At 29.6% G+C, this 117,433-nt stretch overlaps 2 protein-coding genes across 7 annotated transcripts; both read left to right on the top strand.

Annotated features, from left to right (window-relative positions):
* The first annotated feature begins 23,701 nt into the window (after positions 1-23,701).
* On the top strand, positions 23,702-60,898 carry LOC111293110 (callose synthase 7-like). 2 transcript variants are annotated; one of them, XM_022885849.2, is made up of 42 exons: positions 23,881-24,224; positions 25,447-25,547; positions 27,960-28,072; positions 28,166-28,253; positions 28,358-28,468; positions 28,559-28,687; positions 30,097-30,186; positions 30,331-30,425; positions 30,569-30,692; positions 38,678-38,809; positions 38,900-38,976; positions 39,054-39,141; positions 39,752-39,874; positions 39,980-40,097; positions 40,340-40,671; positions 40,819-40,871; positions 40,977-41,037; positions 42,564-42,645; positions 42,744-42,793; positions 42,898-42,984; positions 43,213-43,317; positions 43,542-43,636; positions 43,726-43,807; positions 43,900-44,063; positions 44,221-44,344; positions 44,454-44,557; positions 45,031-45,130; positions 45,219-45,370; positions 45,688-45,797; positions 45,882-45,980; positions 46,090-46,158; positions 46,296-46,446; positions 46,542-46,662; positions 47,509-47,631; positions 47,707-47,825; positions 47,964-48,047; positions 48,680-48,792; positions 48,864-49,093; positions 58,606-59,403; positions 59,541-59,591; positions 59,834-60,019; positions 60,293-60,898. In XM_022885849.2, exons 1-42 carry the CDS (start codon positions 24,023-24,025, stop codon positions 60,527-60,529), a joined length of 5,673 nt encoding a protein of 1,890 aa, XP_022741584.2. In that variant the 5' UTR covers positions 23,881-24,022; the 3' UTR covers positions 60,530-60,898. The 2 variants fall into 2 exon arrangements, with proteins under 2 accessions (XP_089623040.1, XP_022741584.2); XM_089766914.1 differs by lacking the exon at positions 30,331-30,425 and having other exon boundaries at positions 23,702-24,224.
* Positions 60,899-67,792: 6,894 nt separating this feature from the next.
* On the top strand, positions 67,793-112,273 carry LOC111292749 (callose synthase 7-like). Of its 5 annotated transcripts, none has more exons than XR_016345816.1 (44): positions 67,796-68,136; positions 68,433-68,533; positions 69,431-69,543; positions 69,639-69,726; positions 69,829-69,939; positions 70,043-70,195; positions 71,131-71,223; positions 71,343-71,434; positions 71,569-71,692; positions 73,330-73,464; positions 73,554-73,630; positions 73,704-73,791; positions 76,207-76,329; positions 76,416-76,530; positions 76,764-77,095; positions 77,232-77,284; positions 77,512-77,572; positions 78,488-78,569; positions 78,710-78,759; positions 78,878-78,964; positions 79,139-79,210; positions 79,419-79,513; positions 79,610-79,691; positions 79,782-79,945; positions 80,111-80,234; positions 80,349-80,452; positions 80,539-80,650; positions 80,749-80,900; positions 81,248-81,357; positions 81,441-81,566; positions 81,660-81,728; positions 81,856-82,036; positions 82,125-82,236; positions 83,339-83,461; positions 83,650-83,768; positions 83,904-83,987; positions 85,639-85,751; positions 85,827-86,056; positions 86,547-87,338; positions 87,481-87,531; positions 87,736-87,921; positions 88,845-89,135; positions 111,489-111,525; positions 111,765-112,273. XR_016345816.1 is itself a non-coding variant. In XM_022885282.2 (42 exons), the coding sequence occupies exons 1-42, from the start codon at positions 67,929-67,931 to the stop codon at positions 89,097-89,099; spliced, it is 5,742 nt and encodes a 1,913-aa protein (XP_022741017.2). In that variant the 5' UTR covers positions 67,796-67,928; the 3' UTR covers positions 89,100-89,357. The 5 variants fall into 5 exon arrangements, 3 of the variants coding, with proteins under 3 accessions (XP_089623038.1, XP_022741017.2, XP_022741019.2); XR_016345815.1 differs by having other exon boundaries at positions 78,707-78,759; positions 111,765-112,226; XM_022885282.2 differs by lacking the exons at positions 111,489-111,525; positions 111,765-112,273 and having other exon boundaries at positions 88,845-89,357.
* The last annotated feature ends 5,160 nt before the right edge of the window (positions 112,274-117,433 follow it).

Below are 117,433 nucleotides of genomic sequence, written 5' to 3'. Positions count from 1 at the left end.
TCACACATGATGTAAGGGATTGATTCCATCAAGTTTGAAAAGCCAATCAATCTTTTTTTTTTCTCCTTTCGCTTGTAAGCATAGAACGCAAACAATGTAATAATAGTTTATTTGCATATATTTTTTAATGAGTTGAAATACTTATCAAATATAGGTATATATGAATAATAGAGATATCATTTAAAATTTGTTTTGATTAATGAAATCAAAATCATTAATTGAACAAATGATAAACACTATAAATAAAAAAAAATACTATGGAAACTTGGTTTTCAATTTTTTCAAAAGTTGTTCATCGTTGAGATTCTATGGTTCACTATCTATTGTTGCAGTTGTAACAACAACTTTTTTATGCCAACTGTATTTTGACATAACTAAAAAAAGATTAACAAAAAATGCAGTATATCATCTCAAAATGAAATACCATGCTTATAGCATAGTTTAAAACAATAAAAAATAGACAGAGTTCATAAAAAAATATTAGATGTGAAAAAATATTTTTTTTTTTTTACTATTGTTTCTTTTGGTGATGCATATTGTTAAATGACCACTGAATTCAAGGATTTTAAAGTTGATTCTTTAATGCTTTGAAAGAGAAGTTTGATTATCTTATATTCAAAGAGTGTGCTATATATATGACAATATGAATACATAATATTTACCATAAAAATGCATCTCATAAAGTTTATTTCTGAATGAAAAAAAATATAAATCGAAACTTTATTTCTTTGGCTTTTACAAGTGATTCCTATGAAGACAAATCAATTGGAATATTAATAACTCCTTGTGTGATAGCTTATTGTCTTTCAAATATGGATTGTGGTTCAACAATTTGTTCAGATAGAAGAATAGCTATTGAAAAAGATGTTCTATTTGTTTTGAAAAATGACATTCATTCACTAATAAAGAAAGTTTTATTCACAGTAAATGTTGGAGTACTAGTTTAGATTGTTTGTTTTGAAATATTTATCTTAAAATTCTTTCTTGATTAATTAAATTGTTCATATTTGCAAGGAGAATTATTTTATCAACAGTCTCTTTAATTGTAATTTGTTCAATACTTTTTCTAATAAATTATTCAGCTACTGAGCCAAAAGTCACCAATTCAATTCTACCAATAGTTTCTCCAACTGTCATGCAAATCATGTAACTGATTAAATGGAAAAAGAAAAAGAAAAATAAAAGCTATCATTTTATTAGACATAAAAATTGATATATATATATTTATATGAAACATAGCATATGAACAAAGTAACATATCATTAAATCAACTTATGAAAATTTCAGGCTTTACTCTCAATGTTTTGGATTTAGATAATAAAATTTGCCGTTCATGAACTTTATGCTTTTAAAACATTCATTGCAGCAATTATAAAACCAACCATCATAAACATCAATTTCAATCAACTTAGCTTAACATGTAAAAAAAATATCCTAAAAAAGTTGAAGCAAATCAAAACATTAAACATGCATGTAACTTTTTTTTTTTTTAAAGTAATTAGATCTTTTAAAAAAAATCAATAGAGTAGTGATTTACTTTAGATCCACCAAATCTATTTTCATTAATTTTTCAACGAACTTTTTATTCTCATTGACATCAACAGTATATGCCAATCATGTTTAGTTGTCATTTTCTAATAATTAAAAAACCAATGTTGCAATTTTATACCTCCATTTAAATAATGATAAGCATAAAACTAATAAACTATTTGATATTTATGATAATTATGTTAGAGGAAATAAACTTTTTTCTCAGCAACTTAACATTAGTAATTAGTCAATTAATATATATTTTAGTTGCTAAAAAGCTATACAAATTGGTGTTCCTTGTGTCCATTAAAGTAGTTAACAAGTCAATAATGAATAAAAAAAATGATTCAATCTAATAGTTTCATCATTGATCAATATCAAATTAGAAAAAAACTTATTTTAATATTCCTTAACAATCATACTAGCTAGAATGATAACATTATTTAAGATTCCTTTGAACAAATTTTGCTTAGGAAGTTTTACATTATCAACCCACAATGTTATTGCAATAATGTTACCACTAAAAAAAATGATAAAGAATATATTTGATAAAATAGCTCCAAAATATCAAAGGATAATTATAGGTATGAAATTAACTATTCATCTTGTAGCATCAGGTTTTATCTATCCACAATCTCTTTTTGGTTTTTAGTATGACCCTGAGTAATATTACCAATACCTATTTGGATCATAATCACATCTGGGATGCAAAAAAAAAAAATACGTATAACAGAAAAGTGAAGTATTGACAAATAATGATTTTAACCATGATTATAAGAAAAAGGATATCAAACAATCGAAATGAAAAAGATATCAAACAATTGAAATGAAAAAAACTAACGTATTAATATAACAATATTAAAAGCACGTTCATGAAACAAGTGAAAATGTAGATATTCAAAGTAATGTAGAGGACAGCATTATGTGATATCAGAAAGTTCAATAACTTTTGTTGTATGAACAAAGTTAATCATGGATTTAACAATGATGCAATTGAATGTTAATTTCTTTAGACCAACAAGGAAATAAGTTATTTTTTACAAATAATCTTTTTTGAATTTCGACCTAAAAAAGTTAGCATTTTTTTTATGGAAGCTTACATAGCATTTCCTCGTAACACCAAAATAGAATATCAATAAAAACAACACATTTTAACAAATTAAGAATTAAAAAATTGTGATTCTATCATATAATGAAAAACCTTTTCATCCACAACCTATAAATCAATATTGATGAATTTTCTTTCAGCTTTAGGTAGAATATAATCCTAAATTCTAACAATTTTCATATCAATTTTTAATGAATGCTCACAATGTTTGAGTTGATTTAAAAGCTAATAACTTATTGATTCTAAATGTTCATGTCATGCAACATGAATCACTACCATACAAGCTAATAAAAAATATAAATGGCATAAATTAAATACTCATATAATCTAAGAAAGGTTGTTATGCACATTACAATGATGTATATAACCTGTACATATAAGTATTTAAAAAGATTTGATATCCAATTTGCAATGTCGTGTATTACCTTGTGTATATAGAATAAACATGGTAACAATAAGATAACACACCATATTAGTAATAAAAAAAAATCATTTTACACATACAATATATACAATAAAGAAAAAAACTGTAAATGTGAAAATGTGTTTAAAATATTAGCAACTTTTTTGTCAAACAAAATATTTCGATTGGGATACCTTATTAAATGTAAACTTAGAAAATATGTCAACAAAGAGTTAAAAAAAAGATAATAATTTCAAATTGAAAAAATTAAGGTAAATCGTATAGAAAATCATTTTTCTTTTGCTAATACTATATTATACTTTAGGAAGATAATAGTATCACCAATAATAAATAAAATAAAACCAATTGGAAATAAATATATAAATGAGATGCAAATCGAATAATAACCTGACATTAAGTTACCAAAAATTTATGAATACACAATATTTTTTATGTATCGATGAGATTTATCATTTTCATCCCCAACCAATATTTTCAAATCACCTTTATGTGTAACGCTACAAATTGTGACATATAATTAGCTATGTGTGAACACAGGTTTTGACGAATAAAGACTAATAGATTTAAGAGTTTGACCTTAACTCTTATTTATTGTCATAGCAAAGATAATCTAACCATAAATTATGTTTTTTTTTTAAACAAAAAGCCATTTACAATCTTTAATTGTGAAACATATTCTAGATATAAAAAACTTTATTTCTAATATAACTACAAATAATGATACTAGCTTTAATGACATTGGCAGCCAGTTGTGTCACAATAAGTCGAGTGCCACTACACAATTCTAATGCTTGATTCAAATTTCTAAAAAGTATGATAACACAACCTAATTTCAAATGCAATTCAGGTTTTAGAATTCCATAAAATGATAGTGAATTTAAAAACTTATGAGGATATAAGTAATCATTATCAGCATTATCATCTTCTGATTTGATAGTGGAATCAAAGCTATAGTATATCCTAATATTAGTGGGAATCAAAACAAGCATATCTATGTTGATTAAATCAATAGTTTCATTAAAAGAAGTTATTGTAACACATTCCCTAAGATAAAAATAATCAGTGAACCTATGTTCTAAATCTTGGTAAATAGTCTAAATAAGATATAAAATAGATGAATTAGTTGGTTCCAAAATTAAATCACTAGGTATCTTTATCAATTTTCCTTCACTGTCAAGTCTATGATAAACAACTTCAATTTTGCCATCACCAATATCAAGCATTCATTGAGCAAATTGTTACATTTCAAATATAGATTCATCATTAAGAGATTTTGATCTTAAACGCATATTAATAGTCAACCAAAAATGTTATAATGCCTATAGAAAGGTGATTGATTAATTGACGTATTAATAACTTGTCATTTCATCCTTGATGAAACAACAGACAAGATTTGTCTAAAATCTCCACCAAGCAAAACTATTTTATTGCTAAAAAGTTATTCAAGAAGGTTATTTAGATATGAAGATATAACGTTACAAAGACTTCGCTCAAATGCTTCAAAATAATACCTATGAATCATTGGTGCTTAATCAAAAACTATAAAAACAACAATTTGAATCAATCTAGCGAGTTCAGTTTCATATGTAATCTAACATGTTGAAATTTCATTTATATCTAAAGAAATTTTAAATCTTTAGTAAACAGTCATACCATTAGGAAGTAAAAATGACGTAAATCCTAAAGAAACAACAACCAAAACAACTTTTCATGTTGATCTCACAACTAATAATTGTTTTTAAATGAATACTTTACTTGTTCCACCATAACCATAAACCAAAAACAAGCTCCTTTCATCATCTAAAATTGATTTCAAAATAGCATCATAAATCAACTTTTGATTAGTATTTAGTTTAGTTAAAGACTATAATGCATAATCTATAATTCAACTAAATCATAATTCAACTCTTTTTTAACAATCTATCATTCATCATTGAATTTATAAAAGCTATAAACAAAGGCAATTTATATTGAACCAATGAAGAACCATTTTTGTTGAATAACTTTTCCAAAGAAATCAACACATAATTCTTTAAATATTGATCAAGAATCTAAAATCTATTGGAACCCATCAAACAATTCATTCTATATTTAATATTTTTTCCAAAGAGTCTCCAATTTTTATCCCATAATGCAACTGCATATGAAACTTCACAAAACATAACCAATATAACAAAAAAATCAACACATAATTCTTTAAATATTGATCAAGAATCTAAAATCTATTGGAATCCATCAAACAATTCATTCTATATTTAATATTTTTTCCAAAGAGTCTCCAATTTTTATCCCACAATGCAACTGCATATGAAACTTCACAAAACATAACGAATATAACAAATAAATGTCTCAGTTCATAACCTATAGCCCAACTTGATGCTTTATGTAAAACATCATGCCATTCTTTGTTATCTCTCAACAAACCATATGATCATATGCTACTTGAAATGATGTATATACAACTCCATCAATAGTTTTCAAATCTTAAAAACATATTTGATGATGTTAAGAAGCAATCTCAAAAAATAGAAGTCACCAGCTATTGGATGAATAAAATTAATTCAACCTACAACTTATTCTTACTCCCTACGTTTCTAAACCTTCTCCTTTTGTAACCAAATCATTTTATTTGAAAATCAGTGCATGTAAGTTTTTTAGCTTTAGGATACTTTTTGTTTGCCTCCATCCATTTAATGAACATTATTTATCTGGTAAAGGCTCCTAAATAACATTAGTCAAATTCGTATTTTTACAAAAGTGATATATTATTGTTGTGGTAAATGGACTGGTAATCTAATCACTGTAAGTTTCTAGTGGTGGACATAAAATCCAAATAGTCTCTAATATGTTTTATGACTTGAAATGTACTTACAATCCAAAATATCTTTATTTCATCAACTTGTATCAAATTATGTTACACTCAACATAATGAGCATTAGACACTTATTATATTACAACCTCGATCTGATTCTTTTTTTATATGCTTAAACAAATACTTAATGGATTTTGTTCTACTACAAATTTCAACATTGATGTGAGCTTGGTGCTGAACAATTAAATCAATATTATGAGGCATGACAAATATCGAATTTAAATTGACTTTATTTTTTTTAACAATTATGCCATCATTTTAAGATAGTCTTTTATTGTAAAACACCATACCTCATTTTTGCATAACAGTTTCCTCTTAATTCACCTTTGTATAAAACTTTGAATGCTTGTTATTTTTCATGCATGAAGGTTCAAGATCAATGACACCACCGGGCCCATAAATCATGAAATTGGTAACAAAATCATAAACCAATTGATCTAAATGTCTACTAAGAATTTAAACAGAGATTATTCTATCAATATCAATAAGAGTCAAACATTTTGTCCTGTAGATGCAATCATAATAAAATATGAGTAAGATAATCCTTTTTTTTTAAATTTAATGGTATAAATAAATGCATCACAAAAAAATGAAAAAAATTATTAATTCATTTCGATTGCATCTAGTTTAAAAACATAAGATAATGAATAAAAAATAACTTAAAATAAAAAACAATAACTTAAAACGCTAACCTATCATAATTTCACTAAAATGTTTGTTTTAAGTCATCTATCAAGCATTTTAGTCCCAACTTTAATAACCTTGCAAGAATATAAGGTCTATTCTTAAATCACTATTCAAGGATCATAAATAGAGCCTTATTGACTTCAGGTTATCTTAGATTGCACGTAAAAGTAATAAATAAATCAAGATAACCAAATTGTTTGCATATAGCCATTACATCTTCGATAATTTTGAAAAAAGAATCGCAGACTAGAGACAAAGTTGACATAAGAATAACTCTTTTACCAAATGGCTTGACTATTAACATCATCTCTTGTAACAGCATCTCTAACCCTTTAATAAACATCTGATTTCAATTGTGTCTGATTAAACAAATCCATTGGACACATATACTTTCAAAATATAAATAAGCATCAACAATAAACTATTGGAATAATCTCTCATCTTTTAAAAAGGTACTTAGTTTTCATACACAGTTGAATCACGTAAGCATAATATTTCATCATTGTGATTTTTTTCTTTCTTTATCATTAGCTCAATAATTCATTGACTATCATTTTTATAAGGAAAACCCAATGAAAAGCCTTTTTCATATAAAAAAAATAAAGCAGATACTATATTACGATAAACAAAGAATGCAGCTCGTTAATACACTTTAAACTTTTAGCAAAATGATCAACAATGATATCACACTCATCAATAGCAGCTTCATCATCACCCACCAACAACGCAATGATTTTAAAGTTGGATGGCTCGTCATATCATTTGTGATCATTGTTTCTTCCTCAAATCAATCGTAATCTAACAAGTAGAAATCATATTCAACAAATCTATTACGTGCATTCTAAAAGCTTTAAACATCGATTTAGATCAATCAATGCAGTCTGATTCATTGATTTTTGGAATTTAATTTTTTTAATTTTTTAAAATTATTTTAAAATAATTTTTCATATATTTAATTAGATTTGGTTATAACTAATTATTTTTATTTTATAAAAAATTTAAAATATATAAAAACTAATAAAATGTATAATTCTATTCGGTTAGAATATTTTTTTGTTTTTTCACTTCCCTGATCCGAACCTAATAAAAATATTTAATATTTAAACTTAAGGTGAATTGAATAAGACAAAAATCAATTCGATTCAATTCGATCCGAACCGAACATTACGATTTCAAAGAAATTTTTATTTTTTCAATTATTTATAAACCCTAGCATTTGGAAAAGGGATTTCTTTTCAATTAAAATTTTCAAAAGTTCAAAAATAAATTTACTTGTTTGAGTAAAAAAAAATGAGAATTTAAATTTTAGATAGAATTTCAATAGGGAATTTATTGAAATTCCACCTAAATAGGTGATTTTTTAAAAATTATCCAAATCATTTTTCTTTATTATACATGATTTATCATAAAATAAAAAAAAAGCCAAATTATACAATAGATATCTATACTTTAGATAAATGGTGAAATTAATCCCTCTATCTTAATATGTTCAAATTGGATCCCTATACTTCATTTAATTGTCAAATTTAGTCAAATTGTTAATGGTTCAAACTTTTTTCGTTAAAATTGATGATATGGCTTTTTTTACTTTTCTGACGTAGTCTTTTTACTTACGTGACCGTTGACTTTGCTAATGTGTAAAATTCACGTAATCAAAGATAATGATGTGACAAAATTTTTTAACATGTCGTCATTTTCTCACGGTAACTTTTCTTAAATTATGCTACTTGTCCCTATATTTTGATTAAATGATCGAATTAGTCTTTCTACCTTAGTGCATGTTCAAATTTGATCTTTATACATCAATTAATTATCAAATTTAAAATTTGACTTAAAACTAAAATAACATATAAAAACACTAATTATTAATTTGAACGTGACATTTTTTTTCATATTTAGATAAATTTTTTTTGGATATTTGAATTTTCAATTGGACATAAATTGACAAATTTGGTTAATCTCAAATTAGATTATAAGCCTAACATAAACTAAATTATATATTTTCTTTATCTTTTATTTGTTTATTTATTTATTTTGATTTTTTTCATTTTTTGTTAATTTCTATTTTGAATATTTTTGAAATATAAAAAATAAAAAATAGATAAAAATTTTTAAAAACTTGTAAATTCGAAATATAAAAACACAAATTATTAATTCGACCATGACATTTCTTTTTCATATTTAGATAATTTTTTTTTTGGATATTTGAATTTTTAATTGGACTTAATTTGACAAATTGGGTTAATCTCAAATTAGATTATAAGCCTAACATAAACTAAATTATATATGTTCTTTATCTTTTATTTGTTTATTTATTTATTTTGATTTTTTTCATTTTTTGTTAATTTCTATTTTGAATATTTTTGAAATATAAAAAATAAAAAATAGATAAAAATTTTAAAAACTTGTGAAATGACAGAAACATAAAAGTTAGATAAAAAACTATAATCAACAAACTCATACACAATCAATAATAAAAACAATTGTAGACATTTTATTTTTTTTTTAAATTCTTTTTCAATATTAAATGGGTTTTAAATTTTATCTTGATATTGGATTCTAAAATTGTTTTTGGATCAATTGGGTTTAATTGTGAAATTGGATTTTATACCTAAATTTAAAAGCTCAAAAGTGTTTTATTTATTATTTTATTTACTTAGTTTATTATTTAGTTAGTGAAAGCCAAGAAGTCAAAGTCCAAAAAAGTAAAAAAAAAAATTCAAAAATTAAAAAAATAAGGAAAATATGATATTTTTTTAAAAATATTGATTTAGAAAAATTTTGAGAATTTAATAGAAATCGACAAAACAACATAACAAAAATAAAGACAACCAGCAAAAACAATTAGAAATAATTTTTTATTGAGAAATTTTTTAGAGGTTTCAAGTTTAAAATTTTTAAGACATTATACTCAGTTTTGCGTTAGATGATACTACAAAATGGTGGTGTCGATAATCGATTTCCAAGTATTGATAGTTTTTTGGTTTTTTGGATAAATTTTTATTGTTGAATTTTTCAATCACTAATTTCTAAAAATTTCATTAAAATATCAGTTCATTAAATGAGATTTATAATAAAAAGCAAGAAGAAAATGAGGATGAGATAAGAGAAAAAAAGAAAATTAATTTTTTTTTGTTCTTATAATAGGTTGAAATAATGTCATTTTAAAAAAATGGTCTAGTGCAACTCTTGTGTTGACCCATATATTGACTACATTTACAAATCGACCTATTTGTATTGTAAAGTTTTTTTTTGTCTTTTATTTTAGTTTAATTTTACTTATTTAAGATCAAATTTTAAATTCGATAATTAATTGATGTATAGGGATCAAATTTGAACACATATTAAGGTAAAAAGACTAATTTTACTATTTAACTAAAATACAAGGATGAGCTGTACAATTTGAAAAAAAATTGGCATGAAAAAATGATGACATGTCAAAAAATTTTGCCACATCATCAACTTTGATCATGTGGACTTTATACGTCAGCAAAGTCAACAACCACGTAAGCAAAAACATTATGTTAGAAAAGTCAAAATGCCACATCATCAATTTTAATAAAAAAATTTTAAACCATTAACATTTTGACTAACTTTGATAATTAAATGAAATATAAGGATTCAATTTGAACACACTAAGATAGATGGACTAATTTCACAATTTAACTAAAGTACATATATTTATTACATAATTTGACCAATAAAAAACTAAAAAATATAAAATATAATTTTATTTAACTATAATATATATTTTTTATTTTTATATTATTAATAATATCTATATGTTTTTACAAACATAATGATTCTATTGCATATTTTATTTATACACAATTTTTTTATTTTTAATATAATTAATTTTCTTTTATAATTATTTTTTATCTCATCAATTTTCAATAGATTAAATTTCTTTTTAAAAAATATTTATCCAAATAAAATAAAATACTAATACTAACACTTTAGAATAATATATTTTAAAATGCCTTCATTTCTAATTTCTTCAAAAGTTTAAAATTCTCCATCCCAACGTATTCTAAAAAATTCAAGTGTCTTATTTGAAGTTTTTGCATAAATTGAAGGTTTCTCCAATGTTAGCCTCTAAAATTTTATATTTACTTTTGATATTAAAATTTTAAATTGTTCCTCATTAACTTGTTGACAATAAAATCTTCTTCTGAGAAATGTTTGAAATCCTTTTGATATGAAATTTCTTATAATGTATATTAGCTCAAGTGTAGATAATAATCTAAGAGGAAGGTGAATTGGATTATTTCCAAATTCTTTTCTAAAATTGACTTTCAATAAATTTAAATGAGAAATTTAAAAGAATAAAATCTTTGATGAAAATTAGATGAGATTAACAAAAATAAAAAAAATTAAAGCACATATAAACAAGAATGAAATAAAAAAAGTAATAATAGAGAAATTAAATATAAATATTTATAGAGGTTCAGTCATTCTCCAAATACACTTATTTCCTCTTTCTCAGCTCTTCTAGCCAAACTCAATCCACTAATTGAAAAATCTCTTGCAAAATACAATCTCTATCTTTGAAGGTAAAGATAGTAACCTCTATCCTTTATAGGATTTTACCTAATCCTATCAATTTCACTCAAAAGGATACCTTACCCTTTGACTCAAAAATCCTTGTTGAATACAAAAGAATTTACAAACTATGAAATACCTCTTAAAAATAAGTGTTTACCTAATTTAAGTACAAAGAATGATAAATAAAGAACAAATATAATTTGGATATAAGAATAAGAAGAATTAAAATTCTAATCTTTAAAATGCTCTTTAATTTATGAGAGAATGAATGTAAGGCTTGTTGGTGTTTGCTCTTTTACTTCACAAGTATGTTTGGAATGCCCAATTTTTATAGGAAATGAGTTTGTAGCCATTGGAGATAATTGAGAAGTGAAAATGAATGTTTTTCTCCTTTCAAAGTAACCGTTAGAAGCTGTCAAATGCGAAAGGATAAATTATGTCCATTAGGGGATCGATTAGTTCTTGAATTTTATTCAAAATTTGACCATTGCAAGAGAATTGATCGATCCATTTTTATAAACGATCAATTTGTTTTCAAATTCATTAATCCATATTCATAGAGGATTGATCCACTTTTTCAGAATGGATTAATCTATTTTATAGGATTGATCCATTTTTACAAAATTTGTTTAACGGACATTTCATATGAATAGTGCATCAGTTACCTTTAAATAAATCCTCATTTGCATTTTACTTACTAATTTAATCATATTATGAGTTATACAACTCCAAATAAAGATATGTTTGAATATTTAGAAACTAAACTTAATGGGCTTTTTGTCTATATAAAATTCATCACCTTGTTCATTGTATAAAAATTACAGTAAATTTTCAAACATATCCCTTATGCAATTGTTAGACAACCTGCATAGTCTCTAGCAAAAATTTAAAATATTTTCTTAAAAAATTTAGATTTAGATTTTATTTGATCCATTAAAAAGTAGACTTAAAAAGCTTTCCTTCCATAAAAAATTTAAATATTAAAATTTTGTAAATCAATATAGAAAAATAAAATGAATTCAATGTTGAAATTTTTTTTTTTTATAAAACAACCTTCTCAAGTTAATTCATTTGTTAAAACTAATATTATAAAAATTGTATTACGTCTAAGATTAATAAGTTCACTTTAAAAATAATAATTCAACGTTCATTTAAACTCAAAAAAATAATATTTAAAGATAGCTTTGGTTTGAGAAATACAAAAACATAAAAAAAATGTTTTAAGCTTTATAAAAACATTTTTGAAATTAAATAATATTTTTTTAGTACCAAAATACTAAATCATAATAATCATCTACTAAATAAATCTTTTTAAAGTCCAAAACCTTTTTCCAAAATATTTTTCATTTCAAATATTATAATATTTATTTATTGCTAAAAACAAAATAATTTAAGAACTTGTATAAAATAAATTTTATTCGAAATCTGAATCAAATTTATTTATAATGTTTTATCATCTCAAAATAAAGATCAATCCAAAATTAACCATGTAATTATTTCTTTGCACATGATACATATTTGTTATCATGTGAGTTTTCTTTGATTATCACGATGCAAGAAATTATTTCTACCACATTAAGCAAATCACAAAAATAAAATTATACAAGAAATTGTTTCTACCATAATAAGAAGGAATGTTTTATTATTCTTTTAAGATTTTTTAAAATATCAATGTTTCAACATTTACATATTTTATTTGAATAAGTAAATGTAATTACATAATATATTTGTTCATGTTAACAAAAAAGTTTGGATAAAATTATAGCAATATTATCTCTAAAAAGTTAAATATGCGAAATCAACTACTATAAAACCTTATGTATGGTTTAGTATTATTTCTTAATTACATTTAAGGTTTTGTTTATTTCACAAAAATTGATTTTTATGGTATTTATTTGATAAAAATTGATTGGTTATAACTTACTAATCAATCTAAAATGAGACTATTTTTCTTAAAAATTGTTTTCCTCTATTGAAAAAGAGAAGACAATTGATAAAATTTTTTTAATGGACATGACTACTTATCAAGTTTGTGAGCATAATTTTATTCAAGTCAAACTTTAAGCATGATTTTTAAAACTCGAGAAAAAAATTGATTTAACTCAAAATATTATTATATTAATAAAAAAATATTTTTATTTATTTTTAATTAAATAAATTTAAAATATTAATAATAAAAATCTTCCAATATTTTAATTTTAAATATTTTGTAGTTCTATTCAAGTTGGACATAAGAAATGATTGCTTAAGCTTGGACTTATTTTGATTGAGTTGAAATATTATTATATTAATAAAAATTATATTTATTTAATTTTACTTTTAAAATTTTAAAATATTAATATTCTAAAAGTTTTCTTAAATTTTAATTTTAAACATTTGTATTTTTGTATATTATTAACATAAATATTTTTAATATTTCAATAATAAATATTATTTTATTATTATTTAAATAATAAATACTAAATATTAATATAGTGAATAATATTTGTCTATTGTAGTAATTAATATTATGTAATAAAATAATAATATTATTTTAATAATATGAATATTTTTAATTGTTTTTTATTTTTTTCAATTTAAATATATTATTTTATATTTTATTGAAAAATATATTTATTTTACAATTTTAATAATAAATATAAATAAATAATACTTTTGTAATGATTTAATAATAAATACTTTCAATATAAAATAAAACTACTTTAAGAGTATTAAATTTTTTATATTTTAATAATAAATATTATTATTTTTAATATTATTATAATAATAGAAATAATATTTTAATAATATTGATACTATTTTAAATATTTTAAATATTAATATAAACATGAATGAATAATTTTTTAAGTGTTTAATATTGATAGAATATTTTAATATGAAATATTATTAAAATATAACTATATTCTTGCATTAATAAATTGAATACTAAATCATTTTTAATATTTTGTTAATTATGTTAATATTATTTGAATAAAAAAAAAATTTTCAAAAAATGATAAAAAAAATTTTTTATTTACTTATTCAAATAACAAAAATCTCTTCACTTTACATATTTTGGAAAGTATTTTTAAAAATTAATTTTCAAGAAATAAATGGAACCTAAGCTTATTTGATATTTTCATTCTTGACCACTTATTTTTTTTGAAAATCAATATTTTTAAAAAAATTAATGTTATTTTCATAAATTTAATATTGGATTCCAAACAAGGTTTCATTTGGAATTAATTAGTGCTGCGCTTGAATAGGATATAAAAGCAAAATGATGCAATCGTACCGTGATTTGTCGCTTGGGTAGCAAAACCACGATTCAATTATGCCTCGGCGGCACTAGTGGAGTGCCGTTTGCTTATTGAAGGAACAGGGCTGTGGTGAGCCACCACACCTTGCTTTGAATATATTTGTCCTTATCAATATTCTTTTATTATAATTTTACTTATATATTTAGAAATTTAAGACAAATAACTTAGTGAACTTAAAAATTGACATTTCCTATTTATCACATTATTATTATTTTTTCAATTGTACCTTTAGATAATTAATGTTTTTCTTAGAATGCCCCATAAAAATCTTAAACTCTAATATAAATAAATAATAAATATATATTCTTTTAAATTATATAAGTGAATAACACAATAAATGAAATTAATATACAAATTAATAATTAAATATATAATATAGTAAATAAAAAAGTTGAGAAGTCATATATATTTAAATTTATAAAAATCATTTGATATATTATTATCATTTTTATTAATTTTTTATTGCTTATTAAAAAACTATTATTTGATATAAAAATAATTTAAATTATTTATAATTATTTATTAATTTTATAAATATCAAATAATCTAAAACCTTTAGTTTATTTAAAAATTATTTTAATGTTTTTACTAATCATTTTTTGCTTTTATTACACTTCACTTTACTATTATCATTACATTTACATCTAAACAAATATCACATCATTAATTTTAATCTCATTACTACAATAACCAATCTCATCATTATAATAATTAATTTTACATCCACCACTATTTTTAATCTTATCATCTTTTAAAATGAATTTTAAAAGATCTCAAGATTGCACTATTTTAGTTTGGTATATTAAAAGATGAAAATTAAATATGTCATAGGATTTAAAGTTAATAGCACTTGTAGTCTCTAAACTTTGAGTCAAATTCTATTTTGGTCATTAGCCTGTAAAAAGTTTTAATTGCTCAAAGTTGTCTTAGGCTTCATTTGTTTTGCAAAAAATGATTTTTGAAAATAATTTTTACATTTTCAAATATTTGTTTGACAAAAAATTGACTGATCAATGGAAAATAACTTATTCGAATGTCACGGTCCACAAGCTGGTCCAAGCTCAGGTGTTTTCTTTGAGTCGAATAGCAGTTCAATTTCTAACAGGACAAAGTTTGACAACCAAGAGGATTAGGTCCTGAGGTGCACTGAAGGTCCAGGTAGCGGGAAACCAACCCAAAGCAATGGTGTGTGCAATATAAAGACTTTAGAGGCTCAAAAAAAGTGTTTAGGTTTGGTAGGTTTGAGCCAGGCCTAGGGGCAGGTGATGGTGAGTGATGCGTGGGCACCTAGTTAGAATAAAGCAAGAACATTGATGATCGAGGTATAGGCACATGGTCATGCCAAATTGTGGGCACACTCAAACATAGTCCTGAAAAAATCAGATTTTGAGGCTTCTAAAAGGTCTGGAACTCAACATAATTTTAGTAAGTTAAGGATTGTGCAGCAACACCAAATCTTTTGGAATCAGGGATTGTATCTCATTTCCAAGAATCAAGGGATTTAACCAATGTAATCTTTAGGGTTTAGGAATGTATCTTGGGCACTAAATGTAAAATGGACTCAACTATAAATAAAGAGTCCCCTACCTCATGTATACATAGAGACCAAAACCATTGAGTAACAACATCTTTACTCTTGCTTTTAAACTTTTTATTGTTCTTTTATTAGCCTTTTTTTAAGCACTTGTTGTGCCATTTCATTTTGTAGTGTATTAAGTGGTTAAGCCTTACAGTCCAGTGTATCCATGCACCATTTCTTGTGTTAGGTTGATCTAAGATACAAAAAAGTTCATCTTCGTGTCTTAGAGCCATACTAGTTTGAAGCTTGAGTCTTGACCCATGACAAGTAGTATCAAAGTCTAGTCCAAGAGAGCTAGGAGTAGGTAGTAGAACTAAATACTATGGGGTATTAGAGCCTAGATCAGACCAGAAGTAGGGACCAGAGCCTTGGTTCAGAATGTGTAACAAATCCCTGCTTATGACAAGAAGAGCCATAGTTACCATGAAAGCCAGAGTTGACATCAGTGTAGGTTAAAAGACTTGCATGTAGGCATCATGGTGTGGTCTGTTGGCATTGTGGCGAGTTATGCAAGCATCTTACTATATGTGCAGACATTTAATTATATGGTGTAGGCATCCTAGGTTATTTTTGTGCTTGTGTGCCCAATACATGTGAGGCTTACAGCCATTGAGTTAGCAAAAAGGCTGTCCAAATACGAGAGTAGCAATAGTGAGGATAAATAACATGAGGTGATGCAGTTGAGTGCTATTCGATACTACAAAAGGGTTGAAACCTCTCATAGAGTTGATGAGGAAAAACCAGTGGCAACTGAGTGCCAAAGATGAGTCTTAGTGAATAGCCATATTTCTCACGAGAGAATGCATCGTGGGTAACTTAAAAGAAGCGCATGAAGCATCGGTGGTGTGGGCAAAAGGGACCATTATAGCAAAATGCTAAAAGACTTTGGATCAAGAGCAGCAAAAGCTAGCAGAGTACATGTTCGGGTATGAGATCGAAATATTAAAAAATTGGTTCGTGGGGTAGGAGTCATAATCAGCATGTAAGGTGGGCGTAACATCCTCGAAACAATGAAGACATTGTTAAAATGAATGTGGGAGAATATCAGATTCGTAAGCTGATTCAGGCCCAATGGTTCTCTCTGAATTAAGTGATAATTCTAGTTCTAGTATGACAGAGTTTGACAATCAGCAAGACCAGGCCCTGAGGCACAATTGAGGTATAGGAGATATAAAACTAGCCAATAACAGTGGTGCGAGCAGTGATTAGGACTCCAGTGGCTCAGATAAGGTGTTTAGGTTTGACACAGTTAAGCTAGGCCTAGGTGCAGGCAGTGATGATCGAAGTGTGGGTGCACAGGTGGACATAGGTACGGGCATTGAGGATTCAGGTATGGGTGTATGGTCAAACCAAGGTGCGGACACTCTTAAACACATACTTGAGATAATTAGAGTTGGCAACATTGAGTCAGGCCCAAGTATGGGACTGATACAAGTCCAAGCGTGGGCAATGTTGAGCATAAGTTTGAAATTGGCTAGGATAAATTTTCATTCAAATTGGATTAAAGATACTAGGAATATGCTACAACATCATATCCCTTAAAATCAAGGATTGTATCACATCTCCTAGAATCATGAAATTTAAACTAATATAATCCCTAAAGTTTAGGCATGTATCTTGGTACTAATTGTAAGGGGGATTCAACTATAAATAGAGAGTCCCTCACCCTTATGTGCATACAGACCAGAACTATTGAGTAATAATATCTTTACTCTTGCCTTAAACATTTTATTATTTTTTTGTTAGACTTTCTTCAGGCACTTATTGTGCTATTTTGTTTTGCAACGTATTAGGTAGTCAAGCCTCGCAGTTTAGAGTATCCATGCACCATTTCTTATGTTAGGCTAATCTGAAACGTGGAAGAATCCATTACTGTATCCTAGAACCACGTGAACTTGGAGCTTAAATCTTGGCTTGTGACAAGTGGTATCAAAACAAGTTCAGAACATGTTCAAAGTCGATCAAAATTGGTCTAAAGGAGGTGATTGGTGTTAGGTGTTGCAGGAACTAGAGTTGCCTATGAGAGGTTCGAATGTGTTCGTGTAGGCATTCGATTGTGTCATATGGGCATTTTAGGTCATTTCTGTGCTCGTGTGTTGGAGTTATTTTGTTAGCCTTTCTTCAGGCACTTGCTATGCTATTTTGTTTTACAACGTATTAGGCAGTCAAGCCTCGCAGTTTAGAGTATCTATACACCATTTCTTGTGTTAGACTGATATGAGATGTGGAAGAATCCATTATTGTATCCTAGAACCACATGAACCTAGAGCTTAAATCTTGGCTTATGACAAATGGTATCAGAGCAGATTCAAAACAGGTTCAAAGTTGGCCAAAATTGGTCTAGAGGAGGTGATCAATGTTGGGAGTTGCTGGAACTAGAGTTAGCCTGAGAGAGATTCGAATGTGTTAGTACAAGCATTCGATTGTGCATATGGGTATTTTAGGTCATTTCTGTGCTCATGTGTTAGTGATACACCTCATGGTACACAAGGTGCGAGCGTGCATGAGTGTCTACTAAGTATTTGATTGATTGTTGCTGTTGTGCTATGGATGTGTTAATGAGCCATTTTTTTTAAAAATTGTCTTACCTTTTTTAAAAGGAAAAGATAACTTATGAAAAAAACTGTTTATGAATATTACTACTTATGAATGTGCTTAAACATAATTTTATTCAAGTTGGATCATGTACATAATTTTTTAAACTCAACTTAATTTAATCTGACTAAAAATATTATTATATTACAAGTAAATAATATTTTTATGTAGTTTTACTTAAAAAATCAAAATATTAATATTAAAAGTCTTTTAATATTTTAATTTTAAATATTTTTATAATTATACTTAAGTAACACTTTGAACATAATATTTTAAAGTCGAATTTGATTTGATTCGACTTAAAATATTATTATATTAATAAAAAAAATTTATTTAATTTTAATTAAAATATTAGCATTAAAAGTCTTTTGATATTTAAATTTTAAATATTTTTATTTCATATATTATTAAACATAAACATTTTTAATATTTCAATAATAAAATAGTAATATATTATTATTTTAATAATATATTATAATATTATAATAATATTTTATTATTTTAATAATTAATGTTAAATAATAAAATAATATTATTTTATTTATATGATTTTTTTAATAATTTATTATTTTTTAGTTTAAAATATATAATTTTATATTTTATTTATTATGGTATTTATATTACTATTTTAGTAATAAATATAAATAAAAAATTTTGTTATGATTTAATAATATATGCTTGTAATATAAAATATAAATATTTTAATAGTATATTTTATAATAAATATTACTGTTTTAATATCAATAAAAATAATATTTTAAGAATAATAATAATGCTATTTTAAATATTTTAAAATATTAATATAAAGAATAATAAATTGTTTCATTTTAAGTATTTTTATATTAATACATTATTTTAATATTAAATATTTTTATTAAAATATAATTATTTTTGTATATTACTAATTTTAATAATAAATATATCAATATGCTTTAAAAATAAATAATTTTAAATATTTTAATAGTTATATTAATATTATTTGAGAAAAAAATAGATTTTTCAAAAGACAATCAAACAATATAGAATATTTTTTATTAATTCATGCAAATAACAAAAAATTTTTACATTTTAAAAAAAATAAACACTTTTTTAAAAATATTTTTTAAAAGTAAATTTTTGCAAAATAAATAGAACCTTAATGTGATCATTCCGTGAAATCTTTTAAATTGATAACAATTACCAACTGCATCACGTAGATGACACTAGTTGACATCTTATATAATAGAGGATAAAAATAAAATTGCACTCAATATTTAGGGACCAAATATTCTACTATCTCAAATATTTAATGTTTTAGAAATGTTTTATATAATATTAAATTTAAATTATTATTTTTATATTTTATTATAATATAATTTATTGGTTAAATTTTTAATAGAAAATACGTTTTCAAAAAATTGAAATTAACTTAAAATTTTCAAAAATCCTTCTAAAAAAATTTTATATCATTTTAAAAAATAAGTAAAAATGTTTATATTGATTTAAAAAATTAAATAAAAAACTCTATATTATTTTAAAATATTAAGTAAAAATTTCTAAATTATTTTAAAAATTGATATATTAATCTATTCATAATTTTTTCTATTGAGGAAATTTAATCTAAATCTATTTTTTATTAGAATATCATATTTATACAAAATTTAAAAATAGACAGTTAGAAAAGTTTTTACCACCGCCAATTCCATAGGAAAAATTCAAGTTATTGAAAATAATATTTTCTATTTTATATAAATATGAAAACTTTAATAGAAAATAGATTCAATATAGATTTCTTTTGAATAGAAAATAAATTTTTAAATAAATTAATAAATCTATATTCTAAAATGATATAAAAATTTTTCTTAATATCTTAAAATGATACGGAATTTTTTAAAAGAGGATTTTAATTTTTTACTTAATTTTATTTTTTAATATATTTTCTATTAATTTTTTTTATAAATCACATCATAATAAAAATTAAAAATATTTTAAATTATAATATTTTACAAAATATATTTTAAATATATAAAATAAAAAATTTTCTACAATTATTTTTATTTTTATTTTTCTTTTTTAGAAAATAATTTTATAAAATATATATGAAAACGAAAAAATGATATTTAATATTTTTAATAAAAAATAGATTTTTTGGGTAGAAAATAATATTTTCTATTATTATTTATCTTTAAATAATATTTTAAAGAAAAAATAATTTTTTTTGTTTACAAAATGATATGAATTTTTTAAAAAGGATTTTGAAATTTTAACTTAATTTTAAATTTAAAAATCTATTTTTTATTAAAAACAAAAAATATTTAACTAATAAATTAAATTACATTAAAAGATAAAAATATTATTTTAAATTTACTATTTTCTAAAATATATAAAAATTCGAGGTAACAACATCATTGATCCCTAAATTTTATATAAAATTTTATTTTGATCTTTTCATTTGATATATGAAATATTAGCTAATCATATATATATATATATATAAATTATATTACAACATATATAGTTATCAGATAATAATTGTTGATGTGGACGTTTACATAAACAATTTTTTTTTTTTGAAATGTAAGATAATTTTTAAAACTTTTTATTATTATGAAATATATTAATTACTCAAATTGATACTATATTTAATCAAATATAAATATAAATGTATCAAATAATCGATTAGAAAATCAACTATTATATAATTATAATTGTAGTATTTATTAATTTATTAATTATATATTGATTGATTGAATTTGTCAAATTAAAAAAAAAATTTAAAATTTTAATACGTTTAATATGACTCAAATTGAGAGTGATTTAAAGTTAATAATAAAATACAAATATAATCAATTTAATTTTTTGAATTATTTTTAAATTAAAAATATATTAAATAAAATAAAATATATTTATTAGATATTACGTGATGATTTTTAAAACTATTCTCATGCTAATATTTTAAGCTATTCACATAAGATATTTTTTATTTTTGTCAAAAGTTTTGGTTTTTATATATTTATATAAGATATAGATAGTTTTATAGATAAAAGAATTAAAATAAGATAGTTTTGAACAATTAAAATGTGATTAGAATTTTATAAATATTAAAAATCAAAATAAAATTTGCTTCAAATTTTAATGAAGGGTGCTATTTATACGAATTTTTTCCTAAACTAGAATACTTTGTCATCCTATTTTCTTAAATGGAGTATTATTAGACTTTATTCTAAAAACCCGATAAAATTGTACAATTAGATTCCACGTTAACATACACGTCACCTTTTTCCTCAAACTCCTTCCTTCTGTAATTCCCTGACTGATAAATTTATGATTATATCTCTCTTTTTTTTTTTTTTGTTTTTGCCGAAGATCAAGACATTGACTTAAAAAAAAAACATAAATCTGAATACAAAATGATTTCTGAAATAATATTAAATAGTTTAATTTCTAAATTTGGCAATTCACAAATATAGAATCAATGCCTCCTGATGCCACCGGTTTTTGAAAATTGACTAGCATGCTACCGGCTTTTGAAAATTAGCCACTTGGGTTTTTTTTTTTTTTTTTTTTTTTGTCAGCAATCATAAAATGCCAGTAAACATATCCATTACCTCATTCTTTTTACAATAGATTTCTGGGTTTCCAACTCTAAGCAAAATCCAAACTTGTACAGTATGTATACCCAAGCAACTTTATACAACAAACTTCAGTTAGGAAGAGCTTACTCAACAAAGTTTAAATTAATAAAACCCATGCTTTTGTCCTTAAAAAAATAAAAAGAATCTTCTTGGATTTTTTTTTTTGACATGCATCCCTTTTTTTTTTTAAAGAATTGTTCAAATTTATCTTTTTAGGATAGATTAATGTGTGAACATGTGATCGTAAATCTTGCATTGTTGCTTCAAAAATTTATATAACATGAATTCATATGACATCTCAAAACCTAAATCTTACCTAATATTTAACAAAAACAAAATCAATTTTGTTTTCGATTCATTTTTTTTAAATAATACATAATATTATAAAATTTTAAAATTTAATCTAAATTTGAATTGATTTTTTAAAATTGATTCGATTTAAATCAAATTTTATTGATTTGATTAGATTAAATTCATTGATTTTTAAAATTTTTTTATTTTTTTATATATATTTGTAATAAGATTTTTAATATATTTAAATAAATTTATATATAAAATAATAATTTTTATTTTAAATTTTTTTTAAAAATATATAAATTAATAAAAATATATAATTTGATTTTTTTTAACTTTTTACATTTTAATTTTAATTTAATATATATTTAATATTTAAATTTAATTTAAATTGAATAAAAAAAATCCATTCAAATCGAATTGAACATTGAATCGATTTTTTCATTTTTTTTTTTAACTAACTGATGTTGAAGAAACCAATCCAGCAAAGTGTTATGGTTTTGAAGCGATAAGAGTAAATTGGGTCCAAGAACCCAGTTTAGCTTCCGTTTGGCTCGCAAATACCCCTCTAATTGAAGAGTAGGATGTCCATCGTCATTAACTGGGTTTTAATTCCCCGTCTTCCTTGATTTCATCCTAGACCAATATAGCTTCCTGCCCTACCTTGATTTAGTGGTTAAAGCTTTAGGATGGTGGGATTTCTAATTCCATTCATTTTTCTTTAAAGTTCCTAAAGATTGTTTTCTGTTAGTTGCTGTATAATGTCTGATTACTTTGATTGTCAAAAAAAAAAAACTAACGGAGAAGAAGAGCACGCCATTTTTATTTGAATTTTTGGTAAATTATTATCAATTAAATATTTTATTTTTTATCTGACGTGGAGTCCACATATACAAAATACCTCATTTTAAGAATTAAGTTTGAAACTACTCAATTTAATAAATAAGATTTAGTAGTGCTTTGGTTGGCGAAAAAATCTCTTATTTACTCTATGATTTATACTTTTGTATTTTTTATTAGTTTTTTTTTTTTAAAGCATGTCTGTGACGCTTTAAAGTACGAAAGTACGAACGTGTCAGCAGCAGTAACCCTTCAAAACACGAAATGTACATGTTCCTCCAACAAATACTAACGAGGGAAAAAAAAAAAAAAACAGACAAAGTAAGCAAAGCTGGTCGAAAAGCACTTCCCGCTCCCAAAAGAGCTCGACAAGTTCCCCAAACAAACCATTCCTGAAAAGCGACATTGCTTGCTTCTTTCCCTATCCCAGAATCAGAATCTTAAGCCGTAAAGCGAAAAGAGCCCAAGAGCTCCGAACCCCAAAACTATCTGTCAATAATTCTTTTGCATCAGTTTTTTAGTACTATATATAAAATGATTCTCACTCTGTTTTCCTCTAAATTCAGTCTATATCAGAACACCTCTGCCACATTGTGGCATTGGTCTCGGTTGTTGATTTTGTGTCAATTTGAAGCATGGCGAGTTCGAGCGGCACGAAGCCGTCGCCGCCTGTCCGGAGGATGTCGAAGTCGCAGGCCATAATGTTTGATCTTCCGTCCAACATTGGAGACTCGGCTGTAGACAGTGACATGGTTCCGTCATCTTTGCCCTCCATTGCTCTCATTCTTCGAGTTGCCAACCAGATTCAGGATGATAATCCCAGAGTTGCGCATCTTTGTGAGCTCATTTCTAATATCACTTCTCACGTGTTTTTTAAATAATAAATGATGGATTTTGCTAATTATAGTTTCTAGTTAAAAGAAATCTTAGGGTCAGGGAACTCGTTAGCAAAATTTTAGGGTTTATGTCAGTGAGAACAAATTAGGATAATAGGATTTCTTATTCATGAACTGACTTAATTTTTCTACAGAAACCTTCACTCTTGGCGTGATTTGGAACATCTAGTAGCCTAGGAGAGAAATTTATTTACATCTACTTTTCTGATCTTTCCTGTTGGTCAAAACAAAAAAGCTCCCATTGATTTATGTTTGGGCTATTTTGGGGATCTTAAATATTAAAAGAGACATCTCAGACTATATCCAATTTGGTTTTTAGAATGGATGGTGAATGCATATCATAAAATTTGACAGAATGAAGGCACAACAAACAATTTGGGTCAACTACTATGTTACAAAAGAAGATGATTTGGGTTAAACTGAAGATGTCAACTGATGCAGTAGCCTCCGACCATAGAGTGGAATCCTGTATAATACGAGCAATGGAAACTAAGTTTGTTTTGCACTTGGAGTGTATTGTAGGCCTTGTTACCATTCTGGATATTGGCATTTAGTTATGCTGTGCAGAGAGAATATATTCAAATCGGACTTAATAAATATTTGTTTTAGATGTTTAGGGGATCATTGTTCATTCTTTTTTTATCAGTGCTTACCTTGCTAGATTTGACATGAATCCTGTTCAAACATTAAAAAAGAAGAAAACTCCAACCATTATTCAACTCAACTCCAAATGAATCTAATAGTGCTGCACGTATCTAAGAATGACTTATTTTATGGGTTTGTTTTCATGCAAAGCTGAAAAGCAAGTAACTAATTCTATTAGGCATGAAGGAGCTGCATGAATTATTTCCTTCTTATATCTCTGTTAATAATTAAAGCACTTAACTAAGTTTCAATCTTTAAAAAAGATAGGGATAAGCACAAATAGCAACTAATCATTTTGCCTACAAGAAGGCTTGTCTTATCCTCTAGAATTGGAAAATGGTATAAAATCTCTGATTCTGTGTTGCTTCTATTTTACTAACCTATCATGTGTTCTGTTTTTGCTTTTAATAGAAGAATTTATTACTGTTATAAAATATTTGTTGAATAATGTGATTTTTGTATGCTTGCTTCGATTGGAATTTACTCGTTTTAGGCCTCACTACTTTTTGTATGATTAGGCCGTGTCTATGCATTTAAGGAGGCTAACAGGATGGACCCAACATCAAGTGGACGTGGCGTTCGCCAGCTCAAGACATATTTATCAAATAGAGTAGAAGAGGTATATATCTTGTATACTATTATTTATCCACTCTTTTCCATTTTGAAAGATCATTCATGTTTTATGAATTAATGTTTTATATCATTAACATTTCACTATTAGTTTCTTTTTGTGGTTATCTCATATAAGGTTGAATACATATTCGTTTTATATTTTATTAGCTCCATGCTTTAGCTAATTGATATTCACTGTGCAGTTTATTGCCAAGTTTTCCTTTTAACTATCTTGTATTAAAGCTGAATACCCATATCATGATTAGCAATAGAATTAGTTACGAGGAAATAAAGTGCTATGTGGTGATTGCAAGAAATTTGAATGTGGGAAATTTGCATATTTAGCTAATGCATTTTCCTTCTTTGCTAAAGGAAAAATTAAAAAAGAAGTCTCATTTGTTTTGTTTATTTATGAACTTTTCATATGATTTGGACATCTGAAAGCAAATAAACTACATATTGCTTTGAGTTGGGAAAAGAAATCCTGAGATTTCTTTATTGCATTTTCCTTTTTTGCTAAAGGAAAAATTAAGAAAGAAGTTTCGTTCGTTTTGTTTATTTATGAATTTTTATTTGGTTTGGACATCTAAAAACAAATGAGGTACGTATTTCTTTGAGTTGGTAAAAGAAATCCTTAATTTCTCTCTCAGTTTCATTAGAATGAAGAAATTTTGAAAACTTTGAAATCAATTTGTAAAATTTAGCGTAAGATAATTTATGTGCCATATAGCTTCCTAGTTGAAAGTGATTTTGGTTTATAGCTGTTTATAGTGAATTCATCACTGTTAAATCTATTAGAGAATAAAACCTATTCTTGAGTCATTACCTGGCAACTTAAACTACTAGTTTGAGTTGCTTTTAGATTACTTGGGATGCTTATTTCTTTTTCCATAATTATGTTATTTATTTATAATAAGATTTATTTATTTACCACATGAGAAGACCTACATTAATACTCTTAAAGAGGAAAGTGCTTCGGTGCTTGTGTTAATTATTCCTTAAGCAGTTATAGTAGGTCACAAGATCATGTGAGAACTAGATACTTAATCATATGGTGGGATCAAACATAGATTTTGCTTTAGGATCCTGCGTTTATATTGGAACCTTTAAATGATTTAGAGACTTTTCGCTTCGTGGGCTTCGATTAGGGTTTATTAAGGAGAATTTACCTCCTTAAAGTTTGATATGAGGAGCCACCATTAAGGTTTTATTTGCAATTAGGCCTCTTAATGGCATATTCCCTTTTGTTTAAAAGTAGGATTATAGTTGCGCTAGTGAGACATGTTATTGTAGTTTTCAGTTTATATATTGTGCTTCAAAATTGATTTGGTTTGTTAAGGAGATTTTACCCTAACATTAAATGGGAGCTGCTATTAAGATTTTATGTCATTTAGATTATTTATGGATCTTCCTATTTGTTTAAATTATGTTTAGGGTTGCACTAATATTCTTGTTATTGTAATTTCTAGTCCAGATGATATATTTAAAAATTAAAATCAGAACATTCTTTTTTTTAAATCTGTCTAGTTTCTCTTTCTTTTCTTTTGTGTTTCTTTCTCTAGCCTCCTTTACCCCTTTTCTTCCTCCTCCTTTGCTTTCTTTTCTCTTTGCTAACTGCTACATCAAACTTCCTTAGGACACTGTCTGACCCCAATGTAGCATCCACAATACACAGTGCCAAACAAACCCTTTAACGAGGTACAAATCCAGGCTTCACAGCGTAATGACCTATCTATTATTGCAAGATGAGTTGCCATCCAATCGTGTGATTACTCCACCTAGGCTTTACCCTTTTATGCTTCTCCATTGGTTCATTTTGGCAAACCTACACTCAGCTTCTCTTTGTAGACTTTCTTTCTCCAGCTACAATCTAGTCATTGCTTCTTATTCTTAACTCCCAAAGGTTACTATGCCATCATCTCACTTAACTTTGAATCTTTTTAGCTGACTCCTTACCGTGCACAAAATTTTCCATGTTCCATTGCCCCTCTGCTTGGATTTTTTCACCACAATTGCTCTGCTCTACTCTTCATATTACCCAAATTCTACGTCTTACACATTTTAATCTCTTCATCAAATTCTTTGGTTTCAACATTATGTCACCCAAGGAGCTCTTTATATGCAGGCAAAGCCTCTTTGATCTTCTGGTGCATGCTTTGTTTCTTGCTTGATCTCATTACAAATATATTTCAGCACTAGTGATATGGTGTTCCTGTGTTTGCTCCATACATTCAAGTCCAAAAAGCTTGTGAATGACATTGCATTCAGGCATTGAAACCTATTCTTGAGTCCATACCTAACAGCTTAACCTTTTAGGTTAAGCAGGGTTTTTTTTTTTTTTTTGGTGACTAAGAAATAATCTCGATTTTTGAATTTCCCAGAGAATGATCAAGAAAATCTATGGTTTTCTGCATTGCAGGAAAAAGATGAAATAAAGCCTCGACTTGCAAGAACTGATGCAAGGGAAATCCAATTGTATTATCAGATCTTCTATGAGAAAAATATTAAAGAGGGCCAAGATACAAAGCAACCGTGAGGCTTTACTTTGAACCATTAACATGCTTGATATAGCATAGCATATTGGTTGTTTGCCCTTATTCTTCTTCTGTTTACTTACTCATTAAGGGAGGAGATGGCTAAGTTTTATAGGATTGCAATGGTTTTGCTTGATGTGTTGAAAACAGTGGTACATTCGTCACAAGTTGATTATAAGGTTTGATTCATTTCATTTTGGAATCATTAAACGAATTCATTCAGGGTTCATTTGTACATGTGAAGGACTAAAAAAGTGTGTAATAATTGATTTTGGCTTCACAGACTAACAAATATGCAAAAGAACTTGAGAGCAAAAAGGAACAGTATGAACACTACAACATTCTTCCTCTGTATGCTGTTGGGATAAAATCAGCAATTATGAAACTCCCTGAGGTTGTATATTATGCAACATTATGTTGTCTTAATTTTGCTTGTTCACATTAATGGCAAATTTTATAATGTTGATTCCTTATGCTTGTACAGATCAATTTTGCATTTCAAGCCATACGTAACATGGCGAATCTGCCAATGCCCATAGCTTATTCAACATCAGATGTCGATTTATCTGTTAATGATATATTTGATTGGCTCTTGTCTCTTTATGGTTTTCAGGTAATGCTTCAAATTCCTAATTCTCATTTTGTTTCATAGTTGTATCCTGCTTTTCACTTTGTTTCATGGTTGTATCTGTTTTGCTTTCGCCTCCAGGCATTTCTGGGTACAATAATCTATATATACTCCGCTACATAACTTATTCTTGCATTATTTTTAAGGGCCAAAGCAACTTATTTAGGCTTAGCGAGGGACAACTCACAACACCTTCCGTATATAAATTTCCTTTTTTGGAAGAATATTTATCCAAATGGAAAATACAACAAAAACTACACGTAGCCAACCAAACATGACACATGCCATCAAGAATACTCATAGATATGCTCCAAACATGGTAGTGCAACATATTCCTTTGGGTAAATACCACCTAAACCCCATGTGCTTTCAACTTTTCCCACATAATACTATGTGAATTTTTTTTTTCTTTTTGCAATTGGATCTATGTGGTTAATTTCCATACAGGCCATTTGTTTAAAACAAATGACAGGGTGCTATGTGGAAAAGCACCCTCAACTATCCAAAGGAATTGAGGGTATTTTGATAATTTACCCTACTATCTTCGGTGCTATGGGTAAAAAGAATTTATTATGAAATTTTGAATTGAGGGTATTTTGATAATTTTAACTAGTAGTGATTGTTTTTTAAGTTAGCTGTGGACAAGTCTGACTGTTTTTTTAATAATAAGGCTGACTGGTTTTTAATAATAAAATCATCAAGGCAACTTGTAAATCTATTAGCTCATATCTTGTAATTGCATTTCTAAAGAAAAATACAAGAAATATATAGTTCTCTACTCCTTCACGGTGACAGGAGCCTGGTTTTTGGAGCCAGAGTGATGGTCAACATGTACCTCCCTAAGCAGTTTGCTGGATCTAAAAAACCCTAGGATAGTTTCAGTAAACCCCTGTGATCTAAATTGCATTTATTCACTTATTTTAACGGAATACACCCTCATTAATTTTGCAACAGCAAAAATGGCAAGATAGGTAGCTAAACACCCTGGATGGTTGTTGCTTAATAAAAAGCTTGATCATTTGTAATAAATTCTTTTAAACCTGTATTTTATGGGAACAGAGAGCAGGCTTGGAGTTCTTTTTTCCCTTCTTTTTTCTTTTTAATGATGTCAAGTTTATGTGTTTCTTGTTTCTAATTACACTAAGATATATCAAACTTTGGTTGTCATTATGAAAGCCATGTCAATATTTGTCTAAATAAGTAAAGTTCATGCATGGATGTTTCAAGCATCTAGGATGGTTTTTCCTTTGAGGGAGGCTTCCATAATGAAGCAAAGGATCCTTTTATTTGATTGCTGTGGCTGATAATTATATCTTGAATATTCAATATTTTTATAAAGGAAACTCCTATTCATCTAATAACATGATGTTTTCTCATCTTTTTGGTGATTGAAGAAAGGGAATATAGCAAATCAAAGGGAGCACCTAATATTGTTACTTGCCAACATTGATGTTAGGAAAAAGAATCTTAACGCTTATTTTCAGGTGAATCATTTTGCATCATTTTTCCTCTATGCTGCTTCATTCTTTCTATTTGTGTGTCAGATCTTCTCAGTTCACTCAATTGCAGCTTTATTTTTCCACCTTTATGACATCTTATATTGATGATTAATAATAAGTTTATTGCAGCTTGATAGTTTCACCATAGAGCATTTAACTGATGAAATATTCAAGAATTATGAATCATGGTGTAACTATATGCATTGTGAATCGAATATTAGAAGGTATCTTTTGTCTGTGCTTGTGAAACAAAGCTTTTCAATTTGTTAACTAAGTTTAATTCACTATCAAAACCTGGTTTCATGAATTGAGCACACTGGTCTTTTTTTTCTTATGATGTCTTATGAATGAAACTTTCACTTTTTAGGTATCCCCAAGGTTACGCAATACAACAGCTGCAACTCATTTATATTGCACTTTATCTTCTCATATGGGGTGAAGCTTCAAATATACGATTCATGCCTGAATGCATCTGCTACATCTTCCATAATGTATGTTTCCTTTTAATTTCAACAAATCATTTTCCATGATCTATAAGGTCTCTAACCATCTAGTCTTTTTCCAGCATCTATCAAGATGTTCATCTTGGAAATAGCAAGTTTTTGTTCAACTGAATGTCTTGTTGTTTCCCCTTTCACAAGTCTACATGATTCTTGGAAATAATGTTTTTCTTTTGATAATAAATATGAAGTGAACTTTATTTTGTATGTTAAATTAACCACAAAGAAGATAGAAAAAAGTACAGCATGTTTGGCTTGTCTAATCATTCAGTCAGCTTGTCAAAGCTAACTGCAATTCATGTATTTACTGCTCAGTTTTTAGTGTATGAAAAAAATTGACGAGATTAGAATGGGCACAATATATATAATTGAACAATTTGGTCACTTATTAGACACATGCAATGTTCAATATCTTTTCCTTTGGATGGATCATAGAAATTTTAGGCCTTGCATTCTCATGAAATACATTCAAAGGGAAAATAGTTTAATACATTCTTGCTTCTGTTTGGTTCTAATTATAAGCATTTCATGTAACTACTAGTTATGTGATGTTGATCATCAATAGGGTGCTGTATTGATGAATTGGAAAAGTCAACACTGAAAAATTAAGTCCTACTTTGAAATCTTTTAAGTATGGAAGTTATCTTGAGAAAACTATTTCTTCTTCTGCTGAAAATTAAATATTAAGTAGATTTATTTATTTATTTATTTGTAAATGAGACATGACTTTATGGAGATTTCACATATAATAAGAGTTAAAAACAAAAGAACAGTGACTGAATGTTTTAAGTAGTTTTTAACTACTTAATATCTCTGAGACCGTTTCATTGAGAATATTCTGTTTAAGTGGTTTCCAAAATGAATAGTCAAACTCATTGAAAAAAATTAAATCATTAAAAATTAAAATTATCAACAAGTTGAAAATTTTGAATTTATCTAATTGCACCTTAAACTCATGCAGAAAATATACATTACCCTCTTTTAATTTGAATATTAGAGGTGGAAGTGAGCTGAACCCTGCTTGCCCAGCTTGTGAACCATTGGGGCTCAACTAATTTATAAGATCTGTAAAATTTGGCTCGTCATTTAACAAAAAAAAAAGTTCGAACTTTCAACTGATTTTGTTAAACAAGTGAGTTAAAATGTTGAAATATGTGGTCTGCAAACTTCAAAGCTAATCTTATTTGGTAATTTTTTCATAATCTGTTATCAGAATAATTATTAGACTAAACTTTATTATCTAGTGTTAGCTGCCTGGTATTAATTTTACTTTACTGCAGGTTTTTTTTTTTTTTTTTTAAAGAATTTGAAGTAATACTACATTGTTGGGTTTAGGCTTTTTCAAATTTTATATTCTCCTACCTCAGTTTTTTGCCCATGGTCATTAGCCCTTTATTCTTACCAGCATAAATCCTTCACCATTCTGGAAAATTGGAGACTACATGTCACCTTTTCAAAAATTATATTTTTGCTAGTTCTAGTTTGGTATGGGTTTAATAATGGAAAATTCCACCATTCTACTAAGTAGTTTGTGATGCCTACCTGTAAGAGTTGCCAAATTATAGGTCTTTTGATAAGGAATTAGGTATGTTGTAATTGAGTAAGCAGGAGGAAAAGAGAAAACAAAAGAGAAGGACTAGGCAGAGGCAGTCTTTAATGTTCTTGAGCGTTTTGGTAGGTGATGGAAATAAATGGAGTAGTGTAAGGTGGAATAGGAAAGTAGGAAATGGGAAGATAGTTTAATAAAACTAAAGAGAAAATGTTGTGTGAGAAATTCAAGATTGTAGAGATATGATATTGTCAAGTGAGTTGAGGGCTTGAGGAGGTGAAATCTCACCTTGAAGTAAAAAGGGGCAAAGTATTTGAGGAGGTGATAGGCTGGTAATGTCATGCATCAAGGATGATAGATGGAAGGGATTCAAGCACTACAAAGAAAGGTTAAGGGGAAGAACCCCTTAATGAGCTGAATGTCATAGGCTTTCTAAGCCAAATTCTTCATAGTATTCTAGAAATCTGGTAATAACTTTATGTTCCTATCACTAAGCTTAGGAGTTAGGATTAATCCTAACACATAATTAGTCTTTTGTCAATCTTTTAGATGTGTATAGTTTGTGGCATAGTAGCTGAAGGAAGTGATTTAGAACAAGTGGAGGCAAGAGATAGAAAAATGGAAGCCTGGAGGGAAAATCAGAGATAGGCATATGCGACTAGGGAGAAATAGAAGAACTAGGGGAGAAAACCTGAATGAATCAATAGAGGGAGAAAATCTTAATATTCAATATCTCAAAACTCACATATTCATCATCCAAAACCTAATCAAAACTAAAATACATAGGTATTTATACTAAACATGAAACCCTAATGACATGCAAAATACCAAATATAACCCTGATTAAAATAACCCTAATAAAATTGAAGAAATTTCTGGAATAAACTCTTTTTATTCCTCCATATTTACTTTATTACAATACTAGAATTGCATGAAAATATATAGGCTAAAGATTGAATATTCCCATCCTTAAAACCTAAGATTTCCATGCATTAAAAAGAAACAACAACTAACCAAAGGAGAGATTTACTTTCTTCACATAGTAGGAAAATAACTAATGGATTTCGTGTAATTACCCAAATCACTCCTTTTTCTAAAAATAAGAAACTTAACTAAAGTAGATAAAGTCAACTAATCAAGCAATATAATGAAGATTGGATTTCCACACTCCCTTTCAAGCTGGGTGGTAGATGTCAATCATGCTCAGCTTGGACTTCAAATTCTTGAAGTTGTTTTGAGGAAGAGCTGTAGTGAGTATGTCTATAGTTTGGAGGCATGTGGGAGTGTAAACTAATTTGATATTTCCTTCTTCTGTCTTCTCTTTAATGAAGTGACTATCAATCTCCATATCTTTGGTCCTATCATGATGAACGGGATTCTTTGCTATACTTATGACTGCTTTGTTATCGTAGAATAAATTTATGGATTCTTCTGTAGAGATCTTTAATTCCCCTAGCAACCTTTTTTTGACAAATTCCCTCACGAATCCTATGAGAAATAGCTCTAAACTCAGCTTCTGCACTACTTCTAGCCACCATAAATTGCTTTTTGCTTTGCCATGTAACCAAATTTCCCCACTTATATTTACAATAACCAGTACTTAATCTTCGGTCAGTCATGAATCTGGCCCAATTAGCGTCCGAGTAAACTTCAATATTTCGGCATGATGTCTTCTTAAAATATATCCCGTTGTCAGGACTCTTCTTTAGGTACTGTAGGATTTGATACAAAGCTAAGTGTTCCTTGGTTAGGTTGTTGATGAATCTGCTTACCATGCTAATCAAAAAACTGATATTTGGTCTTGTATGAGAGAGGTAGATGAGTTTCCCAACAAGTCTTTGATATTTGCCCTTATCTGTTGGTGGACTTCCTTCTTCCTTTTCTTCCTTATTTGTTAGGCACATAAGGGTGTTGGCAGGTTTGCATCCAAGCATTCTGGTTTCCTTTAGTAAGTCTAGGACATACTTTCGCTGTGAAACAAAGATGCCATTCCTTGAGTAAGCTACCTCCATGCCAAGAAAATATTTGAGGTATCCCAAGTCTTTAATTTCAAATTCTTTGGCTAGCAGGTTTTTTAGGTTGCTCATTTCTTCCTCATAGTCTCTGTAAGAATGATATCATTTACATAGACAATAAGAATGGCTATTTTTCCTTTGGGTGAATGTTTCACAAACATTGTGCGAAATGTCTGGCATTCTGAAAAACCATACACATGGGGATTGTTTGAGACTATATAAAGACTTTCTAAGTTTACATACCTTGCAAAGTCTTGGTTTTTGAATCTTGGAAGGATTTCCATGTAAACTTTTTCCTCTAGGTCGCGATTAGGAAATGCATTTTTGACATTTACTTGGTGGAGTGGCCAATCTAGATTTGCTGCCAATGATAATAATACCCAGATTGAATTAAGTATAGCAATAGGATTAAATGTCTCCTCGTAGTCAACACCATAGGATTGAGTAAATCCTTTTGCAATGAGGCAAGCTGAATCTGTTGATACTTCCATATGCATTGTGCTTGGTAGTAAAACTCTGTTTGCAACCAACTGGATTTTCCCTTTGGGTAGTTTTGAAATCTCCCATCTTTTGTTCTTTTCTAAGGCCTAATTTCTTCCAAAATAGCCATCTTCCATCTTGGTTGCATGAGTGCTTCATGAATATTGTTGGGAATTTGCACTTTTTTTAGTGTGGTAACAAAAGCTCAATAACTAGGTGATAGACCTTTATAAGAAACCACGTTACAAATCCGGTGTTGAGTATATGATCTCACACCTTTCCTTAGGGCAATTGGTTGATTAGGATCATCAAGAGATGAAATAGAATCAGATTTAGTAAGGGTGTTATTTTTGTGAGTTTCTAGTATCTCTGGACTTAGTACAGATTCCTGGTTTTGCTTTGAAGATGTACATTCTCTGAGATCCTTTTGAGTTATATGTCTTTTTGAATATACAATCAATTCTTTGTTAGTTTTCCCTTGTGTGGACTTCAGGCTTGGAGGATCTGGTTTGATGTTTTGGATGTAAAATGGAGTTTGAGAAGTGTTTGGTGGCTTGGTAATAGGATCTTTCCAAAGCTGATGTTCCCATGTGATTGGATTCTCCCTTGAATGGCAGTTTTGGGAAAGTAAGGTTGATTTTCAAAGAAGGTAACATCCATGGAATGGTAGAATTTCTTTGTTATTGGTGAGTAATTTATATCCTTTCTAATTTGAGGAGTATTCGAGGAATATTATTTGATGGATTTGGGATCTAATTTGCTTTGGTATTGTTGGCTGGTATGGATAAATGCAGTGCATCCAAATACTTTAATGAGAATAGATAAGATGATTCGAAGATGAGGATATGAACCGAAAAGGGATTGGCAAGGGCTTTGAAATTTTAGGACTCGAGAAGGCATTCTATTTATGAGATATGTAGTGGTGAGAATGACTTCACCAAAAATTACTTTGGTACATGGGCAGCCATCATGAGGGATCTTGCAACTTCCAATAAATGCCTTTTTTTTCTTTCAACAATGCCATTTTGTTTAGGAGTATCAACACACAAGCTTTGATGAATTATACCATGCTTCATTAGATATGATCCAAGGATTAAATTGTAGTATTCTTTGCACTTGGATTTTGATTTGGAATTGAGTTTGGATCATATTGTTGAAGTTTTGGAATAATTGGCCCACTTCTGATTTTTCCTTCATAAGGAATCCCCAAGTAGCCCTGATGTGATTATCAATAAATGTGACAAGTCATCTGGAGCCAGTAATGCTGTTTATTCTGGAGGGATCTCAAATGCCATTATGTATCATTGAAAAAGGATGGGATGATTTGTAAATTTGATTAGAATAGGTGGTATGGGCATGTTTGGATAGTTGGCAAATTTCACACTGAAAGTGGTTAGACTTTTTATTGAATAATGAGGGAAACAACTTTTTGAGATACAAAAAATTTGGATGACCTAACCAATAGTGCCACAACATGATGGTATTATTTTTATTACTACTTGAGGATGAAGCCACATAAGAGGTCATCTGATATTGTTTTCCAGAATCATTAACACTTAGGATATAGAGTCTTGCACACATCCTAGCATTGCCAATTATCTTCTCCGAGTCTAAATCATGAAATTCACACATATTTGGGAGAAATTTAGTAACACACTTAATCTTTTGCAAGTTTGCTTATAGACAGTAGATTACAACTTAAATTTGGGACAAAGAGAATTGGATCAAGCGTTATATCTTTTGAAATAATAACTGAACTTTTACCAGCTACTTTTGAAAGCGTCCCATTAGCAATTCGAACTGTGAAGTTGTCATGACATGGGTTATATTTATGAAATATTGATGCATCCCCAGTCATATATTTTGAAGCTGCTGAATCCACTATCCATGAACTTGATTTCTCTAGTTTTACACTTAAGGCACTTAGAAAATTACCTTTTGTGCTAAAGAATCTGTTCAATAAGAGTGTTAATGTTCTGCTATCATTATTGAAACATCGTTTGAAATTTATCCAGTTGTTCTTTGCTGAAAGGACTTGGTTCTGCTGAGGCTGAATTTTCGGTAGCTAGGTTGCCTTGACTGTCTCAGTCTTGTGAAGACTGTGAAGGTTTCCAGTTGGCTGGTTTCCTGTGGATCTTCTAACATGTTTCCTTTGTGTGTCCAATTTCTGACTGTTCACACCTAGATTTGCCTTTCTTTTGCCAATCTTTGTTGTTCAACTGGGGTCCTTCGGTAGTTAGGGGGGTTGGGCAATTGTTTGTGTTCCCATCATTACCTTTGCTTTCTTCTTTATGAACTTCTGAAAATGCTTATCGGATACTCGGCAAAGGCTTGGTGCTAAGGATTCTTCCTCGGATTGCATCAAGGTTCTTGTCAAGACCAAGTAGAAACTTATAGACTCGATCCTTCTCAACCATTTTCTTGTATTGTTTTCCATCATCTGACACTTCCATATCAACTCTTCGAGAATATCAAGTTGCTGCCAATTTCGGATTAGAAGGTTGAAGTATATTATATTATTAAGAGTTCACCTTGTTGAAGATCATGAAGAATACTTTTGATTTCAAAAATTTCTAAAGTGTTGTCTACATTGAAGTACGTTTCCTTCGCTGAATCTTAAATTTCTTTGGTTGTTTTGTAGTACATGAAATTTTCTCTAGTCTCATTGGTCATAGAGTTGATTAACCATGACATCACCGTGTTGTTCTCCAACTTTTAGCTTTTGAACCTCGTATCATTCTCTTATAGAGGTGCACTTGCTCCGGTAAGGTAATCTTCCTTACCTTTTCCACACATGAACATCATAACGGACTAGGATAATTGAATATAGTTTTGTTCGTTGAGTTTGTGCCTTGTAATTTGGAGGACTGATCCTTCAAGTACATTGGGGTTGCTGGTGACAACAGTCCAGTTCAGAGGTAGCCTCCCACATCAAGCTCTCCCTTTCACTGGCCACGTTGGACTTTGAATGTGTCGAATTTCAAAGGTCTAGATCTTGCTCTGATACCATGAAGAAATTTCTGCAATAAAAACTCTTTTTATTCCTCCATATTTACTTTATTACAATACTAAAATTGCATGAAAAATATATAGGCTAAAGACTGAATATTTCCTGCCTTAAAACCTGGGATATCTGTGCATAAAAAAAGAAACAACAGCTAACCAAGGAGAGATTTACTCTCTACACAAAATAGGAAAATAACTAATGGTTTTGGTGTAATTACCCAAATCACTCCTTATTTTAAAAATAAGTCAACTAAACAAGCAATGATGAAGATTGGATTTCCACAAAAATAAACCTAAAAGATTCTCTGTCAAGAAGTAGTTTTAAGACATTTTCAAGGGGAAAATAGTAAACTATAATGATTGAAAGTTATGCATCTCTAAAAGGAGAATTGTTTTTGTAAAAGTATACTGGTGTAGGAATTTATGTTAAAATGCAGAAATGTATAAGAAAGAATGTATTGTTTAGCATTTTTTTTTTATCTTTAGCTCAAGTTTGGGCTTGAGCTCGTGTACCATATGAGTCAAGCTGAGCCGAGCTTTAGTGGTAACAAATTCTTTTTAAATTCAGTTTGCTTGAGTCAATATTAAGCTCATATTGGATCTTCAATATTTATGTAGCTGAGCTTGAGCTCATTACTATTTGACTTTGTTTGTCTCAATACCACCTTTATATTAATTCTACATTTATTATGTTTGAATCAACAATAGAATCTAGTACTTGATAGCAGAAGTCTGGTGTATTCGAAATTATCTATTTTATGCCCTGTAAATTCTATATCCTAGAATTTCAGATGGATAGCACTCATAATTGATAATGTGGTCAATTTCCCAAGTTAAACCTTTCCCCCTCACATCATTGCTTGTCAGTGTTTTCTGGCATCTAGTCTTTCTAAAAGTGACATTTTTATTTTTCCTAATTTTTGAAGATGGCAAGTGATGTTTTTGAAACTTTGTCTAGCAAAGTGCATCCTGTTAGTGACACAAACCAATCAGCAGCGCCTGACCAGGAATACTTTTTAAGAACTGTCATAACACCTATTTACAACGTTCTGTTTAAGGTAATTTATGTTTTATTCTATTTGGAAAATTTTTTCATCCTATTTGTTTAAATTTTCATAACTAAAATTCAATATGCTTTGGTGGGAAAGGAAGCAAGAAAAAACAAGGAAGGTATGGCAAGCCATTCTAGATGGAGCAATTATGATGATCTAAATGAGTTCTTTTGGTAAGTTTCTTCAATGTTGAATAATGTTTTGTCTACACCAGTCAGAAAATTGAAATCTAGAAAATTGTTTTTTCTAGGTCTGATAATTGCTTTAAGCTAACGTGGAGAAGAGACTGTGAAAAATATTCCTTTCTGCAGCTTGAAGAGATACCACTTCCAAATGAGGTAGCTTCTTTTCCCTGTTAGTTCTGGACTTAATCTATGTTAGCCATAAATTTGATTCTCATCTAATTAATTTGACGATGATTGTTTAATAAAATTAGGTTCACAAATTGTAGTTCATACTGTTATCTTTTGGAGGAGAGATAATATAGAACAATCTTCTTTGTGCAAGCATGAAAGTTTGGAAGGATTGTTAGTTAGTGACTTGGTCATGTTTGTAACAAAGTTTTAGTCCCTCTATTAGTTGGTTTTGAGCAGTTTATCATGAATATATTTGTAATTCTTTGAAATTTCTGTAACTTTTGAGTTTTAACCTTAGTTGTCCCTTATGTAGTTTAAGTCCATTCTTTTTTCCACTGAATTGCCTTTCTTGAATTTCACATTTTTCATAATTCTTTTCTTTTGTGTGTACACTATGAACTAAAAATCGGTTGATTGGGATTTTGAGTCTTTTGAACTATGTTGATTTGGCAGTTGAGAAATATAGATTTCGGCATCTTCTAAACGCACCAGCCTTATCCTTTTCGTTATCAAATTGACCTCTATTAGTATTTTTCAACTTCTTTTATTTTTTTTCCTAAGATTTGAGTTCAAGTGCATATATCCCTTTCAGATTGTTAATCCATGCACTATTGGAAAGAGGAAGCATAAAACTAACTTTGTTGAAGCCCGCACGTTTTGGCACCTATATAGAAGTTTTCACCGAATGTGGATATTCTTCATAATGGCTTTGCAGGTGACTTCTCTTTTCACCCTTTGCCTTGATTTTTTTTTTCTCTTTTATACAATCGGTTTGAGTATGTATATTTTCTTTTGTTTTTTTTTTCTTTTTATATATCAGGCTATGGTAATTGTTGCATGGACACGTTCTGGATCTATTTACACTGTTTTCGATGAAGATTTCTTAAGACGAGTGTTAAGCATTTTCATTACTTCCGCTGTTCTCAATCTTTTGGAAGGTAACAAAATTTTTCCTATGACGTGTAATATGGAAGCTGTCTCATATAAATGTTGATAAATTGAAAGACAATCATATTCATGATAATAATTCCTGTTAAACTTTTTTCAGTATAATGATATTCATAAATTTATATATTAATATGCTAATTACAAGTTCTGCAATCAGTTATACTCCATCTTAGCGACAGGCTTTTGATAGAGTGTTTGATGATTTTCATCTTTGCATTTATTTCGTCTGCAGCTATTCTGGATATAGCTCTTACTTTCAATGCTTGGAGGAGCTTTGAATTTACCCAAATACTGCGGTACCTTATGAAATTGTTCATGGGAGCTGTATGGGTTGTGGTTTTGCCAATAGGTTATTCTATTTCTGTGAAGAATCCAACAGGAGTCATCAAGTTCTTTAAACACTGGACTGGGAATATACAAAACCAGTCATTATATAATTATATTGTTGTACTTTATTTGATACCTGATTTATTGGCTACTATACTATTTGCGCTTCCACTTTTGCGGAAAAAAATGGAACTCTCAAATTGGCGGATAATTACTCTTGTTATGTGGTGGAATCAGGCAAGCGTATCAAGCATTATTACTTTTGACTGATTTATTTATTTTGTTTTGTGTGCAGTTTTGTTTTTATTCCCCTTCATCTTCCCTTGTTGTTTTATTACTTAAATTTGTTTGACTTTTCTGTATATAATTTTTATTTTGCTCCAGCCAAAACTTTATGTCGGAAGAGGCATGCATGAGGACTTCTTTTCACTCCTAAAGTAAGAGAAAAATTGTTTTGGATTTTTTTTCAGCCATGTTTCAGATTCGTCCACATACATTGGATTTGAACTTGTTCCATTAATGGAATTATTTAATACACTCAGGTACACAATGTTTTGGATTATGCTGCTACTTATCAAGCTAACATTCAGCTATTTTGTTGAGGTGATTTCTCCTTTATTTTTATGAATAAGTACCTGAAATTCCAAATTCTTGAATGTTAAATTTATGAAAGTAATCGAATATTGATTTCAATTGCATTAATGAGTATTCATAAGTACATGTAATTATCTGTTTCACACTTTTGCATTGTGGTATATGATGTTTAAGGTGGTTTATCCGAGAATGAAACTTAACTAGTTAAAAGTGGCCATGGAGGATGGACATGAAAAAAGACGATCCTTATTAGTTGGGGTTATTGAAAACACATGAAGCTTTAGGTTTAGCTGACGTCAAATAAAGTGTTTTCTATAAAGGAATACTTTTCGTGTGGTTTTTTTTTCCTCTCTAATGCATCCAATAATCTAATATGTATGATACACATGCAACTTAGCTAAAGAAATGTATATCAACAAGTTTAATTTCTTGACATTTTTTAATTTCCTTTTTACTTATTTTATAAGTTAAATTATTTGTTTTTTATTCTTCAGTTTAGGAAATGAAATTATTAATAGAATAAAGCAATGGAGCTTATTCTTTTAAGAATTTCCTATGGTTGTATGATACAGACTTATGACTTGGGAAAACATAATGTCATGTAGCCTTGTATGTGAAAAATATAATTAATATTTTGATGAAGTCTTGTCCTGGGTGTATAATATATATAATTAAAATAATTTGGCGTTGTCATTTTTTTTTTCTGATATAGTCAGACAGAAACATACTCCAAAAGATATACACACAATGATGGATAGAACCACAGGTAATAGAAAATACTGAATAAAATCTCAGAGGGAAGGGGAAGGGGAATGGGAAAATCATTTAAGCATGTTGAAGAAGAATGCAAGTGGTTTGGCCATCACTTGCATTGTTCTGCAACACGCACGCTTAATCCTCTTGCTGTTCCTAGTGAGGTTTTATTCATAATTTTTGGAGTTGGTTTCTTTAGTACCTGCAGGATCACAATTCACAACTAGGCAGAGGGTGAGCCAAAGAGAGCAGGCAGAGGCCTTTTACCCTGGCCCCTCTCCCCCCCCCTTTTGAAAGGCCTTGTTTTCAATTTAAATTTTTTGAACAATTAAATCTTACTTTGGCCCTTCAAAAAATCCATCCTTAGGAAAATTTTGTAGTAACATTTTATGTCTTATAATTGGTGACAGACTTTTATTATTGATTTTCGCTATTGATTTTTTACATTTCTTGTTAAAACATCATGTCATGAAAAGTATATAATATATATTTTACTGACAAAACATATTATTTAGAGAATTTGTTAACTGTGGTTTTTATTCTTTTATTTTCAATGGAACTCTCTCCCACATATATTCCCCTCAATCATGAAATTTGTGATTTCACCCTTGTAACTAGTTAGCTAGTCTATGGATATAATATATCTGTGCAAACATCTGTTGATTTCTATTTAGCGAGCTATTGATCTTTCTACATTTGTCTCTTTATAATAATCACTTTCTTTGACAATGTGTAAAAATCAAATGAAGGTTGCTTCTAAGCTCTATTACTTTCATTTTAAGATTTTGCCACTTGTGCAACCAACGAAGGACATTTTGGATATGCATGTTGAAGACTATCTATTGCACAAGTTTGTTCCGAATGGTAATATATCTCCTTTTATATTTCTTTTCCCTTGTGATTGTTTTACTATCTCTATCTTTCTATAGCATCTACTAATTCAAATTCTAAAACTTCTATAGTTGCTCATAACGTTGGAGCTCTTATAGCAATATGGGCTCCAATTATCTTGGTAAGTAATCATACAAGAACCTTGTAATGGAAAATTTAATATAAGTCATTATTCTTGTTACCTAAGTAGGTTGTTTCATTATCTGAGGGTTTACTCTTGCATAGGTTTATTTTATGGATACTCAAATATGGTATGCCATATTTTCTACCCTTTTTAGTGGGGTTCTTGGAGCCTTCAGACATGTGGGTGAGGTATGCTATAATTCTGTGCTCATGCTATCAGAAATATGAAAATTAAAAAATGTGTATGAATGTGTGTGATTGAGTATACATACATAAATACACTCACGTGCATGTATGTATGTATGATTTTGTGAAAGCACTGAAGTTTTCTTTCATTGCATCTTGTGCTCTAATTTGTGGACTTACATTAGGGAGATTACCTTCTTAACTTTTTGCTTTCATCGGATTATTTCTTAGATACATACACTTGGGATGCTGCGATCCAGATTTCATAAAGTACCTCCAGCTTTTGGTCAATGTTTTTTTCCATCAGCACACCATGATTCAAAGACAAAGCTCTCGGTAGTGCCAATTGCATATATTCTACCAATGCCTACAATTGCTCTTAATTGTTTGAGATTTTTGTGCATCATTCCAGATATCAAAGCATTTCATTTAAATATAAATGCCATTAGTCCACATGGTATCTTATCATCACTATATATTTAGATGATTTTGGGCCTTTTCCTTCCTTCTTCTTTATTTTCCTTTTCTTTTGTCTAAACTAAAACACTCCTCAATGGCAGGATAAGTCAATAGAACAAAAGAACATGGCAAATTTTTGTCAAATGTGGAATGAATTCATTCGTTCCATGCGTGTTGAGGATCTAATTAGCAATAAGTAAGGACTTCTTGCTGTAAACTTCACTCCATGCAAAATATAAAGATACATATAACTCTTGTATTTTCCTTTGCCTGATTATTTACCAGGGATGAAGAATTGTTGCTTGTCCCATATTTTTCAAGTGATGGCTCTGTGGTTAGGTGGCCACTTTTCTTGCTAGCTAGTAAGGTAAACACTATTCAGTAGTTTCTCAAGTTTTACATTTACATGTGATGCAAGTTGTTTTTCTTATAGATTATTTCCCTTGCAACATCTTACAGATTCCTGCAGCATTGAACATAGCGAAAGATTTTAAGGGGAAGGAGGATGCTGAGTTCATTAAACTGATTAAGGGTGATTTTTATATGCATTCAGTGGTGATTGAATGTTATGAGACGGTCAGATGTCTTATAGATGGCCTTTTGGAAGATGAGGCTGATAAAAAGTAAGGTTGAAGGATTCATATTTATTGAATTGAACATACAAATATAATCCTAGATGTCCTCTTGCAATTTTACGTAGTATATAAGAAATTACTCTTTTTTTTTTTGTCTCAATTAATCATTTTCTAATTTTTCCCCCTTTTTCTCATCTGGGAATAGGATTGTAATGAAGATTTATGATGAAGTAGGCAATAGTAGACGAGAGAAGAAGTTTTTGAAAGAATTCAAAATGAGTGGTATGCCTTTGCTCAGTGTAAAGTTGGAGAAGTGGCTAAACATCTTGGTATCAATTGAGTTTAATCCGTGTTCTCTTCTTTTCTGTTTTTCATCTGCTTTTTTTTTCGTAGTGACATACTTATAATTACTCTGTTACTGGAGTTCATATGTCACAGATGACTGATTACTGGGATGATGAAATATACAAGGCCCGGATGACCAAAGCTCTGCAGGGCATCATGGATACTGTTACACATGATGTTATGATTAATGGCCAGAAGTAAGCTTCAAAAGCACAACCTTTATATTGATAGGAATTCTTCTCCCCTTCTGGTCAGATACTTTAATTACCTTTACTAAAATGAAAGAAAAAAAAAATCATATTAGATACTCTGGTACACTGTTAACAGAAAGTTATAAGGATATAAGAAAATCTGATCTTTTATTCCAACGAGAAAAGCATTAGTATCAACTGCAACAAGTTCAAATTTATCCTCAGTTTCCATGTTGTCTTGTGATTGGGATTACCAACCACAACTTGCCTAGTGAAGCCTAAAATGTCGATCTGCACTTTTGATGAAATCCCTGTAAAATAGACCATCATGGACTTCACTTCTAGATGTGTTATGGACCCATATCAGTCTTTGCCAAACTAGAAACTACTAGTTTTTGAACCTGGTAATTGCTGAATTTATACCACTGAATGAGTCTTCATCACTAACATGGGCTATGAATTTCCTCTTCTCTTTGTAGAACCCTTCAAGGAGCATATGGTTTTCAGAATTGCAAAGATGGACAGAGTTTTGAAAAGATTAATATTCAGGATAGACGGAACAAATCTTGGAAGGACAAGGTCTTGAACTCTGTTTTAAATATCCTTTTAAGTTTTAAATATTGCAAATTGAGATTTGCTTCTTATCCTATTCTACAATTTTCTATAGGTCTCTAGGCTTCATTTTCTTCTGACTTTCAAAGAATCTGCTGTTGACGTGCCTCAAAATTCAGAGGCTCGACGCCGTATCACTTTTTTTGCAAATTCATTATTTATGAATATGCCAAGTGCACCAAAAATCAGTGATATGCGCTCCTTCAGGTCAGTGACCATTGATGATTTGGTGATGGTAGTACACTAAATGACAGCTTTGGAATTTTCTGTGACCAGTTGATGTTAGTCAATGTAAAAGCCAAGGACTGATGGCTTGTGTCAATCTAGGAATAGTTAATATTTTGCTTCTCTTTTTTTTTTTTTTAATAATTTTTCATGATTGATTAATGTCTGCTGGGTCATTCCACAGGAATTATTATCTTGAAACTACAAATTGTTTTAAGGAACTTTTGGAAGTCAAAGAAGATATGTTTTACTGTAATTACTTTACACTCTTTTGTTTATTTCTCAATTTATTGTTTCAGTGTTTTGACTCCATATTACAAAGAACCTATTCTTTATTCCTATGATGAACTTAATAAAGAAAATGAGGATGGGATATCAACTTTGTTCTACCTTCAGAAGATATATCCATGTGAGTTATGGATTTACCATTGTATTATTTTTATTATCATCTAAAATAACATGAACTTATAAGCTAGTACTGTCTACAAATTAGATGAATGGACCAACTTCCAGGAGCGAATGAATTACAGAGAGAGCAAGGAGGATACCTGTAAATGGGCAACTTACAGAGGACAGACACTTTTTAGATCAGGTCTGGGTAATGATGGTCAACTTTACAATCCATCATAAACTAATTTTATTTCTGGATGATTATTTCTAGATATTTGACATGGCCACATCATCCTATATGTTTCTGTCAGTGCGAGGGATGATGAACTACAGGAAGGCCCTAGAACTTCAATGCTCCTTGGAATTTCCTAATCATAACGGTTTGTGGCTTTCTAGACACATTTTCTGTTATCAATATGAACTGTTTTCTTCTTTTTTACATTTCAATATATTTTTGCAGGATTGTTACCACCAAACATCATGCCATTCTACCATTAACTATATCTTGACTTTGCAGCTTCAAGCGAGGAGGATTCTATTCGAGTGCAAGCTCTGCCTGATTTAAAATTCACCTATGTTGTATCTTGTCAGATCTATGGAGCTCTGAAAAATTCTGATGATTCTCGAGACCAAAGTCATCAAAAGAATATTCTGAATCTCATGTTAATGTATGTTATCTATCGATGCCCTGTTATAAGACCAAAACTCTCCCATGTAAATTAAAAATATTTGTGGAATCACTGCTTACTTTAATATTGCATAGGCACCCATCTCTACGTATTGCTTATATTGATGAAAGGGAGGAGACTGTTAATGGAGAATCCCAAACAACTTATTACTCTGTTCTTGTCAAGGGAGGTGATAAATTTGATGGCTATGAAAGGGTAAGTGCTAGTTTTATGATGATTTTTCTTAAATTTTTTGGAATTTGTTAATTTTGTGTATGTAATTTTGATTGATTAATAGGATGCAATTCTCTCAACCTTATGGGCTATCTAAGTCATTCCTGCCCAATGTGTGGTTTGTTTGAAACCAATGGGGCATGCTTGGGGTTGAGTGAAGGCTGAAGCTAGTCCCTAACTGGGTGAGGGAATGTATTCTTTAACCTGTTGTCCTAATACGTATATACAAGATTAATGTTTAATTTATAATTTATTTTGATTTTTTCCCTTGTCCACTAGCTTTTTCATGCTTTCTCTAATTGGTTCTTGATAGGAAAGAAACTCAATTGCAGCCTAGTTCTTAAAGAAATTTTATAGGTATTAGAGATTAGGGAAATTTTGATTGATTTTGGACACAACATTCTCCTTGGTTCCAATCAGAATCCCTAAAGTCAAACAATTTACTACCATTTTTTAGGTATCAAACTTCTCACATGAAAGTTGAAAAAATACACCTACAAAAATCACTATTGATGGTAGCCAAAATAAAGTAAAAATATTCCTTAACAGTTGAACAAAATAACTGACTAATAATTTGATAACAGTCCAATAAATGATGCTATGAATTTTTACAATGACATTCACCTGCTTTAGAACATTACAAACTTGACAGTGAAAGAAAATTGCTCTTTTCTCTCTGTTAAATTAGGTATGTGTCTGGGCGCACATATTTGATCAAAGTCACAATTGTCAAATTCCTAATGATGTTTTGGCCTACAAGATTATGTCAATTTTCTAACATATGTAATTGTTTACAACATCCTCATGGAATATTCCTTGTACTTCTAGGAAATATACCGCATCAAACTTCCAGGTCCTCCAACAAAAATTGGTGAAGGAAAACCTGAAAACCAAAATCATGCCCTAATCTTTACTCGTGGAGAAGCCTTGCAGACAATAGATATGAATCAGGTAGCTGTTTTTTTCTCCTTCTCAAGATAGGTCATCAAGGTTCTAGAACAGCTCTTAATACTTTGTCTTTTTTAGGATAACTATTTTGAAGAGGCTTTTAAAATGAGAAATGTTTTGGAAGAGTTTGAACACTCCTGTCGCTGGCAACAGAGACCTACAATATTAGGTCTAAGAGAGCATATATTTACAGGAAGGTTAGTCTGACCAGTTGTCATTATAGATTTTGGTTTTGATTTGTTTAGTGGGTGTGCAAAAGCAAGTAAAAATGCAGTTATTGCAGAACAATGGCTAAATACTAATATATTTTTATACTTTTTAATTTTCTTTTGCAGTGTTTCATCACTTGCTTGGTTTATGTCCAATCAAGAAACTAGCTTTGTAACCATCGGCCAACGCTTTTTAGCAAGTCCTTTGAGGTACCCTAAATTTTCATCTTGGCAAAATTGGTTACTTGGGAAATACTGTTTATTGGTTGTTGCTAACATTCATGTTGAACAGGAGCTCAAATGGTTGCTTGTGTTATTTAGTAACCCATGCAATAATAGTGATAAATAAATAGCTCACATTTTGTTAACCAATCCTTAAGTTCATTAACTCATATGGTTGGTTCCGTAGCATTTCAAATTGTTTCTCAAAACACTCTATAAGTCACATAAAATAAAATCTAACAAATCTTTCCATGCACCAATTACGATTGCAAAAGAATGGGGCCAAGTCAAGCTCCTGTTGCTCCAGCTCATTTTGGTAGTTTTCAATAGCTTGATGTCAAAAATTAAATTTATCTTGAATTTTCAAGTTTACTCACATATTCTAGTTTACTGTACTTAAAAATATATCTGAAACAAACCTTTTCAAGTAACCAACTGAGAAGAATTTTTATTGCTTATATTCAGCACTAGTTCTTTTTCTAGATCTGTTTTCTATCTTTGCTTGACAAATTGATAACATATGAAGTTAGGGAATTATAACTTTGTTATTTATCTCTGGTATGATTGTATCTATTTCTATCATAACCATCTTAGTTTCTTTGATGATCTTATCTTTGCAGGGTGCGGTTCCATTATGGTCATCCTGACATATTTGACAGAATCTTCCACATAACAAGGGGTGGCATTAGCAAAGCTTCAAAAACTATTAATTTGAGTGAGGACATATTTGCAGGTACTCTCTAGTAACTAATCTAACTATCTCCATGAGTTTAATATTTTGGTTAATTCCACAAGTTTTTTCAGGGTTCAATTCAACTCTTCGAGGGGGATATATAACACATCATGATTATATCCAAGTTGGAAAGGGACGTGATGTCGGCATGAACCAGATATCATCTTTTGAGGCAAAAGTTGCAAATGGAAATGGAGAGCAAACACTTAGCCGTGATGTGTATCGCCTTGGATGTCGATTTGACTTCTTTAGAATGCTGTCATTCTACTTTACAACTGTTGGTTTCTATTTTAACAGCATGGTGAGCAAACCAAACTAATTTCTTTCTTTATATGTTTTTATGTACTTGAATTTGGTAAATAGATAAAGGTTAGCTGATCAGATAATTTATATAGCCTAAGCAGCCTATACTTTGGGGGAAGGGCGCATTTTGCTTTGTAGACAAACTAAAAAATAAAATTATGTGGAAAACTAAGAGTAAAACTGAATGTATATTGAAAAACTGCTTTTAAGAATTGTACAAGCACCTTAGGTTTATATAGAACTAACTAGTGGGTAAACGAGGAAACTAAATCTTCCTAAAATTGATCCTATAATTAAGGGATTATCTAACCTAATTTTTTGTCCTTAATTCTAGCGATACAAACACTTAATTCTAGGGATACAAATATAAATATATAGATTACAACTAGCTGTAAATAAGTGTTTTCCCACACTTTCCCTCAAGCTGGTGAATAGGTGTTTTCCATTCCCAGCTCGGAAATAATTTCTTGAATGTTGCACTACTGAGACCTTTAGTCGACACATATGCAAGTTGACCCTTGGTTGATACATATGGTGTACAAATCAACCCATTATCTAGTTTCTCCTTTATGAAGTGACGGTTTGCTTCAATGATTGTGTGCAATGCTTATTGCAGACTTGTTATCACAGTAGAGTCTCATTGGTTCATTTTACTTGATCTTCGAGTCTTCTAGGATAATCTTTAACCATAATAGTTCACAAATTCCTTTAGCCATTGCTTTGAACTCTACTTTAGCACTTGATCTTGCTACCACATTTTGATTTTTACTCCAAGTCACAAGATTACCATTTATGAAAGTGTAGTAGCCTGAGGTTGATCTTTTATTAGTTACCGAACCTATATAATCTGCATCTGTATATGTCTCTAGAACCAGCCCCAAAATTTTTTTTGAACAAGATACCTTTCCTAGTATTGACCTTCAAATAGTAATACACGGTAGATAGCCTATAGGTGTACTTTTTTAGGACTATGCGTAAATTGACTTATAACACTCATAGCATATGTTATATCAGGTCTAGTATGTGAGAGATAAATGAATCTTCCAACTAATCTCTGGTACATCTCTCTATCTATAGCAGCATCTTCATTAGCTTCTCCAAGTTTATGATTAGGATCTTTAAGGGTATTTGCAGGTTTACATGTGAGCTTCTCAGTTTCCTTCAAAAGATCCATCGCATATTTCTATTATGAGATGAAAATACCATGCCATGAGTGAGCTACTTCAATTTTTAGGACGTACTTCAATTTTCCTAACTCTTTTATCTCAAATTCTCTAGTCAAACACTGTTTTAGAGGTTCTTTCTCTTTTTTATCATCTCCGGTTACAATTATTTTATCAATATACACTAATAGAATTGTGACTCTCCCTAAATCCAAGCACTTGATAAACAATGTGTGATCTCCTTGATTCTGCTTATATCCCATTGCTAGCATCACTTTGGCAAATCTCCTAAACTAAGCCCTAGGAGACTGTTTAATGTCATATAAAGCCTTTTTCAACTTGCATACTTTTTTTGCTTCTAGATGACCTTTAAATCCTGATCGAACCTGCATATATATTTCTTCTTCCAAATCACCATTTGGAAAAGCATTCTTTACATCAAATTGTTGAAGTTGCCAATTGTACTTTGCAGCCAAGGATAACAAAATGCTAACTGTATTTATCTTGGCAATTAGAGCAAAAGTTTCATGATAATTCACTTCATAAGTTTGAGTGTAGTCCTTAGCCACCAACTTGGCCTTATACCTTTCAACAATACCCTCCGCTTTGTATTTTACAGTGAAAACCCATTTACATCCAACTGGATTTTTTCCTGTAGGCAACTCTACCAGTTCCCATGTCTTTTTTTTCTCTAAGGCCTCCATTTCTATTTTCATGGCATGCCTCCATTTCTCACTAGATAATGCCTCGGGTAATGTAGTTGGAATAGAACTAATGTTTAGGCTCACAAGGAAATTTTTGTGGGATGGTGAGAATTTTTCAAATGACACAAAATTAGAGATTGGGTATAGTGGATGTGTTAAGCATCCAACTTAAAATCAATTGGCAGTAAATTAAGGGGCTCAACCTGAATATAAGACTACAGGAAATTAAATATTTATTAGATGTGGGATAATACCACTTTAACAGGTCCCCATCACGTGTAGGCAGAGATGAAAGAAGCCTATCAGGTGACAGATTTGAAAAAGGGTAATGAAAAGAAATCTTGGCTCTGATACCATGTAGAAAACTTAAATAACAATTGTCTTTATTTCTTCTTATTCTGTCTACAATGAAGGAGTACATCTAAATGAATAGGAGCAATGAAGTTCTTTATTAGGAAACAACTTACATGAAATAGAAAACAAAAGATAATAAAAGGAGAATTATTCTATTATAAAATAGAAACAAATTCCTAAAATCTTGATAATTAGAATAGTTGATTAAATCAGAAAAGTAAATGAGAAATATTCCCAAAATAAATTAGGAAATCAAGTTGCACTAATGTAGGAGAATCGGATTTTTACACTCCCCCTCAAGTTGGGATATGAATGTTAATCATTCTTAGCTTGGATTTCAATTTGTCAAAAATGCTTCTAGGAAGAGCTTTAGTCAGAATATTTGCGGGCTTGTAAGGATATAGGCTAGTTTGACCGACCCATTTTCTATCTTTTCTTTTATGAAATTTCGATCCAGCTCTATGTGCTTGTCCTATCATGATAAACAGGGTTTTTGGCAATATTTATAGTAGTCTTATTGTCACAAAACAGTGTCAGAGATGTCACATTCTGAACTTTTAATTCTCAAAGTAACCTCATCAGCCAAATTCCTTCACAAATACCATGGGACATTGCTTTAAACTCAGCCTTAGCACTGCTCCTAGCTACAATAGCTTTTTTTTTACTTCTCCAAGTGACCAAATTGCCCCAAACATAAGTGCAATAGCTAGTAGTGGACCTTCTATCTGTTACTGATCCAGCCTAATTAGCATATGTGTACACTTCGAAAGCCCTGTCCATTGACTTCTTAAAATATAGACCTTCACTAGAGCTCTTTTTTAAGTACTGTAGGATGCGTTGAACAGCCTTGAGATGCTTTTTGGTTGGCTTATTCATGTATCTATTCACCATCCCTACTGCAAACCCGATATTAGGTCTTGTGTGAGAGAGGTAAATAGGCTTCCCAACTAGTCTTTGGTATCATCCTTTGTCTGTGAGAGAGCTTCTGTTTTCACTTCCAATTTTATTAGTTGAGTCCATGGGTGTATCGGCAGGTTTGCATCTGTCATGCCAGTTTCTTTGAATAGATCAAGTACATACTTACATTGACACAATGATATTCCATTCTTAGATCGAGCCACTTCCATCCCAAGGAAATATTTAAGGAACCCCAAGTCCGTTATTTCAAACTCCTTTGCAAGGAATTTTTTAAATCATCTATTCCTTCCTTGTGGTCTTTGGTGATTATGATATCATCCACATAAACAATTAGAATAACTCTTTTTCCTTCATTAGTGAACTTAACAAACATAGTATGGTCAGATTGACATTGAAGGAATTCATTCCTTTTCATTGCCTTGGTCAAACGTTCAAACCAAGCTTGAGGAGACTGTTTAAGTCCATACAAAGATTTTCGGAGTTTGCATACTTTGCCCATATTGTCTTGCCCTTTGAAAGCAGAGGGAATTTCCATGTAGACATCTTCCTCCAAGTCACCATTTAAGAATGCATTCTTGATATCAAGTTGTTGGAGAGGCTAATCCAAGTTGGCTGCTAGTAACAATAGAACTCTAATTGAATTGAGTTTGGCTACTGGAGCAAATATCTCCTCATAGTCTATCCCATAGGATTGAGTGAACCCCTTTGCAACAAGTCTAGCTTTGAACTTGTTTATGCTTCCATCTACATTGTGCTTTATTGTGAAGATCCACTTACATCCAACTGGGTTTTTCCCTTTGGGCAAATCTAAAATTTCCTATGTCCCATTTTTCTCTAGTGTCTTGATTTTTTCAAGAACTGTTGCCTTCCAATTTGGTTCATTGAGGACTTCCTGAATATTTTTTGAAATTGCACATTGTCAAGAATAGTAGTAAAGGTTCGAAAGTTTGGATTTAACCTGTCATATGAGATGTACTTGCAGATAGGGTACCGGGTGTATGATCTCACACCTTTTCTTAATGCAATAGGAATGTCAAGGTCCCCAGCTAGCACACAAATTTCAGTTTCAAATTCAATAGGGACATTACCTGTGTTAGTTTCAGATTCTTGGAGACTCGGATTAGGTTGATTTTTAGTGTTGGGCTATGTACAATTGTCCACTTCTTCCTGTGGTTTTTGCTTCCTTGAGTAGACTATCAGTTCTTTTGTTTGTTCTTGCATAACCTTAGGGTTTGACGAGTCAAGAGTTGTCTGAACAGGTTGGGCTTCAGAATCTGTATGGTTGATCTATTGGGTAGGTTGAGAATCTAATTTTGAAAGGGCTGGTTAGGAATTTAGATTTGAAGGGGTTGGTTGGGAAATTGGCACGTTAATAGCTAAGAATTGATATTCCTGTGTAGTATTCTCCTCTTGAATAGCTTGTAGTATAGAAGATTCTCAAAGAAGGTGACATCCATAGAGCTATAGAATTTTTTTGTGATGGGTAACACCTATAGCCCTTTTGGTTTGGGGAATAACCAAGGAAGATGCATTTTAAGGCTTTGGGATCAAGCTTGCTATGGTTTTGTTGGCGAATTTGTGGGTAGGAAGCAAGTAGAGTTTGACAAGGCGTTTTAAAGCCAAGAACTCGAGAAGGCATTTAGTTAACCAAACAAGTAGCAGTAACGATAGCTTGTCCCCAAAAATATTTAGGCACATTAGAAGTCAACAAGAGGGATCTGGTCACTTTTATCAAATATTTGTTTTTGTGTTCAACAACCCTATTTTGCTGTGGAGTGTCAATGCAAGAGCTTTGATGGATGATGCCATGATTTGTGAGGTAAGGACTGAGAATAGAGTTGAAGTATTCCCTTCCATTGTTAGTTTTAAGGACTTGGATTTTGGCTTGGAATTGGGTTTGTACCATGCTATTGAAGTTTTGAAAGATTTGGCTAACCTTGGATGTTTCTTTCATAAGGAATACCCAAGTGAGTTGAGTATGATCACCGATGAATGTAACAAACCACCTAGAACTTGTGATATTGTTAACTCTTGACGGTTTCCAAATGTTACTATGAATCATTGAGAAAGGCTGAGATGATTTATAGGAAAAGCTAGGGTAGGTATTTCCAGTGTGGCTTGGAAAGTTGGCAAATTTCACACTGAAAATCTTTAGAGATGTTATTGAATAATGAGGGAAATAGCCTTTTTAGGTATAAAATATTTGGATGTCCTAATCTATAATGCGATAACATGATAAGGTCATCCTTACTAGGACTAAAGGCTAAGGTTATACAAGAGTTTTATGGTCTCTCAAGTGCATCATCTTGAAGAAGGTAGAGCCCTGCACACATTCTAGCACTGCCAATAATCCTCCCTGAGCCCAATTCTTGAAATTCACACAAGTTGGGAAAAAATTTAACGACTTAACATCTATCCTTCGTTAGCTTATTGATAGATAGTAGGTTATAGCTTAAATTAAGGACATGAAGGATAGAGTCGAGTGTTATGTCTTTCAAAACTACAATATAACCTGCTCCTGCCACATTTGAGTGAGAGCCATTAGCAATTTTTATAGCTGAATTATCATAGCAAAGTCTATATGTGTTGAACAAGAATGCATCTCCAGTCATGTGATCTGGTGCTCTTGAATCAACAATCCAAGATCGTGTATTTCCCCGTTGAACACTTAAGGCGTTTAGGAAATTACCTTTTTGTGCTAGTAAACTAGTTCCAAAGGTTATAGAGTTGTTTTGAAGGGTTTGTTGGAGCATCACCTTTTTGTGACTTTCCTTATGTCATACCTTTGCAGAAGAAGAGTTTTCACTCCTATTAGCTATAACGAAAAGTTGTGTGGCTACAGTCTAATGGTTCAGGCCGACATGTTTTGATACCATGTTAAGCATTCAACGTAAAACCAATTGGTAGCAAGTTGAGTGGTCTAACCTAAATATAAGATTACAGGAAATTGAATATTTATTAGATGTGGGATAACACCACTTTAACAGGCCCCCATCACGTGTAGGCGGAGATGGAAGAAACCTATCACGTGACATATTTGAAAAAGGCAACAAAAAGAAATCCTGACCTGATACCATGTAGAACACTTAAAGAACAATTGTCTTTATTTCTTCTTATTCTATCTACAATGAAGGAGTACATCTAAATAAATAGGAACAGTGAAGTTCTTTATTAGGAAACAACTTACATGAAACAAAAAACAAAAAATAATAAAATGAAGGAGAATTATTCTATTCTAAAATAGAAACGAATCCCTAAAAACTTGACAGTCAGAATAGTTGACTAAATAAAAAAAGTAAATAAGAAATATTCTCAAAATAAATTAGGAAATCAAACTGCATTATTGTAGGAGAATCAGATTTCTACAGGATACTTAGTACATTTTCTGGCTTCTTTCCTAATGGCAATAGGCATATCATAATCAGTAGTTATAGTTTTAGGGGATTCATGCTCATTTTGAGAAATAGAGTCAGAGATTGTAGTTACCTCATTTCCAAAGTTAGGATCAGGTATTTGCACTTGCACCGATTTAGGAGTTGGAACTTTCCTTCTTGAGTACACTTGTAATTCTTTCATTTGGAATGGGTTTAAACTCGAATTTAGTATTTGACTTTGACTCATAAGAAAGAGGTTTAGACTTAAAAGAACTGGCTTCTTTCCTAATGGCAATCGGCAAATCATATTCATTAGTTATAATTTTAGGAGATTCATGTTCATTTTGAGAAATAGAGTTAGAGACTGTAGTTACCTCATTTCCAAAGTTAAAATTAGGTTCTTAGACTTGCACCAGTTCAAGAGCTGAAAATTTTCTTCTTGATTACACTTGTAATTCCTTCATAGAATCAAGAACAATATTATCCTTTGTCACATCTTTTGTGTTTGGAATGGATTCAACCTCAGAAGAAATAGATTTAGGCTCAAAAGAATTAATGGGTAAAAATGTTGAAGAGTAAATAACAAGTTTAGACTCAGAAGAATTAATGGGTGAAAATGTTGAAAAGGAGGACAAGTTAAGCAAAAAGAAATCTTTATCCTTATCTTCCATGAATGAAGTCTCCCCCTAAAGATAAGGTTGAGTAAAAAATGATTTACTTTCTTCAAAAGTGACATTTGTAGACAAAATATTTTGGTAGGAGGATGATAGCACTTATACCATTTTTGAGTTGATGAATACCCCACAAAAATACACTTAATTGCTCTAGGATCCAACTTCTTCCTATTATGACTGTGAACATGAACAAATGATGTACAACCAAATATCCTAGGTGTAAGGTTGTTTATGGTATTAAAGTTAGGATAGAATTGTGAGAGTAATTCCATAAAAGTTTTAAACCCCAAAAACCTTGAAGGTAACCTATTTATAATGTCTGATAGTGAGAACCGCTTCCCCCAAGTAGGATTTGGGTATGTTTGCTTGAAAAAATAAAACTCGGGTTGTGGCTAGTAAATGACTGTTTTTCCTTTTTGTCATTACATTCTGCTGTGGAGTATTAATAGAAGATGACTCATGGATAATCCCCTCTTTTTGGAAATAGGTAGATAGACTTTGGTTGAAATATTCTCTTGCATTATCAAACCTAAATCTCTTGATTTTTGATCATGTTTTAGAAGCTTAAAAATACTATTCACATCTGATTTGGATTTAAGTAAAAATATCCAAGAGACCCTGGTACAAGTATCTATGAAAGAAACAAACCTCCTTGCATTAGAAATACTAGGAATTGTAGAGGGACCCCATATGTCACTATGAATCAAGGAAAAAAAAGTAAAACTTCTTTTGTTACTAATTGGAAAAGACACGTCCATGCTTTGCAAGTTCACAAACATCATAATGAAAATTTTCAATATTTAATAATTTGAACAAAGAAGTGATCATGTTTTTCAAAGTTTCAAAAGAAAGATATCTAAGACGAAAATGATAAAGTTAGATTTTGTATTTATTGGGAGGTTTTTCATAAAGAAATGACAAGGGTAAATTATTCTTGATATTACTTGTATTGTTTGATCTCTCAAGATAGTATGGTTCATCTTTTTCTTTAGCAAATCCAATCCTTTTTCCCGAACTTTGGTCTTGATATTCATAATAGGAGGGATAAAAAGTCACTTTGTAGTTCATCTCTCTAGTAAGTTTTTGTATAGATATCATATTAGTAGATAATCAAGGTATATGAAAAACATTTTTAAGAACAAATGAGGGATTAATTTGAATATCTCCTAATTGTTCCATTGCAGTAAGTGAACCATCCGCAACAACAATTTTCTCATTACTAGGAAACAGGATATATGTACTAAACTTCTACAAGGAATGTGCCATGTGGTCTATGGCTTCTGAGTCAATGACCCAAGAACTCATAATCGGCTTAATCGAGACATTTAATTTATGAGAATCAAAGACTTTACCTGAACTTGAGATCTTGACCAAGGAACATACCCTAGTAGGCTTTTCAAGGGTTTCTATACCCTTCTTAGCCTCTCAAACTCTTCTTTGTCCAACTTTCCCTGTTCCCAAGACATCTGTAGTACTCCGATAGCTTTACCAGTTGACACTTCCTTAAATTAGGTGGTAGTGACAGCAAATTTGTTGTCCTTGACATTGTTATCTTTCTTTGAATTGAATCAAGTCTTAAGATATTACCAGAAATGACTTGTCGCAATAAAGGCTAAAAAAAGGCAAAATAAAATGGCTATGAAGGCTTTAATAAGGTTCGCCAATGAAGGCCTAAAATAGAAGTCAGCAATGAAGGCTGAAAATTTAGCTTCCCAAAAAGAGCCTAAAGCTCTGATATCATGTGGACAAATTAAAAAATAAAATTGTGTGGAAAACCAAGAGTAAAACTAAATGTATATTGAAAAACTGCTCTTAAGAATTATACAAGCACCTCAGGTTTATATGCAACTAATTAGTGGGTAAACTAGGAAACTAAATCTTCCTAAAATTGATCCTTGAGGGATTGTTTAACCTAATTTTCTGTCCTTAATTCTAAGGATACAGATTCTTAATTCTAGAGATACAAATATAAATATACAGATTACAAGATTACAACCAACTGTAAATAAGTGCATTCCCACAGGTTTCCTCAGTTGTGAAGCAGTACTTATTTGCATGCTTAATGGTTTAGTCATTTCATAAGTTACCTCACTCCATTCATACTCTTTTTTTTTTTTTTAGTACTTCACTCCATTCATACTCGTTATATAACTTATTACTCAAAAACTAATAAAATCTATTATTTTTAGCGAAGATAAAGCACAACATCAGGCCACAAGGCTTGTTCATGTTATTTGACCTTTATTTTTCTTGTCACAACTCCTACACTCTTTGAAAAGGGAATAAACACGTATTGCTCTGTTTTGGCATTAAATTATTTCAGGTTACTGTGCTTACGGTATATTTATTCCTCTACGGACGTTTGTATTTGGTTATGAGTGGAATGGAAAAAGAAATTCTAGAGAATTCAATTATAAATCAGAACCAGTCCCTAGAAGCAGCTTTAATTCCTCAGTCGGTCTTTCAAATGGGCTTGTTATTGGTCCTGCCTATTCTTATGGAAATTAGCCTAGAGAAAGGGTTCCGAACTGCTCTGGCTGACTTTATCATCATGCAGCTGCAGCTAGCCTCTGTGTTCTTCACATTTCAGCTTGGAACAAAAGCACATTATTTCGGGAGAACAATCTTGCATGGAGGTTCTAAATATCGAGCTACTGGACGTGAATTTGTTGTTTTTCATGCCAAGTTTGCTGAAAACTATAGATTGTACTCACGGAGTCACTTTGTGAAAGGGTTTGAACTTGGTATACTACTGGTCTTGTATGAAGTTTATGGGGAATCATATCGCAGTTCAAATCTTTATTTGTTTATCACCTGCTCAATCTGGTTCCTGGTTGGATCCTGGTTATTTGCTCCCTTCGTCTTTAACCCTTCTGGTTTTGACTGGCAAAAGACAGTTGAAGATTGGACTGACTGGAAGCGGTGGATGGGAATTCGCGGAGGTATTGGTATCCAGCCTGAAAAAAGTTGGGAATCATGGTGGGATGGAGAACAAAAGCACCTTAGACACACAAATATACGAGGAAGGGTGCTTGAGATTATTCTTGCACTTCGCTTCTTTGTCTATCAATATGGGATTGTCTACCACCTTGATATAGCTCATCACAGTAGGAGTTGGCTGGTATAATTTGCTATTTTCACTAGTATAAATTTTTTTTCTTGCCCTATTAATGATCAGTTAGGTTACAGGACCATCCTCTCTCTGATTTTGTAACAAACAGGTCTACTACCATAAGATTTTAACCTATAATATTTCAGGTTTATGGACTCTCTTGGGGTGTTATGGCAGCAGCTTTGTTATTGTCAAAGGTATGCAGTGAAACAATAGTTTGTAGCTGGAGAGGGGCACAATCATATATGTATACGTTATGCATGAGTTTTTGCATGCAGCTATATATTTGCTCTTTATTATGTTATTTTTAATCCATCTTTATATGTTCTTTGGGTAAAAAATAACGGATAAATAAGATATTATTTTCTTCGTTTCCTGTACTGTTACCAAGACAGATTGATTTGGTTTTTTGCTTGATTCAACCCTCTTGTTGCTGCAGATTGTATCAGTGGGTAGACAAATACTTGGTATCGAACTTCAGATAGCATTCAGGATGCTCAAAGCATTTCTTTTTCTTGCCACCTTGGGAATAATTATTGTCTTATCCAAAGCATATGGCCTCACTATATCGGATTTATTGGCTGCCGTCATTGCCTTCTTGCCAACTGGGTGGGCCCTTCTTCTTGTAAGTTTCAAGCTTTATCAAATTATGGGAGTAATGTCATCTCTTGTATTTTCATTTCCATGTTCCAATATTTTCCCATAGTGTTTGTTGTCATATCTCTAATACTGTATAGAGATGAAGCACAAAAAGGTAAATGCCATTTGGTCCGATTAAAAAGTGGAAATTCTGACTAAAAAATCACAAATGGTATGAATGTAATAAATAACTGTGGAACACTTCCGAATATCTCATACAGTGATGTGCTAACAATTTTCATTTATTTGTCCTTCCAAGATTGGGCAAGCATGCAGGCCTTGGTTGGAGGGGCTAATGTGGAAGTCAATAAAAGAAATGGCCAGAGTATATGACTACATCATGGCATTGCTGCTTTTCACGCCCATAGCCATTTTGTCATGGCTCCCTTTTGTGGCTGAATTCCAAACCCGCATCCTCTTCAATCAAGCATTTAGCAGAGGACTTCAAATTTCTATTATTCTTGCTGGTAGGAAAGACAAGGCCTCACCTAGATGATTTATATCAGACATCAAATATTCATTTGTCCTTGTTTAGAATGAGACATCATATTGGCCATGTACAAAGATGGATGAAGGAATTTGGAGTCCAATTTTTCAACAAACTTTTGTATTTACGTGTAGCGAATCATATTGGTTCATTTATCAAGCGAAAACTATTTTGTTTCATAATCCTTGTGCCTGTCAAGTTATAATACCATAAGTGTTCATGATGTTGCTTAGTGTTCACGGTATTAAAAAGTCTTCCATCGAATAGAAGTAGATTGTTTCAGGTTGGTTTTTGATGCAAGGGAAGGCACGGAATGGTGCCACTAGGCACTTTTTTTATTTGGGTAGTCAAATGCCATTATCAATGCTTGTTGGAAGACAATTCAATTCTCTAAGCTTATTTTTTATTTGTACGTGTTATTTTTTAATAGAACAGTTGACTGCCTGGTAGGGGGCAATCAATTGTCCTATTGATAAAGCTGAAAAAAAAAAAAAAAAGAATGAGATGAATGAGAAAGACAAGAAACTTTGAACCGCTAACAAAAAAGGGTATGACAAAATAAATAAATAGCAAAAGGGTTTTTTGGGTTTGGGAATAAGGGGATTTAAACTATTACGATGTTTTAAGTTAGATGAATTTTTTCGGTTATTAATATTGAGATTTTATTTTTATATTCATCCAATTAATTAATCTCTTTTATTGTTAAAAATGAAAAAAAAAAAAAAAAAACACTCCAATAAGCATTTGGATTTAAATGGATCCAGAATAGAATGAATTCATACCTTTGGTGTAGAGGAATATTAGTTATCGAAATCATGGTATTTTTATGCATAAGGATTGAGGTTAAATAGGATGGGATAGAACATCCAAAACTTAAAATCCAAAATTCAAAATCCAATTTTCAATTAAGCATTTTTATTTAGGGATGGCAAAATTCTCAAATTCAACCGTTTTCATTCATCCCTACTCAATAAAAGTGGATTTTTTTTTATTATTTGGAAATTGGAGATTGGGTTGGGTTGGAGTAAGCCTAATGTTATGGACTAAGCTTTCTTTCGATAAAGCAATTGCTCGTGTGACATTTGAATGGACTTTTTTACGCAAGTCAACCAAGATACTTTGAAATTTGAACAAACAACAAGTAAGCCAAAGTTAACCTTAAAGATAGGCAATGAAATATCAAGGGGTATTAGGTGTACACCAGGTTAACCCTTGGTGGCCCTGAAAGAAAAATTGTTTTATTAATATCATAAAAGTTACAATGATATAAAAATAACTTCGAGTGTCACCTCAACCTCGGGGCTAGAGGGACAGCCCTAGATGGGTGATCTAGGTTGTACCTTAATCGATGAAATAGCTTAATAATTTGTCAACTGCTTACCCTTTCTAAAGAGTTTAAGAACTTTTATAGTTATGCTATCAAGAATCATTACAATATTTAAAATAGAAAATTTTTTTCCTAGCACATGAGATCTATCTTCTCCGTTGACACCTCTACCGATCATGACCCTATACAAGGGTGGCTCATGAAATTCTATGCCCAATCATAACCTTATATAAGATTGGTTTATGACATCCTTTCCTATTAAATCTACTGACATCTTCGTTGACTTGTTAGTCTGAAATTTTTCAATTTTTTGCTTGAAGGCTCGGAGGTCATGGTCTCTCTCTTAGTTGATCTCTTCTGATCCTAAGCCATCGTACTTGACTAGATACTTATGGACTGGTCTTCGATACTATTAAATTACTATATCATCCAAAATCTTTTAAACTTGATGTTCTAATGGTGACTTTATGATGATAATAGCCCTGGCTTTTTCACCATGACTTGCATTTGTGGGATTTGCATAATAAGGTTTTAAATTGCTCACATGAAATACTGAATGCATCTTCATTCATTTTGGAGGGTCAATTTTGTAAGAGGTAATTCCTTATTTTAGAAAGGATTTTCATTGGACCCTTATACTTGCACACCAACCTACAATCCCGTTTTCATAAGAACCTGGTTTGCTTGAACACTAGTCCGACAAGCACCAAGTCACCAACTTTGAACTACTTTGCCCTTCAACCCTTATCTACTAATTTCTTCATACACTTTGATGCCTTATCTAAGTATGCTTGTGCAATTTTTGTGTTATGTCTTCCTTGGTAAGATTGAAAGCTTATGGATTTTCTCTCGATATGACCTAAGGAAGGTATGGGGCAACCTCGATTGTTGCCCGATGACTATTTCAAAAAGGCTCTTGTTCATGGAAGAACACTTGTTGGCATTAATACAAAATTAAGTTACATCTAATAATGAAGGCCATTTCTTTTGATTAGCTTGAACAAAATGTCTTAAGTACTCCTCTAGTTGCCTATTAAATCATTCAATCTAATCATTGGTTTGCGAGTGATAACTCAAAAAGATATTGAGCTGAGATTCTAAAATTTTAAAAGTTTTCTCCAAAATGAACCAGTGAATCTTAGGTCTTTGTCACTGACCATACTTTGTGGAATACCTTAATACTTGATAACATGTTTAAATATTAGGCGAGTCATATCTTTTGCTATGTAATACTTTTGGGTTAGGATGAATGTGGCATACTTTGAGAAATAGTCAATCACCACTAAAATAGATTCAATTCACCCATTTTAGGGAGGTCTAATATGAAATCAAGAGAAATACTTTCCTAAGGTCTCATAGGTACAAGCAATAGTTCAAGTATGCATACTGGTCTTTTCTTATCCACTTTATCCTATTGGCAAATAAAGTAAGTTTTTGTATAATCCATCATATTTTGCTGTATATAAGGTCGATAATAGCTTTATATTATTAAAATCAAAGTGCATTACCAACCAGAATGACTTGTCTAATTTTCTTAAAAGCTACCAATTCTACCCATTTACTTAATACATCCAACATTTGGTTGGTTCCTTTAGTTTTATGCTCAAAGCAAAAATCAAACTTAGCAAGAAATTTTTGCCATCTACCTTGCTTGGTCGTGAGTCTTGGTTGGGTGAGAAAATGATTAGCGTATGTGTTGTCAGTCTTAACAATAAATTGGGAACCCAGTAAGTAGTGCTGTCATGTTCTTAAACAATGGATTATTGCTAAAAGCTCTTTCTCCTGAGCCATATACTTCTTTTTTGCCTCACTTAACTTTATACTCTCAAACACTATTTAGGTGTTGCTCTTGCAAAAGTACTCCCCAAATAATAAAATCTAATTCATCTGTTTGAACTTTAAAAAGCTTTCCAATGTTGGGAAGAGCCAAGACAAGATCTTTTATCATGGTTTCCTTTAAGCCTTCAAATGTTTCTTGACATTTACTTGTTCAACACCATTTATGCCATTTTTTCAGTAACTCGATAAGGGCTATTATTCTATAAAAATACCATTCCATAAATTTCTTATAATAGTTGGTTAGTTTTAAAAATGAATGAAGCTTAGTAACATTCTTTAGCGTTACCCATTCTTTGATGGCCTTGACTTTCTTTAAGTCCATTCAAATGTAGCTCTATTCAACAATATGGCCCAAGAAATGTAGATGTGTTTGTGCAAATGCACACTTCTCTCTTTTCACATACAACTAGTTTTCTCGAAACCTTTGGAACACTGGGTGTAAATGCTCTTCACGTTCCTCTAAGGTAGGATTATAGACCACTATGTCATCCAAGTATAGCACTATTAACTTGTTAGGTAATCATGAAATACTTGGTTCATTAAAATACAAAACATGGTATGGTCATTGGTTAGTATAAAAGGCATAACAGAAAACCTAAATGCACCATACAACGTTATACAGGTGATTTTTGACTCATTTCCCTCCACAATTCTGACTTGATGGTAACCAGACCTAAGATCAAGTTTGATGAAATACTTGGCATAGCTCAATTAATCAAATAAATCTATGATAAGAGGGATCAAATACTTGTTCCTTATAGTAATTTTTTTAGGGCCATGTAATCCACAGACAAATAAAAACTCCTATCATGTTTTCTCTAGAACAACCTAGTACCTTAAAAAGTACTTTTGATGGCATGATGAATCCTGCTTATAATAGTTCATCTAATTGCTTTCTTTTATTAGCCAAATTTGGTGGAACTATTCGATGTAGACATTTAATCGAAGGTTAAATTCTTGGGACAAGTTCAATTGCATGGTTTACTACTTATTGATGAGGTAGAACCTTAGGCAACTGCTCTAGCATTACACTTTCAAACTCTTCCAACATTTTTTTCACCCGATCGAGCCCTAGTTCTAAGTCTAACCCATCTTTATAAATTGGCATAGCCTTGCAAAAGGGCTATCATCTTTTCATTCCTTTATTAACTAAAGCACTGATATTATTTTCTTCCCACTCTTAAAGAGGATTGTAGTAAACACCACACACAAGCATTCCCTTAAGAACAATAAGCAACTGGTAGTGGGTATAGGGATCGCCTAAACCCCCATTATAAAGTCAAATCTTAAGACAACATCAAAGTCATCCATTGGAAAAATAGTGAAGTTTATGCCTTTTTCCCATGGCTCAAGCTTGGTCATCACATTCGTGGAGCTTTCACTGATTGTAAAGGTTAGTAGTTCACCACTTTCATTTGCCCACGGTCGTTAGTAACCTCAATACCACACTTTTTTGCTTCTTTAGGTGTGATGAAGGTATCGATTACACCTATATCTACCATGGCCTTTGTTGTTTTGCCATTAAGCACTACTTTCTTCCTATTTCTAAAGAGGATTGTGGCAAGCACCACACATAAGCATTCCTTTAAGAACAACAAGCAATTGGCAGTGGATATGGGGATCGCCTAAACCATCATCATATAGTCAAATCCTAAGACAACATCAAAGTTGTCTATTGGGGAAATAATGAAGTTTATGCTTCATTCCTATGGCTTAAGCTGGGTCGTCACATTCTTAGAGCTTTTACTGATTACAAAAGTTGGTAGTTCACTGCTTTCATTTGCCCATAGTTATTGGCAACTTTAAGACCACACTTTTTTGCTTTTTTGGGTGCGGTGAAAGTATCAGTTGCACTCGTGTCTACCATGGCCTTTATTGTCATACCATTGAGCACCATTTTCACATACATGAGGCCCCACTTTGGCTTTTTCTTTATTATGCTCAGTTGATATTAAAAGGCATTGAAAAACCTTATAGAACCTATCTTTGAGGGCTTTTCCTTGACTTCTTCAATGCTTTGGGGCATTTGGGATGATTCTTGTGAAAAGGCTCTTAAAGTATTAAAGGCACTTCTGTGTGAGCATTTAGCCACCCAGTGCTTTCCCTGACATAAGAAGCAAGTTAATGGTTATATGGGCTTTAAGTTCGATGCATTGTTTGTCTTAGTTTAGAGGGTGTTTCTACAAGAAAGTCTTTTATCCGTTCCTCCACTTGATGGTTTATCAAATCGGACCATCTTTCCCCATTCTTAAAATTAGAGTTACTACCACTTAATTAAGGGTTTTTTTGCTTTGAGGGCCATCATTGTAGTCATTAAGACATTTGCTGACAGCCATAGTAATGGCAACATTTTGCATTTTTTGTCTTTATAATTCTATTCTGGCACAAGGCTTGAGGCCCTCAAGAAAATAAAATATCTTATCCTTTTCGGACATGTCCTTAATATTTAGCATCAAGGTAGAAAATTTCTTTACAAACTTTCACACCAATTCTCAAAACTTCTTTTAGGTCACATACTCCACATTCTCAAGAAAGAATTGATTTTGCAACTATTGTTTAATATCTTCTCAAGTTTTAATAGGGCACTTATCATTCACAATTTTTAAACTCTGTAATCGCTTGGCATCCTTGGAAAGATACATTAAAGCCATTGCAACCTTATATTCTTTTGATTTTTTGTGCATGGCTCGAAAGTATTATTCTATGTTAAACAAAAAATTTTCAAACTCCTTGGCATCTTTTGTCCCTTTATAACATCAAGGTTTCGACACATTGGTCCTTTTTCCCTTCTTTATTGAGCTAGAATTTGATCTCGTTACAGTCATTTGTAGCATATTGACTTAAGCCTTGAGCTTGTCGAACTCTCTTTGAAGAATGCTCATGACATTTCTCGTCTCATCACCCAAGACATTTAGAGTATCAAATAGCTTTCGTTTGGCTGCCTGGATCTCCCTCAATCGATCTTGGGTTACTATATAAACTTTTTAGGTTGCCACCATAGCCTTAAGCACCTCAATCCTCTGTCGGTTATATGACTCACCACTTGTTCTAACCATTTTTGTCAAACCCTCTAGCGCTTATTAATCGTGTTTTGATATCATGTGTTATTAACTAGACTTTCTCTCGATAAAGTAATAGTCTGTGCAGTGATGGATATATACTTCTGCACAAATCAACCAAGATAGTTTAAAATTTGAACAAACAAAAAGTAAGCCACAGTTAATCTTAATGATTGACAACAAAATATCGAGAAGTATTGAATGCATACTAAATTGACTCTTGATGCCCTTAAAAGAAAAAATATTTTATTAATATTGAAAAAGTTACAATGAATACAAAAAAAAGCATTGAGTGTCCCACTATTGTTGGAATAAAATGGACAATCTTAAATGAGTGATCTAATATATACCTTAAATAATAAGACAATCCAATAATTCATTGATTACTCATCCCCTCTTAAGAGCTTAAAAACTTTTATAATTATGCTATTAAAAATTATTATAATATTTGAAATAAAGATATATTTTTTTTAACACATAAAATTTATTTATTTTTGACACTTCTATCTAATCATAATCTTATATTAAAATAATTCATAATATTATATACCCGATCATGATCCTATTCATGACCCATGACTCGTAGCCCGTTTTATCTTTCCCTACAAGAGTTTGGCTTCTCTTTCGCGGGGTAGCACGTGAGCAAAAGTAAATGTATTCGTATCTGTGCTTGAAAAGTGATCACGTTTCAAGCTGTAAGAGGGACAGGATAATCACTTAGATTTATAATCTGTGATTCCCGCCTCTAAGGTGCAATCCCAATGGCCGCCATATGCTCATTCTTTCCCAACAAAAAGCAAATCTTCCATTTCTTAATAATAGAAAAGAAAGAGGGAAAAGATATAAACAAACCAAAGCAATCTCCCAAAAAGCAAAAGCACCTATTATCTTTAAATTTCTCAGAATTGGCTTTATTTTCTTCTTTTCAGGGCAACTTCTTTGCCTTTGCCTTTACCTTTGCCTTTTTCTTTGCCTTTGCCCCACCCTTCAGTCAAAGCATCTCTTTTTTCTCCCACAGATAAAAGGGAATGATACTGCAGCAAAGAAAAAATGATGATGCCTAATTGGTTTGCTCTACCATTACTGTTACTGCTACTGCCATTACCCAAAAACCAAAGGAAAAAAGCCCAGAAAAACACAACGTTGGTATTGAAGAAGAAGAAGAAGTTATTGGTTCAGGTTCATGGCGAGCTCGATGGGGACGAAGGCCGATCTGCCTCGGACCCCTTCAAAGAGGATGACTCGGGCTCAAACTATGATGGTGGAAATTCGCAATGAGGATAACACCACAGCAGATAGTGAGCTGGTCCCTTCCAGCTTGGCTTCCATTGTCCCTATTCTCCGTGTCGCCAATGAAATCCAAAAGGATAACGCCAGAGTCGCTTATCTATGTAATTCATTCTCTTTCCCTACTTCTTTCTTCTTTCTTTCTTTCTTGCTTTTTTTTTTTTTCATTTTCCATTTTGGATTTCTAATTGATACACCGTGTGTCACATAGAACAATAACTTGTTATGTAATCAGTAATAATAAGTGCTTCAGTTGGCTTAAAATTAATGTTTCCATCTTTCAGTTTTGTAGAATTATTATTGTTCAAAGACAAAATTGTAAATGGTAATATCCATAGTGATCATGTTGGTAGCTATATGTTCAATATCGTGATCCTTGTATATGTTTTCGTTCAATTAGGCCGTTTCCATGCATTTGAGAAGGCTCACAAAATGGATCCAACATCAAGTGGACGTGGTGTTCGCCAGTTTAAGACTTATCTGTTGCATAGACTTGAGAAGGTAGACTTTTAACACTTATTTCTGGCTTTAATAGTTTAATAATTTTCTTGGATACTTGTTAAAACAGTAAACTGATCTGTAAGCCCCTTTTGCTGTAGAAAACTGAGTGAAACAAGAAATAATAACACTACATCTTTTATCTAAATGCTCTAGCAATTAAGGAGCAAAAGTAATGAACCTCCATGAATCAAGTTGAGGGGACTATCTCCCTGATAATAATATATTCTACTCAACTTAGATGTTTCTCCCGAAATTTTAATATACAAGCTGAATATTTCTTCTACCTTTTCTTCTCTGCATCACCAGTGAGCATTCAATATATAATTAAAGTATGACTTATTTCATAAAGGTTATTTCCTAAAGGAGAAAGAAGATGATATGGGTAGAGTATTCAATTAATAAGATTTTGCATCACTTTCTTGGGGAACTTTTATGTGGATGTCTTATGAATCCATATCATTTGTCATCTTTAACTGTTTCTCCAAATAACTTTTAATATAAATTTAGAGATAATTTTTACATCATCATTTGTTTCAAATGATAAAGTTATTATGGCATAATTTTACTGGTACTAATTATTTGTTTTGCTGTTTGAGTGACTTTCATGAATTTGTTGGCTAAAATTTCTAATCTATTCTTTAGATTCTTCCTTTTTTACATGTGATATTGGGCTACATAATGGCAAATAACCCTCTCCCACATGCATTTCATAAATCCCATTGCGCCCATCTCAAGATTCAAACTCAGAGACTTCCAAGATGGAGTATTGTGTTGTAACTGTTGAGGGGTTCCCTTGGGGACATATTCTTTAGAAATTTTAGAGTTCATTGTATACATTAAAATCTTATTCCTTTTAAGAAATTCCAAAATTAAGAGCAAATAAAATTTTTTGTTCAGGACGAAGAAGAGACAAAACCTATACTTGCAAAAAATGATCCAAGAGAAATTCAGATGTATTATCAGCAGTTTTATTTGAAAAACATTGCAGATGGCCAACATACAAAGAAACCGTGAGATTATTATTTCCACTTCAAAATGCCGTTTTATCTAGGCATGTTGTGCATTTTGTCTTAGTCTTTTTTTTTTTTCGCGCTTGCTCTTGAAGGGAGGATATGGCTAAAATTTATCAGATTGCTTCAGTGTTGTATGATGCGCTAAGGACAGTGGTACCGGCTGCAAGAGTTGATGATGAGGTTTGATTTGTATATTTTGTGTTCTTGTACAATTTTTTGAGGGGAATGTTTCGTGTGAAATATACTCAAAAGGTTTACTTCTAAGTTTTTTTGTTATTCCAGACTGAGAGATATGCTAAAGAAGTTGAGAAGAAAAAGGAGCAATTTGAGCACTATAACATTCTTCCATTGTATGCTGTTGGGGTTAAACCAGCTATTATGGAACTTCCTGAGGTTGTATATGTGCATAATGAATAATGTTATTTTACTTGCTCATACGGATCATCTTTTTATAGTCTAAATTCACCATGGTAATGTTCTCCCACTAACACTGCAGATTAAAGCAGCACTTCGTGCTATACGAAATGTGGAAGGTCTTCCTATGCCCAGAGTTCATATGACATCCAATGCTCCTGAAGACATCCCTCAAGAGAGGGTTAAACCAGTAAATGACATACTTGATTGGCTTTCTTCCTTCTTTGGATTTCAGGTAATACCTTGAATTACTAAATATATTGCACTTATTTTACACAACTTTATGTGCCACTGGTTCCAAGCCACTTGTGAAGCTGGCTGTGTATGTTGAACCTATACACCTTTTATGTCTAAAAAGAATCAGACTTCTATTTGGATCTCCCAAGAAGGGTTTGCTATTTCCACCTGGCCATCACATCCCTCAGATTTTATTTTTCATTTATTTAGAACTTTTTAGGATGAAAGTATTGAGCTTTATGAAGGTGATTGAAAGTAGTTATAATCATGAGATTGGGGGAACAAAAACTAGAAACTGCAACATTGAATGGTCCAAACTTCCTGTGAACAATTTGCACCTAGGTTTCATTGTTTTCCTTTTGATAAACCTTCTGGTAATATAATGAAAATCATGGAAACTTAACGTGTCAAAGAAAAGAGTTTTCATTTCTTTTATTTCTTCTATGTTTGTTAAAGCCATGGCATCTTATAAAAATTCTTTCACAATGGATTTTAAGAAAACTAATAAGGCCTTGAACCCTATTGTTGTAGAGTTTGGCCCATTGTTATGTGCTTAACCAACATTTGTTGAGATTTGAACAACTTTTCCTGTATAATTTAGTCTATCAATAGAATACATTGGCAGGATATGTCCTAGAATTTCTAATGCTATAATATTTTTCCAAAGCCTTCTCTGATCCATTATGAAAATTTGGAACAAACTTCCAATGATCATAGTTAGGAATGCATCACAATACTATATAGTTCAATCAGTTTTATGCATCCAACTCTTGGTAACGGGTTGGCTCCATAGGTTCAGAGAAAATTTAAGCAAAGATTCTTTCTTTCAAGTTGTTTAGCTATAATCTTTATATATCATATGTGTTCATGAAAAATCAGTATCTCTGACTAATATCATTTATAATTTTTTTTTTTTTTTTTTGGAATTTGAAGAAGGGAAATGTAGCAAATCAAAGAGAGCATTTGATATTATTGCTTGCCAATATTGATGCAAGGAAAAAAGAGAACTTTGAAGATTACAGGGAGGTAAATCTTTATTCCATCGAGCTTCTTTATACTTATTTTGACTCTTCTACTTTAATAGCGGACTTAAAGTTTCATCTTTGTGTCATCATTGTTCAAGACTGACTAGAAGTTTACTACAGCTGAATGGTCACACTATACAGAGGTTGGTGGATAAGATTTTCAAAAATTATCGTTCATGGTGCAACTATTTGCGTGTTGAGCCACAGTTGAGGTTAGTCAATTTGTTATTGCAGATCATCAGCTACGTAACTGTAATAAGCAAAACTCAAACCAATTTCCTCTGTTATAGAACAAGTTGAACACCTAGATTTTACATATGGTGCATTAATTATTTTAACTTTGCAGGTTTGAACAAGGTTATGATAGACAACAGCTGAAGCTTATCTATATTTCGCTTTATCTTCTTATCTGGGGTGAAGCTTCAAATATCCGATTCATGCCTGAATGCATTTGCTACATATTCCATAATGTATGTTTTTCTCTTTACATTTTAATGAAGCATCATTGTGATTGAAATTTATTATTTGTAGATGGTGCTGGTTTTTCATTTATTCCTACCTCATTTTCTCTCTTATATTAAGTAAGCCAAACTGGATGTAATGGTTTTTTCCTTGATCTTATCAACTTATTATCATTAAGAATCATGGTATCCTTATTGCTGCTCATCTTTAAGTTCTTGTTAACTTATTCTTGGAATAAGATTGGTAGCATAATCTATCAAATGTTATAATTAATAATCAGTTTTATTTATGCCATTTTTACTCATCTGTCTGACTAATTAATTTGATGATGGCCAATGCATCAAGAATTGTAAATTCAGATACAGTGTGGGGAACTAGTAAGAAGGATGGAGTAACTGTGCTGGTTTGTTAATTAGCCCAGTAATATGAAAGAGCAAAACTTAGCTGACTAGTATAGAAGTTGTCTATCAATACCCTCCAAATCCAAAATCCCACTAAACCAGGTGGCAATCTTTTTACGTTTCATGTGAACAAGATGAGACAATAATTTGACCTACAATTCTACGGACTGTAACAAGATAAAATTTAGAAACACTTCACTTGTAATTATTCTTTCTACTTATTGGTTCATTTTTGTTTTTAATGTTTAAAGTCATCTCCTATTTAATTCTTGTATGTAATTGGCTTTAATCCCCTGGTATTTTATCTAATTAGTTCTCACCTAAAGTCATCCTTGTGGTAGCATGAGCAAAGTTAAGTTCTGTAAACGTATCATACTTACTTAGCAATTTTAGTTACGAAATAACTGATACTAACCACTTAAAGGAAATTCGAAATGAACACTGATGCAGACATTCTAGTGAAAATTTTTAGCTTACAAGATGGTACTCATCTGATTAGATTAATTATGGAAGACAAAAAGTGATTAACTGAGTGCACAATAGTTTAAACAAAGGAATTCTCTGATCAAACAAATGATATTTCCAGAAACACCTATTTGACATTCAAGTCAGACCTTTGCAATTGTAGCCAACTGGTTCTAGGTTAAATGCCATTAAACTTTGACTCTGTATTAGAGCTCAAGTTGTTTTTTGTTCTGGTTGTGATTTGCTATATAGTGTTTCTTACCTCATATTGTTGTCAGTGCTAAACCTGTTTGTTTCAGTTGTTAGTATTTGGCCTACTCAAGGGAAAGTGTTAACAGTTAAGTGGTTTTACCCTCATATTTTGTTGTGTCTGTAGATTAAGTTTGGGACTTGGACCTCTCCACCTATTGCCAATTGGTGTTATGTTGGATGCCTTTAGTGACCTAACCAATTATTTAATATTTAGTAACTATACAACCGTTAAGGAAAATATCTTCCGCTTCCATCTTTTTCCTGTCATTTTTCCTTGTTAGAACAATACTGGACCTAGTTTAATTGGTGAAGCAACAATTTAGTCTGACCATCAACATCAGACATCTTGAATATTAACAAAAACAGTCTCATACTGATATGACTGTGATGAATTGTCCTCCTGCTTGATATGTGGTTAGCTTCTCCCACTAAGGGAAGCTTCCTAAATTACGTTTCTTTTAGCTTCCTTTGAGCATATTTAGAGCTTCTGCATATTTTTAATCTATCTTATTCTCTCTTTCTATAAGATGGCAAATGATGTCTGTGGAGTTCTATTTAGTAACGTATATCCTGTGAGTGGGGACACATACCAAACTGCAGTGCCAGATGATGAAGCATTTTTAAGGAATGTTATAACCCCTATCTATGCAGTCCTCTGGAAGGTAATTATTTTTTTTGGTCACACCTCCATACTTTTCTGTTCTATTTATTTACTGCTTTCTAGCTGAAAATTGATTTTATTTAACTAAAGGAAGTCAAGAGAAACAAAGGAGGCAAGGCAAGCCACTCAAAATGGAGAAACTATGATGATCTAAATGAGTACTTCTGGTGAGTTATTTAGATAACATAGGATGCTTTCTAAATAAAGTTGGATAAATAGATAAAACCTTCATTTTTCTAGGTCTGAAAAGTGTTTTCAGTTGAAGTGGCCAATGGACTTGAAAGCAGATTTTTTTGTGCATTCAGATGAGCTGCCACCTGCAAATGTGGTATGTATTTGCTATTCTTTTTGGCAATATTAAAAGATTTTGGTTAGAGCATTGATATTCTTTTCCTTTATAATATATATTTTTATCTCTTTTTCAATAAAACAAATGCTAGTGGGTTTAACAATCATCTTATAATTGAAATGACATTTAGTTTACTCAAATTAGAAATACTGAACAGAAAGAAGACCACAAGGAAGTCATATAAATAAATGAAGAAAACATATGGTAAAGAGAAAGAGCTAATCTTTGAGCTTGGATTGAGGGAAATAGAAAAAAAATGAATGAAACAGACACGTAAACTACTTTCTCTTTTATAATTTTACTTTGCCAATTTTGCAACGCTAACATTGAACACTCTAACATTTATTGCCATTTTATGAAATTTCCTTTATTTCAGGCTTCAGCAACTGTGCTACAGAACCCTTTTTTTTTTTTTTTTTTGACAACGAACAGCTAATGTGCTATGGAATTTTAGGATGTGTTTTGGATTGAATACTTGAGAATTGGGGAAAACATATTTTGGCTAGATCAGCTGTTGCAGGGGCCTAGTGTTTCAAGGTGGCTAGGGTAAAAAGTACATAAATTTATGGATCAAAATTTAGGAGTTTGTTGTGGCTTTACAAGAGAATAAAACCACTTCAAGTTAGTGATAGTGCATAGATTTAGAGAAAGATGAAAGTGCTGGGATGTAGCTGGAATGGTTTTGCTTCAAGTGGATTGAATAGATGGAAACCTGAAGGAAATCTCCCATTTTATGGCTTTACCCAGAAAGGATCGTCAAAGACTTATAAAAAGAATGAAACTTAAAGGCATGAAGGAATCTCCGCTTAAAGTTTTGCCTTCTCTACTTGTTGTTGAGTTGCACATTATTGTTTACAAAATGCTCCTGATTCTAACAGGATGATGACTATATTGTGGCTTATCAGAGTGCCGGGATTTATATATAGAATAATTGCTTTTACAAATACGATTGCTAAGTTTTCACTACAGTGTTTTAGCAGTAGAACTTATTCCCAAGAGTAGAGGAGCTTCCAACATCATTGATTCTATTTAGTTAGTTTGCTTGGTAATAATGCAAACCTCTGCCACAGGTGTTTGATATTAGGCTAAAGGAGGCGATTAGAGTGACTTTCTTCTATTCTCATAATCATTTAGTGGGAGGCAAACAAACTGTACTCCGTTATTCTCAGCTAGCGGATGCCTTTTGTTTTTTTTTTTTTTTTTTTGAGCTAGAATATTCTTAGATATTGAGAAATATTTAGGTCATGTCCCTTCGATTTCCTATTCTGCCTTGTGTTTGGGAGCTTTGACAAGCAGGCTAAATGAATCAAAACATATATAAGAATTTTATAAATAGCACATGCAATTCCTAGCATTAAGCTCTTTTTTCTCTTTTCCCCTTCACTACCTTCCAAACTTCCTGCTGTCTTTTAGAAGATATGTCTGCCACCTTTGCTGATATAGGGAAAAAAAATTTATGTCGCTTATTGGAAACTCTTGCTGCTACTCTGGTCCAGAAGTATAATGAATTAAGTTTATCTACTATTTGGATCACTTTTAAGGGTTAGGATTTATTTATTCATTTATTTTTCATGTAGAGGTCGAGAAATTATTGAATTAGACTCTTGGCATATGTATGACAAATCTGCCTATACAGCTTGAGGTTGGCTTGGATTTTATGAAAATAAGAGATTTAAGGTTAATTTTGATGAGTTTTGATGGCAACTAATGGCTGGAAATCAAAAGAGTAATTGCTGAGATTCTGAGACAGCAATCAAAAAGAGAGGCTGTAGGTTTACAGTGGATTGATTCAAGTCTTCGATTGTGAAGATACTGCCATACTGGACGCAGTGGTAAACATAAATTGCCCAAAAAAATGAGGGAGAGAGAGAGAGAGAGAGAGAGAGAGAGAGAGAGAGAGAGAGAGAGAGAGCATACAACTTATGATATTATTAATTAAAAGACTATCAATGTATGCACAGACAATGTAAGCACCAAGAAAACTGGACTCAATTTACGTAAAACTAGAATTGATATGTGACATAAAAGTCAGAAATAACCTACACCTTCATTTCATGACTGTATAAAATTTATATTTAGGTTAAATTTCTTCATATTCTTTTTTAGAACTTAAGATTTGAATAATTTGGTACCATCACCCCCAACCAACCCCCCCCCCCCCCCCAAAAAAAAAAAAAAGAAAAAAAGAAAAAAGAATTGTGCACTGTTTCCCCTGAGAACTTAGATTCCTGTGACTGCATAAGTTCTTTTTGTCTTGCTTAAGGGACCTTGAACATAATTGTCTATTCAGGTTATCCCTTTTGGGTTTTCACATGCAACACTTGCCATAAATTATTGAATTTGGTTCTTTCATCTTTACAAAGATCTATATTGATGCTGTTTAAATGCTTACAGAGACATAATCAAGTCACCATTGAGAAGAGAAAGCCTAAAACTAATTTTGTTGAAGCCCGAACGTTTTGGCACCTTTACAGAAGTTTTGACCGAATGTGGATATTCTTTATAATGGCTTTTCAGGTGCATTAATGTCTGAGTATGCACTTTTTGTTTCTGACTATTTTTCTAAAAGAATTTATTCCATCACATGACCTTTTGGTTTTCAGGCTATGCTAATTGTTGCATGGAATTTTGGATCTCTTCTTGGCTTTTTTGACGAAGATGTGTTCAAAAGTGTGTTGACTATTTTCATTACTGCTGCTTTTCTCAATTTTCTGCAAGGTACAAGGGTTGTTCTGGGCTAGCTTAATTTCTTTCTTTATACGAATATTTGGGTACCAGAAGCAATGCTGTTAATCATCCACAAAATGAAGCATAGCCATGTGGTTGCTTTGCTTGAGGAATTTGTTGCTTAATAAGTCATTGCTACCGCAGTTCAAAGTTTCATTAGCCATTTATTTCCTATTTTTATGGCATTTAAAAGAAATTTTTATTCAATGTCACTTTTCATGCAGCTACTCTGGACATAATTCTTAATCTCAATGCCTGGAGAAGCTTGAAATTTACCCAAATACTCCGTTATCTTTTGAAATTTGCAATAGCAGCTTTTTGGGCAGTGGTTTTGCCAATTGGTTATTCTAGCTCTGTACAGAATCCAACGGGTCTTGTAAAGTTCTTCAGCAGTTGGGCTAACGATTGGCAGAATGAGTCATTTTATAATTATGCTGTTGCAATATATTTGATACCCAATTTACTGGCTGCTATAGTATTTCTACTTCCACCTTTACGGAAATCCATGGAGTGCTCAAACTGGCGAGTTATCACTCTTATTATGTGGTGGGCTCAGGCAAGCATATCTTATGTCCTTAATTTTGACTGAATATCTTGTTCTCTGTTCACATCAATATGTCCCTTTTTCTTCATTTATTTATTTATTTATTTTTAAAGATTGGGCTCCTTATTTAACTTGTACCATGCTGCAGCCAAAATTGTATGTAGGAAGAGGCATGCACGAGGACTTCTTCTCACTTCTGAAGTAAGAGAAAATAATTTGCTTTTTTGCTCTTTTTCTTTTTCCTCTTTTGAAAGGACTTTTCTAACCACTGGTTGGGAATGGGGAGGTTTTGAGATCATTTTCTCTATTGGTGCTACTCATTGTAATCATGTTTGTATTCCTCTCAAAAGATTCATGATTAACACATTTGTGCTATGGCATGGCATGCCATTTCTCCAACAAATGGATTACATTTTTCATATTTTCAGGTATACAATGTTTTGGATTCTGCTACTAATCAGCAAGCTAGCATTCAGCTACTATGTGGAGGTGATTTCTCTTGTTTTTGTTCATGTAGAAGTTGTCTTAAAGTGGAATCCTAATAATTAATTACTTGTTTTAGCATGCACATGTATGTAAAGCAATACAAAATTCAGTTTGAACTAATCTTCTTGCCAACCTTGAGAAAATGTGTTATGTATATGTGTTTGCTTGGGCTCATATTTATGTATGTGCCCAAGCAAACACATAAACTAGGGTACGAAAGAGTTTCAGTGAGTCTAAAAGACTTTTTCTAGTAGGATTACAACAGTTCGTTATTTCTATCCTGTGAAAAATATCATCATTCACTAGTAGCTGTCCAATTTCATTAAAGATCACACGCTTGTCATAACTTCCCTTATGATTCAGTTGCTGTTGATACATGTTCATTTTTTAATGCACTAGTCAAATTTTCTTAATTTTTTTTCCTTTATTACAAAGTTTGAGAAAAGAAAAGGCAATAGAAAGAGCAATGAACAAAGGGAGCCTTAATGTTTTCATTGTTTTGAAATCTTCTTGTGATCTTTGCCTGTGATTCTTTTCCATATGTTTGCATTTAGGTGTGCATATGTATTTTCTGCATCTGTATCTGTATCAGTCATTATGTACAAAAATTAATTTTGGCATGTACTCGCAGCCATACACAAGAATGAACTTTCAAAAGATACTAGTTACCACAAATGTTAGAAGAATTAAAGCAAATTTCAAATATTCTTTACTGCCTTAAATGATTAGATTCTATATGTGGTGTTTTTGCAGCAATTATAGCAAGAACATATTAGATTATTTGAATTTGAGCAAATTGTTGATATATTATTGAGCTGTGTGAATACATCTAAAGAAGTTTCTTTTTACCTTTTCTTTCTTGCCTTAAAGGATATGTGAAAATTTTTGAGGGTGTTTTTTTACATTATCTGCTGATAGATACTGCCACTAATTCAACCGACGAAGATAATCATGGATTTGCATGTGGATAATTATCAGTGGCATGAATTCTTCTCGGAGGGTATGACGTATAGCAACCTTTCAAACCACCCCTTCCCCCTTTTTGCCTCTACTATTTTTTTTCATTTGTGTTTGTTTTAACATTTTTTTCTTCATTTGGCTATGGCCTGTTCTAAGTCGAGTTTGAATCCTCTGTAGTAGCAACTCATAACATTGGGGTCATTATTGCAATTTGGTCTCCAATTGTCCTGGTAAGTTATCATGTAGAAACTTTTGGTTATGACAAGAGTTAACTTTTGTGAGTTACTTAAAATTGTTAAACAGTTTTTGTGTAAATTGAATAAATATTCTTGTTTTATTTCCCAATAGGTTTATTTTATGGATGCTCAAATATGGTATGCCATATTTTCTACTCTCTTTGGTGGAATTCATGGTGCTTTCAGTCATTTGGGTGAGGTTAGTGGCTGAGTTGTTCTCATACCTGAAGGCATATGTCTCAAAGAAAAATGAGTTGCCCTTGGAATCCATATATGATTTTGGTTAAAAAATGAATTGGTTTCTGTATTTCTGTCATTTGGGAGATAGTGATTATCTCTCTTAATGTTGTTTTGTTTCAAATTGCATTTTCAGATACGGACATTGGGGATGCTTCGCTCTAGATTTGAAGCTATTCCTGCAGCCTTTTGTCATCGTCTTGTTCCTGTAAGAAAACAGTGTAACAGAAAAGGCATCTGGCTGTGCTTAAGTGATATAATACTGTTTATATGATTGCTCTTAATTGTGTGGATTACCAGCATATAGAAGTTGAGATGTGGTTCTTTTTAGACAAAATGGTCTATAAAGTTTTGGAGCCTGTACTTCCTTCTGTTTTCTGTTTCTTTGGCTAAAAGTAAACATTTCAACACGGCAGGATGAGGCAACAGAAAGGAAGAATATTGCAAGTTTTTCCCTTGTTTGGAATAAGTTCATACATTCTATGCGGATGCAGGATCTGATCAGCAATAGGTTGGGCAATTCCTTCCTAGGTTGTCTATCATTGAAATTTGTTAATTGCATTAAATAAAGAATTCTGATATTTTCTTTTGACTTATTATTGTTCAGGGATAGAGATTTGCTACTTGTACCTTCTTCATTTAGTGATGTTTCTGTTGTCCAGTGGCCCCCTTTCTTGCTTGCTAGCAAGGTACATAAATGTACTACTTTTTTATATTAATTTTGAGCTTAATGCAAGATCCTGTGTCTTACTAGTGTCTGGTTTTATAATATTTGACAGATTCCTATTGCATTAGACATGGCAAAAGATTTTAAAAAGAAGGATGATGCAGAGTTATTTAAGAAGATAGCAGCTGATGATTATATGCAGTCAGCGATTATAGAATGTTATGAGACTCTCAAAGATATAATATATAATCTTCTGGAAGATGAGGCAGATAAGAAGTAAGGCTGAAGCATTCATATTACGAACTTGAACTACTTCTAAACGTGATCTTAAATTGCATCGTGGCAGCTTTGACCATGTTCAGCAATAAAAATATCCCTTTCCTTTTTCTCTATTCAAAAGTCTAACAATTTCTTTTCTCTTGCCTTTCTCTTTACATTTAGTATTGTTAGAGGGATTTGCTATGAAGTGGAAATTAGCATACAGCAGCAGAGATTTTTGACTGACTTTCGGATGGGTGGGCTGCCTTCACTCAGTAATAGGTTGGAGAAGTTTCTTAGGATCTTGGTAACTTTCTTTTTGTACATTTTCTTAACTTCTCTAAGGCACTGCATTTATATAGCTTATTCATGATATTGTACTTTCCGATGCTAAACCCTCTCTCTCTCTCTATGTTGGCAGATTTCTGATATGGAAGATGCTGATATATTCAGATCTCAGATAATCAATGTCCTGCAGGATATCATGGAAATTATTACGCGGGATATTATGGTAAAAGGCAATGAGTAAGTGCCAAAAATAAAAACATTTTTGGAGTTGATGTTGTATCAGTCCTATTAGGCAAAATTAACCTACAAGGTTTTCTTTGTAGAATCCTCGAAGGAGCTCACCCACACGGTGGAAGCGCTGAACATAACAGGAAAGAGCAGAGGTTTGAAAAGATAAATATTAACCTTATACAACAGAAAATGTGGAGGGAGAAGGTATATTTGAGATGGACTCATATTGCTTGTTTATCATGTAACAGTTTTTCAGACAGCTGTTTTGTTCATAATCTGATTATTTGTATGTTTCTTTGCAGAGCAATAGGCTTTATTTGCTTTTGACTGTTAAAGAGTCAGCTATAAATGTGCCTCCAAATTTAGAGGCTCAGCGCCGCATCACATTTTTTGCAAACTCTTTATTTATGAATATGCCGAGCGCCCCAAAAGTCCGTGACATGCTTTCCTTTAGGTCAGTCATTGCAGGATATCAAATTAGTGAGATATTACTGCTTGCTAACTTGAAACAAGGACTGGGAGAAGGGCAATTTTCCTTTTAAGGATATACAATGTTAGTATACTAAAAATCAGCTTCACAACCATCAGTGGGGCTTGTTGTTTAATTGGGTCATAACTAAGGTTTTTAACTTGTTTAAACGACATTTTAAGATTTTCTTTTCCTTTAAAGTATTGTCATGATCAGTTAATGTGGTTCTGCATTCTGTATCACATGAACAAAGGCACTATGATAGCCTTTATTAGAAGTGTTATATGGATAGATGCCTCTATACTCTCACTTATATCGCTTCTCTGATTCAGTGTTTTGACTCCATACTACAAAGACGATGTTCTTTATTCAGATGAGGAACTCACTAAGGAAAATGAGGATGGAATCTCAATTCTGTTTTACCTACAAAGAATATATCCAGGTGACTTGTGAGCTCTTGATATTTTATGCCTTTTGCAGCATATAAAACATATGACTAACTGGACATCTGCGAATGCAAACTAGATGAATGGAACAACTTTCTAGAGCGTATGCATACTGTAGGAATCAAGGATGAGAAAGAGGAGGCTCATATGAAAGAGGAAATTCGAAAGTGGGTATCTTATAGAGGACAGACACTCTCCAGAACAGGTCTGGAAACATCAAAACTATCATTTCATTTTTCACTAGCTTTAACTATATAGATTCTTACTTGAGCTATGTCCTTCTCCATCTTTCTGCCAGTGAGAGGGATGATGTACTACAGGCAGGCTCTGGAACTCCAATTCTTCGTAGAGTTTCCAGGGGACTCTGGTTTGTTGTTTCTGTTTAGATATTTAGTTGCAATTTAAAATAAATATTTTTATTTTTTATTCCAAATTCTTTTATAAGGTGATGTGATGAAACTAGCCTGACGAAGTATTCACTTGTTCCATTGTAGCAATTTTGGAAGGCTTCCAGGCCTTTGAGGAGGATCCTGGATGTTATGGAGACCATGCACAAGCACTGGCCAATATGAAGTTCACCTATGTTGTTTCCTGTCAGGTCTATGGGGCTCAGAAAAAATCTTCTGATGCGCGAGATCAGAGTTGTTACCTTAACATTCTAAATCTCATGTTAACGTAAGTTAGTGCTCATTATTTCAATCTCATAGTTCTTCATGTAGAATTGAATTTTGATTTCATCTTTAAATACATGGAAACTGCAAAGTTATCCATCTCTGCGTGTTGCTTATATTGATGAAAGAGAGGAGAAAGTGAATGGAAGTTCTCAGAAGGTTTATTATTCTGTTCTTGTCAAGGGAGGTGAAAAATTGGATGAGGTATGAAACAGCACTTTTCTAATATCAATTTAGCTGACAATATAGTGTCAATTTTACGACATCCTATTATACAGGGAACTTTTTCAATCTGTACTTAAGGGTGAAAATTCATGTTATTGTATCCTAATTATGTTGTTTCAAAGTCTTCATTTTGCAAAAAGACTGATACGAACATGACTTGTTCATTAAAAATGTTACATGATGCCACAATAACCTGTTTAATTGGATGCAATGTATCAACATTTAGGTATAACATGACATAATTAATATATTGAAATAATTAATCAATAAATACATGGATTTTAAGTGCTAACAATTTTTTTAAAAGGGTATAAACATGTTAGATGAATTGAATTTGAGTTAAACTGTTAACCTATTGACACGATCAATAGAAGAGTCAATGCATGTCAAGTTTGCCTTAAGCTGGCCAACTTACATTAGACACAAGCATTGGTGTTTCATTATCAAGTTGATATGATTATGACATAAACACAACTACGTGAATCCAAACCCATCAAATTACCTGGGGTGTGCCCATTGTGCTATCAGATTGTCTAACATATTGCCAGCCCTACATTTACTTTTAACAATGTGTTTTATGCAAATTCTATTTAGCTTGATGTTTTTGGTAAGCACTCTAATGTTGCATATCTGATGTTGTTTTAAGTATGTTCTTATATTAGATGAGTAATTTGACCAGTTTATAGATGTCCATCTTGCAGTATGCATACCTCATTCTTCTTCTCCTTTATCTTATTAAATCCATAGTATGGAGTACATTCCAATCCAAGCAAGGACTATTTTTTTTATCTTGTTCATCCTTTTTATGCTAGTATTTCAAGCCTAGCATTAGATGGGAATGTAGTTAACATAGGATACTAGAGGTGTTGAAGCATGACGATTTTGATATTGGTAATTATCAATATGGAAAGAGAGGTAGAAACCGTTAGGTTTTAACCTGAATTAGCCCTGCAAAATGTTCAAATCACTTCTGATTCTTATTTGTGAAATCTTACTCCTTATGCTTTCAAAATTTTATGGAATCAGTTTCTTTTCTTTTCATGTTATTAACAAATAAATGTGGAAATGATAATATTCCTAGGAAATATACCGCATCAAACTACCAGGTCCCCCTACAGAAATTGGCGAAGGGAAGCCTGAAAATCAAAATCATGCAATTATTTTTACTCGTGGAGAAGCCCTTCAAACCATAGACATGAATCAGGTAACCGTTTCTTTTACCTATTTTAAAGATGCACTCAAAAGTTCTCATTTTTCTATCTTTGGGGAGGTTAATTACTTTGAAGAAACTTACAAAATGGTAAATAATTTGGAGGAATCTATCCTCTTATTTTACCAATTTCAAAGATGTATTAAACAAAATTACACTGTTTTTCCATGCTTTGTTCTCAGGATAATTATTTTGAAGAGGCTTATAAAATGCGAAATGTTTTGGAGGAATTTCTAAAACGTCGCCGTAATGAGAGAAAACCATCAATATTGGGCCTAAGGGAGCATATATTTACTGGAAGGTTGGTTTACCAATATCTTGATCAATTCAGTTTGATTTTGTTGGGCATAACAGCTACATTTAAGCTAATGAAAATGTGACAAGGCATTACGCATAACAGTTTGATAGCAGTAATAACTTTTTCTTTATTGTACAGTGTTTCTTCGCTAGCTTGGTTCATGTCCAACCAAGAGACTAGTTTTGTAACAATCGGGCAACGGATTTTAGCAAATCCTCTGAGGTAGGCCTGAACTTTCTGTCTTAAATCCTTGAGTTTATGTGATATTACCTGTAATGATCAGCATTCATATTTGACCCCTATTATTGTACAATAAAGGAGCTTAATGTGTGTGTGTGTGTGTGTGAGAGAGAGAGAGAGAGAGAGAGAGAGAGATTTGATGAACAAATCCACATACATGGCTAGTTAGGGAGCGTGTTAGGTCAGGTTGGAAAGGTCAGGTCAGTTTCAGAATTGACTTAGTAATTTTGAGTCTAGGGTAATGTGGTTCATCAAATTTTCAAGGCCTCCATAAAAAGGAACTGTGGTAACTAACTTTGAATTAGAATTATGGAGGATCTGGTTGGTTTTGGATTACCCAAACTAGATTTTAACCCATTTGATGGGAGTCTTTTAGGGTTTAAAGTAGTAGAAGAATAAGATAATAAATGAACAAAGTTCTGACTTGATTGAGTTTGATGGCAAAAAGTTGGCAGGAATTAAAGAACAAGTTGTTGAATTTTCTGCTGATGGCCATAATCAATATGATTTACAGTTAATTTAGTGAAGTTTTGCACTAATCAAAGGATGGTTAGGTGGGTGAAAGAATTGGGGTCTATGTTTTATTTATTGAACAGTGTTTCTTCGCTAGCTTGGTTCATGTCAAATCAAGAGACTTGTTTTGTAACAATCGGGCAACGGATTTTAGCAAATCCTTTGAGGTAGGCCTGAACTTTCTGTCTTAAATCCTTGAGTTTATGTGATATTACCTGTAATGATCAGCATTCATATTTGTCCCCTATTATTGTACAATAAAGGAGCCTAATGTGAGAGAGAAAGAGTGATTTGATGAACAAATCCACATACATGGCTAGTTAGGGTGCAAGTTAGGTCAGGTTGGAAAGGTTAGGTCAGTTTCAGAATTGACTTAGTAATTTTGAGTCTAGGGTAATGTGGTTCATCAAATTTTCAAGGCCTCCATAAAAAGGAACTGTGGTAACCAACTTTGAATTAGAATTATGGAGGATCTGGTTGGTTTTGGGTTACCCAAACTAGATTTAAACCCATTTGATAGAAGTCTTTTGGGGTTTAAAGTAGTAGAAGAAAGGATATAGGATAATAAATGAACAAAGGTTTGAGTTGATTGAGTTTGATGGCAAAAAGTTGGCAGGAATTAAAGAACAAGTTGTTGAATTTTCTGCTGATGGCCATAATCAATATGATTTACAGTTAATTTAGTTAAGTTTTGTTCTAATCAAAGGGTGGTTAGGTGGGTGAAAGAATTGGGGTCTACGTTTGGGAAATGAATGAATAAAATGTGAATTATCACTATAAAAGTGTGCAGAGATTAAGAATAAGAATTATCATTAGAAAAGTGTGCATAGATAAGGATTAAGAATAAGTTTATATGTGTGTTTACAATATATTCATTCGATAAAAATTTCTAACAAATTTCTGAGCTATTATATGTCGAGTAACCTGCCCTGTTGGTTTTCTGTGTTTTCCAATACTTAGTGATGTCTATCTTTTATGTTATTCCAGTTAAGTTCTATCATTAGGCCATGATTGTGCAAAGTCCAAAATTTATGGCCTTGAAAGGTTATGGTTGAGCAGCCTTACTTTTGTTGCATTATCATCTGAGTTTCTCTTAAATGCTTTCATCTTATCATTCCAGGGTGAGGTTCCATTATGGTCATCCTGATATATTTGACAGAATCTTCCACATAACAAGAGGTGGCATAAGCAAAGCTTCAAAAATTATTAATTTAAGCGAAGATATATTTGCTGGTAATCTTCAGTCAGCTAAAATACTTGCTTAACTGAAAGCAATATTCTGCTTGTTAATTGTGTTATCTTGTTCAGGGTTCAATTCTACTTTGCGTGGGGGTTATGTAACACATCATGAGTACATCCAAGTTGGCAAAGGGCGTGATGTTGGAATGAATCAGATATCTGCTTTTGAGGCAAAGGTTGCTAATGGAAATGGAGAGCAGACACTTAGCCGGGATGTGTATCGGCTTGGACGCCGGTTTGATTTCTATAGAATGTTATCATTCTACTTTACAACAGTGGGCTTCTATTTCAGTAGCATGGTATGTCGACTATAGTACTTTCTTTTGTTTATTTTGTTCTTAGAAACTCTACTAGCATATTGCTAGATATTTGTCACAGAAGGTATGTAACAGGACTGCTCTAACTTTTGGTGACTAGGTTACTTTTCTACGCATTTTATATAAGACTAATCAGTTTGTGAGATGAAACATTGTCTCTTAAATGCTTTGGGGTAACATTCTTTTGTAGTGTTCAAAGTTTGATCCCTTCATTGTTGAGCAGTTGTTTTTCTTAAATGTATGAGATAGATTTTCATATCACCTTGACTTTATTTGGCCAATTAAGCAGCCGTCACTGGAAGCATATTAAGTTTACAGTTTTTAACTGTGAAAGTAACCACCCCCATCCCCTATTCGCACATACACCTGGCAGCTGCTTATGCAAAATAATTAAGAAAAGAGCCAAAGCAAATAACTCTGTAGGTATGGAAATAAATACTTACAGCATGATTTGGGCATTATTTCGTTTCAGGTTACAGTCCTTATAGTATATGTATTCTTATATGGTCGTTTATATATGGTTATGAGCGGATTGGAAAGAGATATTCTTGAGAATGCAACCGTACGCCAGAGCAAGGCCCTTGAAGAAGCTTTGGCTACACAGTCTGTCTTCCAGCTGGGCTTGTTGCTGGTGCTGCCCATGGTTATGGAAATTGGCCTGGAAAAAGGGTTTCGTACTGCTCTGGGTGACTTCATCATCATGCAGCTACAGCTGGCCTCTGTATTCTTTACTTTCCAGCTTGGTACAAAAGCTCATTATTATGGAAGAACTATCTTGCATGGAGGTTCTAAATATCGAGCTACTGGTCGCGGCTTTGTTGTCTTTCATGCAAAGTTTGCAGTTAACTACAGGCTGTACTCCAGAAGTCATTTTGTAAAAGGGTTAGAGCTTCTCATTCTCTTGGTCCTGTATGAAGTTTATGGGGAATCCGATCGCAGTCTTTATCGGTTCATCACATGCTCCATGTGGTTCCTGGTTGGATCCTGGTTGTTTGCCCCTTTTGTGTTTAATCCTTCAGGTTTTGACTGGCAAAAAACAGTCGATGACTGGACAGATTGGAAGAGATGGATGGGAAATCGAGGTGGTATTGGTATCCACCCTGATAAATGTTGGGAATCATGGTGGGATGAAGAACAAGAACACCTCAAATTCACAAATATCAGGGGAAGGCTGCTTGAGATTATCTTAGCATTTCGCTTCTTCATTTACCAGTATGGGATTGTCTACCACCTTGATATAGCTCATCACGTCAAGAGCATACTGGTATAATTTTCAAACTTGTTCCTCTACCTACAGTTTGCTTTTGCCTATGAATGATTGTTTACCTTTACTGAATTCTTTTTCTGTTTCTTGCTAGTTTGTATTTCCATCTCCCTACCGTCTAACTTAATAAATCTCCTTGTAGGTTTATGGACTTTCTTGGCTAGTTATGGTAACGGCGCTTCTGGTGTTAAAGGTATGCAAATGAAGTTGTAAGCAAATTGTTCAAACTCAAATGAGAGACATGGTTAGAGTAGCATCATGGGTAAAGAACTGGCAATATGCTTCAATGGGCACTGTCTACTCATGCCATCATATTTTTCTAATGCTTTTTAAGTAGCATGGATATTAATTTTTACCTTTTTTTCTTTTCCTGCTTACGAATTCCCCATGTTCTCAGATGGTATCAATGGGTAGGCGAAGATTTGGTACCGACTTTCAGCTCATGTTCAGGATTCTTAAAGCACTTCTATTCCTTGGTTTTATGTCAATCATGACTGTTCTATTTGTAGTATGCGGCCTCACAATATCAGATCTATTTGCTGCCATCCTTGCCTTCTTGCCCACTGGATGGGCAATTCTTCTAGTAAGTTTAAACTTTGGAACTTAAAAATACAACTTCTATATATTACAAGACATTATGTAGCAGCTGCTTAATTTACATGTTGCATACTTCTTATTCCCTTAATTTTGCACTGGGTGGCAACCATTGTAAAAGTTAAAAACAAATTATGTTGACTAAATTGCTCACCAGAATATATTTCACAACAACACTAAAATGCTTTGAGAATCTCTCATGAAAAACAAGAATGATTAATGCCTTAATTACAACCTAGGCTTCCTGTTTGCTTAATTGTTGTAAATATTCTAGCTGAAATATTTTCTACTAGAAGTCCATCTACCTTTTTTTTCATCTTTTCTTACAATGATTCTCAAAGTTTGTAAATTTTTTTCACTTAGTATGGTCTATACCTTATATTTTCCTGCCAGAATTGGACTAGCTTCTTCATTCTAGCCGGTTGATACAGTGAAGAAAACTACTAATGTATGAGTTTCTTTGTAATGGTCTTAAAGAAATAGAAAGTGTTAATGTTAGGAATCGTCCTTGACTTATAGTGAAATGTTCAATGTGATACTTGAATTTTAAAAATTTTTTAATATAGTACATAAACTATGAATTTGTTCACTAATGTGGTATTTAGAAGATTATTTGTCTGCTGCATGTTATTGTTTGGAGCTAATCACCTTAGGAATGAATATCATTTTAGTTAACAGATTCATAGTTCAGGTACATATTAAAGATTTTTGAAGTTTAGATATCAAATTGAATATTTTATTATAGTTCAGGGATCATTTGTAACATTAATCCAATTAGAAAGATTGTCAAAATAAACTAATCCTTGTTTCTTGTATTAGTTCTAACATATAATAGTTATCCTTTATATGTTAGTGATTAATTGCATTATTCTCATTAAACCCATTTTTTTTTCCCTATTATGGCATCCGTAGATTGGACAAGCACTGAGGCCATTGTTGAAAGGTTTAGGATTCTGGGAGTCAATAAAGGAGCTGGCAAGGGCATACGAGTATATTATGGGTCTGATATTGTTCATGCCCATAGCTATATTGTCATGGTTCCCATTTGTGTCAGAGTTCCAGACCCGGCTGCTCTTCAACCAAGCATTTAGCAGAGGCCTCCAGATTTCTATGATCCTTGCTGGAAGGAAAGAGAAAGACATCACATCCTCAGTCAAGTACGCTTGAATTCTTTCCCGACTCACAATCAGCCATATAATTTTAGTAAGTTCCATTGCGTTTTTAGCAATTGTTCTGACATACCAGTACTTCTTAGATACTTTCTAGTCTAAGAAAATTATAGCTACTCCTTCCTTCTTCTTGGTCTCCAGAAAGTAGAAAACTGTTCATGTAAGCAGTGCTTTACACCTTACACCAACGTTTTAAAGCATTTTTGCCTCCATCAGGAAGCCAATTTTAACATTGATAAATACATATGTTTTTCTGAATTCTGTCCCACTATTTATGTTAAATTTAACAATTATTTTGTTAAAATATTAATTAATGTTATTAATAATTGCAAGACTTAACTTAATTTACACCTCTTAACTTCTCTCTTTATATTCTACATTCGATTCCTTTTCATTATTTTTCCTTTTATTAAATTATTTTTTATTATATTTTCAATTTCTTTTAGACTTTGGTCTACGTACAAAAAAAAAAAAAAAAATTCTTGTGAGAAGTCCCATAAAAAAGTTCATATGAAAGTTGCTTGTCATCTGGTCAGTGTGGGAGTTGATATACATTTTATATTTTACTAGATCTTGGGGCACTCACTGTGAGTGAGAAATAAAAATTAAACAATATTTGAGGTTTTTTTTATAATTTATGAAAATAAGTAGTTTTTTCAATAATAAAATTAATGTATAACATTTAAAAAAAAATAAAATGGATAGTTAAAAGAATGAGCAGTTGCAAAATGATAAGAGTAATTTTTTTACTCAATTCTAATTTTCAAAAGATAGAAAGAGAAATTTTATTTGCGGTTAAAATTTAGTTCATTAGAGCAAAAAAATTATAATTTTTTATTACAAAATTATTCTTATAATAAATTATTTTATTATCTCTAATAAATTACTTTTTAATAAAAAAATATAACTTTTTAAAAATATAAATTTGATGATATTGTATTTTAGGGTTTGTTTATAGTAAGGTCATAATTTATTGATTTTATTGTAAGATCACAAAATATTATAATATCTCATGAGAAATTATAAAAAATTAAAAAAAAGCAATGAAAAATAGTAGAACAGGTTAATAGGTACACTAAAAAAATCTAAGAATAATTTTATTTATTTTATTTTTTAACAAATAAAAAAATTATAAATTATATATTTTATACTTATTTTCATTTATAAACAACAACATTAAAATAAAATATAGTAATGTCATATATTATTTTAATAAATAATATTTTGTTATTTCTTCATAATTAACAAATAACAATACTACAATAATAATTAATACAAATTTTAGTATTCATCTTAATATATATATTTTTTTAATTTTAAAATATCAATTACTTTATGTTGTCTTTTTTAATCTTAAAATTATTTTTTAGTTATTTTTGTTATATATTTATGATTTTATTTGTATGATTTTTTTTCTAGTGTTAAAAATTTATTAATATAAATCATAAAAATGAAAGTTATCATTGTATCGTTTTATTTGTATGACTTTTTCATAGATATTTTAAGTGCAAATTTTTGTGCTTTTTTTTAATAAAAAATTCAGTATATTTGAAACGCCACTCGATCAAGATATGAAACTTTTTATTATTACAAAAATATTTTTATTATGCAGTGAAAAAAATTACTACACAAATATTTACGTTAATAAATTTTTAAGACTAAAAGTGATATAATGATAGTTGTCAAATATGAGAGAAATTTTATTGTACTTCTCACTTGTTTACATTAAAAAATTTTGATTATTTATTATTTATTTTTTTAATTATTTACAAAAATAATAATTAATTAAAATATAACGGTACATTACTGATTTAATTATTTATGTTACAAAAATATTTTCTTACAGCTGTTTTTATCTTCTATTACATTTAAAATTGTCATCGCTTTTCTTTGTTAAGACACCTTTTACGTATTTTACATCAAATGATATGATTTTATGTTTTCTCTTGTTTGTTTAAGCTATCAAATATTAGTATTATTATTAGATATTTTTCTTATATATTTACATTAATAATAATTAATTAAAATTTTATGTTACAAATGTATTTATTTACATTATAATAATATTTTCTTACTATTATTCTTACTTTTCATTACGTTTAGAATTATTATAACTTTTTCTTAATGTGTGTTACGACACTTTTTATTTATTTCACATCAAATCATACGAATTTTATGATTTTTTTTCACTTGTTTACGTTACCATTAGTTTTTTAGCTTTTAGTTATTTTGTTTATATATTTACGAAAATAATTATTAATTAAAATTTTATGTTACTTACTTAATTATTTACGTTATAATAATATATTCGTATAATTGTTTTACTTTTTATTACGTTTAGAATTGTTATAACTATTTTATAATGTTTTACAACATTTCTTATCTATTTTACAACAAATGATAAAAATTTTATAAATTTTTTCACTTGTTTATATTACCTATTTTTTTTTAAATTTTAGCTATTTTTCTTATATATTTTATAAAAATAATAATCAATTAAAAGTTTAGGTTGTCTACTTAATTATTTATTGTATAATAATATTTTTTGACATTTATTCTTGCCTTGCATTGTGTTTAGAGTTGTCATAACTTTTTTCTATCAATTTTATGTCAAATAATATACAATTTATGTTTTTCTTACTTGTTCATGTTATCTATTTGTTTTTTTTTTAATTATTAGCTATTTTTTTGATAAATTTTTAAAAATAATAATAAATTACATTAAAATAATATATACTTTTACTGTTATTCTTATTTTTTATTATATTTATAATAGTTATAACTTTTTTTTAGTGTGTTCAACACTTCTTACTTATTTTACTCTAAATGATACAGCTTTTACATTACTTATCGTTTGTTTACATTATCGATTTGTTTTTCAATTTTAGTTTTTTTAATATATTTATAGGAATAATAATTAATTAAAACTTTACCTTGTCAACATAATTTTTTGTTTTACAATAATATTTTCATATGGTTGTTTTCACTTTTCATGTTTAGAATTATTATAATTTATTTTTTAATGTGTTATGATATTTTTACTTAATTTTCGTTGATGATACTAATTTTACTTTGTTCTCACTTGCTAACGTTATTGATATGTTTTTTAATTTTTAGTTATTTATCTTATATTTATAAAAATATTTAATTAAAATTTTACATTGACAATTGAATTATTTACATTACAATAAATTTTTTATGATTGTTCCTACCTTTAATTACATTTATAATTGTTATAATTTTTTCTTAGTGTGTTACATTACTTTTTATCCATTGTACGCTAAATTATATTAATTATATATATATATATTTTTTTTACATTAGCTATTTATTTTTCAAATTTTAAGTATTTCCTTTATATATTTAAAAATAATAATTAGTTAAAATTTTATGTTGCCAACATAATTATTTATGTTACAATAATATATTGTTACTATTATTCTTACCTTACATTACGTTTAGAATTGTCATAACTCTTTTTCAATGTGTTATGAAATTTTTTACTCATTTACGTCAAATGATATTAATTTTATGTTTCTTATAACTTGTTTATGGTTCTAATTTATTTTTTAATTTTTAGCTATTTTCTTATATATACAAAAACAATAATTAGTTAAAATTCTATATTGTCATCATAATTTTTTATATTATAATAATATATTTTTATAGTTGTTCTTACTTTTTACAATAACAATACTAATTTTATATTTCTCACAGGTTTATATTATCAATTTATTTTTTAATTTTTAGCTAATTTTTTATATAGGTATAGGAACAATAATTAGTTAAAATTTTACGATGTTAACATAATTATTTGCTTTACAATATTATCTTTTTATGATTATTTTTATTTTTCATTACGTTTAAAATTGTCATAACTCTTTTTTAATATGTTACGATACTTTTTACTTATTTTAGTCAAATGATACTAATTTTATGTTTGTGCTTACTTGTTTATGTTATCAATTTATTTTTTTTAAGTTTTAGCTATTTTTCTTAGTATTTACAAAATAATAATTAATTAAAATTTTATGTTACCAATATAATTGTTTATGTTTTTGATCATTTTTACTTTTCATTACGTTTAGAATTGTAATAATTCTTTTCAATATCTTACGACAATTCATATACAATTTACACTAAATGATATTAATTTTACGTTTTTTTCTAACTTACTTATGTTACCAAAATGTTTTTTTAATTTTAGCTATTTTTATTATATGTTTAAAAAATAATTAATTAAAATTTTAAGATAGCAACTTAATTATTTACATTACAAGAATTTTTTTTAATAATTGTTTTTATATTTAATTACATTTAGAATTGCAATAACTTTTTTTTAGTGTGTTACGATATTTTTTATCCATTATGCACTAAATGATATTCATTTTACGTATTTTCTTGTTTTTTTATGTTATTTATTTTTCAATTTTTACCTACTTTTCTTATATATTTTAAAAATAATAATTAGTTAAAATTTTACAATACGAACATAACTATTTATGTTACAATAATATTTTTTTACAATTATTCTTATCTTCTATTATGTTTAGAATTTTCATAACTCTTTTTTAGTATATTACTATGCTTTTTACCCATTTACGCCAAATGACACTAAATTTACGTATCTTACCACTTGTTTACTTTACCAATTTATTTTTTAATTTATAGTTATTTTCTCTTTATATATATATATATACACACAAAACAATAATTAATTAAAATTTTATATTATTATCATAATTATTTATGTTTTAATAATATATTTTTATATTTGTTTTTACTTTCCAATATGTTTAAAATTATTATAATTCTTTCTTAGTGTGTTATGATATCTTTTACCCATTTTACGTCATATGATACGAATATTACGTTTCCTGTCACGTATGTACATTATCTGTACTTTTTAGTTACTAGATATTTTTTTATATATTTATAAGAATAATAATTAATCAAAAATTTACGTTACCAACTTAATTATTTAAAATTTAATAATATCTTTTTACAATTATTTTTAAATTTTATTATGTTTAGATTATCATAATTTTTTCTTTGTTATTATGGTACTTCTAATATATTTTATGGTAAATGATACAAAATTTTCAATTCCTTTCACTTGCTTAAGTTAATAAAATTTTCATTAATTTTTTATTTTAAAATATCATTTTTTTTGTTATTTTTTATCCTTGAAAGTATTTTTTAACTATTTTCTTATATATTTATAAGAAAATAATTAATTTAAATTTTAAGTTGTTAACTTAATTGTTTATGTTAAATAATTATTTTAATGGTTTTCTTACATTCAGTTATGTTTAAAATTTCATAACTCATTTTTTAACATGTTACGATAATTTTATTCCATTTTACACAAATTAATATGAATTTTATTATTTCTCTCATCTATTATGTTAATAATTTTTTGATTTTATTTTAAAATATGAATTATTTTAATTAATTTTTTCTTTGAAAGAATTTTATGTTAATATTCTTAATTTCTTTAGAATTATTTTTTATTTTATAATGCTTTTTAGCTATTTTAGAAGATACCAATTACATTAATTTTTTTTAAAGAAATATTTTTAATTATTAAATTTTTTATTTTTAAGTAATTTCATAAATATGTAATAAAGTAGAAAATAAAAATTATTATATAAAGTGAAAATTATTTAAATTTTGAACAAGATTTTATAAATTTTATTTTACAATCTTATTACTTGATAAATATGTTTTACTCTTCTTTATTTTAAAATTTAATAAATGTGTGGTGTTTAATTATATAAATTTAGAGGTTATTATTTATTGCCGTTATTGTAAGGCTAAAAAACTTAAACTTATTATATGAGTCTTGTACATTTTTGGCTATGAGAGTTGTAGTGTAAATGTAAAAATGGTTACTTGACCATGTTGAGTAATTGTTAAAAGAGTTAGTTCATTTAAAATATGGATATAATTAGTAAGGTTGGTGACAGGGGTGTAAAAAAATTAAAAAAATTGAAAATCAATTCGAAATTGTAATATTAAATTTGGTTTGGATTAATTTTTTTTTCTTATTTAGTTTGATTTAAATTTGGATATTAAATGCTTTTATTAGGTTCGGATCAAAAAGTGAAAAAAACTAAAATTATCCTAATCAAACTAAATTATAAATAATTATTTTATACCTAAATTTATTTAATTATATTAAAAATTATATTAAAATAATATCAAAAATTAAAAAAATTTAAAAATCGATAAATCGAATTGAACTAGTAAACTTAATTTAGATCAAAGTTTGAAAATCTATAATACTATGCATTATTAAAAAAAGTCAAATAGAATCTAATCTGATTCCAATCATTATCAACCCTAGTTGGTGCAATGAGCAAAATTGTGACTGCAAATAAAATTTCTTAAAAGTGAATTTACATATCTACTCTTAATTTAATAAGTTATTTGAAACTTAGTTTGTGTTTCAATAATTTTTTATTTGATTTTTTAAATATATATTGTAATTGATATAATTAATTAATCATATAAAGAGTTTACTAATTTTTTTGGTATTTTTTGATAAAAATTTCAATGTGAATTTTTAGTCTACTTTTTAATTAATATGATGATATTTTGTTTTATAGATTTTGAGAAATTTGCTGACTTTACTATTTTTTTTTTCTTGTTTTGATATTTGAGACTGTTAGGATTTAAACCTTGGTCACCGAAACTAAAAGTTTAATACTCTACCAACAGACCATATAACGTTTAGCAAATTGTTTTTTCAATATATGCCTTATAGACACCTCTTTTTGTCCTGAGTCTTTTTGATATTATAAGATCTCAAATTGTATTTTGATATTGGGTTTTAAAATTCATTTTTTTAAACCTAAATTTAAAAACCTAAAAATGTTTTTTATTTTTTGTTTTTTTTTTTGTAAAAAAAACATATATTTTGATTTTTTTAAAGATTATGATTTTATTTGATTTAAAATTTAAAGAATGATTTTGATTTTCGTAATTCTTGGGAATCAAGTTTGTACAAAAAGGAAAATAAATTTTGGTATAATCTTGATAGATTTAGTTAGCATTAAAATTTTTCAAATTGAAAAGGAATTTAATCCCTATATAAAGAGCCTAGTTCTTAATTAGAAATCACAAACAATAAAAAAAATCAAGAACCAATTAAGACATTCAGAATCATGAAGAAACACAAAGTTTTGAGTTTCAAGGGGGAAGTTTTTGGGCTAAAGAAAAGGAGAAAGAAAGTCTCAAGGTTTGGTTTTTTGGTTTAAATACTGAAAGCAAATTACATTGTTTAGAGAAAGGTCGACCCGAGCCTAAACCCACTTTTTAAACCAATCCGATCACAAGTTCTCATTTTTTATTTTTGATTTTTTGATTTTTTGATTTTTGATTTTGATTTTTGATTTTCTATTATTTTGTTTTTTTTTTCTATTTTAGTATTTTTAATTGTGATTGAATTAAAAGTGATGAGAAAACAAAAAGAAAAAAAGAAGGGAAATTTTGGTAGGATTTTTATTATTATATTTATTTGCATAATTTTTATTATATTTATTTACAAGATATTTTTATATGATTACTTACATGATTTTTATTATATTTATTTACATGATTTATTATGATATTTTTGCATGATATTTTGCATGGATTTTATTTATTTGCATTATTTATTATGATTTATTTTTTGTATGATCTTTGCATGTTTTAATCATGATATTATTGCATGATATTTTTTATGATATTTTGATAGAATTTTTAAATGATAATATTTTGTGAATAAATAAAAAGGATTTGAATTTGATAAGATATTTAATAAATCTAACGACAAAGCCTTTTCAAATAAACAATAAGTTTATCTTGAATATTTTTTAGGTGAGAAAAATTTCTTTTTTGGTGCAAACCTAAAGATTTTTTTTCAATATTTAAATATCAAAATTAATAAAAAACCATGTTTGATTAAGGCTTAGACAAGATAACATGTGGTAATTTGTTTCCAATTTTAGGTGTTGTTAAGATGCTAAAACTTTCTCTACACATAACCGACTCCTAAATTTAGTTTTGTTGATATAGACCATGACCTATTTTTTTAGGGACCCTTAGTTAAGCTTAGGACAACTTTAAAAAGGATAGATTCACATAGGTGGCTAATTGTATCTGGATAAAAAATATTGGTGGTGACTCCATAATTTTTATATCTAATGAATATATTCTTAGACTTGAACGTTATGATAGTTTGACAATTTCGCTAGAGACTTCAGAAAGTCAGGCCATTAGTTAGTTATTTGTTATTTTAAGCCTTGTTTTGATGGTTTTATTATGTAATTATTTATGATTTTTTGTGTGCACTAACCTATTTATTTATTTTGTAGCTTATGATTTTTTTATGTTTACTAATCTATTTGCTTATTTTGTAGATTTTGATTTTACATGTGAACTAATTTATATGATTATTTAGGTCGGCATGTCCCTTTACACACACACCACATTTGCATTCATGCATAAGCTTTAAACCTAAGCTTTGTCCTTTTTTAAAAGAAAGCAAGTAAAACTATCATGAGGTGATAATCTCCATGTGAATTAGCAAAAACTCTTATTCAAATAGAACCATTTCTGTTTAAGCTTATAATGGTGGATGAGGATTAAGGTGCCTTACTAGTTTATAATGGATGATGATGTAAGGAATGATTTGGGAGTCTTTAGATTGTCAAACCTTTGAACCCAGCATGTAGATAAACCCTAAAAATCCAAACCTAAGTTAGAGCCATGCCATCTCTGTGTTAGAAAATCTTAAATAAGTCACATGATGGTACATTTATTACTTTTTTGCTTGTTAAATTATATTTTGTTCTTTGTATATATTATGTTTACTAACCTTTTCCCTTTACTTTTTATGCATGCATTAACATCATTAGATTTATCGTAAAGAGTGATTTTCACAAAATAATTTTAACAAAAAAATCTTAATTACATCCATGGAGAGTTTAGCAAAGTCTCCTACTAGTTTGAAAAGGAAGTCTAAAGAGTTAAAGCTTGCAAACAAAAGGCTAAAAAAAGAAGTTCAAGCATTTAAATAAGAAAAAGATGAATGGAAGAGTCTGTTTGCTGATATTAACATAACATAATCATCTACTATCATGAGTAGGGTTGTAATCGATTGAGTTTGAACCGATACAGTACTAAGCTCGAGCTCGAGCTCAACTCCAAATTCGAGAATTGAAACTTGGCTCAAACTCAATCGAGTTTTATTTTCGTAGCTCAAACTCGACTTAAGATAGAAATCGAGCTACTCGAGCTTACTCGATTAGGCTCAATTAACATGTAAAAATAACCTTGATTTTTATATTCAACAAAAACTCGATTATTTGTGCTTGAGTTTGAGATATTTTATCAATTAAAATAATTAAAATATAAAAGTTCGATTAGGCTCGTGAACAACTCTAGTTGGGTTTAAGAATACTCGAATTCGACTCAATCAATAAGTCAAGCTACTCGAACTCGAGCTCGACTCGATAATAACTAAGCTGAATTCGAGTTTTATTTGAATCGAACTTGAGTAACTTGTGAGTTCTAATGTATCATTTAACCCTTAATCATGAGCTGGCCCAACTTCTGAAAAAAATGGACATTTGCAAACAAAGGTGCAAGAAAGTGAAGAGACACTCTTTAAGGCATAAAAATACATCCAAATGCTAAATGTGGTTGTTGAAATTGAAACATAAATGGGAGCTATGACTGAGGAATGAGAATAAACAAAAGAGGCATATGTGAGAAAACATGACTAATTGGAATATCTACTTGATCATGTGGCTATTTATGAAGCCAAAGACATGATTGAAGAGATCGATGAGTGGAAAATAAAAGTGCCACTAGTTGGAACACATGGCGAAGGACTATTAGATTTTCTTAATAAAGGCCAATATCAATAGCTAGGAATTTTTTTCCACAATAAACTCTAGACTTTTTATGGATGTAATTTTGGATTTGGTTGCAATTCAATAAAGATTTTTCTTGGTAACAATTGTTATGTGGAAAATTCCCCTTATTGCATTCATTCATCTCATACATAATTTAAAGATAGAATGGTTTTATAAATATCTCTCTAAATTTGCACTGTAATTGTGGTAGATTAAAGTTCAATGATAGCTCAATCTTCAAACAATCTAAGGCACTATAACACTAGATATCAAGTAAAGATCATGAAAGAATAGCAAGCTTTTTGCATCCAAAAGGTTGAAAAGGTATTAAAATAATTGAAAAGACAATTGGAGATTATTAAGTTGCTAAAAAACATGAACAACGGAAAAAAAGTGATGGAAGAGGTGATGGTCCAAAATGAGACTGATCCATTATATCCTTATAGTTTTGGCCCATACTTAACACAAGCATCTTAAGGTGTCTAACATCAAATGCCATTTACTGAAGGCTACCCCTAAGTGCATATCGACATGTCTTTAATTGCTACTCTTACTCACATTGCTCATGTTCTTGATGTCAAGACATTTGATCCAATCCAAGTTTCTAATCTAGATAATCCGAAAGAACAAGAGAAGTTGAAGATAAGCATTTTAGAAACCAAAATATGCCCTAAATCTCAAAATATGGATCTTATAAAAGAGAAGCTTAGAGCTATTGAAAGGATAGATTTATATGGATCAATGGATATTGCTAGACTATATATAGTTCATGGTGTGGTGATTCTATCAAAATTCAAGGTGTTAGAGTTTGAGAAATATGATAAAACTAAGTGCGTCATAACACATTTCATAATGTACTATCATAAAATTGCTGCACATGCATATGATAAGAAGTTGTTTATCCATGTCTTTCAAGACAGTCTTACTAGTTCTACTATTAAATGGTATGCACAATTGGATAGGACTCATATCCGTGGTTGGAGAGAATTAGTAAGGGCCTTTATTGCTAAATACAAACACATAATAGTACTAGACCATTTATCCTTACAAAGCATGGAAAAGAAAGATGCTAAGGGCTTTAAAGAATATACCTAAAGGTAAAGAGATATGGTTGGTCAAGTTCAACCTCTACTAGCTTAAAAAGAGAATAAAGTTTTATTTGTCAACATTTTCAAGGCTTTATATTATGAAAGGATGATTAAAAATGCCACTAAAAATTTTTTTAATTTGATAAGTTTTTGGGAAATAATAGAGAATGCAATCAAGAATGTGAAGCTTGAAGGTAATGATGCAACTAATGTAAAAAAAAAGGTTGTATTGAAAAAGAAAGAAAGATATACTTAAGCTATAATTCATGAGAAGCAATAGGCTAGAGGCTTTACCCTATATTATCCTTATTCGATGTACTAACCTTATTATCTAGCCATAAACATCTCCCCCCATCCTTGTACTTATCAACCAGTCATACAACTACGAAACTTTGTACCTACAAATCAACCAGCTGCTCAATCCAAGAAATGGATGAAAAAAGAAAAAGCTCTCATAGATCCAATCCTTATAACATACATTGAGCTACTCTTTTAACTCATTAAAAGCCATTTGGTTGAACCAATTTATTTAGAGCCTATGAAGCCTTCTTACCCCAAGTGGTATGATGTTAATGCTACTTGTGATTATCATCTTGGGATTGCTTACCATTCTACAAAAAATTGCACAACGTTAAAATATAAAGTGCAAAGTTTGGTTAAAATTGGTTTGGTGAATTTTGATTAAGATGCAAGGTCGAGTGTCATTAAGAAGCCTTATGCCTAACCACATAGGGGTATAATTTTGAGAAAGTTTTTATGAATGTTTGTCACCTTAGGAACTTAAGGAAATAATGCAAGTCTTTAAATATTTATGAACATTTGAGAGTATTTTTTATTAGTCTTTTATTTATCTTTCATCATTTTCATAAAATGACAGATGTATTTTCGTTACATTTTTTCTTTTATTCCATTGCCTTATATATTCTTTCATATTTCACACACCACAATGTTAAAAATAATGAATGCTCAGAAAATTATGATAATAATTCATAATTCAATTTTGAAGGCATCATTTATATTGGTAAAACTGATAAGTTGAGACTCTTAGATCCATAGGATTGCTAAAGAGACAAAGTTTATGAAATAAGTTAAATTTGGCAAGGAGTTTCGTTCATTGAAAAATGAATGGTTCATTCACAAGTTTGCTCTTAGTTAATAAATATTATTCATTGAAAGTATACATGTTTGAAATGAGAAATGACCATATATTTTTTTTTTACTTTTCACATAAGGATTAAAATTATCCATTTGCTATCCCTTTTGAACTCATTGAATTTTTTTTTCAAGAAACCCTAACCAAGGATTACCTTTTACATTGAAGGTAAAATCTGAAAAAGGCTTAAAAAAAAATGAATGTCTTTAATGATTTTAGGGGCAATGTGCTTGGATCTTTTTTGAAAATTGATGAAAAGTTAAAAATCAATTTTGAAAAAAAGAAAACAAAAAAAAATGAAGAAAAAAATGAAAAACTGATGGGACAAAATGTCAAGTCTACATGATGAAAAATGATCTTTCGGTTTATAACCCTTTAAATACATTTTATGCCTGTTTTATTTATTTCTTTGATAACCCCCAACTTAACTAACATTATGTACCTTAAAAGTCCATTTTAATTGAATGTGAATAATCAAATTGGAAAATTATGAATTAAGGCAGACTTGTGATAAGATTATTTAGGACTTTGATTAGAATGTCACTGATTGATTAAAGAAAAAGGAAATGAAAAGAAAAGATGAGAAAAAGATGTGTAAAAAAAAAAAAAAGAAAAAAGGAAGACTTAGATTGAAAACTTGAAATGACGATTTAAGTAAAAAATGAGATATATTTGAGATGAAAACTTCAAAAACAGCTTCAATTCATGATCCCATAAGGCATGGATAATGCTTGAATTAATAAGCTCAAAGATAAAAAATATCAATGGAATGAGTTTTTGAAAAACAATTCAAAATTAATTTATTTAGAATTATCTGAATATTCATTATTTTAGATATTGTGAACCCTTTCAAGCATTTATCTTGATAACTTACTCTGAAATGATTTTTTGACCAATTTATTCTTTGCCAAACTTGTTCTTATAATGAATATCCTTTTTTTTTTTATTATTATCCTTGTTCTTCACCATTTATTTATTTCTTCCCTATGATGAATCAAGGAAATGTGATGGATTACATTTGTCATCAAATTAGAATGATGATGAATGAATAAATGATTGATATGAAAGATTCTTGCATTATTTCAAAAAAGTTGAAAGTGATTCGGGTAGATTGAAAATGAAATGTGAATGATGAAAGAAGTTTAAAAGGATGTTGATCCTTATGACTTACAAATGAAAAGAAACATTCCAAATGTTGAGATCAAATGATGAAACTAGTGAAAGAAAATTTTAGGTCACAAGTTGGTTGATACATTTTTTGGCCAGTTCTACAGAAGATAAAGAAGAACACAATGGGATGTTTAAAAGGAGAGAAGACATGAAGAAACATTTTGAGAATCGTTTACCATAATTAGAGATACATGGCATTGATTTTTTGCATTGCATTAGCTACACTCGTTGCATTCATTGCATTCACTTCATGAATGCATCATATTAAGAACACATGCATCATATTAAAAACATTGCATTTATCAAGCATGTTTGAAAAATAGGAAAAAAAATAAAACTTTGAATTTTGAAATTGAATTTGGGAATTTTGAAAATATTTCCATTCATTGCATACATTCATTGTATATGCTTGAAAAGTAGGAAGGAGAAAGTAAATGTTGAAATGATTTTGAAATAAAACATGGGAAGATGATCAATAATGATTTGGTTGAAATGAAAGGTATCACGTTAAGGTAAGAATTGTTAAAGTTTCAATGCCTATGTTAAAAGAAGTTTTTTTTAAACATGAGAATGTTACATAAAACCTTAGGGCATGATCTTGAAAATTCTAGATATCCATTTTATTTTTACAGAGTTTTGAAGCCCTGATGATGGAGCATTTATTTTTCAAAGTTTCAAAGCCTCTGGTGAGGGAGAACTTTAAATTTTCAAAGTTTATAAGCCCTAGTAGAGGAGCGTTTATTTTTCAAAAGTTTCAAAACCTCTGGTGAAGGGAGCACTTTATTTTTGAAAGTTTCAAAACCTTTATTTAGGATAAGCCTTTCCAATTTTCCTTTTTGATTTTTCTTAACTCGATCAAAATGAATGTCTTTTATCTTTGTACACTACTTGTTTCATAGAAAATGTCCAAAAGAAGACAACTGTAGACACTTCATTTTGTTTAGGGTTTTTTTCGTATTATATGGTCCTGAATTGCATTTTGATATTGGGTTTTAAAAGTCATTTTTAAGCCCAAATTTAAAGACCCAAAAGTTTTTTTTTGTTATTTGGTAAAAAAAAATATAAACTTTGATTTTTTTTAAAGATTGTGATTTTATTTAGATTTGAAATTTAAAGATTAAGTTTGATTTTGGTAATTCTTGGAAATCAAGTTTATACAAGAAGGAAAAGAAATTTTGGCAAGATCTTGATAGATTTAGTTGGCATTAAAATTTTTCAAATTGAAAAGGGATTCAATCCTTATATAAAAGTCCAGTTCTCAATTAGAAATTACCAATAATAAAAGAATCAATAAGCAATTAAGACAATAGGAATCATTAAGCAAAATAGAGTTTTGAGTATTGAGGGAAAAGTTTTTGGGTTAGAAAGAAAGAAAATGGAAAGCCTAAAGACTTTGGTTTTTTGGTTTAAATATTGAAAGCAAACGACATTGTTTAGAAAAATGGTCGACTCGAGCTTAAACCCACTTAACCTGTTTCCTCACTCGACCCAATCGTAGATTTTTTTTCTTTTTCGTTTTATTTTTTTTATTTTTTAGGTTTTAGTACTAATTGAATTAAAAGTGATGAGGAAAAAAAAAAAGGAAACCTTGGTAGGATTTTTATTATTATATTTATAAGCATAATTTTTATTATGTTTATTTAATGATATTTTTGCATGATTACTTGCATGATTTTTGTTATATTTATTTGGATGATTTATTATGATATTTTTACATGGTATTTTGCATGGAGTTTATTTATTTGCATTATTTATTATGATTTATTTTTTGCATGATTATTTTTGTAAAATCTTTGCATGTTTTAATTATGATATTATTGTATGATTTTTTTTTATATTTTGATAGAATTTTTATATGACAATATTTAGTGAATAAATAAAAGGGATTTGAATTTGATAAGATATTTAATAAATTCGATGACGAAGTCTCTTTAAATAAACAATGAATTTATCTTGTATACTCTCCAGGTAAAAGAAAATTTTTTTAATACAAACCTAAAGACTTTTTTTTTTTCAATATTTAAATATCAAAATTAATAGAAAACTATATTTGATTAAGGCTTAGATAAGATAACATGTGATAATTTCAGACAAATTTTGGACGTGATGTGGATGCTTAAATCTTCTTTTTATGTAATTGACTTTTGAACTTAGTTCTGTTGATGTAGACTAAAACTTATTCTTTTTAGGAACCTTTAGTTTAAGTTTAGGACAACCTTAAAACAGATAGATTCACACAAGTGGCCAATCACACTTAGAGAAAAAAATTGGTGGCGATTTCATAGTTTTTGTGTTTAATGAATAGGTTCTTGAATTTGAATGTTATGACATGCCCTTCTTTCCCATTTTCTATATTTTTTCTTATCTTTCTCCCTTGTATAAAAAACCCATATAGGACAATCAATTAGGGTTAAGAAAAAAAATTGAAAAAACCAAAAACTGATTCGAAACTATAGTATTTGGTTCTATTGATATAGGTGTTTTTCTTATTTGATTCGTTTTAAATTCGGATATTAATTATTTTTATTAAGTTTGGATTGAATTTCAAATTAGGAAATGAAAAACCAAAAGTATTTGAAACAAATTATATATTTTATTTTTTTATACATTTTAAATTTTTAAAAAATAAAATAATTATTTTATATCTAAATCTACTTAAATATATTAAAAATTATATTAAAATAATTTCAAAAAAATAAAAAAATTAAATTTCAAAAATTGATGAACTAAATCAAGTTGGTAGAATTCGGTTTCGATCTAATCAATTTCAAACGAATGTCGACTCAAATTTGGATTGAAATTTGAAAAGTTATAATATTATGCATTATCCGAAAAAAAAAAAAAAGCAAAGTCAAATTCAATATGATTCAACTGATTATCACTCCTACCATCGATAGGGGCTTAATGTAAATTATAAAACTCAACTTTCCTTTCCAATTTTACTCTTTTTTTTTTTTCATTTTCCCCTTATATATATATAAAATAAAACCTCACAAATGGCTAAATTCGCTACCATTCATAGCAAATTAGAACTTTAATGGCAAAATATTCAATTTAAGATCTAACATATTTTCTCAATTAAGAATAGCATCTTTAATTTGATTAAATTTAAGACTAAATGTTTTCGAAACTATTAAAATGATCTTTGTCACGACAACACATTACATGCATGTTAAAACAATGTGAATCAAATTCTATGTTCCTAAAATAGGGATAAAATTATATTTTTAACATAAAAATAAAAATATGTTTCATAAAAAAATCAATTAAAACATATGGCCAAAAAAAACCAATAAAAATAATTTATTCATTAAAAAATTCTACCATTCTTTTCCCTAGCTTGAAATCCCTTTTTTGAAGAATGATGAATCCTAGTTGTATAAGTTCCTTCTCTTCATCTTTCCACTCACTTTTGGCACCTATTCAGCTACTCATTGTCAAATCTAACCTTTATCTTCTTCTTATTCTCGTTTTCTTACCTAAGCTCAAGCCTTAAAACCTATTAAAACAACCTATACCTTATACTCTTTCGATTGTTGTTTTTATTTTTATTTTTGATGGTATTTTTGCTTTATATTATGTTTCCTGGATTTTGGTTCTTTTTGGGGTTTCTGACTGTTTTTTTTTGTTTAAGTGATGGTTTTTGCTGGGTATTATAGTGATGAAAGGCTAGGCTTAGGATTTTTTAATTTTTGTGGTAATTTTTGCTGCTGAATGCTTGGTTTAATGGTGGAGAAACATGCTTGGGATTTATTAGTGGTAGTTTTGGGAGTTGTTCATGGTGTTGACAATGGTGGCTTATGTGGTAGAGGTGGGGCTCAATTATATTTGTGATTAAAGGGATGGGTGTTAGGGTTTATGGTTGGCAAAGAGATTAGGATTTGCAGTAGGATATTTTTGATTTTTAAGGTGGTTTATCTTAAGAATAAGACAAAAGGTTCGTTAGAGAGAAAGTGGCTTAAAAAAATAAAGAGAAAAAAATTAAAAAAATTCATTTAAAATCTTTTATTTTTTTATGAGTTAACTATCAATCTTTTATTTACTATTAGTTTTTTTTTTTTTTTTGCTAATTAGACCAATTAAAAAAGATAGCTTTGCTAGATGTTACATTTTCCTTGCTAGCTTGTCTATTTAACAAAGTTAACAATGTGAATAATTTATCATGTTAATTTGTTTCTTTTGGCTAAGGTTTTTCTTAGTTTTTTTGTTGCACTTTTTGTTATATTTTTTTGGCTTGCTTTTGTGTCAAGGATTTTCTAGGAAGAAAAACTTAAGGAATTTTTTACGTTTTTTTTTTCTTGCTTTTTATGGTCTTTTTAGCCATTTTAGGTATTTTGTTGGTGTTTTTCTTTCTGAAAAAAAAAAACCTTTTGAAATTTTCAAAAAAAGAATCTTATATCTTAATGTTTTTGAAGAATTTTTTTAATTTAGAATTTTAGAAAATCTTTGTTTGTAAAAAAATCTATATTGTTTTCCTTTTTTCATTTTGGTCCCCTTGTTGGTCGCCACAATAGTAGAGCTTTGAAAAGAACCCTTAATTGAAAGTCAATAATTCAATGCATTGTGGCATTCAATTGGCTTTTAATTGAGAGCTAATCTTGAATAATCAACCCCTCGAAGTATTATTGTACCATATAAAATAAAATAATTGTAAGGTATTGATTACAGAATCCTCACTCAATTGGTGCTCACTTTATAGAAGAAATTATTTAGAAATCAAATTATAAATAAATGATATATATATATATATATAGAGAGAGAGAGAGAGAGAGAGAAAAGAATCAATTTATATAATATAAATTTTTTTTAGTTTAACATGTTTTTTAATCATTGATTTTAATAGGTTTAAAAGATAAAATTAAATCATTTTTTTTAATTTTTACTTATCTCTCTTATCTTTTGAATCTATTAAAATAAAAGATTAAAAAAAATATGTAAAACTAAACAAAATTTACACTTTATAAATTGATCTTCTCATGTATATTTATATATATATATATATATATATTAATAAAGTCATACCAGTAAGTGATTTTTTTTTTTTGAAAAAAGAGTTATAATTCTTTTTTAACCAAGTCTTCCTTACTTTTTTTTTGTATTTCAAAAAAATTGTATCTTATCTTCTTTTCTTTTTTATATTTGAAAAAAAACTAATTTCTTATTTTTAAAATAATTTTATTTATTTATTTCACCCACATAGTAAGTGAGTATAAAATTAATATTTATTTGGTTAGAAAATTTTTGAATTGAATTAATAACAATTGATTTGTTTCTCGTGATATCAAACTCAATCAAATACATCTTGAATCTCTAATTTATAATATATATATATATATATATATATATATATATGGATGTGAAAAATTTTTTAAATTAATGAAAACAAACATTGTTATATTCATTTTATTTTTAAATTTTAAGTTTAAATAATTTAATTTTTATTAAGATTTATTAAATAATAATGGCTAATAAACTTTATCAAATTGATTATATTTGGATATAAAAACCAAGGAAACTTAAATGAAGGTTTTTAAGCGAAATTGGTGAAATTCTTTAACATAAATGATTCAATTAAAACTTTAATAAGAAATCCAAACTGATAAATTAATAGAGTTCAATGAGAAAATCAATAATATATACAAAAATATTGTTGAAAATGCAGTTTATAATTTAAATTTGGTCAGTACTTATTTATTAGTAAAAATTTTATCAAAATTTTACTAAAAATTATTATCCAAAAAAATCATAATTTATTAAAATTTTTTCAAATTTTATACACTTAATTTATGTAAAAAAACCTTTCAATCTATTGGTTTTGATGTTTTATTTTAATTGTTTTTAGTTGAAAGTTTCACGAATTTCATTTAAGAAACTTCAAATAAGTCATCACCTAAAAACGAACCTATAAGGCTATACTAATCAACTTTATCAAATTACCAATATTGTAGTAATTTTCTTACTAAAATAATAAAAAAGTCTTCGCATTTTGCCATTTTACTTAAATAAGTTTGTATACTTTTATTACATCTAAATAAACTCTTGATCTTTATTTTTCACCTAAACAAGCCTTTAAACTTAATTTCTATTCAAATAAGTGTTTAATTTTTAATTTGTATCTAACTAAGTTCTTAATATAAATCAATTTTTTTTGTTTGAAATAAGGGTTTATTTGGATAAAATTCAAGAATAAATATTTATTTGAATGCAATAAAAATATAAAAAATTATCTAAATAAATTGATAAAATTTAAAGGCCTTTTTAATATTTTAAAATAATTCTTCTCTTCACGAACCTCTTAGGCTGGGTTAATTAACTTTATCAAATTACTAATATTATAGCAATCCTTTCCATTTTATTTTTCTAAGCTTCACATTTTTATCTTAGATTATTTTTTAGATTATTTATTGTAGTTTTTTTTATTATTTTTATGATAAAGTTAAGGCTTCAATATACAAATATATATTAGAGAAAAACAATAATTAAAATTATATATAAATATGAAACTTAGAAGTTTTAATCCAACAAATTATATATTTATTTTCATCATTATCTAAATAATCTACAGTATTTATTATTCTTAATAGTATGAATTTAACAAATTTGATACTATTTATCATAGTTATTATAAATTGTGTTTCACTTGAAATTGTAAAATATTAGTATTGTTTACAATATAAATTCTCCTTATGAAAATTATATCTTTTATGATAATTATGAATTTTTTTTTATTTATTAATTATATTGTTAGTTTAATTAGTAGTGTTATTATTTAGAAAAAAAGGTTACAATTCGTTCAAAATAAAAAGATTCATTAATTTCTTTATTTATTTTAGTAACTATGCTTTATCATTGTTTTATGACTTTTGAATTTTTTTTTGTTGATTATGTTTTTTATTAGGGGTGTTGATTTGCTTTGCATCAAATCTTTTTATTGGTTGATTTTTTTATTTAACGATAAAAAATTTTTGGACTTCAACGTTACATCACTTTTTTGAGGTGGTTCAAGTAATTTACATATTAACGAAATCTAAAAAAGTTATCTGCCCACAACTTTCCAACAAATTCCAATCTAAATAACAAATATATATATATATATATATATGCTTCTTTCTTTAACAATTGAACTAATTATCTATTAGTTATTGGAATAAATATATAAAATTAGGACTACGCTTAGGTCAAATTATGTGATCTTATACATTTTAAAGAATTTTTCATGGTTGCTTCTAAAAGTATCTTAGATATTGCCCTTCACATTTCATTTTTTTTAATTTTTTAAGTGAAATTATTTAATTAACATTTTTCACAAGTTTTTCGATATACATATTTGGTATATTTTATAACTTATTGAAAATGAATTTCTAAAAGGTTATATAACTTATCGAAAATTGATTTTCACATAGTGGGATTTTAAGAAAAATTACAAAAAAATTATTAAAAAAATTTATTAATTAGTGTAATAAAAAAAGTTATTATTGAAAATCATAAATTTTAAAATTAATAAAAATAAAGTTGATTTTACTATTTTGATCTTACAGAAAGAATAAAAATTTATGAGGGTCTAATTAAACATTTCATCTCTTGATGTTACAAGGATGATGTAAGAGTTATTAGGTTTAATCAATATCTGAGAGCTGAAACTACTTGAAGCTATACAAATAATATTGCTGAATATTACACAATTTTGTTAAAATCTAATATACTAACCGAAGAAACCCATTGTGATAAGTAAATAGAGAGGCTTTTAGAAAGAGTTTAGTTTAGTGACTACTATTATAAAATTTTATAAAATTTACATTTACTATTTTATCCTTAGTTTATTAGGGGTATCATAAGATTTTATTTTTTTTAAGGTTAAAATAGTAAAATTAGCTTTTTATTAATTTTAATATTTATAATTTTTTTTAATAATAACTTTTTTATTACATCAATTAATAAAAATTTATAATAAAATTCTTTTTTTTTTAAATTTTCCTCAAAATAAAATTTTCTAGAAATCCATTTTTAGTAAGTTGTAAAATTTATTGAAAATATATTTATGATAAGTTATAAAATTTACCAAATATGAATATCTAAAAATTTGTAAGAAAAGTAATTAAATAAATTTACTTGGAAAATTTTGAAGAAAAAAAATGAAGTGTGAAAAAAAAATAGTGAAATGCATTTAAAAGCTTTCATCCTTCTATGTGATTCAATCAATTCAAAAAAAATGTCATCTTTAATAATTAATTACCTTCTTTCCATTATCTATACCTATATATAAAAAATGTCCATAATTTGCCTTAATTGCACAACTGAGCAATGTATTATATTGTTTTTTTTCTCTTATTACTACTTATCTTTCTTTTACTCTTTTATGTTTTTCCTATCTTATTTGTTTTGTTTGCCCATGTGAGTTTCTTTTTTTCTTTGTAGCGTAGCAATGAAAGTTATTTTTGAGCTTTGATTTCTGTTTCTTTTATTCTTCTCGCTTTTCTTTTTTTTTTTTTAATGATTTTTAGTTTTTTTGTAATTTTATTTGTTTTCTTTGCTCAATTGAGTTTCTTTTCTTTTTTGCATCTTTGGTTTCTTGATTTTTTTTTCTCTTTTTGTGGGTGGTTTGTTTGTTGTCAATGTGTTTCTACTGGTGTTTTGATATTGTTGTTTTTGTGCATGTATACTGTTTGATTAATTGTTTCTGTTTCTCTTGCATTATGCAAATTATTCTTTTTATATGGTCATGGGGTTTTCTAGGTATGAGTTTTATGCTTGGAATTTCTTTTTTTGCATAGTATTTTTCTTTTGTTAAGCTGGGTTTTTTTCAGTTCGGGTTAATAATTATGGGTTGTGTACTGATGGATGTTATTAGTTTTATGTTTGAGTTTTTTTTTTTTTTTATATATGTTATTTTATGGGTTTTGAATTGATATTATTATGGTTGTCAACATTGTAATAGCTATTTGATTGTTTTTTGTTCATGTGTGTTGTTTTGTGGGTTTTTTTGACTTTTTGTATGATGCCATGTATTTGGTGTTTTGAGTTTGTAATTACGGTTTTGTTCTAATTTTATTCATATTTTTTGTGGTTTGTAGGAATCTATTGATTTTGAAGTTATTTTGGAATCTTGGGGTGAGTGTTGAAGTTAAAATTTGATCATTCTTTGTTTGAATTTGTTTTGACTTTTGAGTCCATGTTATTCTAGCTTTATTTTTGTTGTATTAAGCCATTGATGTTGTATTTATTCTTTATTTGATTTGGATTGTCTTTTAGTTTCTCTTATTACTTTAGTTTTTTTTGGAATGTTATATATATTTTCAATTGAATAATGGCAATTTTACTGTTTGACATTTGTACTGTTGAACTTACAGGCAACTCTTGCTAATTCATTTCGTGTAAACCTTGATGAATTGTCAGACAACGAAGTCGACATTGTTGTGAGATTCAAATCATACTCCTTTTATTCAATTATCTTTTATTTGATGATTACCATTAATAGTGATATTCAAATTTATCTCTTATGAGAAAGAAAGTGATGATGTCACAAACATGGAAAAAGATATTGATGGTGACCTGGTTGATATCGAAGCCCTTAATCACGGTGACCTTGATAGTGTTCCCGAAATTGCAAGAAACTCATAGGTACATTAACATAATGTAGGTTGGTTTCATGTCTTAACAATTGCTTTTGTTTTGTTATTTGTTGTTGAATTCTTATATTTAGCATACTTTATTGCTAATAAATTGTTATTATGGAGAAAAGCTCTAACTTTTTATGTAAAAAGATTTGCTGAATCTTCTTGGGCTTAAGTTTGTCTTGACTATTTCCATTCCAGGCTCTATTTACAATAATGCAGAGATTTGGTGCACTACTTTAGTGAATAATCCTTTTTACATACAAAGTTATGTCTTACCTATCATCATACATGGCAAGCATTATTTTGAGCCAAAGATTTCAAACTTGTTTGTCATTGCCTTTGACGACTCAGATGCAATGCGAAACTGTCCATTAATCAACTGCATTTTAGTGAATAATCCTTATAGATTAGTTTACTGGATATCAGTAATAGTACATTGAAGATTTTCTAACAGCATCATCAATGTATAAAATGTAAGACCCCGACTTAGTGACTTCTCCGGTATCACTTATGAATTGTTTGATGTCAATAAAGGAGTATGCTTTTGCTACTCCTTATCCAGCTATTATAACATTAGAAGACCGCTTTACTCAAGAACTGCAGGCTAGAGTTGCTAAGGTTAGTCTTCATTTTTCTCTATGATGTGTGTCCAAATTTTTTTTCCTCTACGATGACCTCAAATGATTTCTCATGTAGATGATCACTTCAAACATTTGGAATCGTGCTGTACTACCCTAAGTCAAATTGTTTAAGTGAGTTCCCTTCGCCATCTCAACCAAACCACCAAAAGAATATCTAGATTCTAGTTCCAAAGACAATTTTTCACCAGGTGGAATGGGATTCTCTGAAGAAGCATCCCCAAAGGAGATGAAAGTCAATATTCCCGAGTCAGAAGCTAATGATAGGGTAAGCCGAGTGATAGTGATCATGATGATGAAGACTCCAATGAATGTAATTGCAAATCAGGCCAAAGTGGGGCGTCTGCATACAAGCGCCTAATCACCATTCGTGCTAGAAAGCCAAAGGTTGCCTTAAAAGATGCATTAAAAGTTGCTGCTGATAAGGTCAAACGTCTTGGTTTGAGTGAACAGAAACTTCAAAAGGCTGTGGGATCTCATGGAACTTATTTTGTTAGGCACTTGTCAAATTCTCAAAGATGTTTATCCTTTCATATATACATTCTTCTGATGATACTAATACATGCTCAACATTTTCAGGTTTACACAGAAGAATATCACTAGAATCGGACGGATGCCTGGAGCTTAGATGATTGCATTTAACATGCAGTTTAGTTGGAGGAACTCCTCCTATTAAACAGACAATTGGGTGTAATAATTGTAGAGCTTTCTACTAATTACATTTGAATGTCCTTTATCAGGGATATGGAAAATCACTGTGGTTGATGCATGGCATGTTTAGAACCAACAGAGGATGTGGTTATGTGAGAAATCTTGATTTCTAACGTGAAAAGGACCATATGATGAGATATCGATCTGAAAATAACACTGGCAATGAGGAGAAAGTTAAAGGTGAGCAAATTAGTTTGGCTGATACTGAAAGTCATCTGCATTATGATTTTTTCTTAGAGCATTTTTGCAACTTAACAGGTGAAAATATATATGGGGGATGGATGGCGAATGGACTTTAGCCACACACACTTAGACACATACTCTCATCCAGACTTCTACATAAAGGTTTGAGAACATTTCTGATCATTGAAAATCTGCAATACATGGATAATTCCCTTTAACGAACTCGGAAAGATAAGCCTATGGCCCTGGATATGTTGATAAAAGAGAGATTGAGATGTAATTACCTATTTTTTGCTTAGTTTATTGTTACATTGATTTGGGTGTCATTCATGTGTTATTAGCAATTATTCTTTTATGCTGATTATGTTACTACAAAATTACTAATAATCAAGAGATTAAGTTTATAAAAATAAAAGAGTTTGCAATATATGAGAACTGTTTCCATGATTTTTTTCATTGATAATGTAATTAGTCGATATATATAGCTATACAATAATGTAATATAAATCAACCTATTAGGTAGGCTAGTCCACTTCATCAAATTAACTATATAAGATATTTATATCTAAAAAAATTCATAGAAAAATACATCAATATCATACCAATTTTTTCAATTAATTTTGGCTAAGTTTTAAGTTTTTATTTTCTATTATTTATTTTAATTCTCCAATTATACTTTTGAAAGATTTGGATTTTACATTGAACTACTTTTGTAACCTGTACTATGTATGGATTATTGTTTTTTATATATAACTATACAAACAAATTGTATTTTTAACAAAAATATAAAATTTACATATTCATATATTCAAATGATATCCAAAAAATTAAAACTTTAAAATATTTAAACATTCAATGAATAATATTAGTTGATATATCTTAAAGAAAAAAAATTGCATTAACTTAAGGTTACTTTATTAATTTTCATTATATATATTTATTCTAATTAAATGTAAGTTAATATTATTTTAAATATAAGTTTAACATTTTTTTTTGGAGAAAAACGCATTTCTATTTCTTTTTTATCCCATATATTTATAGTTTTTTGTATTTAATCATCTTTTAAGTGAAATTAAAAATTACAGTGAAGCTAGGTGATATTGTTATTATAGTGATAAGATTAGTTATTATAATTATTATATTAAAATTAGAGATTAGATATGTATTTAGATACATAAACAATGATAATGGTGAAATGAATTATAATGAGAATATAAAATGACTATTAAGGATATTATACCAAAGTTTTCATATAAATAAAATTTTTATGAAATTAATAAATAATTAAAGTTACTAAATTATTTTTTTGTCCAATAAAAATAAATAATTTAAAATTAATAAAAATGATAATAATATATCAAATAATTTTAAAAAAATGATAATAATATATTTATGTCAAATTACATATATAAAAAAAAACAAAGAATAAATCCGTAAACAAAAATAAGTAAAAAATAGTATTTTTCTGTAAAGATGTAACTGAAATACTTAATAATCAAATAAAAATAATGAAAAAAGTATATTTTAACAATTTTTATTAGCAATTTGAATGATGAATTCATCGAGTAGATTGAAACAAGTAAGTGCCAAACATTAATAATAAATTGAAAAGATTAAAATATATATAAATAGATCAAGTCAAATCATTCAAAAAAATTCACCATCATTCACAATTTTCTTGCAACTATAAAGCTAAAAGGAAAAAAAATTAATTATTAGTTAATTTTTATAATAAAATGTTCAAGAACACAAAAATCAAAATTGGAATACAAAAAAAAAAAAAATCAAGTAATCATAATCAAGATTACTCTAATAATTCTAAATTGAATAAGTCGAAGTAAAATATATTTACAAAAAATTAATACTAAATAAAAGAAAAAAAAGAGAACATGTCATAACAATAACAACAACAACAACAATAATAATAATAATAATAATTTTACAACATCCATTAGAGCTTAATACTCAATGTAGAAAATTGGTTTAAAATATAAAAAATATATCATTATTTAAATAACATATCAAGTAAAAAAAGAGAGTAAAAGAATATGAATGAAAATTTTTTGACAAAAGTTGTTATATTTGTCAAATTTATCTTATCATCATTATATTTATGGGCAACACATATATACTTATAAAAGTAAGTCTTAAAAATTGAGTTATCAATCAATTATATATTATTATGAATAACTTCCATCTCCTTTAATTACATATTATTATAGAATTTAAATTCTAAATACAGAGTTTGACCTATTAATCAATTCTTTCTATTTTTACAATCAAACACCTAAAATTAAGATAATGTAAGTATGAAAAGTTTTTACAAAATTAAAAAAAAAAAATTAAAGCTATTGAATGGTCAATAAGGCTTTTCTAAAAAAATTAAAACCATTGAATATATATTTAATAATATTTTTTGGACTGTAATTAAACAAAATATTAAAGTGAAATTAGTTTGTAATTTTAATTTTAAAATTTGAATTGTTGATTAAGATCAAAACACATGACATCATTTCACACTATTTATGTATAAAAAAATTAGCTTATATACATAGACTTATTTCGTTTTTTGTTAAGTTAATATATTGAAATTATCTTTTTGTATATATTTATATTAGATTGCTCTAACAAATTAATATATTTATATAATCATAATAAGAGATTCGTAGATATGTACACTATTCAAGATTAATGAGCTTTCTATTTAAATTTTGATTTTTTGAATGAATGACTAAATTAATTGTATCTAATTTATAGGAGGTAAGAATATTGATATTTAAATAATATAAATGTGATTAATTTAGTTATAATTAATTATTTTAAAAGTAAATGTATATAAATCAAATTCATTAATTATACGGTGATACCTGATATTTACTCATGACATTTTACATATCAAAGATGTAATCTATCCATATAGGATTGTTTCTTTTTTTTTTTTTTACTAAAAACTTTAATTTTTATATATTTATATACTTATCTTCAAAATTTTAGAGAGAGAATATTTTTTGTTTTATTTTTTATTTTCATTTTCTAGAAAAGTCTTTATTTTCTATTTTTATTTTCTAAAAAATGTATTTGGTAAATGAAAATAAAAATTATTTTTTAAAAATACAAAAATAAAAGAATAAATAAAATATTCAATAATATTAACATCTAATTATAAATAATATATATATGTATATATATTTTGAAAGGAGAATAGATTTTCATTCAACAAAGACCGGTACATTCAGCTCGATTACATCATGAATAGGCAGTGGGCATCCCCAAACCAACACATGGTATTTTCCAGGTTCAAAGCACTTTTTGCTAAAACATGAGCACCTTCATTTGCCTTTCTCCGTATGTGGACCACCTTCACTGATTCCACACTAGCTTTAATCTCCTGTGCATCTGCTACCAAGTTCCTATAGGAGACAGGTCCCTTTTCTTATCATTGATACTATTGATCACCAATAGAGAATCCCCTTCAATGATAGCTCGATTAAACCCCATGTCATTCGCTATTTTGGAAGCTTGGAGGGCTGCAAGAGCTCTACCACTGTGGGATCCCGCACATCCTCTTACTCCATTGCAATGGCACGGAGGTAGTAACCAGTATGGTCCCTTATCACCACAACAATAGCTCCTCCAGCTCTTTGCGGTTTGAGACTTCCATTAAAGTTAATTTTAACAAATCCATAGGGAGAGGGTTGCCATCGAGCATCTTCCAGCTAGCCTTGTTCCACTACCTGTGCATTTATTTGCTTATATTCCTGCAAGTAGTTTTTTTTGCAATATCTGCTATCTCTGCTCGTGCACATTTTTTTCCCAAACTCGACTTCTATATTCTTACTATGCCAAATTGACCAACAAACCACCAACCCC

This window comes from Durio zibethinus, chromosome 10 (genome assembly GCF_047325235.1).
Source record: "Durio zibethinus cultivar Kanyao isolate XHJ-2024 chromosome 10, ASM4732523v1, whole genome shotgun sequence".
In the NCBI taxonomy this organism is placed as follows: domain Eukaryota; kingdom Viridiplantae; phylum Streptophyta; class Magnoliopsida; order Malvales; family Malvaceae; genus Durio; species Durio zibethinus.
The sequence above is the reverse complement of the archived record's forward strand: the minus strand, read 5'-3'. Positions and strand labels throughout refer to the sequence as shown.

Coding starts and splice junctions, on each gene's coding strand:
- LOC111292749 (XM_022885284.2), top strand. CDS start 67,929: ATGGCGAGCTCGATGGGGACGAAGGCCGATCTGCCTCGGACCCCTTCA. Junction 82,037..82,124: donor ATTCTAAATCTCATGTTAAC/GTAAGTTAGTGC, acceptor GAAACTGCAAAG/TTATCCATCTCTGCGTGTTG. Junction 86,057..86,546: donor GCTTCTATTTCAGTAGCATG/GTATGTCGACTA, acceptor ATTTCGTTTCAG/GTTACAGTCCTTATAGTATA.
- LOC111293110 (XM_022885849.2), top strand. CDS start 24,023: ATGGCGAGTTCGAGCGGCACGAAGCCGTCGCCGCCTGTCCGGAGGATG. Junction 46,447..46,541: donor ATTCTGAATCTCATGTTAAT/GTATGTTATCTA, acceptor AATATTGCATAG/GCACCCATCTCTACGTATTG. Junction 46,663..47,508: donor AATTTGATGGCTATGAAAGG/GTAAGTGCTAGT, acceptor TTGTACTTCTAG/GAAATATACCGCATCAAACT.